The sequence below is a fragment of the Camelus dromedarius genome, chromosome 27 (assembly GCF_036321535.1).
Source record: "Camelus dromedarius isolate mCamDro1 chromosome 27, mCamDro1.pat, whole genome shotgun sequence".
In the NCBI taxonomy this organism is placed as follows: Eukaryota; Metazoa; Chordata; class Mammalia; order Artiodactyla; family Camelidae; genus Camelus; species Camelus dromedarius.
This window is the reverse complement of record NC_087462.1, coordinates 21,314,969-21,452,163: the sequence shown is the minus strand read 5'-3', so window position 1 is coordinate 21,452,163 and position 137,195 is coordinate 21,314,969. Positions and strand designations below refer to the sequence as shown.

The 137,195-nt window shown below is 41.3% G+C and overlaps 2 protein-coding genes across 4 annotated transcripts; both read right to left on the bottom strand.

Annotated features, from left to right (window-relative positions):
• Nucleotides 1-12,014: 12,014 nt before the first annotated feature.
• Nucleotides 12,015-19,672, bottom strand: C27H5orf47 (chromosome 27 C5orf47 homolog). Its single transcript, XM_064479574.1, has 4 exons — nt 19,372-19,672; nt 15,025-15,110; nt 13,594-13,693; nt 12,015-12,043 (listed from the first exon to the last, which is right to left on the bottom strand). The coding sequence occupies exons 1-4, from the start codon at nt 19,670-19,672 to the stop codon at nt 12,015-12,017; spliced, it is 516 nt and encodes a 171-aa protein (XP_064335644.1).
• A 17,270-nt stretch (nt 19,673-36,942) lies between these two features.
• On the bottom strand, nt 36,943-99,398 carry CPEB4 (cytoplasmic polyadenylation element binding protein 4). 3 transcript variants are annotated; one of them, XM_031437811.2, is made up of 10 exons: nt 96,864-99,398; nt 80,543-80,624; nt 62,292-62,342; nt 53,526-53,549; nt 51,474-51,647; nt 47,169-47,258; nt 46,654-46,772; nt 45,161-45,275; nt 43,869-44,050; nt 36,943-41,395 (listed from the first exon to the last, which is right to left on the bottom strand). In XM_031437811.2, the coding sequence occupies exons 1-10, from the start codon at nt 97,986-97,988 to the stop codon at nt 41,168-41,170; spliced, it is 2,190 nt and encodes a 729-aa protein (XP_031293671.1). In that variant the 5' UTR covers nt 97,989-99,398; the 3' UTR covers nt 36,943-41,167. The 3 variants fall into 3 exon arrangements, with proteins under 3 accessions (XP_031293671.1, XP_031293672.1, XP_031293673.1); XM_031437812.2 differs by lacking the exon at nt 53,526-53,549; XM_031437813.2 differs by lacking the exons at nt 53,526-53,549; nt 62,292-62,342.
• Nucleotides 99,399-137,195: the final 37,797 nt, after the last annotated feature.

Below are 137,195 nucleotides of genomic sequence, written 5' to 3'. Positions count from 1 at the left end.
TCTCCAGTCTCTGCCCGTTAGACCATTATATGATTGAAGACTGCCAACTTCAGGCAGCAGTGGGCAACACATGTTTGGTAACTACTTGGTAATGCCTTTTGTTGAGGTAGTGTCAGTCTTCAGTTGGTCTCTATCTCTTGGTGTCCAGAATATTCCACTTCATGGTGATTTTTTAAAAAGAAAATAGAAGGTCTGGCTCAGAGAGGCTATTTCCTCTCTGACATACACTAAATTACATAATTCGTATACTAAAATCCTGGGACTAATGGAGTCATCCACCATCAACTAGGCTGTTTCCAGTTATTTGAAAAACTTCTCTAAACTTCACCAGATTCCTGAAATAATAGGGTCCAATGAGGACACATTAGCATCTCAGCAAGACCAACATGACAACTGACAATTAAATGAGTCATCTGAGATCATACTGGAGAACCTTCAGAAAGTTGAAAAATCTCCCTCTTACTCAGATTCTTAGAAAGTATCAAATAGACAGGGTAAGTGAGGATCTTTCATGAAGCACTGAGCCAGGTCCTTCAACTGGGAGTCTACAGATGAATTTTATTTTATACTGTAACTTTCTAGGAATAGAAAATTGTCTTCTACACAACCAGATTTCTAAAAGCATATGGATCAGAGGACTCAGTAAGCATTTTTATCATTCATTATCAGTAAAGTTAAAACAATTAAGCAAGGGGTAATGAGTTTATCATGATCATGAGAAAAGCAGGATAATTTGGGCTATTATAAAAGTGGGATAATTTGTATTATTCCCAGGGATGTGGATACTTCTCCATACTTTGACTTTTAGAAAATTCAGAGTAAAACGAATGAACCACAATTACAGTCAACAATATGCATGAAATTTTAGCAATGTGATAAAAAGTAGTATCAATGTAATACTAAAAGTCCAAAAAGATTATATGAAACATAATGTCCTCACTAGAAAATTAAACACCTAGATTTATAAGGCAAGTTTAAAAAAGACATACAATTGCAATAACACTACATAAAAAAGCAAAATAAAGAAATCATATGCGTATATTCAGTTTGATGATTATCTTGAGTAGAAAAGGCAGGAAGAATGGGTTGGGAATTACTGGTTAAAATGATTAGATATAAGTTATTTTCAAGATATTGTTTTGGTGGTAGGTTCACAGTTGTTTATTGCATCATTAAAAATAACTAAACAAAAGCAGACCATGCACTGACCAATTAGAATGTCATGAACCAGGGATTAGTGATTAATTCAATCTCTATATTTGAGATTCATAAATTTGACAGGGGAAAGACATGGTGATCATAATTTCATGGTAACATTAATTATAATCAATTGAGAATAAGTGGACCAAATTTCTGAATTCAGCTTAGTATGTCCCAAACTGGAAAGAGCATCACACCCACTCTAACAAAAAGAAAGCTGGATATCTGCAAAATCACAATGTTTCTTTAATCCATCAGATTGCTGAGGTAGCAGTGCAACCAACTGACTTGAACTCTAAGGAAAGACAGGCACCTCCAAGGAGAGACAAGAAGCCAGTGTTTGCTTGCCTGGGATAGATGCCAGACATTGTACAAGTTGGTAAGAATAATTCAGCTTAGAATTTTAATGGATTGTTAAAAAGCTGAATGTGAGCTAGTGTGAAAGTACAGAATCCCCAGGCACTGCAGACATGAGAATTTTCACCTGTTCCCAGGTCTTCTCCACGTATCTCCTCAGATGCTCACAAGAAGGACTTAGAACAGAGACCACAGAAAGCCTCCCTTATAGTGTAGAACTTATATAGGAAAACAGCAGCACTGTAAGAGGCACAAAATTCTGTTCAGATCCTTCTTCCCTATCTCCCTACAAGCAATAGAGTTAAGCACTGGTGAATCAAAAATTAAGAAAAAAATTAAGAGACACACGAGGAAGCAAGAAAAAAAAAAAAAGCCAACACACAAGCAATAAACGGAAGAAGATTCATTTGTGATGCTGATGTTGGAATTAACAGACAGGGAATTTCAAATAAGTCTGATGACTAGAATAAAGTCTCTAGTGGAAAATATTGACAACATGAATGTCCAGAAAAGGAATTTCATCAGAAAAATAAAAACTATAAAAGAATCAAGTAGGAATGCTAGGAATAAAAAACGCTAGAATAAGAAAAATTAAATGCTAGTAACAGAGGTTAAAAATGCCTTCTGAAGGCTCATCAGTAGACTTTACACACTGGTGGAAAGAATCAATGAACAGGAAGATAAATCAATAGAAATTGCTCAAACTGAAAAACAAAAAATGCAAAAGAATGGAAAAAAATAGAACAGAGCATCCACAAACTGTGGGACAATATCAAATGTCTAATATACGTGTAATTGGGGTACCAAAAGAAGAAAGAAAGAACGGAATGGAAGAAATATTTGAAGAGATAGTAGCCAGAATTGTCCAAAAGTAGTAAGACACGAAACCAAACATCCAAAAAGTTCAGAGGACTCCAAGAAGGATAAAAACAAACCACACCAACCTACACACATCATTTTCAAACTGTTAAAAACCAAAAACAGAGGGAAACTCTTGAAGACAGCCAGAAACAAAAGAAATTACATACAAAGGAACAAAGATAGAGATAACAGCAGACTTATCAGAAACTATGCAAGCTAGAAGACGATGGAATGTCATCCTTAAAATGCTTAAAAAGAAAAGTTAATTCAGAGTTCTATACAGGGAAAATATTCTCCAAAAAAATGAAAACAAAATAAAGATTTTTTTCAGAAAAACAAAAAATAAGAGTAATCATTACTATCAGACATGCACTACAAGAAATGTTAAAGGAAGTTCCTCAGTCAGGAATGAAGCAGACAGAAACCTGAATAAATACAAATAAATGAAGGTCACTAGAAATGGCATAATGAAAGTAAATATATAAATATATAATTTAGTTTTTATTTTTAGTTGCTCTAAAAGATTATTTGAAAGTAAGCTAAATAACTTAAGAGGTATATTGAAAACCCTGAAGAGATCACTAAATCTTTTTAAGAGGTAACTTTTTTGAGACTTCTGTGATGGCCACTAATAATCTCACTTTGGTATTCACATCCTCATGTAATTGCTCCCCTTTAAATACAGGAAGAACCTGTATAAACTAATAAAACTTAACAAAAGTGATGGAATTATCAGTTCTGATAGTCTATAAAAGACTGTGACTTTCTCAGAGGAAGACAAGTATCATATGATATCACTTATATTGGAATCTTAAAAAAAAAAAACACAAATTCTATTTACAAACCAAAAACAGACTCACAGACATAGAAAACAAACCATGGTTACCAAAGGGAAAAAGGTGAGGGAGGGATAAATGAGGAGTTTGGGATTAGCAGATCACATTAGTATATATACAACAGATAAATGACAAGGACTTACCATATAGCAATGAGGAACTATATTCACTTCTTGTAATAATGTAATGTAATGGAAAAGAATCTGAAAAAATACGTATGTCTGTATATGTATAACTGAATTGTTTTGCTGTACACCTGAAACTAACATTAAATCAACTACACTTCAATAAAATTAAAATTAAAAACCGACCATGACATCCACATTGCTAGCAGTTTTCACTGTTTTGGAGAGACCTATATGGCAAGAAACTCAGGGTGGCCATAAGCTAATAGCTACCAAGGAACCAAATGCTGCCAGTAACCAGTAAGTGAACTTAAAAGCAGATCTTTCTCCAGCTGAGACTTCAGATAAGACCACAGAAGCTGAGCTGACACTCTCCAGTCTTGAGAGAGACCATGAAGTGGAGGATTCAGTTCAGCTGTGTCTATATTCCTGACCCACAGAAACTGTGAGATTATGCATGTGTCTGTTGTTATGCCACAAAATTTGGGGATAATCTGCTGTGTAGCCAGGGACGACTAATACTAAAGCCAATAGTTGAGATAAAATGGAATAATAAAAAACACTCAACCCAAAAGAAAACAAAGAGAGCCAAAAGAGACAGAACCAATAGGGAATGGCTACCTTCATGGTGGGCCTTAACCTAATCATGTTAGTAACTGTATTTATTCTAAATGGTCTAAACGTACAAATTAAAAGGCAAAACTTGACACAACATTGTAAAATGACTGTAACTCAATGAAAATATTAAAATAAATAAATAAATAAATAAATAAATAAATAAATAAATAAATAAATAAATAAATAAATAAATGACAAAACGTCAAATTGGATTAGAAAAAACAATTATAGGCTTTCTACAAAAAATACATTTAAATTTTTTTTTGAAATGGGAGGAATTTATTGACAATAAGAATATATCCATTGTGAATCGTATCTTAATAGCTTGGCATTGTACATCTGATCAAGTAAAAAAAATTTTTTTAACATTTTTTATTGATTTATAATCCTTTTACAATGTTGTGTCAAATTCCAGTGTAGAGCACAATTTTTCAGTTATACATGAACATATATATATATTCATTGTCACATTTTTTTCTCTGTGAGCTACCATAAGATCTTGTGCATATTTCCCTGTGCTATACAGTATAATCTTGTTTATCTATTCTACAATTTTGAAATCCCATCTATCCCTTCCCACCCTCCACCCCCTTGGCAACAAGTTTGTATTTTATGTCTATGAGTCTATTTCTGTTTTGTATTTATGCTTTGTTTCTTATTTTTGTTTTTGTTTTTGTTTTTTAGATTCCACATATAAGTGATCTCATACAGTATTTTTCTTTCTCTTTCTGGCTTACTTCACTTAGGATGACATTCTCCAGGACCATCCATGTTGCTGCAAATAGCGTTATGTTGTCAGTTTTTATGGCTGAGTAGTATTCCATTGTATAAATATACCATATCTTCTTTAACCAGTCATCTGTTGATGGACATTTAGGTTGTTTCCATGTCTTGGCTATTGTAAATAGTGCTGCTATGAACATTGGGGTGCAGGTGTCATCCTGAAGTAGGGTTCCTTCTGGATATTAGCCCAGGAGCAGGATTCCTGGGTCATACGGTAAGTCTATTCCTAGTCTTTTGAGGAATCGCCACACTGTTTTCAATAGTAGCTTCACCAAACTGCATTCCCACCAGCAGCAAAAAATACACTTTAAATTTAACATGGGACACGTTAAAAGTAACAGAGTGGGAAAAAGATATACCATGCAGTGCTAATCAAAATAAGGTTGATATAGCTATGTTAATACAAAGTACACTTCAGAACAAGGAATATTACTGGAAATAAAGACATTACCTAATGATAAAGGTATAAATCGACCTTTATGAGAGGTCATTACAGTTCTCAATGTGTATGCCCCTAATAATATTACATGAGAATAGCATTACCCTGATACCAAAACCACACAAAGCATTGCAATAAGAGAAAGTTACAGACCTATAGCCATCACAAATATAAAGGCAAAAATCCTCAACAGAACTGTATCAAGTCAGTTCCAACAATATAGAGAAAAGAATATTACGTCATATCCAAGCAGAGTTTATCTCAGGAATGCAAGGTTTGCTCAACACTGACATTAAATCAATGGAACTCACCTTAGTGTAGCTGTGTGCACTTCTCTCAAGCCCCCACCCCTTCCTCAATCACTGCCAACCCCTGATCTATTTTCTATTTCTATAATTTTCCCATTTCAAGAATGCTAAAGAAATGGAATAATATAGTATATGACCTCTTGGGATTGGTTTTTTCCACTCAGCATAATTCTCTGGAGATTCATCCAGGTGGTTGCATGTGTCAATAGTTTGTTCCTTTGTATTAATGAGCAGCATTCCACACTTTGTTTGGTTATTCACCCACTGAAGGACATCTGGGTTATTTTCAGGTTTTAATTGTTACAAATAAAGCTGCTAGTTTTTTAATTCTAATTTGATGAAATCAAACTCATCCACTTTGAACTTTGGGTAATCCTGCCATGAAGACTTTCTTCTATATTTTCTTCTAAACATTTTATGGTTTTACATTTTACTTTTAGATCTATGATCCATTTTCAGCTGTTCTTTTATATAAGGTGTGAGGTTTAGGTAGAAGTTAGTATTTTTTTGCACATGGATAATCAATTGTTTCAGCACCATTTATTAAAGGGACTATCCTTTCTTCACTGAACTGCCATTGCACATTTCCTTTGTAAAATATCAATTGCGACTTACGCTTCCAGGACAATGAAACAGACAATCTGCCCCTGTACCAAGGTGCCCCAGCACCCTCAGTGGGGTGATGTCAGAAAATGCCAACTAGGGAGCCAAGATTGTCACCCCACTGACAAGTAATGAGCCTTCTCTCTCCTTCCACACCTGCTGCCCCCACTTCCATCTCTGATTCAGGACATACAGTTTCTTGCTATCCTCTCTGCAGGGTGTTACTACAACATAGCAGTAACCGGCCAACTGAACTATGTTTGAAGGCATTACTTGCCACGTATCTCTCAAATGCCTGGATCATCACACCTGCAAAGACATCCCACTCCACCGGAAGGTTTTCCAAGTGACCTCAGGTGAGATCTTTAAGAACAGGACGGCCACCATGTGCCAGGGACTATCCATACTGCACATGCCGCCCAGCAAGGTATCTTGTTGCCAGGCGGCTGGTAAATACACCACCTCAGCGCCCCATCTCACTGCCTGCTCTGTCAGACCCCTCCTGACATCGCTTGTGTTCATTTGAGTCCTCTCAGAAACAGATGCTAAGGGGGAATCAGATGTGCAGGTATTTACTGGAGAGATGCCTATGAGAGAAAACTGAGAGAGAGCAAGGGGGGCCGGGAGAGCCACCCCACCATGATGGAGGACTGACCTCTGCAGGGGAGAGGAAAGGAAAGACGGTTGGGTAGGAAAAGTCTTACACACTCTCGGCTGTGGTTCTAAGAAAGCTTCCACAAGGCAAGTTGGGAGTCTTCAAGGCCTGTCTCACAGAAACGTGCCTGCCTTAATATCCCCCCCCCCCCCCCCCGCTTAATCACTGGCCGGGGGCCACCAGTTGGGAAGCAGGGCCTCACACAAACGCAGCAGTCGGTTCACAGTGCAGTACAGGTGGGCCGTCCGTCGATCGCGCCCCCTGTGGTAGGAAGTCTGAGAAGCAAATTTATACAGTTTCCTGACGTAGGCTCTAGGGATGCCGCCGCAGCGGCACAGCCCACTGTCGGGCATCCTCCCCGTAATAAGTGCTGCACTAGTATGTTTCCACTTCCACTCCCACAGGCCTGGCTCCCAAACTCAAAGCTCGTCTCTCACCATTGTGTTATAAACCAACTCTCAAAGACTCTTAGGTTACCCAAAACTTTTCCCAAATTTTAACCTTTCTTCAGTTTACGCCAGATGGGAAAATATCTTGGATTTTAGTTAGCTTCTTTGGTAAAAGATCCCATTGGTTTTTCTTCATAATTCTAAAAACTCACCTACAATCTTTCAGGTGGCTGGAATAAATGGCTAAGTAATATTCTGAAGTATTGACATGTTTCTCCTCTATTCTGTATTCACCAAATCCTTAATTTGAACTACTTAAAGATCTCTTCCCTCTCCACCCTGCACAGCTAAGCATTAAACACCCACTGCAGACCCCAAAACAAAAGTTGCAAATACTGGACTATTGGGCTAAAATAAAATGCCTTTGGTCTAGCAGGGAGGGTATAGCTCAGTGGTAGAGTGCATGCTTAGCATGCACAAGGTCCTGGGTTCAATCCTCAGTACCTCCACTGAAAAATAGACAAATAATTTTTTTTTAATTTAAAACCTAATTACCTCCTCCCTCATAAAAAAATAAGCAAACAAACAAAAAATGCCTTTGGTCTAAGCAGAAGAAAGGAAGAGTCACGTACATATTTGGCAAGTGAGTGCTCCTACTCACGCAGATCGGACAAAAGAGACTCTGGGCTAGAGATGAAGGAAAGGCAGGACCTCTGAGTAACGTGGGGTGACTTAATGCAGGCATCATGAACCCCTTCTGGAACTACAGAACCAAAAATAAACTACAGTTGCTATTCAGTGACGTGTCAGCAAAGAACAGCTGTATTATATTTACTATATTCTATTTAACAAAAGAGACATTTAATATATTTTCACCAGAACTTATTAAATAAAAATTTAAAGAGATAGAGGAAATATCTAGAGTTTGAATAAATTTACTAACTTTCCCCAGTAAGAAAAGATGGCTCAAAATAACTATTAGTTTAAACATCCAAAATAATTGTTACTATGTAAATTATAGGTTTTGACCATAAAGTAATTGAGAAATTTAGAAAAAGTGAGGAAGCCAAAAATAATTTAAGTGAATCCAAATTCAACTTAAAACAGTTAAATTTATATGAAGGGATGAATAAAGAGGCAGCTGCAGACTCATTAATAAGAGGGGAAAGTTGGCGTTTTAAATGCATGCAGTTATACTGATACGCTAATATAAATTTTATGTAAAATATTAATTTGAACAAGTATGGAATAGTATTCATTCTAGAAATAACAACTGTATGTGTATGAATAATATTTAGCTAAAATTTTTATTAATTTGCAAAGAAATACTAATTTATAGAGAATGTAGTTTTTTTCTATTCAACAATTAAAGTCCCAATTCCAACAAAACACACCAAAATTAATACATAAATATGATTCAATAAAGTTCCATCTTTAAATTCTTCAAAATCTTCTTTGGTAAACAGATCCAAAGATAGGTTAATCCTACATAAAAGATGACAAAATTGAATCTTATTAATATGTCATAATCAGTGGTCACTGAAAAGTTCTAACATTTCTAAGATTGCAAAGTAACAGTTAGCCACTCCCTGCTTTCACTGCGTTGATAACTTACTTTGTCTAGTTGCCCATGAAAAGCTTCTGATGGACTCACTGTGCAACTCATACTTCTCTTCTCCACTCCAACTCCTCCTGCCAATACCCTTGGTGCCTTCAACAGCCCCAATTACAAGAACGGTGTCACAAAAACACTATACCACAGGCCTTTACTCCAGGCCACCTCAGCCTCCCACAAGCAAGGTCATCGCGGGGACACCGTCATCACGTGGACCTTGTGCTTTACTTCTCAGTGCGGGAACCTCAAAGTGTGCTCAGCTGGTGTATTTCTATACTCCTACCTTCTGTACCTCTGACTGTCCCTGAGCAACGTCACTGCCCTCCTTTGAACTGCCAGTCCCTTGATCTCATTTGCGTCCCCCTCAGCCCTACAATCATTTCTTTCTGTCCTCCTAATTAAGTCCCTCTTTGAGGGACTGAGACCTCCTCCTCATTGTAGACATTGCCTGACATTCTATCCTCAGTCCTCTTCTCTCCCTCCATCCTCACTACATCTACTAGAACTACACATGACCTTTATGCAGCATAGACAGCACACTGGCTCCACTGTGAATTCCAATTGCTTGGAATTTTCACCTGAGTGAAATTACCTAAAATTTACACGCCAAAATAAAACTCAGTAACTTCACAAAACCAGCTCTTTCTCTTGACTTCCTTATTTCTTAGGTACTCATTCTCCAACCTCAGTATCATCTCTCATCTTCCCCTACATCTAGTCACCTGTCTCCTCTCCACTCTCAGTAAGTGCATTTCACTTCTCACTCGGACAGCTGCTACAATCCCCAGATCTTTTTCACTTCGTGTCTGGTCTCTATCCCAAACCTCTTCACAAAATGACATTTGATTCTTTTGAAAACACAGATCTGATCAACCCACCGCTTTAAAATGTTCCATACTGATGATGTACAAGAGGTTTGCACAGTCTTTTATTATCTTTTCATAAAATACTTATTACTTATAAAAAGAAAAATAGTAACCATGTGTAGTGGAGAAACAGACATCTTAACCAATATCAAAGTTAATATCATCAATAAGGGATAAATGAAGGTCACATGACTCCAGATGTGAGCTTCTGAGGAAGAAATGACACGACTGCTTATGTAACATTCCAGTCAAAATGCAAAATATGGATCAAGTCATGAGAAGATATCAGCAAGTACGGAGGGAGCATGAAAAATAACTGGCCTACATTCTTCAAATATGTCATTATCATAAAAAACAAGGGAAGGCTGAAGAACTGTACAGATTAAAGAAGACTAAAGACACATGGCAACGAAACGCAGCACATGATCCTCAACCAGAGCTGGTATCAGAAGAAATATCCCATTAAAGAAATTATTATCACCATTGAAAAAAATTGGAATATAGAATATAGGTTAAAGTCTTAGAAAAATATTAAATTTCCTGAATTTGGCAACTGTAGTGCGGTTATTAAAAAAATCTTTGTTCTTAGGATACACACACCAAAGTATCAGGGGGCAATACTTTATACACACACACACACAAACACAGAGAGGGAGAGAAGGAGAGAGAGGAGCAGGAGAAAGATAAAGCAAATGCAAACACCAGTAAGCCTAGGTGAGGGGTACTCTGGAGTTCTATGTATTTTCCCTGCAATCTTTCTGTACATTTGAAATCATTTGGAATAAAGGGTTAAGGAAATGTTCCATGTTTCTTCACTGCCTACTAAACTGAGAATAAACTCTTGGCCAAATATTCATGTGAGACCATTTGAAATACAGTCTCAGTGTACTGTATACCTTTCTTCACTACAACTCCCTTAAACAAGCTTTAACCAAACTGCATTCCTAAACATCTTCTTGGACTCCATGAATATGCTCATGTCCGTGTCTAAAGTACACACCCTTCCCCCATATTCCCACTTATAAAAATCTAATTTCTCGTTTCCAAGGCCCTCCTTACTTACCTTTTCTACTACGTTCCAAACCCCACCACACTGGGTGTAACCTATCCCTAAGAATGGGATGAACCCAGGTGATTAGTAAACCAGGGCACAGTTGAAAAAAAAGGGAGGGGGAGGAGTTGATATGCTCAGTTTAAAACATGTGGTGTTTAAAAGTAACTGTAGAGGGAACTATATTCAATATCTTGTAATAACCTTTAATGAAAAAGAGTATTAAAATGAATACATGTATGTATATGCATGACTGGGACATTGTGCTGTACGCCAGAAATTGACACATTGTAACTGCATGTACTTCAATTTAAAAAAAAAAAAAAGTAACTGTAGAACAGCCTAAATGAATTCAGAGGTACAAGAACAGAGGTCAGGAGTAGAATAGAGATTTAAGGGTCATACGCCAAGAAAGTGGGACTAAAGCTATAAAATGGGTGAGTGGTCTCAGAATAAATATGTAAAGACAGAGTAGGACCAACAATTACTCCCAGGGCAGCATTTCCTGTTATTAGATGGTAGCTAAAGGGGCAAATTAAAAATACACAGAAAATAGGGGCTCACAGTCTTTAAGGCATGACCCTGCTGTGACTCCCTTTGCCTGGCAAAGCAATAAAGCTGTTCCTTTCTATCCTCAAAAAAAAAAAAAAAAATACACAGAAAATACAGTCAGAAAGGCAGGAAGAGGACCATGACATAGTCTTCAGGACAATAAGAAAGGAGGAAATTAAAGGAGTAGTAGTAATAGAATATTAAATGTGACAGCGTGTTCAGAAAGAAGAAAGAAAAAAGAAAAAAACAACATGGACCATGGAGACAGAAGTTTCAACAGCACTGTGAAGACGGGGCCCAAAAAGAGTGTATTAAATTTCAACAAGTATTGAGTAAGTCCCTTCTGTGTGCCAAGCACTGGGTTTAAGGAAGGAAACGGGCTGGAATTAGCAATGGGCATGCAGTAAAGATTGGAGACGGTAGGATGTAAGAGGGAAGGAAGAAGTCTACACTTTTTAATAGTTATCTAAATGGATTCTTACCAGAGGATTTCAAGAAGGTTCATCCTGTGTAATCTGAGTCTAGAAACAACATAAAATGTAAGGAAAATTCAAATTAGTCTTTGGCACTGGTTTTCTCATTAATAAATACAAATTGAAGAATAAGAGTTATAATACATTTTTAAAATATAATTATTAGTTTTTATAATCTGGCTTAAAATTCTAATTAAAAAAGGATTTACGTAACCTTTTGTTTATAAGAGGGTATTTCTAGAAAACACAGCATATTATTTTAAGTTGCTAAATAATCCTTAGGTCATTTGATGTTCAGCAGAAGGCCTACTGCTGAGGCACAAGAGAACCCGACAAGCTCAAGATTATGGCCAGAGCAAAATTAGACGTAATCTAGTATGTTTATTCAAGTAATTGCATCTGGATTAACACTCAGAAAAAAAAGTCTGGGTTTTTTGCACATTTCTCTGTCTATTCAAACATCCTTGTCACCTACAAAACCACTGGCTACTTTTTTCCTCATAAGTCCCTCTCCTGCCTCATTCTTCTTCTTAACTGGATGAGAAAAGTAAAGCAGAGCACCACTAATGTGAATATTAGTTTATATGCCATTATTGCAAACAATGTGTGTTATTACTGATGCAATATTACAGGAAGAGTGATGAGGTTCCAGTGTTAGACTGCTTACAAAACCCGGCAATCTGTTCTGCTTATTATCTTATGAAAATATTCTTCACAAAATCTAATTCTGCAGATTTACTGACTGTCAAAATAAAACTTGTCATTGAATGACTGCTAAAAACTTACAGAAGCACGATAACATATATATTAGGATATGCATATGAAGGAAAGAAAACAACTTATGATTCACCAATTTATGTGGCATTATTAGTTACATAAGTTTTATCCAACTTAACTGTTTGAGAATCCAGAACTTTCAACTACTTTAATAAACACACTAGATTACATCTAATTTTGCTCTGGCCACAATATCAACTCAATATTGATGCAGCTTTAGAACGTTTTAATTTATGAGTTGTTTTCCAGGAATGAAATAATGACATCAGGGCCATAACTCGAGGGCAGATTTTGTTAAATGCATTACATTGGACGGCAGCATCATGAAAAGGAAGTGGAAGTACAAAGTGACACAAAATGTACACTTCTAGAATGCAGATTAAACGTTTTTCTTCATCAATATGGATGAGTTTTGTAATCTGTATTAAAAAGTTGGCATCAAATTCAGATTTAATAGACAAGCACGTTCCCTTCGCTCGGTGAGGTCCAGTCAACATGCACCCCTGCACCCTCTCACTCATACCCACACCTGCAGTCCACTCCACACTCACAGCTCCACAATGTTCTGTACTTCCTTTTTTTTTTAATTAAAGTATAGTTGATTTACAGTGTTGTGTTAGTTTCTGGTGTACAGCATAGAGATTCAGTTTTATATACATATGTATGTGCATATATACATTCTTTTTCATTATAGGTTATTACAACATATTGAATATAGTTCCCTGTGCTCTACAGTAGGATCTTGTTGTTTATCTATTTTATATACAGGAATTAGTATCTGCAAATCCCAAATTCCTAATTGATCCCTCCCCTCGCTTTTCCTTTTGGCAAGCGTAAGTTTGTTTTCTATGTCTGTGAGTCTGTTTCTGTTTAGTAGATAAGTTCATTTATATCATTTTTCAGATTCCACACGTAAGTGACATCATCAACTATGGCGAACAGTGATAATATGGTAGCCTTGTTTCTACAGTTCTATACATTGAACGTGACGATCAGGAAAACTACCGGTCTAACATGACCCAAGGGTAACTAAACTGTTAGAGAAGCCAGTCTTCTTTAATACAATAAAAATCGTGTTAACTTACTTCCACCAGGTAATTGTTGAGATTTCAGCCTGAGTCTATATTTTTCATTTTCTTCAAGCATTTTACAAATGACTTTGTACACTCCATTCCATACTGAAGCCTTAAAAAGATAAGCATAGTTAAGGAACACTGAGCAGAGAATCAAGGAATACATTTCGATACAGGCAATTGGGATTGACTCAACTGTGCTGCATGCCAATTTGGTATTATCATTATAAAGCAATCTTACACTTAGAGACTAAAACTTAAACATAATTGTTTTCCCATGATCACTGAATTCTCTGATATCTTTTTCCAACTTCCGAGCATTTCCTCTCTGTAGTATTTAAATTAACTGTCCTGGATGAAGTCTTCCTTCAAAGGCAATGTCCATAATGTTCTATGGTATCAACATACTCACTTTTGTTTTGAAAGGTAATAAAGATAGTGAGTTTCTATTCATATGTCTAAACCACTGGACAATGATTTATTTGTGTATTTTATTCTAGTTAATTTTTAACCTTTCTCCTAGGACACACCAAAGCAAACGCACTAGAGAGCATGGATATATTTGAACAGGAAGAATGCGGACTATGGAAGCAAACAAATAGATCCAGGCTCAAATTCTGGCTTTGCCACTTAAACCAGTTGCTTGACACTGGGCAAGTGTTTTAATCTCATCTAGGAACAACTTCACACATTGGGTTATTAGAATGAATGAAAAGTATATGTAAAGCACTTACCCCATTGTCCGTTTGGCACAAAGTAGGTGTAAGTATATATTGGCTATTGCCCAAGAGGAATTGGTTCTTGGAAGAAAGATTTCTCAGTATAATGGGAAGGTTAAATGCCCACTCAAAGCACACCTGCTGCACGGGTTAGTTACTCTGAATGCTATTGTATACTATACATGGATTGGAAATCAAACTCAAAGCTCAGAAATAATATGATTTCGTGTGTTGTTATCAACTAACAATTTCTTTAACCTGAAGAGTAAAATACCATGGTGGGAAACAAAGATTAGCAGAGCAGCTGATCTTGAATATGTTTAAAACATTCCAGTTACCATGACATCTGGACAACCAGAGATGAAAATGGAAAATGGTTCATTATAAAGGTTCACGCTTGTCAGCTTTTCTGCTAGAAACTTAACGCACATCCCTTGTCTTTAAAAGAGCAATATGGCACCAATACAGATACATTATTCTTTTCTGTGAAATCCATGATTTTCTTATGTTACACTATCAGTTTGTTATATTCTATGGAACATATATTTTCATGCTTTGAAAAAGCTCCCAGTCGGTTACATTTTGGTTAAAATTGTTTTGTATCTTCAAACACTGGAAAGACTATGGCATTACTTTTCCTGTCCTGAGTATCTTTACACATTTGTATTTAAACAGGTTAATCTAAAATTCAAAATATCACTTATTCCCCTTTACAATAATATACCTTTTTCTTTTTCTTCATTATTTTGGAAGCTTCATTCAAAGGTATGGGGAAGTCAAACTTTTTAGCCAAATCCTCCTGAGTTAAACCTAATTTTAAAAGAGGAGATTGACAAGGTAACATATCAAGGTTAGCACATACTTTAAAGGACTCACTATCCTGAGAGTAGACAATTATAAATGTCTCTTGAGTTCTATTTTGAGCCTCTTCGTCTGTTTTTCAACGCGCTTCATTTCCAATCCACTGTCTTAGTGCTGGACTGCCACACGTCTCTTTGATCTGTCTGTGTTAACGCAGTCAGGCTTTTTACCTGATGCATTTTATTCTTTCCTTACTTCCTGCTCTCTCTGCTTCAAAGATGAAGAGTTCACCACCACCACCGCTACCACCACACTCTGTCCAATTCCTAGAATAAATCTTTCATCTGTTCTTGTTATTCAAAGGAGCTGGAAACCTAGTGCTAAGGTGTCTCGGGCTACCCCTGAATTTTTAAATCAGCAGCATAGCGGCAAAAAAAAAAAAAAAAAAAAAAAACCTTGAGTGCCTTTTAACTATGGAATCTCTGGAGTGGTATGAAGTCTAAAACAGTGCCCCTGATGAAGAATCTCTGAAGGCTTCCCACCATAGCTCACTCCCAGGAGCCAATCAACTTACACAGAGTACAGCTTTACACTTCCAAATTATCAAACTAAATTTAAGTAAGTTAAATTATCAAAGTAAAATTAAGTAAGTTCTGAAAGGACACCAGACAAAATATTTATATACTTCTTAACTTGGACTTGAGTCTTGTCTGCCTCCAGTTTATCTCTGGTACACAGCGTGAACTAAGTAAATCTTTCCCATCACTTCTCTTGTTCAAAACCTTTCAATGCAGAACTTCTGGGTAGCTGAACACAATGCCCAGTGGGGTAATCAACTTCCCAGATTTCTCACCAAACAACTTTACATTACAAAAGTTCTACAGAAAACCACACCCTCTGCATTACTTGAAAACAGAGAACGCTGAAACTGCAAAATAAACGTAAGTAAAATGAGAAAAGTTGTTAAACTGCGGTACTATGATCCCATCTGCTCCAACATCACCCTAAGCAGGGCTTTGCAGCCAGCAAGGGAGAGAAAGGAAGGACACTAGAAAAGGTGCCTGCAGGAGAGCTGGAGCAACCAACAGAAAGATTAAATTCACCCTAAATGTGAAAATACTAAAGCATAACCAGGCAGATCGCAACACAGACTACCAGAAGCATTTCAATGTACAATTTAAAAGGCGAGATACCACATAAAGTACCAAAAGCATGCAATTTAATGGAACCAACTTGATTAAGGTAGCATGCATGATTTAAAGGGACAAGTATGACTTAAAGGGACAGTCTTCTAATCTCATGGCTTTTAGAGAAGAAAAAGAACAAAAAGGAAAGTTCATAAATTAGGTCACAAAGAAAACATCGGTAAGATATATAAAGTGGAGACATTACAAACAACATTCTGAGCACAATGCAATAAAACTAGAGTTTACTAGCCAAAAAAAAAAAAAAAAAAGAAAGAAAGAAAGAAAGAAAGAGAAAAAGGAAAGGAAAGAAAAGAAAGTCCTGGAAATTAAAAAATTAAATCTATTAAGCAACTCTAGATTCAAAGTGGTAATACAAACTGAAATTACAAAAATAAATTTAATAGTGACAATAAAAACACTATATATTAAAATCTATGGAATCTAAAGTAGTGGTTAGAAAAAAAAATTCCTTGCACTAAACTAAATTGTTACCAATTAAAAGGAAGAAAAAATAAATGAGTTAAATTTCTTGCTCAAAATGAAAGCATAAAAATAACAAAATAAACCAAAAGAAAACACATAAGGAAATACTTTATCTGTAGTATTTATCTTTATTTATTATTTTCTTTATATCTTTAGCATTTATTATCTAGTCTAGGAGTCTAGAGAAACAAAATACCTAATTAACAAACAAAATTCCTGAATTTAAAAAAATTAATAAAATAAAACATTGGCTAACTTGATCAAGAAAAAGAAAAAAACACATATATGAAAAAAATGAAAAGGGTGAAATAACCATTGAAACACAAGAAATTTTTAAAAATCATAAGATACTAATTTGCAGACGTCTATGCAAATAAATGTTTAAAAATCTACATGAAATGGATAATTTCCTAAGAAAATACAGGTTACCAAAATTGACCCATTAGAGTTAGAAAGTATGAAGGGACCAATTTCCATAGAAGTTACAGAGAAAATTATTAAGGAATTAGCCCATAAAAAGCACTAGACCCAGATGGTTTCACAGAAGAATTCTACCACATCTTCAAACATCAGATAGTCCCAATGTTCTCCAAATTATTCCAGAACATTGAAAAGAAAGGAAAAATTCTTAATTCCTTTTATGAACTAAATATAACTGACAGCTAAGTCAGATGAAGTACAAAGAAAAACTATAGATACCTCTTTCAAACACCAATGCAAAAATCCTAAATAAATTATTAGCAAACAGAGTCCAACAATGTTAAGAAAATAGTACATCATAACCACATGGGATATATTTCAGGAAGGCAAAGTTGGTTCAAGCTTAGGAAGTCCACCTGTATCATATGCCATATTAATAAATCTAATGGAAAATATATCTCCACAGATCTAAGAAAGCCTCTGACAAAATTCAACACCCATTCATGATAAAAACACGAAAGAAAATAAAAATTGAGGAATACAGTTTAATGTTTTAAATATATATGCTTTAGTCTTAAAGCCAATACCTTATTTAATGGGAAAATACTAGAAGTATTTCTTCTAAGATCAGAAACAAGGCAAGGATGCTATCTCCACTACTATTCAACATTATACTCATAGTATTAGCCAACGCAGTTAGACAAACAAGTCAATTGGAGGCAGAAAAACGGGTTAAAAAGAAATAAAGTGATCCATTTACAAATAATATACCTGGAAAATCTTCAGTATCAATGATAAAACTAACCCAAATACTAAAAGAATTCAGCGAAGTACTGGGATCAGAAATTAACATAAAAACCCCAATAGGCTAACTGAAAGAAGCCAGTCACAAAAGCCCACATACTGTATGATTCCATTTATACTAAGTATCCAGAATCGGCAAATCTATGGAGACAGAAAGAAGTTCAGCGTTTTACAGCTGGGGCTGGGGGGAGGGGAGGGCAGTGAAGGGGGGATGATCAATGACTAATGGTTACAGGGTTTCTTTTGAGGAGGTAGTAAAAATGTTCTAAATTGACTGCGATGATGGTAGCACAACACTGTAAAAACCACTCAATTATCTACTTGGGTAAACTGAGTGGACTGTGAACTGTATCTCAATAAACTATTTTTTTTTTTAAGCATGGGTAGAGGAATGGACTTTTTGAGTCGATGGAAATGTTTTAGATCCTGATTGTGGTGGGGTACTACCAGGTGGATAACTTTCTCAAATCTCCTCAACGTTGTTATTGCTGTTGTTTTATCAAGACGCTTTACATACACAATTAATGAACATTTGGAGGACATTATGCAAGAGGGAAACCCCATGTACAGCAGCAGAGAAGATCAACTACCTAGGAATAAATTTACACGATATAGAAAAAACCCTACAGGATATGGAGGTACAGCTCAGTGGGAGAGCGTGTGCTTAGCATGTGCAAGGTCCTGGGTTCATTCCCCGGTACCTCCATTAAAAAAAAAAAAAAAGTACTTTCCTCAAATAATAAAAAGTAAGTCCCCCCTTCCCCAAATCTGACAAATATGAAAACGACAACAAGTATCACAGGAATTCCTCCTAGAGTCAAAACAAGACTTAGATGCTAAAATAAAATAAAACTATTTTAAAAACTTATAGAAGGAAAATTTTTAAATATCAAACATCCCTGAGAGACACAAAAGTAGAGGGAAGATGGAAAGACGTCGTCTCCCGTTCTCAAAGAGGAGATGACATCATTTTGACGACGCCGGTTCTCCTCGGGCTAATTTGTAAATTCAGTGACTCCTGAAAGGCACATGGACAAGCAAGCCGGGGACCCCCTCACTCTGAGGGGCTTCAGGGACCCCATCCAACAGCCTCTCGTCTCAGAGTCCGACCTCAGGGCTCAGTTTCGGGCCTTCCCGTGCAGGCGGCGCCCTCTGGGGCAGCCCCGAAGCGCGGGCCCGGCCCGGTCCCTCCGTCCAGGCTGACAGGAGGGCGGAGCCAGCCGCCGACGGCCCGAGCGGCCCCCCGGGGAAGGCTGACAGGAAGCCGACCGTCCGGGCACCAGGACGCCCGGAGGGACGGCTGCCCGGGGGGGACGGACGCCAGCCGGCCATCCCCACAGACCCCGAGGCCCCGCCCGCCCGGCCCCTCGCGCCACCTGCATGCGCCGCCGGCCGGGGCCCGCTCCGCGCGCTCGACGCCCGCTCCGGGGAGGAGGCAGCGGGGGCCCTGGGCCGGGAGCCGGGGGGCATCTCCCCGCCGCCCGCCGCCGCCGCCGCCGCCGCCGCCGCCTCCCGCGGCTCCTCTCGGCTGCGGCCCGCCCCGAGCCCGGGGGTCCACCGGCCCTGAGCCCGCCGGCCGCCCAGCCGCAGGACGCTGCCGCACTGGTGCGAGCCGAAGCGGGTCACGTAGACGAAGCGCGCCCGCTCCCGCTCCCGCTCCCGGCCGGCCGCCGCCATCGCTGCCGTCGTCGGGCACCGCCGCCAACTGCCCTCAGCCACCGGCGGAGAGCGACTGGGGGCGGGCGACGCGGGGAGGAGGGGGGACCCCGGCGCCGGACCTCTGCTGGGAGGCGGGGGGAGGGGGCTGCAGAGCTGAGGGAACAGACCACTCGGGAGGGGGGAGGTGCAGAGCTGAGGGAACAGACCACTTGGGTGGGGCGGGGGGGACTCTAGAAAAAGAACCAATGGAGGGGTTGTGCATGTGTTCGTAGACAAGTCCAAAATCTTCTAGGTTAGCAGGTCAGAGACCCAGGGAAGAATGGATACTGGAGTTCAAGTCTGAAGACCATCTGCTAGCTAAATTCACCCTTCTTCAAGAGGTCATTTTTTTTTTTTTTCTGTTTTTTCTATCAAGGCCTTCAACCAATTGGATGATGTCCATCCACATGATGGAGAGTAATCTGTTTTACTTAAAGTCTACCGGTTTAAATGTTAATCTCATCTGAAAAATGCTTTCACAGAAATGTCTAGAATGTTTCACCAAATATCTGGGTAAGTTGACACATAAAATTAGCCATCACAATGTGGTATTGCCTTCTTGTAATTTGCGTTGCCCTGATGCTGTATGAAGCTGAGCTCATTGGCGATTGGATGTTATCTTTTGCGCTTTAATATCTTGTCTGTTTCTATTTGGGGTTCTTATCTTGTTCTCATTCGTTAAGAGGAATTCTTTTTATATTCTGTATTTTAGCTATTGGTTATTTGTATGTATTGCAAATTTTTTCTCATCTGCACTTCACCTTTTTATTCTCATAATGGACTCTTAATAAATAAAAAATGTTAACTTTAATGTGGTCAAAAATATTAATATTTTTCTTTAGGATTATACTTTTTGTGTTTGGTTAAATAAATCTTCACCTATTCCAAGATATTCTCCTAGAAGTTATCTTCTAGAAGCTTTATTGTTTTGTCTGCACATCTGGAACTGGTTTTTATGAATAGTATGATACAGAGTGTCAAGATTACTCATTTGTCCATGTGGGTATCCAGCTGACTCTGGCTAAAACCTCCAATAGGAGGTTGAATACAAATGATACAAATGATGGTAGTGAACATCCCTGTCTTGTTTCTGATCTCAAAAGGAAGTTTCAGTGTTTCACTATTAAGTTTAATATGTGCTGTAGGTTTGTTTTTTGTCATATCATTTAACAGATTAAGGAAGTTCCCTTCTATTTTTAATTTTCTGAGAGTTTTTGGTAATAAATGGGTGTTAAATTTTATCCAATACTTATGCTATAATCTATTGAGATGATTATATGATTTTACTTCTCTATTTTGTAAATACGATGAATTACATTAATTGATTTCTAATGTTAAACCAACCGTGCATTTTGGAATAAATCCTACTTGTTTATCAATTGATATGTTAGGTGTACTTCTAAATTTGATCTGTTAATACTTTGTTTAGACTTTTTACTTCTACGTTCATGAGAGAGAATGACTTCTTTCTTCTGTATTTGGTAGAATTCACCCATAAAGACATCTTGGCATGGAGCTTTCTTTGTGAGAGGTTTTTAGTAACTATAGGATTGTTTAGATTTCTATTTCTTTTGGGGTCAGTTTCAATAAATTGTGTTCTATGAATTTTTTCATTCTTTCTAGCCTTTAAAACTTGATGGCAAAAAAGTGTTCAAATATGCTTTCGTTTTCTTCTTAATGTCTCTAGGAGCATTGTGATATCCCCCTTTTCATTCCTGATATGGATAATTTATGCACTTCTTTTGATTTGGTCTCAACAGTAATTTACCAATTTTATTAACCTTTTCAAAGAATCAATGTTGACTTTGTTGATTCCCTCTGTTGTTTCCCAGTTCTTTTTTAACACCCTGTGGCGGTATCAAATTCAAAGTTGCCAGCTATTTTCTTTCAGCACTCTGAAGAAATTCTATCGTCTGATGAGTTCTACTATTCCTTTTGAGAAGTCAGCTGTCAGTCCTATTACTGCCCCCACTGGAAAGTAATGCATTCTTTTTTCATCTGCTTCCTTTTCAGATTTTCTTTTTGTCTTTGCTTTTCAGTAGTTTAACGTCGATAGGACAAGGCATGATTTTCTTCGTATCTGTCCTGCTTAGACATCATAGTGCTTCTTGAATATGTGATTTTATAGCATTTATCAGTTTTGGTGAATTCTACACCATTATTTTTTTGGCTATTTCATCTACTCAAGTCGTGACTCACCGCTACACATGTTAAATCTTTTTACTCTGTTCCATGTATCTCTCTTGCTCTTGTCTGTAGTTTCCACCTGTTTATCAAAGCTTCTATCTGGTTATTTTCTACTGATCTGTATAGCAGTTCACGAATCCTCTCTTCAGTACCATCTAACCTGCCTTTAAACTCCCTCACTGAGTTCTAAATTTCAGTTATTATGTTTTTCATTTCTAGAATTTCCATTTCTGTCCTGCCAAATTATCTTCTTCAGAATTTCTCAGAATCTTTTCTAGAACATATTGATCAGAGTTATTTTTAATACCACTATGGTGACTGCACTAATTTTTTCCCCTCTCTTGTTTTTTGTTATTTGACTTTGAATCCTCTTATGATGGGGAGTTTGTTTGTTTGTTTGTTTGTTTAGTTAATTGACAGACACTGTACATTTAAAATTATAGAGATTATCTGAGGGTTGGGATGATATTATCTTTCTCCATGGAGGATTTACTTTTGTTTCTGGCAGGAAGTTAAGGTAGGGGGAGTTCATCTTAATCCTATCAGGAACTGAGTTGTTTGTAGCTTGGCTTCAGTCTTTATATAAGCCGGTGTATGTCTTGTTTGACGTTACTCTTTAGAGTATAGCTCTTCAGGTGTCCCAACTTAAAGTCCAGGACACTTATTAGGACCCTCCTGGGCTGGCCCTGGACTCCAGGTTTTATTCCTTTAGCCCATGAGACTGCCTGTAGCTCTGCTCAATTTCCAAGCCTTTAGGCTGCCACTCACAAGCCAGCAACACCCAGTGAGGGGAGCTACACTGAACACTGAGCCATCACACTGCTTTTCTTGTCCCTGGGATCTGGGCCCCTCAAGGTCTTACCACTGCAATAGCTCTCGAATTCTTTTGAACAGATTTATGTTTCTTTTTCATCCAGTGGTTGATTTTTTTTTTTTTTTCTTGGTGGAAGAGACAACAGATGTAACACAAACTAGAGCCCCCTGGCCAGAGCAAGGATGGGACAAATGTAGGGTGGACTGTGGACTGACGCCACTGAGCCTCACGAGGCTGCGCACATGGAACAGTCACAGAGCTGACTGTCACCTGGGGCCTTCCTCATGCTCCGCTAGAGATCAGCACAAACGGACGCCTGTGGGATGACCAGCAGGTTGCAAGAGAGCCTGGTGGGTGAAAGGGGCTCACATAGCCAGAACCTTGTCACCATTCAAGTCTCGGCCCGTAGGCCCCTCCTGAGAGCACCCACTCTGGGTCCCTCTCTCCAAAGCAGCTCCTGTCCCCAATCCCTCCCTCATACATGGTCTTCACCACCATCTGAAATCGTCTTTCCTATTCAGTGGTTTACGTGTTTATTGAATGGTATGGTACCCTCGCCCCACAACCCCCACAATTGCTACATGAAATGAGGACCCTGACCTTTTTGTTCCCACAGCGTGTACTCAGGTGCCCAACACAGTGCCTGGCACACACCAGCATTCCACATTCATTTATTGTATTAATAACAAAATACAGGCAGGCCTCAGAGATACTGTGGGTTTAGTTCCAGGCCACCACAATAAAGCAAATACTGCAGGAAAGCAAGTTATACATTTTTTTTGGTTTCCCACTGCATGTAAAAGTTATGTTTACACTATACCGTAGCCTATTAAGTGTCCAATAATAGCATTATGTCTAAAAAGTGCATACTTTAATTAAAAATACTTTATTGCCCAAAATTGCTTATCATCTGAGCCTTCAGCGAGTTGTAGTACTAACGTCAAAGATCAGTGATCACCGTAGCAAACAGATTAATCATGAACAAGTTTGAACTATGAGGAGAATTACCCACATGTGACACAGAGACAATAAGGGAGCACATGCTGTTGGAAAAAAAATGGCGCAAGGAGGCTTGTCCCACGCGGGGCTGACACAAACCTTCAGTTTGTAAAAAAGCAGAATCTGTGAAGTGCAATAAACTACAATAAAACGAGGTCTGCCTGCAACTAAATGAATGGCCAAATTATAAAAGGGCAAGGGTAGCAGGGATGAAGGGTAAAACGAGAACCATCTCTTCCACACGAGATCTGTGCCAAGAGTATGTTCCTCCTTTCCTGACTTCCTCCTCTCCCTGCTCTGTCCTACCCGGTGCAGAGGGAGGTGATGGGACTTGGGTCCTAAGAATAAGGATGGATGTGGGTGTCCCAGTCCCAGCTGGGTGTCTCTGTCAGCCCCGTTGTTTCTCTTTACTAAGTCCCTTAGTGGAGATACACATTCATTTTCCGTAGCTACATTCAGAAGGAAGAGCTGTTTATTTCCTCTGTTAGAGTCGTTGGGGCCAGACCTCTGACCCTCTCCCGTCCCCCGCCCCACCTTGTTGGTGCCATTTCGAAAGAAACCATCCCGGCGGTGAGCGTGTTTCCACGCGATGGCACCGGCTTCTCCACATCAGCTCCACCGGCTTCCGTTGACTTTACTCTTCTGACAACAGAGAGGAAGCGTGCGCCGGTTCACCCCACCACTTACGTAGCCAACTTCCTCCCACATACAGGTAATCAACCCTTTGCAGCAGGACGTCCCACCTGCGCCGGTCCACTGACATGACAGGGTCATTCTCCACTTTTGACCTTCCTCCCCCTCCTTAACCTCTCCATGGCTCCCCATTGCTCTGACAACAAAGTACGTTCCCCTTCATGGCCCCGTAGGGCCCTCTCGGGGAGCTGGCCCCTGCCTGCATCTTCACCTTCCTCTCAGATCGCCCTTGGCCTCCAGCCCTACCCAGCCTGTCAGTTCCTCAAAGGCATTGAGGCTGATTTCATCTCTGAGCCATTGCGAGCAGCATTTTAACTGCTCAAACCCTCTTCTCCTTGCCTCAGTTGGCGACTCCTTCTCATCCTCCAGGTGCCCCTTCCTCACAAACATCCCCCTCCCCCAGTGGGTGAGTTGCCCCTTTTGTGCTCCTACAGCACTGAGTACCAGCTTGGAATAAACTCATCACAAATTATAATTACCCATTTCCAGGTTTAACTCCCCAGCTAGACCCTGGAGGCACGAGCTTTGCTCTTCCATTGGCTGTTTATTTGCTCATACCCTTCACTCTCACCAGACAAACTTGATGATGAGATCAGGGCAATGTTTCTGTTCACCATCATATCCCCAATGCACCACTGCATGCCGAGCACATAGTAGGTCCAAAGGTGCCCCCAGCCCTATGTTTTCCTCCATGCCACCAACTAACTAATACTGAATACTTTCTATGACCCGCCTTGGTGCTAAGCATTTACAGGGAGTAGGCAGTTGATTTCTCACCGTCACTCTGTGAGATGGGGACTGTTATCAGCCCCATTTCACAGATGAGGACGTGGAGGCACAGGAGAGGTTTAACAGCCCAGCCAAACTTAACAACGTGAAAGTCCTAGAGCAGAGATTCAAACCAGGCAGTGTGGCTCCTGCACCCACGCCCTTAACCCCCATTCAAGACTGTCCCTATCACAACATCTGTCACGCTGTGCGGTGGCCATCCCTCTCCTCTCCTCCTCCGAGCTGCTCCCCATGAACACAACTGAGCAGAAGAGAGACATGAATGACTGACCGACTCTTTGTAGAGTAAGCAGCCTTTTTAGTTGCTGAGCTAACATCATCCACCAGGTGGCGGTCGCACCTCCCAGATAAAGCCGTCTCTCCCTTTATTTCCCCCACTGTAAGAAAGAAAGAAGTTAATTTTTATTTTTACCAAGGATTGAGTAGTCTGAATTCAAAGCTCGACTCTTTCAAGGTTGAGCTTTTTGAAAACTACCCTTGGAGAAAGTGCGTTTCCAATCGCCGTTTGCAGAGGGGTGAATGGCCCTGGGTGCGCCGCCGGGGCCCGGGCGGGTGACGCAGTGCAGCGCCGGCTGGAGGGGTGCGCCGAGTAAGACCACTGGGAGCAACGGATTGTGCAAGACGTCTTTTCAGCCCGCAAGAGAGATGATTTGCTCCTCCCTCCCCTACCCCTCATCAAACAGCTGCAGGAGCTGAGGACAAAAGCGAAGGATGCATGTTCCGAGTCGTGAACTCCATTTGGCCAGCAGCGGGATGGGGACGCGTGGCCCCTTGAGGAGACAGCCGCAGATGACTGGCAGAAAAGGACCTTCGCACCTCATCTGCGCCTGAAATGCCACGCTTCTGGCAGCTTCCACCGTGTTCCGGAGAGTGGGAAGGGGGTGGGGGCTGGAATGGTCCTTGCTGCTAAACCGGCCGCGACTTTCATAAAGCAAATCCCAGGACTTCCAGCAAGAAAGAAGCCAGGCCAATTCCGTGGCAGCGGGAGGGAGGCAAGAGGGAAAGTATATATATATTTTTCTTTTAAATAAAGAAATTGGGATGGGTTTTAAATGCTTACATCAAACAAATAAATGCTATTAACCTCCAAAATACAATGTAACAGAATCGTGCTTTTCTTCACGAAATTACAGGAGTTATTTTTTTAAATTTTATTCTTATTTTTTATTGAAGTGTAGTCAATTTACGTTAGTTTCAGGTGTACAGCAAAGCGATTCAGTTATACATATACATACATGCATTTTTTTTTCAGTTTCTTCTCCATTTTCCATTCTCATTATAAGAAATTGAATATAGTTCCCTGTGCTATACAGTAGGTCTTTATCTATTTTGTATACAGTAATGTGTATCTGTTAATCCCAAACTCTCCCTCCCCTTTCTGCCCTGCTAACCACAAGGAGTTATTTTTAAGACTGGATTCTTTATGTGTTACAGGCAGAGGATGTGATAATGGCACTGAAGCTTAAAGGTGAGCGATGGCTCGAAACTAACATAACACTGTAAATCCAGTAGATTTCAATTTCAAAAAATTTTTAAGAAAAAAGGTGCTTCAGCTACAGAAACAATAAAAAGTTTGTGGTTTCCAGGGGTTTGGGGAGAGAGAGGGAGGGAGGGAGGGATGAATAGATGGAGCACAAGGGATTTTTAGGGCAGTGAAATTCTTCTGTGTGATGTTATAGTGGTGGCTGCATGTCATTATGCATTTTGTCAAAACCCATAGAACATACAACATCAAGAATGAACCCTAATGTAAACTATGGACTTTGGTTGATAATAATGTGCCCATGTTGGTTCATCGATTGTACCAAATACGCCACACTGATGAGGGGTGTTGAGGGTAGGAGAGTATATATGTGTGGGTGGGGAGGGCTATGTGGGAACTCTGTATTTTCTGCTCAATTTTGCTGTAAACCTGAAACTGCTCTAAAAAAATAAAATCTATTTAAAAAAAAGAAAAGAAAAGAAAAAAGGTGCTGGATGGCTCAGTTCTCTTCTACCTGTCAGTGGATCTCTTGTTTACCCTCTAAGTAATGTTGACTTTCTCCATTTTTGGCCCTCTGTGAATGGGAGCATCTTGGGTCCCAGGGCACCCAGCCTAACACTGAGTTTGTCTGGAGTGAATGGATGCGAGGACCTCACCCTATGGGGAACCGAAAGAGAAAATCCCCGAGACCTGGTAACAGGGAAATGGAGCACTTCTCCCCTCCCCTGTTGCCTCACCACCAGTACACCAACACACACACACGCGCACACACACACACACACACAAAAACACGGCTCCGCTCCTGGTTTTTCAGCCCTATCTCTTAAGATTAATTAAGTTGTCTGCGTCATCCATCTATCGCACCTCCCTTTCATATACCCTTTCCTAGTCAGAATGATGCTTAGTCAGAATTAGAGCCTGTTCAACGCCTCTAAGTGCCACTCATTCCTTGTCACAGCAGGATCTCTTGTGCCCTTTCAAACAAGCGGAGAATTTCAATGAGGCTTCAGAGGGCAGGGAGGGGACTGGGGTAAAGATTGCCCTTTGTAATCAATACCCTCCTTCTGAAGCCTCTGGGTGTCTGGGTAGGATGAGGACAGACCTCTGTTCCTTCCGCTTTCACCGAGGCTTTGCCTTTGCTGAAGTGTTCGAAGGGAGCAGGGTCAGTACTGCATGGCAGATTGTGACTCCTCCCCAAATCGTGGTGCATGTGGGATTTTTGCCAAATCCCAAGTCATTCTCGGGTATCCTCCTCGCTCCCCACGTGTCCTCCAACTTGTAGCCCTAACCTGCCCACCTCTCTCCATTCTGTTGCCATCATCCTGACTCAAGCCATCATCATCCACCGACACTCACAATCACCGTCATCCACTAACATCACTCACAGAGACCACTGCCGTCCCCTCAAATGGCTCTTCTGCTCCCACCCTCCCTCCCCTACAGTCTCTCCTCCGTGCAGTTGCCAGCGTGATCACAAGTCAGGTCCTGTCCCTCCCCTACAGCTACTCTTTAGTGGCTCTCCATCTAATTTAAAATCCAAAATCTCCACCCTGGGTAACAAGGCCCGGCCGTCTCTGGTCCCTTGACCTCTCTGAGCTCATCTCATGACCCCCCTCTCCTGCTGCACTGCTCTGCCTTGGATATATCAAGCTCAGTCTTGTCCTGAGACTTGCAAACAAAGGCTGTTCCCTCTGCCCAGAATGCTTTTCCCTCAGATTTTGGCCTTGTTTTTCTCTTGTCATTCGGATCTCAAGTTAAATCTCACCGGTCAGAGGTGCCTCCTCTAATCTCCCAGTTCAGGTAGCCCCATTCCCAGTCCGCACCATAGTTTCCAGTTTTATTTTTCTCATAACACTCAGCACTAACATCCTCTTGTTTATAAGTGTTCCCTTGTTGATGGTTTGATTTCATCTTCAAAAGTAAGCACCCGTCAGACAAGGACTTTGCTAACTTTGCCCCCACGGTATCCCTGGAGTTCAGGATAAGGGCAGACACTTGGATGAATGGCTGAATGAATAAGAAAACTCTTTAATATGAGTATCCTTTGCAGATGGCCAACTTTGACTAACAGAGAGCAAGCTCAAAATTCAGATTAGTGGTTCTGTGAATAATAATAACAAGGCCTTATCTTTGGAAGGCATTATCTCCTGAGATCTGCCCAACAGCTCACAATGCTGGGTATGGACAGCACATTTTACTGATGCTCAGACTGAAATGACTCACCAGAATCACACACACACACACACACACACACACACACACCCCTGAGCTCTCAAATCCCAGTCTTTGTCTCCAGGATGTAAACACCAAGAGGATGGAAACTTTATGTGTCTTGTCCCCACAGTATCCTCATGGTAAATAATATGCAAATATTTGCTGAAGAAATATATGAGTAAGTGAGTGAGCAAACTCCTGGGTAGAATTCTCTCTCTGGGACTAAGACAAATTCTAAAAAATAGCCGATTCCAGCCTCTCGCCCTATCTGGTTGGTCTGTTCTGGCATCACGGGAGGCCAGCTCTTTGCTCCTCCCCCCACCTCATCCCCACCCCCACGGGGCCGGGGTCCAGCAGCTTCCAGTCCAGAAGCTGCACCCGCAGCCCAGCTAGACTCTCCTCTCCCGGCGCCAACGCTCTCCCCATCCTTGTCACTCCAAGGCTTTCGTGGGGATTAAGTTCTTGTTTCCCCAGCATGTTCTCCGAGGCAGCAGCCGCAGCAAGGTCACCTGGAAAGCTGGTTAGAAATGCAGAGTTCCAGGCTATCAGGGAGGCTGAGCCACAACCCGCCTTTGAACAATATCCCCAGGTGAACCTGGCGCCCATGAGCCTTTGAGAGCCCTGAGCTGCCTTTATCAAGCATCCCAATCTCTACTTTGCTTGTGAAATACCTGAGCCTTGCCCCCCACCCCAGCTGTCCGTCCTCTCAGTGGCCATTTGGAGAGGCGGCCTTGGAAAGAGAACCAGCGTCAGGATCCTGTGAGTCACCGACTCGGCAAACATTTATTAAGCACTTATGATGTGCGAGGCACATGACAGGTCCCGAGGACACAAACATGATTAAGACATTATTTGTGTCCCTCACCTCCCCCAGAAGGCAGGTAAACAAGTTATATATAGTGATAATTACATATTGCAATAAAGGCTGGACAGAAGGAGCGCTTCTGATAACAAGCAGCGTGGAATGCTGGTGAATGGGGGCGGTGGGGGGTGCGTGTGTCGAAAAAATGATTCAGGAATTTCTCTCAGAGGAGGTGATGTTTGGTCTAAGTCGCAAGCGGTGAATAAGGAGCCGGCTCTGTTCTGTGTCCAATTGAAGCCAGGGAGAGGGTGGGGCAGGTGGGCGGATCATTTCTCACCAGAGGCAAAAAAACGAGTGAGAAGACCCTGCCCCAGGAAAGGGGGCTGGCACTGGAGGAAGGAGAGAGGTCGCCATGTGGCTGGAGATGATGGAGAGAGGGAGAAATAGGAGAGCAGGGTTGGGTAGGGGCTAGGCCAGATTCTGCAGGGCACCCACGCCTGGGAAAACGTGTGGATTTTATCTCCAGGGCCATGGGAAGCTGTTGGAGGATTTTCGCAAGGTTTGGCAAAGCCAGGTTTCTGTTCAGCTCTAGCAGCAGGGGGAGGGTGGCAGCTGGTAGGGCAGTGAGGAGCCAGGGCATTCACAGAACTCCACCCTCACCCCAGTCCCCTCCAAACAGAGATGGGGGGGCAGGGTGGCTTATAGAACAGCGGGGAAGGGACTGTCCCAGGGTAGTTTCTGACAACACTGGCCAGATCTGGGACAATAATGATTATGACAATGAGAGTCTCTAATGTTGATAGTTTGTGGGTTTTATTTTTTATGATTGCTTCATTTAATCCTTACCTCAGCCCGATGATGGAGATATTATTTGCCCCTTCTGATTAAAGAGATGACTGATACTCAGAGGTTACCTCGTGTGGCCAAAGTCACTCCACCAGAGATGGCAAAGGGACAAATCCTGGGGGGGGAGGGTCTCATCTCAGAACCCCGTCCCTAACCGCAGCGATCCCTGCCTTTGGGGTTTGAGTACCCTACTTTGCCTGACTTCCAAACCCAAGTGGCCTCTACCATGCCTGGGTCACCGTCGCCTACAATTTGCCATTCATAAGGGCAAAGGAAAAATAATTGAGGACCCGAAAATCGTGTTTCCTCAAAGACAGAATAAATGAGCTGTCAGCCAGGAGACAGCTTGCTTTCCCACTCGCATTCACCTTTCCCTGCTTCTTTGCCTAAAGAGAAAGATTCCAGAAAACCAGGGACCCAGGGCATAGTGCTTTGGAGTCGCCCTCACGTTGGTAACCCAGACTCAGCCGTGTGTGGTCCTCGGCTCCGTGGGAGGAGCCCTGTTCCCAAGATGGGAAGAAAGATAGCAGGATCTGGGCGCCGCGGCAGTGGACGCTTGGCCTGGAGTCCCTGTGCTTTCTCCCGTTGCCATGGCAACTCTGGCAGGCTGGCCGGGGTGGAACCGCGAGAACAGGCAGGAGGTGGGAAAGCGGCATCCTCAGAGCGTTCCCACCTCCTGCCCGTGACCCAGCACAGGGACTGGCACTTCGTTAAGTTCACAGATGATAATGGCAACCACCACCACCATCGTTCTGATGCTGCTAATAACAGTTACATGTACTGAGTACTTCCTCTCTGCCAGGCAGGGCGCCAAGTCCTATCAGAAACAGATGAAGACATGTGAAGACCCCAGCTTCCAAAGTTAATGGAGCTCCACTCTTCATGTGTAATTCAAAGGAGAAAGCATTATAAGGAAAGCCCCCGAAAGATTCCAACATCCCCCCTTTATGAGTGACGACTGCATCCCTGCAGAATTGCCTCGCCCTGGGAGACAGAGAGGTGGGATGGTGATCAGGAGTGTGGGAGACTGTGCCCTGGGGCTGGGGTGTGCGTGTGGACGAGGTGCTATTGGCTTCTGGACACTAAATTGCACTTGATGGTTAGATTCCACTGCCCTTCTCTTCCTCTTCCCGCCACACTCCCCTTCATCCACCATCCTTCCCGCCACCTTCTGACACCCCTTGGGGGAGGGCTGCTGACCCTGATTTAAGTCAGACGCTTTACGGGCCTAAATCTGAGCCCCCATTTGCGTCCCTTCCAATTACAGAATTTTGTATTTGGCCTTTGTTAGATTTGAAATCTTTGGGTGGCAAATAAAAGGAAGTTGCTGTTGTCTGTGGCTACGGCCTGAATGTGTCCCTCAGAAGGATGTTTTGCAGCAAATCTGTGTTCCAGAATTCTAAGTTGGTTCTTCCAGGCTCCACAGCCTCACATCTGTTCAGGAACAGCTGTTCAGGCTGCAGCCACGATCAAAGCTGTGCATTCCAGAGCTCCGGTGATCTAAAAACGGCAAATGCTTCTTTTCTTTCTTTAAATACATGTATATAATCAGGAACATAAATTCTGTTTAGAAATCTATTTTAATGATTCTAACATCTCAGTCCAGAAGCAAAATATTCAAGTGCTGTTCTGCAGTTCAACAGGACAAAGCAGTAAGAAACCCTCTTTCCTTTGCCCCTTTGCATTTCAGGGCTGTTTTTGTTCCGATTACAGAGATTGTGCAGAGTCTCAAAGGATGAGATTCATAAGAAGAGGCTTGATTTCTATGCAGAATGTGTTATTCAATTATAGTTCTATAGAAAGAAGGAAAAGCCTTTTTCTTTGGTGGAAAATCTAAATCTAAACAAAAACAAAAACAAAAAAAACCCACCGTGATGTGTAGATGTATATGTGAATTGCTTATCTGTATCTCTCTCTCTCTAGTATCTCCAATATCTGTATCTATTGCCTGCCTAACTACCTATCCATCCATCCATCTGTTCATCCATCCATCTGTTCATCCATCCATCCACCCATCCATACGTCCATGTGAATAACTAGATAGCCCTCCTTGGCACCCATGTGATTACAGTTGGTTGGACCACTTCTTAGTCGCCTGACAATTTAGTGGATAACACAACGGCCACAAAGAATAGCTATCATCCTTGTCAAACAAAATAAAGGAAAAATGGTTTTTGATGGCTTTGTAGGGGGAATAAAATTTTAATGAAATTTCTCTGAGGGGAAACAGGACCTGGAATCTGCACACCTGTGTTTGAACCCTGACTTTGCAAACTGGCTCATCTTTCCGAATCATGACCATGTTAAAATGAGCATGCTAGCAGCCCCTGATGCAGAGGGCTGGGGGCAGTCGGCCAGGCAGCAGGACGCCTGCAGCACGATGCCCGCGCCTGGGAAGGACCCATCCATGCCTGTGGTGCTTGTAATCTTCATTATTATTCTTCTCATTCCCAGAACTGCTTGTGTTTCTGGGATTTGGTGGTAGGGGGTCACAGTACTAAAGAAAAGTCCTTTCCTCTTCCCTTGTTTTCTTGCCCCAAACTGATAGATGTCTTTTCCTGGTGGTGAAGTCAAAGAGAAAGAATATGCCCTAAGAAGTCTGCAGTTCCTTGAAGTGGGTGGAAATGACATTTCAACTCTCTTGCCGCTACTCCTGGAAATGTACGCCCAGGTCTGGCCGCTGAATCATGGACACACATTTAAGGGAGGCCAACGAGGCAGACGAGAATTATAGAGGGAGATGGGAGCCACTGGGCCTCTTTACCTGGCCTCCACTACCCACCTGTGTGACCTGGAGCAAATCCTTTAACCAAGAGCCGGTTTTCGGGGAGTAAGTGCCCTCGTGTGAGGACTGACAATCAAAACTCACCTCTCTGGAGAATTTTTTCACCCTCCTAGCTCTATACCTTCAAATATGAGAGCTTGTGCCCCGATTAGATTTAGGAATGAAATTTTTTTTTTGTTTTAAAAACAAACTCAACTTGAAAAAAGGAAATCCTGTCCATTGCTATACCACAGGGCAATGAGGTTTACCGGGGAAGAAGTGGGGCTGTGGTAGGTGGGGACTGGAATCCAGGCTTCACCACATACTAGTTGGGGGCGGGATGTTACTCTGCTCATGTACCTAAGTGCCTGACGCCCCACAGGCGATCAGCAGTTGCTAGTTTCTCCTTCCAGAACCAAGCCATCGACCTCGCAGGGTCAGGAGGGCGGAGTCACCACGCCATTCCACATCCCTCCCTGCCCCGCGGTGAAACACACGAGGGGCCACTTGGCTTTTTCTCTTAGATATGAGGTGAATTATGCCTCCATTCATTCAAGTAAAAAGGCACAGGTCTTTCCTGGATTCTGTCTAAAACTTTTCATGTTTTCACAGATTTCTATTACCACCTTCTGGGCACCACATTTTAAATGCCCTCCTGCGTTGAGTGAATTCCAGGGGGGTTGCTCCTGGATATGTCTGGTTCTTTTCTCCTCTCTTTTGGGGTTGGGGTCAGAGAAGCTTTTTTTTTTTTTCTTTAAAAATGGTTGACATCTGCTTGATCACATTGACATTTCAATGGTGTCAAAGCTCTGCTTACTGAAATAGAACTCCAGTGAAAAGGATGAAGAAAGTGCAGGCTTAGCTTCTGGGATTACATTCTCTGATTCATCACCCTTCGCCCCCATCTACCCACAGGCAGGTTTTTAACTGACATGTGATTAGATTCACACACAATAGAAAACATGGTAGGTTTGGGCGCACACGGGATTTCGAGGCTGCTGTACACTTTTAACTTCCTTGAGACAAACTTTACTTTTCCAGCTCTGGTCACCACAATGAATCACAAGAAGACACTTTTTCCAGCCAGCCAACAATGACACCCAATTGGACTAGAAAAAGATTCGACCTTTGAAACGCCGCCAAGATTCAGGCGTGCCAAAACAAAGATTCAGGCGTGCCAAAACAAAATGTTCTCTAGTAAGAGAGGCTGAACTGGTACTGCTAGATAGAGTTCATAGTAGGGCACAAACGTTCATTTTCTGAATTCTTCGAGTTTATTCAAAGGTTGTGGTCCCTATTCTCAGACCATGAGGAAGGGAGGAGGTGTGCTGGGGGAAGTTTGCAAAGGACATTTTTGAAGGAGTGAAATGATACGCACTATCAGAAAGGTACATGGCGTAGCACAGACTGGCAGGTTTGGAACACAGGCTGCTTGTGTGACGCGGTATTTGTGGCACTCAGGAAAAATCAGGGCTGACCTGAGCCAGTGAGGAGCCAAATCAAAGCAGCTTTGCAAGGTGATGATGGTTCTTGCTGCAGAGTAATGGCTTCTTTTCCTTCTGGGGTGGCGGGGGAGGGAGGAGGGAAGGAAGGAGCTGAAGTGGAAATGGGACAGGGGTTAGAGGCTGGGCAAGTAAATGTGGACAATGGCTGGGTGAACAAGGTGGGGCAGGAACACAAGGCCTTGCAGAAGAAAAACCAAAGTGGGGTTCTAAGGCTGACGCTGGCAAACATACGAAAATGTAGAGCAGTGGACCCCAAACTATGTTCCCAGGGGTCCTGATCCTATGTTACCTGTGAACAGTCAAACTTAACGAGGAAAACATTTTAAACAAAACAAATAGGTTTCTCCTCTGTAGGACTTCTCAAAGCCTAAATAAGCCAATCTCCTATTTTGATTTTCCAAGAAACAGGGTGCTTTACTTTCTAAGTTAATTTAATGACAGAACTTTTTTCTTTTGTAGCTCTTTTGTTTTATATAAAATTTACACACACACATACAAACACAACCTACTTCATGACAATTTTTTATTTTTTGTCCTTTTCTGGCAGTAAGAACTTAGTGCTCTGAAGATCATAACTTGGCAAATAGATTTATTAAGGGTTTCTTATTGTTTACTATTGTTATTACATACTTCAGGAAAAAAAAATTAAACTTTTTTTTTTTTTTTTTTGGAGGCCCCGCTGGGATAAAAAATTAAACTTTTAAATGTTTTTAACTTACTTCAGTGACATCTTCAATGTTCCTTAATTTTTTAAATCAGAAATTTACTTCCCCCATGACTTTTGATCAGACTTCAAGTATTGCTCAGACTTTAAAAAAAAAAAAAATCCTAACAAGATGACTTACTTTCCTTCTAAACTGGGTGCGAACACAACCCGCTTACCAGTGAAATAACTTCATTGTCAAGGACAATTAAGGATGGCATACACAGCTCTCCTTGTTGAGTGGGTCTCAGTGAACCAGCAGCAAGACGACGCAGCCCTTACAACCTCTCTCACACCCTCTGACTCTGTGACTTGAGACACCAGCCGTATTGCAGCTACGTATTATTTCAAGATCTAGTTGTTACATCACTTACAGTTGAAATATCACTTGCCTAAAATAAATATTTCTTGCAATAAATTAAATCTACTCATGTCTTTTTTTCTCTCTCTCTCTCTTTCCCACAGCGTTGAAACCATGCCACAATGCCCAGAGGTACTGCAGAGGTGGCAATCAATGTGACCCACATCTCCAATGGCCCTGGGGCTTTCTCAGGAGCCCTTCACTGAACTCCGGATGTAAGTTTTAGCTACTGGGACCTAGTACCCCTGGGGGGTCCTGAGCATTACTCTCAGAAGCCCCTACAGCTAGAAGTGTTGCGTATTAGGACTGTTTATAGACAATTAAGAAGCAAAAGACCACCACAGTCCATTTGTCTCAGGACGAGACCTGCTTCTTCTAGTCTTAAGAACACCATACTCAGGTAAGAAAGAGCAGGAATTAAACTTGACAAAAATGAGACATTCTCAGTGTTAAAACGTTTCACGTTACAATAAACCCTTTAAAGCTTAAAAATGCAGTTTAAAATATAGATCACATGGTTTCTGGACCAACCCAAAGATAGTACTTCCAATTCACACTAGAGAGAGATTATAATCCCAGAGGCCACCTCCTATAATGCTAGGAGCTAGGGAGGAACCGGGGGACTAAAACTCAAAAGGGGCTTGTTAACCAAGATCCCCTTGTAGAGCGGCTAGAAATGAAGGCTCTCCACTGACAAAGACCCCAAACCAAAGCTCTCAGATACTGCGCTTTCCTATTAAATAAATATGCGCATGTTCTCTTATTTTACTGGACATTTGGCCTCATGCAGATGACCGAACGCTCAGAGCCTGGGCTCAGGCCTCACACGCACACTGAAGGCTACCAATAAAAAGACCTCTGCAGGCCGCATGAGAACCAGGAGTGCCGCCAAAAACAACAGCCCGCTGACATTTACAGGCTTAAATAAGCAACGCACGCCTGCCGGCAGGTCTTATACAACCGGACATCTTTCCATTTCAGTTTGTTCTGCTTTGGCCAAAGAATATATTCTTAACATTTTTAAAATGTTACATTCCCAACCATGGAAGCATAATCTACTTATGGTGAAAATAAATATGTTAAAAGAAAGCTGAGTTAAAAGTTTTATTCATTCAACATCTCACATTACAAATATTTAAAAATTATATGCATACTGGTATAAATAGTCATTTGCAAACTATTTAATAACATTAATTTTCCACTAGCACTTCAACAAATGAACTCTTTTAAAAAAGGAACTGTGTTATAACTTAAGAGTAGAACATACAAAAATAGGAACTTAACGTGAAAATGACTTTAATAAAAAATGAATTACCCTTATTTAAAATGCTATAATAAATACTACAACCTCCCCATACACAGTAAAAACTATATGGAAATTCAGCCAAGTAGTACAATTAACTGACATACTTAAATAACTTTTCCTTCTGATAATATGAGCAATACACTGGAAAAAAAAAAACATTAGGGATTAGTAAAAACTAGACACCCACTTGCTAAAAGTTTCACTTCCAAAAAATATAACAAAAATCTGATGAAAATTATAAAACCTAATTATACTTTAAATTTTAAAAATATAAAAAATAAAACAGTTGAATACAATATTGTCCCAATTCTTACAATGCTATCAATCACAGTAGCTTTAAAATAAGATAATAAAATAAAGCAGATGACTAAAACCTCTTTTATTCCATTTTTAAAAATAATCTCAAATTTACATTAGTAGAAAGATTGATTTCTGATTCTTTTCTTTAGAAACACCAGCAAGAAAGAGGATTACTCTTAACAGTAGAAAATGACATTTTTAAATGTCTGCAATTAAAAACAAAGAATTACACTGCAAAGATCTTTCAAAAGTTTGAAATAAGTATTGCACATAACTTGAAGTTAACTTGCCACAATTCGTCACATTCAAGTTTTAAATCACCTTTTAACAGAAGATTCAACTCTTCAAAACAAAAAGGGTGAATTATCAAGTCTTTCCAACAGCACTCTCATAAAATGCTAAATTCATTCACTGCAAGTTTTATTTTGCATTCTGCAGAGGTCTGTGTATGGAGAAGTATATATATTATACCAAAGCGTGGGGACCAGAGGGGGAAGGGAGAGGGTTTCTTTACATAGAAAATAATCAGAAACACTTTATTTTACATTGCAAAAATAACCATGTAATTACTCTGTAACTACATTGTAAGTACATGGCTGGTGCCATGCTAGTGCGCGAGAACTACATGCTTGGAAAATTGACGTGACAGCCTAAAATCTGTAAACTAATTACATGTTAATTATGTTTTGAGTTACATGGTAACTCCCAACTACAATCCCATGTAATCTGAAGGACATGTAATCAAGAAAGTTCAGAGTAATAGATAATAATTGTTTATGCCCTGTAAATTGAAGTGTAACCAAATAATCTGTAAACACGCTTGTCACACAATCACAAGTAAATATTAGTAGAATAACGATTTCTTACATTAGTCATGCACACTAACATTACACACCTGGCCCACGGCAGGCGATTTTTTTTTCTTTTTATATAATTTAAAAGAGCAGACATCTCTGAATCAAACACTTAACATCAATTTATTAATATTAAAAATGGCTAAACATTCACTCAAAATGTCTGCGTTATGAATAATTTTAAAAACTTAGTAAGAAGCTGTAGACAATTTCGTTATTTTAAATTTCTACCCTATGCTTACGCATTTAAATTTTTTTTTTTTAGGAACTACAGTGTTATCTGTCATTTTCATGCGAATTTTTTTTTCATTAATTTGTGACTTTACATAGATTATTTCTTAAATTATAGGTACACCAATAGCTGGTGCTGGGGAAGGAAATTTAAGCAACATGCTTTCTCTTCTCTGCAGACTCTAAAATAGCATTGCCAGTGCACAACATTCATAATTTAAAATGTATGCAGAGCACTGAAATGTATAAAAAGCAGAATATAAGAAAATAAAATTTATTAAAATTATTTATATTAAAAAATGAAGTATATGAAGATCTCTCAGTAATAAAAGTACAAAAAGCTACTCTTTGCAATATGAAAAATTGAGGTATTGCATAAAGAGATATCCCGTCAGTGAAAAGTGTGCCTAAAAATGTTCACTGTTGGAAAAACAAGATATACAAAAGTAGTGCATAACAAGTATACATTATGTGCATGACAAAATAAGTTAGCTACAAAAACACTGTACCGAAATTCAGCAGGTCATGTACAAAGGGAAAAATTATTATTCAAAGCGAGTTCTCAAACAGTGTTATTTCTTGTTAACTCATCACACCTGTTTACTGAGTAGGACCGGCACGATAGCACACCCCAAGCCACCTACAAGCATTTAAGAGAATAAAAAGAGGCAAATGAACATTCCGATTAGAATTATGTAGTTCAGGAGAAAAGAAAAAAAGTCCCTGACCAGCTACACCAGAGCGCCCTCCCCTCGCATGACTGCTTTCTGTATTTGCAGGGGTTTCTTTTTAAAAAGCAGCTCCCTTTCTGGGTCTGACTGTTTGACAGCAAATGCCTCCATTTTGACCTTTGGAACTTAACAGGTATAGAGTTCATTAAAGCCGTTATTAAAAATAAAGGACTGCTTTTCCCAAAGAGCATCAGTAGGGGTCATCAGCCAGGTGGTTCCACCGCAGTGCTGGGGCAAGTCTTTGGTTTTGAAGGATCCAAGACGGTGCTGTTAGGCAGCACAGCTAGCAAGATGGCCATCAGTTTTGTTCTGTTTTGTTTTGTTTCGTGTTTTGCACACTGATTCTAATCCTTTTAACGTCAGATAGGGCGTTTAATAAGACAATGGCAATTAAAATAAAAATTACTTCCGTGACCAGGGCTTCAAGAGACTATTTTAAACTTACCCCTGAAGCATACTGTTCAACACATAATAATGCCTTTCAAAAGCTAGAATTTTATTTATAATAAAGCATGCATTACTTGATGAAGTTGGCACTTCAAACACTGACTATGTCCCATGCTAAGTTCTGAAACTGTAATGTTATTTATTTTATAGGAAGAGTAAGATAAACATACGTACCTTTGCACAGATTTACACAGTTACTTAGTTCAACAGTGCAAAACACTTTGCAACTACTTAACTTTTTTTTAACTTTTTTTTTTTCATTTTCTATGTTACAGCTAAATTACAGGATACCCAAAGTAACTTTAAATCTAAAAGTAAGCCAATCAGCAGCCAATTCGAATATAGGTTTTGTCTTCCAGTTCGGGCGACACATGTAGCCCAACACAAAATCAAAGTGATATCCTTGAGGTATCTCTAGATCTGTTTTTTGTTTTGTTTTGAACGTCAAAATGGAGAGCAAAGGCTGACACCTGATGAGTGTTAGTAAATTAGGATATAGAGTTTTTATATGACAACAAAAATAAAATTTATATATTTGTTCTTTAGAAGAGGAAATGCTAATTTTTTCCACCAGTTGTCATTAATTTTCGCTTTGGTAGGTTTCCTGGGGCTGTGACCAGACAAGTAAGTTTAAAATAAGTGCACTCCCCTCAGTAGTAAAGGTCCCCATTTTTTACATTCTAAATTTGAAAAATTGTTTCAAAGAAAATAAACCTAGCTCTACCTACTTTACTATTTTTTTTTCTGATGTGGTAGTAACTTTGAGGCATAATGAAATTATATTCCGCCTCTAAACCCTTAAAATTAGTTATAATGCTGCTTCAGTCTTGCTCATGCATTTGTGTTTGCTTTAACATGCTCTTTCCTGTTAATAATGGTTAACTTCCTCCACTGCTGTTACAAGAATTAAAAAAAAAATAAAGGGGATGGAAAAAAAAAAAAAAGAGAGAGGCAAAAAAGATGAAAAGAAAAGAAAGAGAAAGGCAAACGCGCTTCCCTGGGGGGAACCCCGCGTCAGGAGAGACGGATAGTGTTACTGTTACGTGGTTATTTTAATAAAAGTATTCTTATCTGTTATATTATTAACAATAATTTAATTAAAAACCCAAAATACTCTATTGTTTCATTTCTCTTTTAATATTTCTCTCTCTCCTCTAAGAAAGTGTTGCGGGAAGTTTGGATCCTCTTGGTCTCCAGCTAAACAAGAGGAGAGAAACTTCCAGGCAACATGATGGCAATACGAAAAGGGAGTTCATACGCATTGTTTTCAGTGACACGAGAATCTACAAAACACCTATATTATAGGTCATTCCTTCCGTTGGGCTATTGTTAAGTTAACAGACTGCACAAAAGGACATGCCAGGTGAAGAGGTTGAGGAGGGGGTGAGAATTAACAGAAGAGTGCACTCATTCTGAGGCCTGGACACGAGCACTGTCGTCATCCTTTAGTTCCAGCGGAATGAAATATGCCGAGGACGGTCACCGCCTTCCTTCACCAGGGGCTTGTGGAATTCCCTGCCAGCACGAGAATGAATAGCAGCCCAGCAATATTCACAGTAATACTGCAGACAGGTAACATTAGCACAGAAGAAGGGAGCAAATTTTCCCCCACAACGGGCCCCCTGACATTCATCACACAGCTGATCATCCAAGACATATGGCTTAACTTCCACCTGCAATCAAGAGTAAAAGAGAGGAGTTTACATCCATGAAGGGATGTGTGTGTACATTGCTGTCCACGATCTGAATGAGTCTGCGCCAAGCTGCCCAAAAGGAGGGGCCAATAATTCTTTTATCGAAATTAAGACAGTCTGTCTTTTAAGAACCTGGTAATAAGGCTTTTATACCATCATTTTACATTTTTGTCTTATTAAATGAGCACTTTTCAAATCAAGAAAAAAAAAAGATTCCAACAGAAATTAAAAAGTGAAGTCAACTTAATGTTTTAGACTATTATGAGGTTAAACCCACAGGAGAGTTTTCACAGTCAGAAACTGTCACTTTAATTAGTAGATCTGAATTCTAGTCACATGTGGAATTATAATTTAAACAAGACCAACTGAGAGATTCCCTATGCCGCAAAACAGCACTTTAATGCACAAATCAGAGGGAAGCTGCCTGGCTCCTGCATCACAAGCATCTGAGCTGCAATGAGGCCTGGGTCATGGTTTCTATTTCCAGCGTACACGTCTTGGGTTATAATCAGAAACCTCGAACTCGGGGGAAAACAAGATGCAGCCATAGGACTCCTGATCTAAAGCCCCGCTTTGTTTTGTCAGGAAGAATGGTTTCCTTCAGTCGAAAAGTCAGAGGTGAATTTATAAAACTGAACTGTTCCTGTGTTCAATAGGCCAACCTGTCATTTGAGCCTCTCAAGCATTAAAAATAACCTGGCTTTTAATTCTCCAGCGAGAAAAGGGTTGGTTATTTTTAGTCTTGGAGAGGCTCATGATTGAAACGCCTTTGCACCGAGCTATTCCTACCACTGGTGCCGTCCACTGTTGACAAGGAGTCCTGACAAAGATTAGCCGGGAACAAAAGGAGTGACGTGGGAGGCAGGACAAGCGGAAGTGACTAGAGGACCCGGCGTCTGGCCCCAGGGCCGTCCCATCACATCTCCAGAGTGACAAGAACGCTGGTCAAAGAACTGGATCGTAGAGGAATACGACTTAAGTCTCAGTTTCTAATGGCCAACCTCACAACTCTGAAACCCGTGTTGGAGTGAAGTGGTGAGGCAGGAGGCTGTTTACTCAGATGCACTGTTTTTTAAAGTGTGAATGAAATACAAGGAGGCGTGTGAAGATTACATACTGCAACTAACCTTGCCCCTTCCTCTGTGTTTACAATAGAATCCACACCTTTCTCCTTAATATGATCACAGTATGGTATGATGACCACTAGGACAATAAACTTCCAGCTGCCAGTGAAGTGGAATATACACGAAATGGAACACGAGCAGCAGGTGTAAGCCGCTACTGACTTGACCGTTTCTACGTACTGAATTGAGAACAGCACCATACAGTCCATCAGTGAAGACTTTTTGAGCACGATGCCTCGGAGAGCTGGACGTCTAAGCAGCCCTGATTGATGAAAGCACCAGTCTGCCGTGAAATAAGGAGCTGACACCAGAATATAAATCATCGCACTGCTTCCTTCATCAAGAAGGTCTTTCGATGTAAAAAAAATGTCTCATCTGAACTAAACACTGTGTTTACTACTGCAGTGGATTCACATTCTGGTGTAAATTCCTCTCTCTCCACAAACTTGTAACAAGCCATTTACTGACTGGCAGCGGGTTCACAGGCCACACTCTGAGTGGTATTGGTATAAGACAGAGTTCCATCCACCAGAACATAAACCCATAAGAACAGGGACTTCTTGTCCCAGGCGCTAACATATTTGCTGAGTGCATCAGACACAAAGATAAGAAATTTGTGACTGCAAAGAGAGAAGACACACAGTGGAGCATAGAGCCTCAAATATAATATATTCGAAAACAGAGGGAAGAGTTACCTTTGAGGTTTTCTCCAGCCTTTTGAGTCAGAGGGTAAACGCAACAAAGAGGAATTTAAAGTGAAAATAATGCCAGTGAACCATTACCTAATTTCAGGTGGTAAAACGGGTTACAAATGCAAAGGGTTCAACTTCTTCTACTTAGTCTGTTATGATGAAATATTTCTAAGAGTACAGTCCTAGAAGTGAATTTATTTAATCACCTGTTACACAGTGCTTAGGAAACTAGGTCTTGCTGAGGTACTTACTCTCCATATCCCAGGCTTAAAAAGGTCAGATCTCAAGGGCATTCGTGTTTGTACACTTGATAAAACATCGTACAAAGGCCTTGGTAAATATTTATTGAGTGACTAACTGAGTAAGTGAATGGATGGAGGTGATAGCTTAGGAAAGATTAAATGGACTCCAGCAAATTGACTCTAGTGCTCTGGGGAGCTACTCACAAAACGAAGAGAGAGCAGAAATTCACAGCAAACTCTCAGATGCGTTCTAGACCATGCATCAAATGGGCCCTCTAGGTGTAACTGTCAGCTGTCAACATGCCGTCATATAAAACTGCCCCATTCCAAGCCTGGTGACGGCACAGTCAGAAAGCCATTTCAAGAACTTTCCAGAGCGTAGGCCAGGACTTACCCGTTTGTCTATCTCTCCATGCTGCAGCTGCACGAAGCGGGCACTGATAGCAGCGATGTAGCTCTGTTGATTAGAGAATGCCACGCGCCCGGCTCCTTTCGGGTATTTCAGCTCAGGGTCGGTATCAATCCCAGCGTAACACACGCCGCCGTACAGCCGGTCCATTATCATGGCGAGCTCCACTGCACAGGGAAGAGCAAGGGTGTGTGCAATCAGGACAATTCACCTGGCTCACCAAAGCTTTCGCCAAGAGCAGCTCATCTGTCGTTACAGTCGTTATGCAAGTGAAACTAGCCCTGACTACCAGTGGTCCGCTGTGCTCGTCTTAGTAACTGAGGGCAGGGGCCCTGCGGGGTGTTCCACGGACGTTCACTTTGGATCTTCACAACAACCCTGTGAAGCAGGTAGCAGCTTCCTGGGGAAACTCAGGCACAGAGAGGATGCTCAGTCTGCGCAAGGGCACAGTACTTAAGTGACTGTTGGGCTTTGTACCCTGGTCTGCCTGCTCTCTACTATGATGCCGCCATATATTTACCAGTTAACAAGGTACTGCTTAATATAAATAATCATTTGAACACTAGAAAACTGATCACTAGACTCCCTGGGGATCCTTCTAGCGTATTTCCATCAAAACCCTTTCACCTTCCCTATAGTCTAGCTATTCGCCCATTTTTCATAAAGAAACTTGAAATAATAAATGTATCCTCTCCATGAAATGTTACAATTTTGAAATGGCTTTCTTGTTCATTTTATGTTCTTTATCTCATTTATGCTGTTAAACCTCAAATTATCTGAAATTGGGGGTGACATTTCTTCCTTAAGTACTGCTCTAAAAATAAGATGCGCTGCTGAGAACCCTGTTCCAGTTCAGAGCTCGGTGAATAGCTGCGAAGCACAAGAGGACTGGGAAACAAGCAGCAAACACCGTGACCCATAACCTGCTCCTGAGAGACTTCTCTTAGATGACGATGCGACCGGTGAGCACAGCACTCTGCATCCATTATCTCATTTAATCCTCAAAATAACTCTACATAAAGTGCATACTTATAACTCCATTTGACAGATGAGGAAATTGAAAATCAGAGAAATTAATTTGCCCAAGGTTATTCAACTATTAACTGGGACCAGAGGACATGAATTCAAACCCAGACCCTTGATTCCAGAACTTTCACTCTTAAGACATTAACACAAATGCTTACGGAGAATTAATCCCTAAAAAAATCTTTTAAAAATCTTTGTATTTCTTATGGTAAAGGATAAACAGGGGTTTTTGTTTCTTTGTTTAATCATACCAGCTCGCAATGGTCGAGGGACACCACCAACAAATATAGTTTTTCGTGGATCAAGAGGCTGTGAACCATCCATCACAAAGTCACTGTCACTGAGATTCCAAGGCCGAATCTGTACCTGGGGAGTGTGCAAACCAAAGTGTCTCATTCTGAATACAAATAATGGGGGAAAGATGTTTAAAACTATTGCAGAGTATTTCACTTTAAAAATAATCCATATCAGTACAAATGAATAAAACTGTAAAACTAGAAAAGACTTAAAAAGTAGCATGTCCCAACCCTTTATTTCATTTTTAAGAATAAACTAAACCAAAGTGGAAAGTTCAACTTAACTGCTTATTTATTATAAGCCAAATTACTTAACACGTTCGTAATTATCTGTAAGTTAATTAGCTATTTTTCAGCTTATTTGGGCCTCCAGTCTACCCAACCCCCCCGTACCCACGTAATTTAATTTTGGCATGGTCTTTGACATTAATTAGCATAAAGTACTATGTACACTAGGATCGTGTGCCCAATCCTATGTGCAGGAAAGACAAAATACTCCCAATACTAACAAATCTGTTTGTTCACTGTTTCAAAAAGCATTTCAAAATGAAAATATTGATGCTACTTGCAGTAAACCTTTTTATGATAAAAGTGTGTCCATTACATCAGCCAAGAATCAAGTACCTCAATTTAATTGTCCACATTTATTAACTGTTACCAATGTCACACCAAAGGCTGAGGGATTGATAATGGGGTATTCCCAACATGCATGCCAACCAAGTCCCAAAGCCAGAAGGTCCCAAACTTAAATATCTGCGGGGACTGGCAGGGAACAAACAAGTCAAGCAGAAAGAGTCTAGGCCACACAGGAAACCCGGGACAACCCCAAGACACCAAGAGATGCTCCACAAATGACTGCTTGAGCTGAGCCCACTGGCACCCCCGTTATGCACTCCACCTCATCACCAGGCTCTGGCTGAGTGATAACAGATTACTGGTTTGCCAGATTTGTCAAAACAGACTAGTTGCTACTATTCCTAAAGATTAAAGAAAAACTTTTTCAAAGAGAAACAACACACAATGTACATCTACGTACAGACATAATTCATTTTACTTGGTGAGAGTCCCATATGCAAAATGTTAAGGAGCATATTGGATAAAACCTTCATCAAAGAGAGGAAGAAGCCAGACAGATACATTTGTTGTTTGAGTTCTATTACTCAGAAAAAATTCAGCTACTTTATATTTATCAAATGCATTCCCAGGGGGAAGTCTTTTAACAGAATGATTTACCAATATTTTAAGTAACAAAAATTTCAATGTGAAAATCATGTCCGCAAGTATACAAGACATCAATGTCAGGAACTTGACAACAACAAAACTTTTCCATTTCGATTCTAAGTACAAACATGTCAATTAACGGACACATTAAGACGTCTGTGGGCTTTTCGGAGCTAATGAATAGAGGCCAAAAACCAGAAGCTATTTTCAAGCTAGACTGCACTTACTGGCTTGTCTTTGATAGTGGGGCTGGATACACACAGGTAGAGTTTTCCATCTTCTTCAATGCATGCATCGATGAGAGCCTGCACAGAGCTTTCGTCTTGAAACAGCAGGAATGCATAGCCTAATAAGAAAGGGGGAAATTGGCTTATATAGTTTCTTTCTTTCTTCTTCTCCTTCTTCTTCTTTTTTTTTTTTTTTTTTTTTTTGGTAATTCCTCAAGGGAAAGGAAGCATAAAACTAAGGAAGGGAAAAAGAGTAGGAAGAAAAACCCCCAAAAAACTAAAACTGAATCCCACCCAAAGTCTGATAATTCAATATTCAGTTCAGTTTGGTATGATCTTGAAACCTCTTTTAGAACAAAATTAAATCTGAATTGAGAGTATATAGTAAGCAGAAACTTTAAAGAGACATTTAGGAAAACGTAAGTTTAACAATGAAAAATTATACAGTGAAAGTAAACACTTATGAAAAGAATATAGGGATAAACTGTACACGGATGTTGAACCTTGAGAATTACCTTTAGGAGGAAAATAGGATTTGCTCTCTGCTTTATGAGGCCAGTCCACGATCAAAGGGCCAAAGCGACGGAAACTAGCTGTGATCTCATCTAACGAACGACAAACCAAAAAGGTAGACTTAAGTATTTTTATCATCACTTTTAGAAAATAGTTTAGCAAAAACAGTTAACATTTTGCACATTTGCCTTCCCCCTCTTTCCCTTCCTCCTCCTATCTGTGTGAATGCACTAATCTATCTATCCATCCATCCATCCATCGCATCTATCACCTTCTTCTGACACGACTCTCTCGCCAAAACACAACTGCTGGTACCTACTCAAAGCAAGGTCACCCCCTTATGTACCACCATATACACTCCTTTCAATCAGGAAATCAACATTCATACAACACTCTTACCCAATTCACACACTCCACCCAATTTTTAAACTATCTCAATGATACCTCTTTTTTTTCTGATCCAGAATCCTATCCAGAACCATGCCACGTTTAGATGTCATGTCCCTAGGGCATCAGTCTTTTTCAGGCAGTGTGCCACGGCTCCTCACTCTTTCCCGTCTTTTACGTACCTGACAGCCTTCAACCATACAGGCCATCCGCTCTGCAGGATGACTCTCAACCTGGGTCTGCACTGCTTCCTCACGCCAGGACGCGTGCTATGCATTCAGAACAGGAACACCACCACAGTGATGCGAGGTTGCCCTGTCCCTTCACTGGGTGTCTTAACCTTGACCCACGAGTCAGGTTGATATCTGCCTGCTGTCTCCACCAATGAGAAACCATTTTCCCCTTTGAATTTGATTAATATGCTGTGGGGGAACACGGTGTTATCCATCAATATTCTGTTCCCTCGTTAGGCTTGGCGTCCACTGAAGATTCCTGCCTAGATCAGCTACCACGACGATAAATGCCCAATGCTGATTACCTATTTCCAATCTTTCTACATTTAGTAGTTACTACTATGCAGTAAGAAAGAGTCTTCCCTTCTCCCCCATTCATTTACTCATATATTTATGTATATCAGTATGGACCTATCTTATTTAATGGGTTATAATCTGATTCTCTCCTTATTTATTCTGATGCTCAGTTTGTCCCCAAAATTGTCCCTGACTTGGCCAGTGGGAGTTCCTATGTCCTCTGTCCTATCCCCATCCTTCTGTAAGTGCTTCCACACTTTCTGACCCAAGGCTTTCGTCTTCTTGTTTCTCTACCAAGAATCAGCTTTTTTTTTTTTAAATTCTTAAGTCCTGGTTCCTTTCAGTAACAAAAGATAGTTAGAAACTAATATCTGGGTATTCCATACACCCATGGCTAGTGGGCATTTATTATTTCTAAGTCTTCTCAGAGGACAAAGCTAGGAAATATATGAGTATACACACGGACACATTTATAACTACTTCTGTATCTGTATGTGTGTTTATAAAAATGAGTTCATACTGACACCTGCAAGTCTACTCCAACGTCTCCCAGTTTTTTCTAGCCTTCCCCCTTCCCATGTTCGTGAATTCCCTCCTCGTGAAGAGAATCCAAGCTCCCAACATCCTCAGTACGTTTGCCCACTTGATCAATGGGACCAACCTTTCAGCTAGGAGACCCGGGCAGTCTCCTCCACCTTCCCCCTCTGCACCCCAGCCCTTGTTCCCTCGCTGCCCTGATCTATCAGACACCACGCACACTTCTGCCGAAGCCGCTGCCCAGGCCCCCTCCACCTACACACCCACGCCCCCCTCCACTGGGCACCCTTTCCCCCCTCACCAGTCCTCCTCCTTGGACACCAATGTCTCTGAGCCTTATGAGGAAGGAAAAGGAAGGGCATGTGGGACGGGCAGGGAAGGCTTCATCACATTTTACTATGAATTTAACCAATACCAGCCATGCTGTATTATACAGGAGGCAACTGATGAGTAGACGCTAGGAAAATAAATTTCCAGGGTATTTCTGGAAAGAGTAAGCAAGCATGTGTGGATACGACCTGGGAGTAGGGAGGACAGAGGAACAGAACGAGAGATGAGAAATATGTTCTGTACCATTTAGCCCATGTGAGATTAGTAAATAGGGGAATGATGTCAGGGTGACCTGGACACTATACTGGTCCACAAATGATCTCTCCTAAGCAAGGCGGGCGAGCATGGAGGGAGAACTACAACCTTCAGCAGGAAAGGGAAAAGCCCCCAGCTTCTGTGATGTGCAGAAGCCCCCTCGGCTCCATCATAAGGAAATTAAAAATGAGCACAGCAACTAAGGCCCTCCTGCCAGAGAGGTGCGTGCCCAGCCTCGCAGGGCTCCTGTCTCCTGGGACATGGCACTTCCTCAGCTGCTCAGAGGTCCAGTTTTGTCTACGCTGCCCCTGAGCCAGCAAAGCCAGGATTTCTGCTCTGTTGGTTTTGTGTACTTTCAGTATTCCTTGAGGCAGCCTCTAACCATGCTGAGCCACTTGCCTGAATCATCCAGGTTATTTCCAAGGTACTAATTCTCTTTTTGTTACTGCTTCTGGTAAAAAATTCATTAGGTTTTACGTGCTCTGCCTCTAACCCCATTTCCCCCATGAACTCTGTAATTCTCAGTGCACAATTCTGCAGAACACAATACTCTTCAGGAAGACGTATTTCACACTTTAGTAGAGAGGCCTGCCCACCTACTTGCTACTGTTATCAACACACTTGGTTTCGAGCACATAGCAAGATGACTAACACAATTTCCATTAATTTTGCTCAGCTTAAACCACGTCATCTGCCAAACTGGCAAATTCACTGGTGCCTCTAGGAATTTTAGGAACGATACACTTAAGATTGCTCAGTAATTCTCTGAAAAAAATTTAGACTATCTAGGCCAGAGAAAGAATTTATTCCAAGCAAGGTCAGATAAGATTCAGCCTTCGTTTTTTTGTATATAAGCATGTTAATTTACTCATCAAAGTCCAAGCAGGGCTCAGGAGTGTTAAGGATCTGACCTCAAAGGGTCAAAAAATTGACCCTGGTCTGTTATTACCCTAGAATCCATTACAGTAAGAAAAGTGAGGAGTCCAGCTAGAGAAAAGAGAAGGCCACACCCAGGACCAGTATTACTGGAGTGGACAACACTGTGACCAGAGGTTCAGCCCAGGATGAACACTCTGAACAGAAGCTACACTTCCTGAGAAAAGGATGGAGACTGATTCAGTTTGGCCTGATATTTCAGCATAGCTTCCTCCAGGACATTTTATCACAGACCGAAAAAAAAAACCCCGAAATCTGAGTTTATTTTTCAATCCTTGGCTGTTTGAAACCATTTTTGTCTCAACTTTCCAAAAGATCAATCACCTTAAGGAAAACACGGTGGCTCAGTATGTTTAATCCCAATCTAAATGAGAGATTATTAAACCTTATTATTAGACACTAAAGATTTTTAGAGAAAACTCTTCTATCCTCCATCAACATTTCTCTCCCTTTCCATTCAGGAACCAAGACAAAAGAGATCAGGGGGTAAAAAGCAACCATAGATACACGATTGCTATCAGGTCTGCTCCTTTGATTTTCTTTGGGGTCACTTAGGCCCACAGGTGACAGCTAGTCCTTTACATCCTTCTGTATGCTCCTTACTCAGGTCTCAGCTCAATTATCACTTCCTCAAAGAGGATTTCCTTAACCACCTCACCTCTCAAGTCTTCCCGCATCGCTATATCACATCGACCTGTTTTCTTTTCAGAACTTGCTCTCTAATATTTTCTTGCATATTTATACACTTTCTTATCTGCCTTCCCCCACTAGAATGTCAAATCTATCCAAGAAGGGGCTTTCTATCTTGTTTACTATTGTAAACAAGCCTCAAAACAGCACATGGCATTTAGAAAGCATGTAAAATATTGGACAAGTGAAAAAATACTCACAAAATGATGTAACTCAAGATTCCCTACAACTCTAGGTTATGTTTTCAAAAATTCATGCTGAATCTAAGATTTTACGCTTTTAAACAATTAACTGTACATTTAAAAGAGAGCTCATAAAAAGAGAGAGGAAAATGCATAACTGAATTAGGCCAAGGCAGGACACACAGAAATGCAGTTAGCGTCTGTTTGCCCACAACAGAATCCTTGAGAAGTTTTCCCAATGATGTGCACTCTTTGTCATTTAATCCAATCACTTGCTTCAGCTGGTTCCCAAAGTCCTGTTCCCCTTCCTTGTGTGAACTAATCTTCCACACTATGATCAGAAGATCTGACCAGAGAACAATGCAATCAAAACCAAACGCCCGGAGCCAGATAAGATGGCCATTATACTAACAGCAACCATTACTATGCGTTACCTATACACGGCTCTTTGTAAATATACCTTCATCGATGTCAGGAGGTAATCCGCCCACAAACACCTTGCGAGAATATCGTTCCACTCTTTCTCCATTCTGGTGAGTGAAGCAGTGAGGTGATCCCAGGCCACTATGAAGAGGTTGATCCCCACGGCCATCATCCAAGAATCCATCTTCCATTGGAAACAGTGAGGACTGACCTGGAACAGAAAGCAGGAAAAAAAAAATGCTAACAGAAAATGCTCCTTGCCACTGATCATCTTACACAAGAAACAAGGAAAGCAGGAGACTCATTAAAGCTTTTCTTTTTCTCACTGAACAACAAATCACTTAGATACGCTCTTGAATTTCCATCACCTTAAAGTCCCAACTGAGTCAGAGAGAAAGGACATGGTTAAACAGAGGCTGTTCAACTCTCCCCACTGGGCTCCAGACACTTCAGCGAGGTGGAATGGCAGTACAGTAGGAGAGAGCACTCTTTTGAAGGCAGCCGGCAGCAGACGGCACTGCCTTGGCAGGGTCCCATGGCCACAGGCAACTTGGACGTGTACACTAAGTATTAAATTTGACTATCAGATGCTAGATCACTTAAATGTCTTTAAAACATCACATAATATAGCCTGCACAATTTCCTCTAAGAATGTCCTTAAAATAAACATCGATTTTTTTTTTGAGGGGGAGGTAATAATGTTTATTTATTTATTTGCTTAATTTTTTTTTAATGGAGGTACTGGGGATTGAACCCAGGACCTCGTGCATGCTAAGCATGCGCTCTACCATTGAGCTATACCCTGCCCCCTAAACAAGTCAATTTTTAAAGTGAATACGCATGTTAATTTACCTAACTGATGGGATATTATCAAAACCCACTTAATGCTGTTACTCAGCTTTACAGTCTAGTCTTACAAAATTTAAGAGCTTTAGGCATGCAAAAGCTGTTTTTTTTTTAAGTTGAGCAATTATCAGCTGCTACAGGTGGTATCTAATTCTAAAAACTAGTCATCACGCTTGCTGTTAGAAAAATCCTATCATACAGAATATAAAAGCAGAAAAGACCAGAGATGCCGGTGTGGTTAATATCTTTCCCGTACTTACCTCCCAGCAAAATACAAATTTATAAATCATAAGCAAAACAAAGAACTACAGATAACTGTAGACTCTCTCTCAGGCACTGTTTGGTCACTTTCCCAGCTGCAGATTTACTTCTAGGTACTACATAAGGAATTTGTTAATGGATCCTGCAGAAATGTATCTTAGGTTTTCTTCCTTTATTGAAACATTCCAATGTCTTTCTGTCACCACACTTGTCTTCCTTTCAACTTTCATTATTAAACACAAACAACCACCGCTTATTTGTTACGAATTTACCCTTTAAAACCACAGTTCAAAAAAGTTACATAATGAAGATAAAAAATGACTATAAAATTGGAGGTTATTTCTGGATCCTCAAAAAGTCACTTATTTTTAAAGCTAAACTATTTAACTGTCTAACTCTCTTGTAAAAAGGAAAAACTAGTAAAGGAGGCAAAAATAAAGTTTACTCAGGCACCTCTAGGAAATGAATCTTTTAAAAATCTAAAATTTCTAGAGCTTTCCCCTCCCCCAATGTTCGAAGTTTATAGGGCTAGTCATTAATTTAGCTAATCTCATTTTAAACCAAATGTATTATGCTGACTTCATTAAAAAAAAAAAGCAGACATAAAGTATTCAGGTATAATTGAACCTCCAATATAACCAGGTATTTTGAGTCTAGTCAGACTGTATTTTCCTTTTTAAAGATTCTTAATTTTATTCTCCTAAGAAAGTCTTTTCAGAAAGAAAAAAAAAAAGGAAACAAATGTTCAGATATAAATAAGTTGAGTTTAAAACATAGGGCAATTATTTAGATTCAAATCCAAATCCTCCCATTCTGACTCCCTCAAAATTAGAATGTCTACAACATTAACTGTAACACATAAAGTATGTCTGGATCAAAGCTATGTTTCATCCCCCCGCCCCCAGTTTGCTTAGAAACTGAGCAAATTTGGGTCCTCTCCAAATACAACTACACATTCAAAAGTTAGAAACAATAATGTTACCTCTCCTTCGCCCATATGTCCTTGCTGCATGTCAAATGAGAAAAAAAAAAAAAAAAAAACCTTTCAAACATTGTCAGAAGAATCAACCATGATTTTATCTACCAGCTTTAGAAACTGAAAAAACAAAAACTGACTAAATTCCTCATTTCTTGGTAAATACCTCAAAAAATAAGGAATTTGAATGTGAGAGGTCAATTTAATGCTTTTTTTTTTTAAGTTCTTCAAGGACACTGTAAAAGTGTATTGACCCTTACTTGTTTTCAAGGAAGTTTTCTGCTATCACTCTCACCCAAGGTCCAAACTCGCGTGAAACTAAGGCAGTGTGTAACACAGTCTAAACCAGCTCCTACCAAATTGATCTGAATTTCTCCCACAAGTCCCTGCTAACTAGCCATTCAGTAGATATTTCAATAATTAATTCAGGACTTTTTCCACCATTACAGGATAAACAGCAAGTTTATACCATTTCTCAATTATTCCCTAATAAAGAAAATCATAACAAATAAAACCTTTGAAACTTATGAACCTCCTTTTAGCCAAAGTTTCTTGTCCCTTATCAAACCTTCTACCATGTTCCAAATGTTGAAAAGTAAAAAGTGTGGCACTTTATTACCAAGGCTGCTACCAAGAAGACAAGAAAAACCATGATACATACAACACTTAAATGAATACTCAGAAAACGGCAGTATAAACTTCAAATCAGGAAAGCTGAGAAAATCTCTTCCCTCAAACAAACTGACACTTAAAAGTGCAGTTTGTCCAAATACCCTAATTCTAGTCAACAAACATTTCTTGGACTGCCAGATCTTGCCAAGCACTATGGATAAACAGCACGTGACCCTGACTCCAAGGAACTTAAAGACCAGACAGCCACATAAGCAAATAATGATAATGTCTCTATTACAGCAATTGGCACGTTAAATGTTAGGTGCAACAGGAGCAGAGGAAGAGGAGAAACTGGTTCTGATTAAAGAGTCAGAGACCGGAGGGTGTGGCTTTGAGAGGGACCTTAAAGGAAAAACAGGGAAAGGGCACTGCAGACCTGGCAATATCACAATTCGAGATGCTGGAAAGCTCACGGAGAGGTGCCCAGAACAGAAGCATATGGAACAAGTCAGGTCCTAGCTGGAGAGGAAGTTTAAACAGGAAGCTGGGATAGCTTTTTGAGTTAGAAATTGCAGCACCTTTTAAGAGATCATTACACAAACTGGTCAGGGTTTTAATCCTTCGCCCTCTGGATAAATGCTAAGGAAGTATAACTCAGTTGTAACTGAGTTATAACTTACAAGTACCATGTGCACATTTTTCAAAATGAAATTATGTCTCACGCTAAAATACAATTTTATCACTACTAGATAACACCGCGTGTCACCGAAGTACTTGGGTAAATGGATTAAAACCACATAAAATCTCCCTCAAGCAGTAAGGTTTTCGCTTAAATAGTTCTTAAATTAGGGCGAGGGGAGGTATTTTCTCACTTAGTGAACCTGACAGAGGTTAGAAAGACACAGATATCACAAGAGTAGCTGCTTGTTTAAGAACATTCTATTCATATAACTGCTTCAAAGACAAGGGAGTTTGGGGAAATGAATGATTTGAAAATCTTACTTGTCAATCTTAAAAAGTTGATTGATGCTACTTGGATTTCTAAGAAAATAGATATTTGAAAAGAGTAGGCTTTTAAAGGTACAAAATTAAGGGGAAAACTTTCATAGCTTCCACTAGTTCAAAAATAGTATCAGGAACAGTAACAAAAAAAAAAAAAAAAAGGTATAGATCAAAAGCAAAAATCAAATACTTTCAGAGTCTTCAAATGTATACTTTCAAACTTTGATCCTGTACCACAAAATCAAGCTGGTTAATGTAACTCATGGTTAAATTCTGAGATTAAATTCTAAAATCTATTTAGAAACATTTTCCCATATTTAGGGAAAACAGGCTATAGGTGTACAATGCTTGTAACTACAAACCTGCCCAAATTAGTACTGGGGAAAATAAAATGACAGTGACATTCTGGAGCACAGAAAATGAGAATATTTAAATTTTTGATTTCCACTTATTATAATGCTATTAATGCTGTATACTATTTTTATGTAGATTTTGACATGTGACATACACAGGAAATAACACAAATCATAAGTACACAGTTCAATGAATTTTCTATGACATGAACACACCTATGTAACCAAAACCCAGATATTAACAGAATGGTAAGTGGTGCCACTTCATCTATGTATGAGAGAGGTTCTAAGCACCTTTCTCTTATCTATTTCAAATTATACTTGGCTCAAAAATATTAGGATGAAATACTTGTGACACAGATCTTCACCACTTTTCCCGAGGAACATGTCAGACAGACTTCCAGCCTCAGATATTGTGAAAAAAGAAATCCTCTAGTTCCCATCAGAGTTAAACTGAATACTATATTTCTATGTTTAGCTTTTATATTTATTTCTTAGTTTTGATTTATAAAGTCCTCAATAATTTAATGTTCAGTACTAAAATGGTTCAAAAACGTTCTAAATGGGTTGGAACCATTATGGCTATAAATTTTTATAACTTCTAGATGCATGCTGTTATTAGATCTACTGATAAATACTTTATTTCCAAAGGGTCTTTACCAGATTGCTTTCAAATGCCCTATATTCATCATTAAATTTCCTCTAGTAAAACATTCCACTAGTCTGAGATGCTCGACTTGTAAGAAGGTATAGAAAGACTTACCAGATCTTTTTCAAAATACATTTATATATATACATATATGGAAATATTGTTTATCTCTTAAAATGTATCTTTTTTCTCATTTGTTGTAAAATTTGTTACAGTCACAAAAGAAAGTATCCGTAATAGTGGTATATTCATAAGGAAAAATGCAGCCATTTAAAAAATATAGCACATATTCCTGTGCACCAATGAGGCTCTCTAACTATATGTATTGTATGATTCTTATTGTGTGAATTCTAAAATAAAGAAAATATAAGTATGTGAGAAGATACGTAAATATTTTTTTCTAAACACAACCACAAGAACCTTTGGGAACAGGATCTAAGATGGGCAAAGGAAGAATGATTCCATTCTTGCTTTACCCTTTTTTGTACTATTTACATTTATTACTACTGTGAGCGCCTATGTTACTATATTTGTTAATGGGCTCTTTTTGGTTTTCTTCTTGGTATTTATGTTAAAAGCAAATAAATGATACATTAAAGAAAAGCATCCTATCCTACATGAGGACATCTCATCAAATCTGGTAGGCCTTTAGGCCACAAGAAATAAAATATTATTAGCTTCTAGATCAGTGAAAGACTGATCCTACTCAGGCTTCACCTCCCTCTCGCTGGCCCCATGCTGAGAAGGCAGATAGCAAGGCTACTCGGAAAAACCAGGGGAGAGGGCTCAGATTAAAAGATATTATCAAATAACGGATTTTTTCCAGTAGGACCAAAAAAAAAAAAAAAAAACCAATGTATGTGGGGAAATTAGTCAAATGAGTAAATCAATTAAAAAGATATAAATCAAAGGCTGGAAGCTAAAAGGAGTTAATTTGTTAACAAAAGAATAAAGGTGGCAGAACCAGAAAGCAGACGATCATCTATCATCACAAAGACCGAAGCACACAACTCAACAAAGATGCAAAGAGTCATTTTAAATGATTTTATAAATTACCTCCTAACTTATTAATGGGCTCACTGTCACAAAATTATTTTAGATACATGCTTAACAGGACTTCCTGTGTTAAAACTGGCTTGTGTTTGTACTAGGCTTGTTGGTATAACCATGTCCAAAGTATGCTGACAAGACATGAGACAATTATTTATAAAGAGCTGCCTTACAGAAGGGCAGAGAATGAATGTAATTTCAGTTTCTGTATATCCCTAACCCTCTTATCTATAAAATGAATGAAAAGTTTCTTATTTATAAAACGAAGAAATGAAGAGAGAATAACAAAAGATCCCATGTGTATATATGATGGTCAGACAGTCAGGTGCTCAGTAAATAATAGTTTTCTCTCTTCCTCAAAAGTAAACTCCTACGTACATACTCTTAGCTTGGTCTTCAACAGTGACTCTCAGCTTTTCATTGCTATTTCACTGCTAGTGACTACAGAGCACTTCAGAGTTGACAATACATTTTCATATTGTCTTTTTCACGAAGGGATCGGGATCTTTCAATGTGCCCCTAACTGTAGCAACTATAGAACCACACTACATACATTTTCATTAAGTGACTACAACCTACATTTCTCCTGGGTAAATTATACCCTCTCTTTTCATAGATTTCCGTCCCCCACCCCTCCTTAAGCAAACAATCTCTCCCCTTTCATTCCAAAGAACTATAATTAAGAGATGTTGTTCTATGCTAACCTTTAAAAGATCTCTTACTAATCTCGTCTTCTGGGACAAGCAAATATTTTAGCTGATGCTTCTAAGTGAAAGACATCCGTATTTTGCTGTTCTAGAACTTTCCCTGCCGTAAGGTTCATTTTTGAAGCAGCTAATCCTAAGGGCTAAAGCAGTGAAATGGGAGGTTGAGGGAGAAAGTACCACGGCACGAGCCCTTTTACACAGAGGTGGTGGTGGTTAAATGTTAGTTTTCTGGGGCAAATTAAAGCTTCAAGTCAGGTAAAATGGAAAATTAATCATTTAATCTGATGTCTATCTCAGAGCTGAACCAAGACACACGGGGGGAGTGTGAGGGAAGTCTTACCTATGCTCAGCACTCTTTTCTGACTTAGCTGAGACACTAAGTTGCAGGCTTGCTTTTCATAACCGTAAGATGGATATTCTAACTGTATTCCTATTACATAAGACTAACTAGGAAAAGGTATCTGTTACGGAATGAATAGTGTTCCCTCTTCAAAATTCGTATGCTGAAATCTCAAACCCCCAGAACCTCCAGATGTGACTGTATTTGAACTAAGGTCTTGAAAGAAGAGATTAAGGTTAAAGGGCACTGGGGTTGGCCCTGATCCAGTATGACTGGTTGGGACACAGTCATGAGCAGAAGAAAAAATCAGGTAAAGACCAGGAAAAGACAACTATCCACCAGTCAAGGAGAGGGGCCTCAGAAGAAGTCAACCTTGCTGTCACCTTGATCTCAGACTTCCAGCCTCTAAGACTGGAAATAAATTTCTGTTTAATCCACCCAGTCTATGGGACCTGTTATGACAGCCCTAGCAAAGAAATACAGTATCCAAAAAGTAGCTAGAAAGTTTTTTTTAAATACATTTAAAATACAAGGATTTCCCCCCAAGAATGCCCCTCAAAAAAAATCTGTACAACTAATAACACAACAACAGTAATTCTCTATAATTTGTAATTACTATTTGTTGAATTACACTGGCAATGTCTTTTACAAGCCAGGAGTGGAATACGAAGGTAACGGCATAGTATGAAAACTGATGATTGAGCACAGCCAAGGGGAAAAAAGCAACTTGACCTGCTGGATGAGTAAGCCCTTTTTATCTTCGTACGTGCAAATTCCAGTATTATTCCAATATGAACTGCTGAAGCTGGTAGACTGACTACTCTGAATCTTTTTTCTTTTTATTTATTTAGGATTTAAACCCCGCTTCTTTCCAAAAAGCTTTGAGATTGCTTGAAAATTTCAAAACAAGTTGTACAATAAAAATCATAGCTGAAATTCAAATGTGCACAGGAGAAAGAAAGGAAACAGCTCATTCAGATTTTTATCCAAACAAAGCAAGAAAAGTTTCAACTCAACAGAAGCCTGAAGGATGTAACTGCAGCAAAGTAGAATATATATAATCACCTTTCTAGTTTTTGAAAGCCTGAATAGATTATTTATGGTGGACAGGAAAGAACAGCTCCTGATAGTTTCTTAAAGTCTTAAAATTGAATAATGAATATAAGGCAACACAATGTATCAGGCTTTTATTTTCAGTTTTAAGAAAAAGCTGAATGGATTTAAGATGTGAAGGGACTGCATTTAAAAGGGCATAAAGTAAGTTTCAGGTTATCTATCTTAATAACAGACAAAGAAAGCACATTCAATCACAGACAAATTTTACAACTCCTCATAATCCCCTGCTTTGTGTTTTTTCCTTATCTTTAGCACTAATATTCCTAATCTCCCCAAACTGACATGAATTATTTTAATTTGACTATACGCCAGGTGCTACGCTAAATTACTTTACATGCACTTAATCTTCACCGCAATCCTATGAGATGGGTAGTATTTATGATTTTTGAATTTAACTTCATTAAACGTAATTAGTGCCTTACACTAGATTTGTAATATGGGGAGCCCCAAAACCTGAGCTCTCAGGAAAACAAAGCTACTACGAATCAATACATGAATGAGATCGATCTATCTATAGAAGCAATCCACCATGGAAGATGAATCGTAAATCTGACTGAAGAGAATGGACAATGCCTAAGTCTAAATCAAGGTGACTAAAGAATTGTCTTAACATCCCTCCATCCCCACTGTGCTTTAATTTCAAGATTTTTAAGCAATATTCTACAATCTGGACTTTGCTATTGGAGAGAGAATGGGCCTATCACTTAACACCAGTATCTGGTCTACCTAGAAGTTTTACTCCTCATTATGAATGCATAAATTGGCATCCAGTCCTAGGTGGATGGTTATTAAGAACTAACACTTGATCAAACCCGACAATCAAGTTTTGGGACCCTGCAAAGCTCAATTCTGGACCTAAGGCTATGGCAGCCATAACCCCATATTCTGGGTCTTGCCTGAGGAGCCAGCAAGTTTCCCCTCTTTGGCATCTTTGTTCTTTATCTTCCTATCTTTCAGTTTGAGACAATGTTAACCTCAGTCAGTATACTTTTGTAATAAAATTTCCATGTATATCACAGTAAGAACCATCTAGTCTCCTTCTAGAGTATACTGACCAATAAAATTTCAACACATAAAATGCTTAGAGGAGGGGAAGTTACCTTTATTTTTTTCTTTGCCAAGTAAGGGTCATTAAAAAATAATCTATTCTTTTAAAAATGGATACCAACGGGGGAGATAAAAGGAAAAAAATCTCATCATAACAGACTCAAAAAAAAAAAAAATTAAGTGAATTTGACTTTAAGGAAAACCCACCAGAGTTACTTTTTCTCAACTCAACAAAGATGAACCCCAGGGGGAACTGATCTAATTTAGTGACTTCATGAAGAAATTGGGACAAAGAAGAGTTGATCATTTTGCCTAAGATCACACAACAGTATCTCAAATCTTGGCTCACTGCATTTCCAGCACCTGCCTCTGGAACTCGGTCCACAGGAAAAGATAAACCCATGCTCCAACAGGAAGCCTTCCATTATTTCCCCTTCTCCTGACTGCCACTGTCACCGCTGTGTTTGGTTTTGGGTCTACAAACATTTATGTTGACATATTATGCTTTGGCATTATTTCTGGCAGCTGCAGCATGAAAAGACCAAAGACTGATGAACAAGTGAGGTTCTTACAGTCCCTAGGGGATCTTACACTCCCAGTAACTCTCATAAATCAAATCTCCTAACTTTTCCCGGCTCAACAACTCTATTTTCTACAGAACACTGACTTCAAACACTAACCAAAACGAAATCCAGTCATAAAAATCATTTTTAATTCCCCATTCCTTGGACAAGGAGTAGGATTTTTCGGCTTTGCTTTGTTCTGGAATAATGAGAATAAAGCTATTTAGTCAAGAACATCTCTTAGGTTGTGGGACTTACAATGTCAAGTTTCGGCAAATGAAAGGCATTACGAACACACAAGTCTGAAATCCACATTCAACAGGAAAAGAGTAGGAGTAAACAAGACTTCTGTATTCCACCCAATTATTTTAAACTATAGTACTATAAAACAGACACTTAAAACTTTATTTATGCATTTATTTTACAGTATCATATTTTTAAATTGAAGTATAGTTGATGCACAATATGTTACAGGTATACAGTATAGTGATTCACAATGTTTAAATGTTATACTCCATTTATAGTTATTATAAAATATTGGCTCCATTCCCCACAGTGTACAATACATCCTTATAGCTTATTTTATACCCGATAGTTTATATCTCTTAATCTTCCACCTTCATCTTGCCCCTCCCCACTCCTTCTCCCCACAGGTAACCACTAGTTCCTTCTCTACATCTGTGAGTCTGAAAACAGACAGTTTTTAATTCTTTAATTCCTTTCATGAGTAGATGGCCCCTCCTTCCCTATGAAATTTAGTTTGCTTAATATGCACATAAAGAGACTCAACTGTGCAGTGGTAATATTTAGAACAGGCAAGAACTTACTGAAGGCGCTAGAATAAAGGCCAGTAAAACTTCACTTTCCTTGTCCTCATCAGACAGCAGTGAATGACCTCGTCCTTCACAGTGTCAAGCCCTGTGGTCTTACACTGCTTTTTCTGATTTTAATCTGATTACCTTCCCTTTCTCCTGGGACATTTTTTTCCAACTACATGGAAATGTTTATGTTGAAATTTCAAAGGTCACTCTACAGAAGCTAATGTCAGATGAAGTCACTCTTTGTGTGTTGTCATGGGATTCTCAGTTAGTCTCACTGCCACCAGTTTCAAGACAGCAAATCAGTTGGCTCTCAAAGTTTCAAAAAGTTCCTGCCATGATCTGGAGGAATAATCATTATTCATAAAAAAGCTGATTGGTTAGTAGTAACTTGCAGTCACCATTACAGAGCAAACTAATGTCATTTCTCCACTTGCTGAAGCATAACTACTGTATTTTCTACCTGGTACTAACAGTTCTGTGAATTTAGCTGGGGTGAATCAGTTATCACTTACCATTAATAAGCAGAGAGCTATCGGATCCTGGATATGAATAGTTTAGACGACCTGAGGGTAAAAGAAGGCCGTTACTAAATGTGTTTTTTTCATAGGTGGTTTAAACGTATTCAACAACAAATCTGAAGTAACTGCATTAAAAGGTATTTAAAAAGCTGTATTATGGGAATAAAACTTTGCTGCCCTAATGAACACAATGAGTCAGAAGATGTATCAAACAGCACGTTCACAAACATTCAAAAAGAGAAAGTCTGAAAGTGGGAAAACAAAATTTCCCTCATATTCAACTATCTCGTTATTCTAATTTTCAAATCTCCATCCAAAATAACTTTCTTTATACCATTATGTTCTAATACCAGCTCACAATAACAACCTTCACGTTCTTCCCCCCCATAAATGTGCAATTTTTTCTTTCATGTGTAGTTTTTGGCTGCTTTTTGAAAGTATGTAATTAGGGGGGAAGGTAAATAACTCAGTGGCAGCGTGCGTGCTTAACATGCCCAAGGTCCTGGGTTCAATCCCCGGTTCCTCCATTAAAAAATAAAAGTAAAAGTAGGTAATTAGCGGTAATTTTTATATGATTCATAACAAAAGTGCTAGTCTTATGGCCTACATGAACAGACATGCTAATGAGTTTAAATTCGTATTTTGGGGAATAAATACAGAAGGTAAAGAAACACATTTCATTGTACTTACACATGAAGAAAACATCAAAACACGTGGCACAATGCCCGCAGCACAACAGCATTCAATAAATGCTGGGTTAATTTCCTTTGAATTATGAAGTGGTTCAAAATTACATTTTGAGTCTAAAATGGGCACCCAAGATATCCATGGAAAAGAGCTTATAAAACTCTAAAATTTTTGGAGGATGCCCCATCTTCCAAGTTGGTAGCCACAAGTAAAGAGGGGCAATGCATTTCTGTTTTGGAAGCGTTTCTACACGTAAGTCGAGGTGTCCAGACCACATACCATGTACCTAGTTCATGCTACAAGTTATAAAAATCATTATGACAACATTTTTACGCCACCATATTATTCCACATGGCCTTCACAAGGATGCTGGAAAACTGTCAACAAGTCTCGTTCATCTAAGGAATGGATAGAGGAACTTGATAATTATCTACCACAGTCCAGCACTCTATAAATCAGGAGTGGTGTGAGAATTTTAAATTGACTCAGAACTACAGACTACAAACTACAAAACTACAAGGAAGCAGCAGTCTAAACTCTGACCCCACAGAACCACAGCAGGCTCTCCAAGACAATGAAAAAGTGGGCAAGCACTAGAGGCTGGGGCAGGCTTTTCAAGATGCCAAGAAGACTCTACCTAGTTCCAATAAACACTGCAGGAGTGAGAGCTAATATGTGACCCTATCAATCCAACAGCTACAAATTTTTAACTCTTTGGAAAGGAACTTTAGGCCACAACTATTCTTCAACCTCTCAAAAGCCTGCTTCTTTGAAATAGTCTCCACAGAAATAAACTCATGCCATTAAAAAGATGAAATGGTTCTCTGTTGCTAATAGCTTTATTTAATCCATACGCAAAACTTGGGAGTCCAACGTGAAACAAAATCTGAACTCAGTTTTTCTACAATTTAAAACCAAATACAAGGATTTTAAAAATTGAGTTGCTAATTGTTTCACTTAAAATTCAGCTTGTTTCTATTTAGGGAGGTGAGGTAGGGAGAGATGGGCGAGGAGGAGGTAAAAATTAATTCTGATATTTCAATTTCTTCCTAAAAATTACTTTCATTATTTAATGCTAATGTACACAGCCAAGTATCCAAATCCAGTGAATTCCAGCTGAACTGCTTTAAATATAAGCCCAGATCACACGACGTGCCACAAGCATATCTTTAAAAAAAAAGCACAGACTTGAGATGCTGGAATAAGAATGTGATCTTAACTGTTAAAAACTCAGGGTGGGGTGAGTACTGTTTCTGAATCACTTAACTCAAAGTAGCAGCTGATTTTCTATAATGGAACATTTGCATAAATATTGTAGCTGTAAAACTCTCTAGTAAATGAACAAACAGCTATCACACATCACCACTTCTATTTATCATAAAACGTTTTTTAAAAAGATGATATAAACACAGAAACAAAAACATTTAACAATATTAACTGAAGAAAATATTCTGTTATTTCTAAGAAGATATTTTAATTTTTGTAATGCTAACATGAGAATTGAAACCATGGCTGTCCCATATGAACCATAATGTCTCTTATTTGATACCAAAGAGAACCCAAAGGACAAATTCCCAAACTAGCTGGCCCAGTTTAACAAATCAAGTTCCACCTTATCAGAAACTCACATTTGGGGTAGCTTTTAAGGAGAGAGAGATAAGACTATCTCAACATGACAGGCACAAAAATATCCCTTAGGATCTGAGTCTGCCTCAACATACATCTCCTAAAGAGATGCCACCCTCCGCCCCGGAGGTAGGGAAGCCTTGATGCCTTTTCTGCTCCTTAGACTTCCGAATACAGTATTCCTGCCCTTCAGCTAAGGCAACAGGGCACTGAAGGATCACTGGCAAAATTCAGTTTAACTCTGAAAGTGATACTTGCTTTTATTTTTTGACCTGTTCTTATTACATGAGTCCTGTCAGGCTGGACTCAGTTCTGGCCTCTGAGTAGTAAATATACCTGTAATATTTTGTTAAACCATCAGCGATGCTTTCAATATTAGCAGTGACATTTAAAAAAAAAAAAACCCTTAAGAAAAAACGTTCATGATGCTCCTCTACCCCACCCGCCCAATCTTTCTATAAATTCTTTAAATCATTCAACTGTCTAGAGTCATCCATTCATGACATCTATTATGGAGAACGTGTATCGTTTCCTTTCTGGGAATCCTCCAAAAGGTCCCACTGTAAGCACCGAGGGACTTTACAGCCTTTTACAAGCCTTTCACATTCTCCTTGTACACCTTTCATTTCTGCTCTAGCATCCTCTCTGCTCTACGGATGCCAATTTTAACCAGCATATCTGCATTTCCTATTCCATGGCTGGATTACTGACAATCCTGTCCCTTCCCCTGAGACAGTGGCCCTTCTTCTTTGTTTCCAAAGGAGGATATTTTCAAATCTTTTTTTGTTTGCTTGTCTGTTTTTCAGATTCACCTTTTTCCAGGGTATCTTGCCCAAAAAATGAAACCCCGTTTTTTAGATTAACTCACCAAATTTTATTTCTATCTGTGTTGTAACAGCCAACCTTCTTAGGTAATCATTTCAGCTACTGGTTAACTTTCTTATCTCTTTCAAGTAATAGGCCCTTTTAGGAACTAGAGCTTTTTTTTTTTTTTTTTTTTTAAACCGAGGGACCTTGAGTTTCCTGTTCGGGCACCAGGTAAGCACTCTATGAGTTCATTCCACGGAACTTAAAACACCAGCATTTCACAATGAGTAAAGTTAAGTAAAATAAAAATCACTGAGATACCTAAATATGAATGTAACCCAGTGTCTGTAGGTTTTGTTTCACTGGTTTTTTGATAATTCATCTATCTATAGACATAACCCAGGTTTTGGCACATTTAGAATTGAATTCCTCAAGGGAGAAGGCAGGCGTTAGGATTTTAGGCAAGTAAATCTATTTAGTGAATGAAATTCAGCCTCTGAGGGCTCTTGGTATTGACTGTGTTATAAATACAAAGAAATACTGCCTGATCAGCAGTCTTAACCTTAGGGGACACAATGACAAGGAAAGTAGTAGCCTCTGGAGGCCAGCTGTGGCATTTGGAGCCAGAAACCTGGCATACATCATGGAGAAGGCATACACTATATTTGGTGACATGACTCAACCTAGCCAAATATAGGCAACTGATACAGTGTGAGTCTGGGGAACCACACTACCAAATTCTACAGCCTGGAAAAGATTCAGACTCCGACTAGGCAATTCTATGCTAGGCATTTGCAAGTTGGAAAGAACCAATATTTACCAACCAGAATGACTAAGAATTGCTGTGGGGAGGAGGTGCTCAAAAGAACAGTATGTCCCATCATATTCTTTTTAAGACGCTAACTAAAGCAACCAAGTTAATGAGATGAAAGGAGAAAAAGACTAGAAGGAAATACTCTAAAATATTGGCAGTAGATGTATCTATCACCCACAAAATTAGATAAAATAAGTTATTTTCTAAAAAGTAACCCAGATATTATTGCTACTGATGATTCAGCAAGAAATGATATAATAAATGCTGCCATTTCAAACATATAAACAACAAAAAATATCAAACGTTCTACAGTGCTATTAGGTTTCATTCTATGACCTTCTCTTTTCCAGTCACACCAGTATTGCTGGGGACGTGGTAGCGGCCACGGAATGATAGGAGGGGCTAACTCTGCAAGGTTGTCTAAAACATAGCCATGCAGTCCAACAAAGTGACAAGTAGTGTGAAATTCTGACTTTTTTTTTTAATTGACTCACAGTATAAAAACATACTCCAAAGAAAAGGGGGAGGTTTTCAGAGGACATCACTGAAAACTGCTAACAAGGGAAGGATAAGCAGAGACTTAGGCCCAGATCTAAGACAGATCAAACATCTACACACATGACCACATGTATGCACATATTTAACAAGGATGCTCCTCCCAATTATGCTCCTGCTAATTTTATTTAGCTCACATCTAAGTAAGCCAAAGCTGTACTGCCATAAATAATTTTTTAAAGGAGGTGCTCCACCTGCCTTTCCGCATCTGCTGTTTTTTTCACCAACACTGCCTGAGACTTGCAGCAAGATGGCGCTGTGGGGACCTGGACGATGCAAGCAAGGTTCAAGAAATGTGTAATAAACTGTTTTTGAATACCAACTTTATATTTACACAAATGCAGAACACCTATCAATATGAACTAATAAAAATGTGTTTATTATGTTCTATCATTTAATGATACAAAGGTAATCATTTTTAATAATTTATTCTATTGACCTAAAAGTAACTCCCCAAATCAATCAGTAATCTTATTCTACCTCCTGATTTATCTGTGATACAACCAACTTCCAGTAAAGACATTTCCATGCAAAATTACAAAGGAGAAACTGACTAGGACTGACATCAACTGGATGGAGAGTCTTACATCCTCCCAAAGAGCCATTTAAATTACACACACACACACACACACACAGAGTTTAGGCTAAACAGAACTCCTCTCCAGGACGGATCTGACTTTCAGTTTAAAGGCCAGGGCTTCTAAAAAATACTTGAATTCTCTTACTTATCTCTTCAAGTTCATCTCTCACACTGCCATTTCCCTTCCCACTCGGCTAAACATTCAGAACTCCTGGTCCATTAACTCCTGGGTTCCTTCCTCTGTCTGGAATGCCCTCCTTTCTTTCTGCCCCCAATGTTTTACCACTCCGGCTTCCCCTGTTTTGTCCAGGTAGATTCCCTGTTAGGCCTCACACCCTATGGAAAGTCCCTGCCCCCAGCCACCTGGGGTTCAGGTATCCCTATGGGCGCCATACAACACTCTTCACAGTTATACTATATTTAAATCACCTGTTTCTAAACTCTGTTCCTCTAGGGCAACAAAATATTTGAGGACAGATTTTGGGTCTTGCATCCCAGAGCTTAAAGCAGAGAAAGATGGTCAATAAATAGCTTTTGAATGAGTGACTGAAACAAAGTCAGCAACTGGTGGTCTCTCTGCCATGGAACACGCAGTGAAAAGGGTAGAACTGGGCCAATCCCATTTTGTGAGCTAGGCCAGATTACTTAGTTTCTCTTAACTTCAGTAAAAGATATTTCTATTGACATGTGAGAAACTCATGAGATAATTTCTACAGAACGCCCAGAAAAGTCCCCCAGTCTGGAGTATGTGCTCAATGAATATTAATTCCCATCCCCTCACCAACTGTAAGCCAGAGGTAATCAACAATCTTCCACTTGTGAGAGAAAGAAAGAGGAAGGATTCCTCTTAGCCAAATAAGACCCAAACTGGAACCGTGGAGAAGGGAGTGGCCAACTGGGGGATTTCTCAGCTTCAGAGAAATGAGAGTTCGCTAATGTTCTTAGTTACAAACGAGGATCTCATTCTTCTCTAGGGGAGAGAAGAGAAAAAAACCTCTTTACTTTTATGGTAGCCAAACTGGCAAAGTAGCAGAAGTATTTTAGGAAATGAAAACTTCGAAAATTCAACTTTAAAATATTCCTTTTAATAAAACCCAAGGAAGATCTTCCTTTTGTACCAACAGCTCAGATTTAATTTTTCAATTGCGATATGATAGCTGAAAAACAATGTAACAGTGGCAAAACAAACAAACGAAAAAGAACATTTACCTTTAAGATAAGTAAAGTCAGTGGGATATGTTTCTACAGATTGAGGGAAGTTTCATATACAAGAAGGATTGCTTTGACTAACTCAGGGCAGGTGCAAAGTTGGAAGATCTAAAATCATCTAAGAATTTCAGGCAGAAGAGAATGTCTAGAGAAACACCAGCACAGAGCTGACCCAATTAAGGAATTCAAAAGATTTCCTACTGCCAGTAAACCTAACAACAAACCAGCAAGCAGGAAGGCTATTTTTATCCCTGCCAAAGGCCTTCTGACTCTGGACGCTACATTTAGAGGACAGAGCAACAAGATAACTTGCCTTAAGAGGATGTTATGATACCAGTGATTAATGGCAATTTTTTAAGCTGTAAAAAAAACTAGGCATAGTTTTTAATCCAAAGTAAACCAGCCAAAGCCAGTTAAAATAATAATAATAATAATAATAATAATAATAATAATAATAATAATATAACGAAAAGAAAAGTGGAAAAACAGACCAATGGATAGTAGAAAAGCTTTTAAGTAATCCAGAAACAAAGCCAAGACAGTAAATTAAAATTCTCCCACCTTGCAAACAGTTGATTAAGAGAAGCCTGTGTTTTAAGAGACACATTTTAAAAGAAATAGTGAACAAAAATAATTGTAGAGCTGGCCCAAGGTAAAGATGATTTTTGAGAAATGGCTTTTTGTACTGACATGAAGATCAAGACAAACTTATGAAATCCCTATGGACCACAGGCTAAGTTGCTTGCAAATGGCTGAGAACTTTAGAGATGAGAAAAGTCCCTCTTAACACTGGTTACTGAAGTCCAAACCCCAAAAAGCAATCAGCAGAGCCAGCAGTGGGCTTTCTGCATGCATACCAACCAACAACTCTAATCACTTCTTTAATATAAATGCTGATGACTTTACTGAAACTTAACGAAGATCGCGCTTGAATTTCGTATCTAATCTAATTTCACCTTTTGTTATTTCTCAAAGGCCCAGTTCCTAACTTCCTTTATCAATACGCAAGGCACTGAGTCTCCCTCTTATTACCCTTCAAAACTAATAAACAGGACATCCCAAAGATGTCTGTAAATTATTTGGAGGATAAGCTGCATGAGGCCAAGAGTCTTAGTTTTTATTTCTGATATATTCCAACAGCCTAAAATAGTGCTTGGCGCACAGTATATGCCTGATATGTATTTGTCTTATGAACGGCCTCCCCTCGCTTTAGACTTTCCGTATGTATCCAAAGTGCTTCTCAAAGCGGAGTTAGGGCGGGGGTGAGGAGGGAGAGCAGCGCATCTGAATCACTTCGGGAATACAGATGCTTCAGTCCCATGACAGCCCTGGTGAATCAGAATCAGCAAAAATAAGCCAGCTTGGAAAAGTTCCTTCGGTGGTTCTATTTTGATCTCCACCCCCAAAAAGGCAGCCCTTAATAAGAAACCAGCAGGTGTGAGATCTGAATGTTTTTTACGAACGATTATGATAAAATACAGATCTAAAATTCTGTCCCCAGTCTCCTAAACAGAAATTAAGAACCATAATGCCTTACTTTCTGTCTAAAGTATACTAAGGTAAACTTTTTTTTTAAATGTTTGTTTCTCTCTTAAAAGCTACACAGTAAGTACCTAAACTACTAAACCAGAAGCCAGAGGCTACGTGATCCTATCTTGATCCTCTAGGCACCAGTTAGTTGAATGACTTTATAAAAGCTGTTGTATCTCTCTGAAATGCAGTTTCTTCCACTGTAAATCAGAGATCACAAAACTCACATGAAAGGTTACTGTAAGGATTTAAGTTAAAAGATAATTCTCAGAAGGGGCATATATTCTTATAAAAGCCAGAGAAATGGTCTCAGAAGCAACTGCCCTTTCACTTCACACTGGTTGTTAACACTGCTTCCTATCTATACAGGCTGAGCAGGTCCACCACAAGAAAGAAACACGCTGACCAGCATCAAATGCGTCCTGTGGCCGACTATACCTAGTCATGGAATATGCTCAAATGTCTGTAGAACCAGAATATAAGCAGAAGCTAAAATGTAAGGCACTTCCAAACCAGGTGACTTGAAGAAGGCCATCTCCCCCTCCTAACAGAGACTGCCATATTACCCAACTCCAGGATGCACCCCACTTGTCACATGACTCCCCCTGCCTCCTGGCATTGTGCTGGATGAAGCCTAAACAGTTCACACTCCTAACCATGCCTCCAAAGGCAAAAAAAAAAAAAAAAAAATGGCTTCAGATGCCAGAGACAAAGTTCCAAGATGCCATTTGGTGGAGATGACAATCTCCGATAGGGTAAGCGACAGCTCACTCTTCTCTGTCTACTTCCCCACCATTTCCTCTATTAAATTCCCTTTTTTGTTCCATTCTTTTTGGTATTGGGGAACATTCTAATGGCAGGAGTTTCAAGCAGAACAATTAGAGAAATTCTCTACAGCAGTGTTTCATAATCTTGTATAAATATTAAGACCTCTTTTGAAGACACTTCCCAGAGGCTCCCCATCATAACAACTGAAGCCCTCATGCCCCACTTCAGGAGATGCTACAAGTAAACAACCACAACAAAAAACCTTAATAATAAAAGGCTACTGTGAATTCAGCAACACTTGCAAATGTATTTTAATCGTATTACATCAGCATCCTCGCGCATTTGGAAGATGATCATGCACGTATACATGACAAACCTATCACCTAACTGGAATGCTTGGTTCTGATAGGTTCACAGACCCCATCAAATAATTCCCACGGCAGAAGAGGCCCTGTGGTCCACAAATGGAGAACAGAAACATTACGTAAGGCCAAATTTAAACAACTGCTTCCTGAACACAGTATTTTTAGGCCTACCTCAAAACAGAAAGATGCAGTCTAGAAACAAAACCTTCACTCAGCTGAATGCATTTGATTGATTTCTGGTGATAGCCCTTCTTGCCAGCTATTCAATAGAAATGCTGCCACCACACCCAAGTCACATGAAGTCCACACGCTACTTTCCATCATTAAACCCGAAAACCTTCCGTTTTGTCACTTAGGAATACCATGCCAGAGACTGTATAGAATTGCTGATGGTTATTTAAAGATCACTAAGTTCAATCCATCCATTTACAGGTGAGGCAACCAAGATCTAGAGGGAAGTGACCCTCTTAAGCCATGTAACTGCTAATGGCAAAACCAGGTTTTAATAACAATCCTAAATTCTTCTCTTTTTTTTGTCTTACAATTTGGGAAAATGTATTAGAAGCTAACAACGTCTGATTATTTACAATAAAGAGCAAGTGGCTGATTTAAATCTGTTTAATTAATCATACCAGGCATTTATTATTTGGAATATCATAGCCAGTACAAGTTAGATTTTTTTTTCATTTTAGGTTCTCCATACTTCAATTAATCATGGCTACTCTTCAGAATGAAGATCTGCATTTTATTGTCGGTTTCTCATGAATTAAAAAAGGGTCCTCTAATTGGTAGATTCCTCCTTCTCTTTCCCGATATATAGCAACTGGCATCAGCCCAAATGGATTCCAAAGAGATTATGGAACTGCTTTCCCTTCAGAGTTCCATTAATGTTCTTAATTGACCGGTTACCAGGTAATACCCAGAATAAAACAAAGCCTTGCTTTTAGAACGGAGTGCACTGGTGTAGGGCTGAATTCAGAATCAGTCTATTAGACAAAATAGCGAAGCCCAGAGGCAGTCTGGCCATCTCAGTATCTGATTTGAAAAGTAGTAAATAGTTTAAAACTAGTTTAAAAGTATTCCTTTTGCAATTTTTTTTACTGCTGAACAGCAACAAATTTGCCGTTTTTGTTTTTGTTTTTTTTTTTCTTTTCTCCTTCCCCTCTTTTAACTTTAGGATGGAGGATAGTGGCAACATGAGGGCAAAAAAATAGAGCAGTGAATAGAGAAATTCACAAACCAGGCATATACAACAGCTGATAAATGAATCAGCTGCACACAATATTCAAGTAGAAATTCCATGCATGTCAGGAAAAATAATTTTGCGGCACAATTATGCAACTGTTCCATCCTTCCTGTAGCTAAACTGAATGGAAAGAGAATCCTGGATATTTTTATGACAATGAATCAAGCAGCATTGCTTCCCCACCCTCAAAGTCAGCAAAGGACGTACTCCAGGGTTATATAACATGATCGAGGAAAGTCTTAGCCCTTCACAGAGAATTCCCCATTGTATTACTCCATAATCAAAAGGGTTTTCATTATGCAGATTATTAGCATATAGGGCTGTTCTAACAGCTGTCAGGAAATGAAACAGCAAGTCACCTCTCTACAGAATTTTATATAGAAGGAACTAACAGAAATATATTAAGTGACACTATCAGAAGGTACAAGATACTATTATTAATTTGGATGTGGTGCATGAATAAAACGGATCTTTACAAATGTTCTAGGTGGACCTCTTTCTACTTTTTTAAACTGTAGGGAGGTCCCTAATATTTAACACAGACACATTGTTGACAAAGTCTGAGAACTTTACTACTTAAATGTTGTTCAGATTTCATTTCTGAATGGAAAATATTAGTTTGTCCAGATGGTAATACCTATCCTTAAATTGTACATAATACTTAATGTGACAATGTAGATTACAGAAAAGCCCCTGTTAATTTGCTACCTGGCTGCTGCTTGTCTTCTGATTTGGTATTTCCAAGCGTTAACTGTCACACATAGTTTATTCCTTTACCAATCCCGGCCCTGAATGTGAATCAAACAAAATTACGTCACAACAGCCATAAAATATGTAAGCCTTAATACAACTGTAAAGAGGAAAAAAAGTTAATGACTTCAAAGAATCTTTGGAAGAAATGTTTAGCCTCTTTAATCTTCTAATAAAATAAAAAGTTTCCTGTCACCTTTCCCTCTGCCCCACTTTACCCTCACCTCTCACCCAGGTGATAGCAGAGTTGTAACAATGTTTTAAGATGTCTATTCCGTTTTCATGGACTTAAGTAAGATCCTTCATGCTCAAATGTTCAGGATTAAGATAAGGAGACTGCTTGAGTAATTATGGACTCACATCACGGATGACATAAGACAAACTCCCCCTTTGTGACAACTGCTTATAGGATTTTCAGAACAAGTAAGAACAAGGGTCAATATTATACCCCACACACATGGAGGGTAGAGGACAGAGGATCACTACTTTGTACTTACCAGTACATATTATAGAAAAAACGGGCAGATGGGGATCTGGCCAAGGCACAAGGAGCCTTTAGTATGAACCGAGCAGGTTTCAGTTCAGAGTAAGGAAGACTTCAGCCCAATGCTACGAGCACATCAGTGTTGACAAGGACCACATTTTGGCCTCCCCGGCACTTCCCTTTTCCCTCCTCCCCTTGAAAAACAAAACAAAAACAAAACAAAACAAACCCAAAAACAACAGCAGTCCTCCACCTGGAAAAGTACAATCACGCAGTTTGAAATCCACATCTCTGTAAGCTCTGGGTACAACACACACAGTGCAGTGAGGGATCCACCGAATCCTGACCGACACTAACCCAGAAACGAGGCAGTGGGTCAGAACTAAGAATACACCCCGCGCCGGTGATGCAAAGACAAACCTGCCCCACTCCATTGCCCTCTAGTCCTCACAAAGGAAGTTACCTCAACACAGAAGCCCAGGTCCCATCCTGCCGCACAGCTAAGCCAAGCAAGAGAGAGGAACTGTTAGGATGTTCCATCTCCTCAGTCAGGGAAGGGGGAGCGCAAGAGGGGAGGAAACCACTTCACTTCTAAATAGCCACGCGCGAAGTTCACTGCGGCCAAGCTGAAGTGGTTCTCTTTGCTATGTGCCTTACTCCATTACTCCTGAGGCTTCTAGGACTAAAGCAATTTTCTGCTCCCCAGGGACCTCAGCCGCTCCCCTGCGATGCTGCTTTGAATTACTTGGTATCACCCAAACAGAGCCAGAAAGAACCAGCCGAGTTCAGGAAAGCTCCAGCCCGGTTTGCGGGGAGCTGCCTGGAGGACCCTGAATCTTGTAATATTTAAAGATCCCCCCATTTACCAGAAGACCACGTAATGGTAATTTGCCTGGAAGGAGAAATGTGATTCTGAATCCAAGTAAAATTCAGCTGTTTGCATTTTCCATGTCGTCTTTATGGTACTTTGTATCATGCCCCACCAGATATCCTTTAAAGGAAAATGTCCATCTGATCTTTTAAAAAGGTGATGGGGGGTGGGGGTGGGGTGCAGAGTAGTGCATAGTTGTATATTCTTAAATTGCCTCAGGCAAACTGGTTTAAATAGAAAAAGTCTAAATACTGGAAGAAATTATATACTCCCCCCACCACCATTTTAAATCAATTGTTTTAATACTATAGCAACAGTTTATTTTAGTGTAAGTTCCTTTGGTTTCTTTAAAACTGTATTTACTTTGAAATTCAAATTTATAACTGAATGATGTTAAAACTTAGCCCTGTTTTCAGTAACGCTCATGGTTTCCAGAGCTATCTCAGTGTACATAAAGTCAGTATACGTATCTGTTTGAAAACATCTGTATCAGTATACAACATCTGTTCTTGTAGAGAACTACCTGACTGCAATTCGGAGTGGAGAAATATTAAGATAACTAGTGGGTCAAAGGAAAATTTAAGGCTTTTTGGTTATCATTTATGGTATCTTTTTCAAGTAGCACTAACTTCATTCCTCCCGCTACTATAAAGATACATAATTTAGTCAGTCATCCCAACAGTGGCTCACTCTTTCACCGTGCCATAAAAAAATCTTACATAAAATTAACAAAACTGGCTTTGTGTACTAAACTTTCAACTGAGTTTCGTGATTTTCTTCTAGAGAGATTATTATAAATTCTTTTGCTTAGCAACAAAGAAAAGAGGCACAGATGGAATCAGCACTTACCCACTCATTTAAGCATTTGTTTCAAACAAATTCACAGCAATGAAAAATAGTGGGGGACGGGCCCCCTAATTTAATGTGTAGATAAACAAAAAATTGCAGAAGTATTTTAAAATGCAAGGTCACAAACACCTTCAGCAGTCAGGAATCAAATACATAGCATTTCTGGAGTTGATCCAGCTCTTAAAAATAAATTCTTATTAAATGATTGCATGAAGTAAGGCAGTAATGTCTAACCGTGTAACACACTCCCACTGCTCACTCAACATATGCAACAGGTTTCTTGGGCACCATGGGAATAAGTAAAAGACTGGCACTTTAAACAAGCTGCATTTCTGAATGCAATCATCATTGCCCACATGCAAATTAAGTATTTAAAATGCCTGAAACTCAGAGCAGGGTGGATATGTTGAGCTCCTCCTTCCAAAAATTGGAAGCAAGACATATTCTATAACAATATGAAGCGTAAGGGACTCTAATTTCCCAATATTCTCTGGAAAAATTAGATGATATTCTGATTCGTAATTTAGTTAATTAATATCTGAAGAACTCTATAATATTTTGACAATTTACAGATTGCCTTTGTTCTCCCAATAATTTTGCTGTCTCGTTTGGCTTTCTAGTGAAATGAAGCTAATTGGATAGTAAATGGTTTTCATATATAGGATTTAAAATACTCAATCTCTTATTATGAAACTGGATTGCTCTACTCTGTCTGACATCTGATGATTTTCAAGGACTAGTTTTTGTCAGTTGATTCCTCTGCCCTCTCCTTCTGCTTCCATTCCATGAACTACTGCGTCCTGGTTTATACCCATATTCCTTTATTCCCTTCACATACAGGAAAGAAAAAAAAAAAAGGCTCCTTAATTTTCAGAGGTCTCTCCTACTGTACACTGAATGTAATACCGCTTCATGAAATCTCTATTTCACTATGTCCAAACTATGCTTCAGAAGCCTGAAAACAGATACATCGCATGTGGTTTTAATCTATTTCACACTGCTTCATTTCTAAACAATACGTACCAACTTCACAGGTGAGGAAAAGAAAAAAAACAAATAACAGTAAGTTACAATATTCCCCAAATAATCATCTCAGTATCTACAACAGTAAAAGATTTTTCTTTCCAGATGAATAAAACTCTTGATGAGACGAATTATTGTAGCTACGCGCAAGCTACCACCTCGGAGATCAAAATTCAAAAATAAGTCTGCAGCTCAGGCTCTTAGTTTACGAAACTGGGTGTGTAGTGAAGAAAATGCAATCGGTCTCTGGGGAAGAACTGGTGTTAGTTATGGAGGAGGCAATACATAATTTCGTGGATAAAAATAACTTAGAGACATGCCAGCTGATCAGTGAAAGGACGTGGAGATAAGGGACAGGGAGGACCCCTTTTCCTCTCAAAGAGGTAAACCTCTGCACATGCAGAAAATGATAGCAGCCTTAAAATTCTTAGAAAAACTATTTTTAAATAAACTGTAAAAAAAAAAAACTAATGTAAATTATGAAATGAAGGCTAGCTACTCCTTTTGTACATTTCTTAAAGGAAAAAAAAAGATTAAAAGTTTCTATACAAGCCAGTTGGCATCAAACAGCACACTCATAAAGAAACTCAAAAATTATATTTGAAAGTTCCTAGGCATATTAACGTCTTGTTAGTTGATGGCAAAAATAATTTTAAATCTACTACATTAAGGAAGATTTTTTTTTCCCCAAAAGAAGAGGCAAATTCAATTGTGTTTTTTTTTTAATTTAAATAAATAATACATCCTTACCAATTCATTCAATTGGTAGTTCTTATTTCAATTTTAGGCTTTATTATTTAAACATACACACACAAACTATCTATTAGGAATTGCAAATGAAAATTAAAAATAAATAAGGTCATTCAAAATATATTTTATAAAATGATTTTTATGGAAAAAGGAACCAAAATATAAAATCTGCCTCCATATGATAGTTTTTTAAAACGATTTTCAAATTAATCTAATTTTTTATACTTTTTTTCTAAGAGGCATATTATTCTCTGCTAGACTTAAAGAAATAAGGCCCATTTTCTGTTTTCTATATTTCTAAGGAAGCAGAGCACATGAAAAGGCTACTTACTCATTTTTACAAAAGAGAGGCAGTTTTATATACTTATTTTAAAAGGACAGTGCGTTATGTTTTTTAAGATATTCAACTTTTATTTTCACCTTTTAACAAAATCTCACAATAGAACCACTGTTGAAATCAAACACAGTTTTCTTAAAAACAGCTCTTTAAATCAGAAGAGAGTTTGACAAAAAAAATGAACTATTCGTATTCGTCTGAGCAAACTGCAGTTTGGAAGTGACGGACTACAAAGGTAGAAAGGGCAGCATCCTGGTTTAAAAAAAAAAAGATCAAACCTAAGTAGAGTCTGGTATTTTAGGACCATGAACTCATCTGTGAATTCTTTATTGCTCTTAGAAGGAAAAAATACACAAAATTCATTTACTATGCTTCAGTCACCTTGGCACTTAAATTGAAATTGATTTTCTCATTTGATAAGCATGAAAACATACTTAATAGATTTTTAGTAATAATCGATACTACTTATTGTCTTCTCAGTGAACTAGGCAGTATGCTGGATTTCACAGACACATCACATCATTTAATCCTCACAACCTCACACACAGAATGGCAATTTAAATCCAAGTTTATCTGACTCCAAAACCCATGTTCTTTCCACTCTGCCACACTTCTTACAAGCCACAATTTTACAAAACCTCTGTATTCCCACACTAGGTCAATCAGATTTAAATTTTTCCTGTCACCAGGCTTAACTTTTGATTATCTCTACAGAGTCAGCCTAAAGAAAACTAACGTAGGTAAAAATTGGTAAGAAAAAATTAAAATGGGAACACAGAATAAAGGCAGAAGTTTACACAATGAGCCATTTAGCAAACTAGGAGAGAAGAAATAAACGTGAGAGAGTTGTCCTGACTGCATCTGAGAAGCCAAGGAAATACAGTTAATCCTATTAGAATAATGTGTGCAAACTCTTATATAAGTACTAGTTAGGGGTTTACTTCTTAGAAGCATCACATAATAAAGTGTCCATACCTGCTGCTTTTATATCTGCTTTCTTTTGTCAGAGAAAAGACATAGGCACTTATCATGAAAGTGAGTTCTAATTATCACCCCTAGAATCTAGTACATAAGAGGCTCTCAAAAAAAAAAAAAAAAGGTGCTGAAATAATCAAATACATTAAAGGAAAAAAAATGTCCTTTAGAAACCTTTTTTGTACTTCACTTTTAATTCTGAAACAATCAAAGATTCACAGCAAATTACAAAAAGTAGTACAGGGGGATCCTGTGTATCCTCATCCAGGGTCCCCAGCGGGGAGCAGCTTACATAACTACAGCGCACAACCAGGAAAGTGACCCTGGTGCAATCCACAGGCCTCATTCAGATTTCTCCATTAGCTACTTTATTTCCGAGTGCGCGTACCCTCCAAAGAGTTCGACTAGATGGCTGGGTTGAGCCAGGCTGGTAAGGGCTGGACCCTGAGTGGAGAAGGGCTGGAAATGGGAGGTAGGGATGGAGCGGGGTGAAATCAGAAGGTGGGGGAGGGGAGGGAGATAGCAGCCATTACAGTACTTAACAATGATTTTTACCATCACTGAGAAATGCTACCGTACATAATTCTAGAAGAAGAGTGTGCAGCTTCTCTGGTGCTAGAGAGGGCCTTAGACTCTCCTCATTTTTCTTATGGGAAAACAAAGGGTCAAAGAGGCTGAAGGACCCAAAGTCAGAGTGCTAAGAAGTGGCAAAAATAAAGCCAATTCTGAGAGATCATCTTTCCTCAAAACAAAGTATGCAACCGGATTAGAGTCCGTCAGAATTCCCTAAGGAATTCGGTAAAGACCTTCAAAATAATCCTATTTCAAAATTAGTTCATCAGATGGATGCATATTTTTTCACATATTATTTTTCATCTCTCCAGACCTCAAAAAACTCCTCATTAAAAAATGACTATCATTAGGCTGTTAGTTTTACTGCACTAGTAATAACACAAACCGAACTCAAAGGGAACTGGGTTAAGCTGGTTACCACTTGAAGCGACAGGCTCTTCGCCACTTTGAACCCCAGTGCAAAGCTGTGCTGGCACAAAGCAGGCTCAAAAACGTTGAATGAATGAACAAACAAATGAATAAATGAACAAACAACTTAAGTGGGATGATGAAATACACTAAACAACCCAAATTTCTTAAAAAAAAAAAAAAAACCCTGCAGTCTAGTAAAATGATATTTTTGTGCAGAATAGTATTTCATTTTGTAGGATATTTTTCACAAAATCAGAGCTAGAAGGGCCCTTGGAGAACATCAAATCTGGTCATTCTCAACTCTGGGTACACATGAACATCACCTGAGACATTAAGAAATAACATAAGCCCCACCCCACACCTGGGATGTCTGGGGGCCCAGACATCCGTATTTTATTTTTAAAGCTCCCCATTATTAAGGCCTTTATTATAAGAGTGGTTCTAAGTCCTTTATTCTAAAGAGGAAGAAACTGAGGCCTAGTCAAACTGCAATATCATATTCAAGGTAAAAGAAGTGAGACCAGAATCCAAGTAGGAGTAACACTGTTTTTTTTAACATAATATACATAAAAAATATTTCAAGAACTACAAAGCTTCATTTTAACTTTGAAACTGTCGGCCATTTCTTAAAATGTGAAACTAGGTTAAAAAAAAAATCTGTCAACATTTGAACTCTTCCTAGCACATTGTCACTGTCATAGGTGGACAGACATAAACGTTTGAGGCACTAACCAGGTTTTGCCTAAGATATTAAAAAAAATTAGGAGAATCGTTCCCATCTTCCCAGTTAACCACCATCCCTTAGCAATTAGCACTCTTGTAGTTCCCTTAGCTGTTTTTATTGTGAAGGGCCGACAGTGGGTATCAAATGCTTGATTTTTTTTTTAACAGGAAGAGGTACATGTATATAATGATGGAACTGACTGGATACAAAATAGGAACCTATAATATCTGCCATATTGCCCAACATATTACATAGATAATACAAATTTTAAAATATTTACTAAAATCAAATAGTTACATTTTGAAAATTACCTTTAATCGAATCATTTTCAGCTCTCATTATGTCAATGAGTGAACTCTCCAGTGAGTGCATGTCAAATGTCCTGGGGCGATCCTGTAAACACAAACAGCCACAGACCACTTTTAAAATAGCATTTAATTATAAAAGAGGACAATAAGCTGCATTTGATGGGACAAAGATCAAAAAGTGGCAATTTTCCTCCCTCCCGTGTAAGGCACATAATTACTACATTTTATTTTTAACACTTACGAAACACCAAAAACCACAAAATAAGTACCCAGTGCTCAGCAAAGACTGATTTGATTTTAATAATAATTTCAGTTAAAGCAATACTTTTATGAACAAAGCAAAAACAAACTAATTTCTATCCGGTTAAGAACATTACACAAAGGTAAAAATAAAATTTGTAATCTTTCTCTGCCACTTAAGACTGCAGTAATGTGTTCCAGCCATCATTTACTAAGGTGACGTCTACACGTGCTTTTCAGAACAGCTATATTTACTATTAGGCCAAGATCTGAAAATAGTCATCCAATGTCTGTAAGACCACTGAATGGCAAAGTATTCTTGAGTTTTCTGCCCTTCAAATTAAAAGGCAGACAGGGAGTGGAGAACATTGCTGGTCTAAACCCTGGTTAACAAAATGCATGTCACTAGTGGGTGAGGAATCTGAAAAGACACAACCCTCCAAGCGCTGAGGCATTCTTCAGGATGAAAAGTACAAGAGAGAACTAAAATTAAAGTTTAGCTTGTTAGTGGAACGTAGATGAAAACATTTTCAAATTAAATACCAAAGGGGAAGCAGTAGTACACATTTCTGGCCCACCTTAAGAATAAACACATCTACATACAGACACCACAGCAAGGGTGTTAAAGAAAAGGGGGCTGCTAAAGGAATGTGATGAGCACAATTTCATAAACTTCTCTTCAATTCAATTTTCTCTCATTATATTTTTAAAATTTTATTTTTATTAAATTTTTTTTGGGGGGTAGGTAATTAGGTTTATTTATTTTATTGTATTTTTTTAACAGAGGTACTAGGGATGAACCTAGGACCTCGTGCATGCTAAGCACGCACTCTATCACTGAGCTGTACCCTCCCCAGCCTCTCATTAGTTTTTAATTCAAAGCTTTGGCTTTTTCAAAGAATTCACCTAATTGTATCCCCCCCTTTTTAAGCTTGTCGGGATCTCACTTTTCCAGCTTCCTAGCTTACCTCTAGAACTTTCAGGTTGACAGAGCTTGTCCTCCACTCAAGAGCATCTTTTGATCACCCTGACATCTCTCCTTTGTCCTTCTGTAACACTACTCACCCTGTACTATTATTTTCCTTGAAATAGGCACCACTCCCCCCTACCCCACCCCACCACACAGATAGTCAGTAATGTTCACTGAATTGTTTTATGATACAAAATTTTCTTAAACTTCTGCAAACTGCGGAGTCCAAGGGCAGTTATATTGGGATATAATCCAATATTTTAAGCAGGAAGTATTACAGGTTTTCTCCCCTAGCGTGGCAGGGGATGAAGATGGGATGGGGAGTAAGTGCCTTAAGATGCTATTCTGCTCCCAACTGGTATGGCTCCTCCAGAATATCTTTCCCACTTTTCCTCCTGATTCTTTCCTCATTACCCTCATCTTCTCGACAAGGTCTATAGGGAGGCAGGCGGTCAGGTGGTCAGAATGAGAATTTCTAAGGGTTAGTGTTCACAAAAAGAAAAAACTCTTCTGTTTTTATCCTTCCTCATCTCAAGCACTGAATAAAATCAAAACTTCACTGCGTATTCCTTTGGAAGCAAAGTGAATTTGACGCATAACTTAAGAAAAAGGTTAAAATAAAATTCCACTATCTCATTCTGCAGTAGCTGGATGTGTCCGCCCTTCAGCATCCTATGAACCACACTCATAATCAGGCCAGCCACTGTCTCTATCTCCAACACAAAACCAGTCTCGGAGGCACTAATTCTCAGTGTCTGCTCACTTGCCTGTGTCCTCTGACTGTCAGTTTCTCAAGGGTAGGAAGTATGTCTTCCATCAAATGTTCCCAATGTCTGTAACTCCAAAGGGTGATGGTGTGCCGAGATGCTCATCTCTTCGAGCCACAGGACTGCCCAGGGGGCCTGCTGTGGTAGGAAGTCCCTGGCAGATGATTTCTGTTTCAATATGATCATTTTCTATATGTGCCATGATGCAAAACAGGCTGAAAAGCCTCGTTCGATGTATCTCTATCACTGTGCCTCACACAGGAGCCGGCAGGTTAGAAAGCATGCATGTGTTTGCTTAATGAATGAATTCTTTCAAGTAATTTTTAAGTGTTTAAAATATTTCTTTTCTCCTATGTCCTTATCTTACAGGCTTGTTTTTATACATCCCCTTTCTGGCTATAGAATTGTAGGGGTTTTTTGTTCAAAGTAACTGCGATGGTGGTGGGGGCGGGGGGAGAGATGGAGAAAAAGACCTCAGCCTACTATTTTTTTTTTCAGTGAAACTAAAGTAGGAAACAACCTTTCAAGTTCCAGAACTTGCATTTTGCCAATCACTGAATGACAAGAGCACCACAGAGAATCAGTTGATGAGGAATATTACACACAGTGTTTTTTGTTTGGTTTGTTTTATGACAGCTGTTTCCAGTAAGTAAAGAAGCAGCTTTTTCACCTATAAGTTTCTAAATGTGTTATTGGAATTTAGCAAAGCCACTTCATACTCACACCCTCACGCAGGCTATTGCCTAGAAGGTAAAGACTTTTGCGAAAATAACCACCACTGACTTCTAACTGGTAGAGTACCTTGAAACTAAAACCCTAAATGAATATTTAAAATTTTGGTAATGCTTTGTGGGATTAAGAAGTGAAAAAAAAAAAAAAAACCCTTTTCACACGTATACTAGCTTTCATTTGTCACAATGTTATACAAGGATGACAAACAAATACCAATATACAAACTCTGATCAACTGGTACTGACTCTCAGATGCAATGCGTTGACAAGAATCTCCTGGCTCTGTATGAATTAGAAGAAAACAGTGTTTCAACGGATCAACAAGGATGACTACATGCAAGATATAAGACCCAATGGCACAAGTACCACATTTTTGCCAACTCCGGTCTAATATGTACTCCTCCCCATAATCCAACCTTATTTGTAAATATGATCATTACAAACTCCTTTACATTTGTATATCACTTTGTTTCTTAACACGCTGTGGCAATTTAAAGAGTTCAAAGCCACATATTTTGTCAAGTAAGCATTCTGTTCCCAGAGAGGGTCCAAAGTTTATCATTCTGATTACTCCCTCACTGATCTGTCCATTTAAAGTAACCATTTTTTTTTAAAAGGACTGAAATATAAATGTCTGTGCCATTAAGAAGTAGACAGAGGTGTACAGACACAAATAAATCCAAGGAATAAGAACAGCACAAACAATGCTGGTTTTCCTGCCCAACAACCAAAGTATCAAATCAAGAGTGCTTTGATCTCTGTATTTCACTCTTCAGTCTTACCTTTTTGGCTTGCTAATTGGGCCAAATATCATAACCACTTATCTATTTTCTAGTATCCATTTCCCGGAAAGTAAACTAACTATAAAATAGAAATCTTGTTAAGTGACAGCTCTTCTTAATGGAACTTGAGCTGATGACCAAGATATGAAGGTAAGCATCAGTGGAAACGAGCCTTAGACACCAGGAAGTCCGGCGTGTCTTGTGAACCTGGGCACGTTCATCCTCTAGACCTCTTTGCTGATCCGAAAAGGGAGTTTGATTAGATCTCTAATGTTCCTTTCCTAGCTCCATAATACATTTATTTATATTCTAGCTTTCTGACATTCTAAGATGGTCTATGCTCTTCAAGATTTGCAGTTTAAGTTCTGATTGAGTATGGCAGCAACCAAAAATGTGAAGGGCAATGACTAACCAAAGTTTATCACTTCTTGCCCACAAAAAGGTGGGGTCAATGACAGATTAATAAGAAAATGATGTCTTGGAGTCTTAAAAGGATAGTCACTCCATTTTCATTAAGCTATTCACAAATGCAAAATATCGAGCTTTTTCCAAAAAAGTTACTTAAAATAATTTGTTGAAGCAGGATATTCTGATTTCAGATAAAAGTCCAAAGAATCTATGATAAAGCAAAAGCCAGTGACAACTCTATTTGCTCCAAGCTATCATTGCCAGTCTCTCTCGGCAGCGTACAGGGAGGAAAAAGAGAAAAGTGCAGCTGCCCTTCACTGAGCATCCACTAAGCACCTGACATTATTCTAGGTGCCTTTTAAATACTGTCCTAATTAATCTTCAAACCTTATAAGTTAGACTGCATTATTCTCGTTTTAATGATAACAATCAAGACTGGGGAAAATCCACAGTTCACTGCACAGGTATGTTACCGCGCAGTTCAGCAGCTTCACCAAGATTCAAGCTCAAGTTTCACTCCAAAGTAGGTGGTGCTTCCTTGGCTAAAGTAATGGTCATGGTAGTCAAAATACCACACTCATTAAGATATAAATTAGAATAAACAAGACACTCTGCCATAAGGGTCCTGGGGGCAGGAACATGCTGGCTAGCAGCTAGCAAACAGTAGGCACTCAATTATTACTCAATAAAACAAAAGAACAAAATGTATGCATAAGAGTAACATAGGATAATATCAGAGATACTTAAAACGTAAGAAGAGATAGAGAAGCTGTATCTTCCTTCTTCCTATTGAGATGACAGATAGTGGTACACAGATTAGAGACCTAACACAAACGCATCTCTAGATTAACTGCAGCCAACCACAGGAACTGAAGTGGCAGTAATAGTTACAATAATATCAGCAGCTAACATGTATCAAGCTCTAATGCCTTACATGCACAATCGCATTTACTCCTCACAAAAAGCCTATACAATGAAGTGTTCAGTTATCCCATTTCACAGATGAAGAAAGTAAAGTGATTAAGTAAGTTTATTAATGTCAGGTAAGTGGAGAAGGCAGAATTTGAACCAAGACCTTCTGATTCTAGAACATGTACACTTAATAATCATCAATAAAAATAAAAGACCACCAATTATTTCCAAGGCTCAGCAAAGCAAACTTGATTACAACTGTGCCTAGATCTCTTTTTATTTTGTAATCTTAATTGTTACACTAAATATATTGAGTTACAGGTCAGTAACTGGTTGGTTTCAGTTTCTGTCATCTCTACTTCACAGGACAATGTCTAAAGGAAAAACCACACAAGATGCTATGAAAATCAAAGTTGATAAAAATAAACTTCTGACAAAGCAAATTAGTGTTTCACAGAGTAGGACCTGTCCTTTTAATATATCTGAATAATCCTGACTGCCACGGCAAAATAGCTACATCAGCATAGAATTGATGACATGGCTTTTTATTTAACATCCCAGAAGCAGCCAAAAGCAGCACAGGAACCTGATGGTCTATCACTGTCAGGATGAACAACTAGATTGCAACTATGTTACAAACCAAAATTATTATTTCATAACTTTTTCTTTTTCTTAAACATCCAGATGGATAATATAAGCTGGTGTTTCTCCTATTTAAGAGTACATCAGAGCCATCTGGAGGTCCCATCAGAACATAGACTACTGGGTCAACCCCTGAAGTCTCTCATTCAGTAGGTCTGGGTAGGACCCAAGAATTCACATTTCTAACAAGTTTACAAGTGAAGCCAGGGACCACACTTGGAGAACCACTGAGTTAAGCAATTCCATTCCACAGGTTAACATCATTAGATACTTGGGGGTGTGATTTGTAACTTACATCCTGGTTGACGGCTGTGATGCAGTCCAGCTTAAATAGTCTACACCAGCCATTTTAAGGTTTCCTTATGAAGAGAAGGGCTTTGCTCTCAAAACCCAAAACAAAGCCCTCTCTTCCCAGGTCTAAGATGCATTAATTGGAAAAAGATTACAATCAAGTTCAACTTCAAGAAATCAACCACCATGACCACTCCTCTATTGGTTCCTGCCTTATTATATTTGAGATAGTATATTTTAGCATTACTAGATCTGGTCTAAAACACAAAATATACTAAATTGAATATAACCACATCATTAAGAACCAAAGCCAAAATTCAGCTACTCCCTTTACTCATTATCTTCTTATAAAGACAGATATTACCGTGATCATCACTTCTCAGACTGCTATGGCTCTGTATCAGCTTATGGAAGTTTCTCTTTCTGTCTTAAACTTTGAAGGGAAAGGAAAATATTTTGGTTTGAAAGGAAAGTCTATGCCAGTGTATGAGCTGCCAAAATAACTAGGAAGTTTGAGATGCCAGCAGAGCCCATAATCAAAGGTAACCATGGGAGTTTTAATCCAAAATTTGCCAAATGTAAATACTCTACTTGGATTAAATACTTAAACCCACAGACATCACAGGTTGACAATATAGTCAACTTTCAAGACCCTTCCATCCCTGTTGCAGGCACAAGCCCCCCTTTCCCCCAGACTCCCCTAGCACGCTGACATCCCACGTGATATCGACAAGCTCGGTTACAGCTAACCCCGCCTCCCACCACTGGACTGTATCACTCATCTCCACAGCCACAGACCGGAGCAACTGTGCAGCATACAGTAAGTCCCTCATCATCGTCACCATCATTATTAAAGTGGCGAACACGTCCCTTCCAGCTCAGTGTTGTGTCTCACATGAGTGATGTATGACATATGCACATCAGTTCCTCACAACCATCATGTAAACTGGGTACAATTATTACCCCCATTTTAGGCAAATGAAGCTATGAGAAGTTAACCAGTTGCCCTCAAAGTCACCAAGTAAGTGGTGGAGTCTGACTTCAGAGCAGAAACTCAGAAAAGTGGTCCATTTAAATGAGCTTTGTCATGACCTAGAAATTTCAATCTGTTAACACCTGTAAGGTCTGAAATCCTTCACCGTCTACAGGGTCTGAATGCAGAGAACAAGCGTCAGTGGTTAAAGTGAAAGAAGGAGAAACCAGGTTTAGTAGCATCTCATATTTCTTAGCAGGGTCCCTCTTTAGTAGGTACTTTCCCATTATGACCACTTTATAATGAAGGCAAAGCCTCTTACAGAGCTGAGGCTAGCAAGTGCCCCCAATAGAATAATACACTATAACAAAATCAATCCATGTCTTCGGCGGATTACCCTGATTGGATCAGTAGCTCCATTTGCTCCCATGTGAACTGATGAATCAGATCTCTCCAGAAAGTCTTTTAGAAAACTTTCTTTTATTCTAACTTCACTAAATAAACCACACTCATTTTCAGCATTAAAAGATTTTAAAACGGTAAATATTTCTTCTCACCACTTAACTGTATTAAAATCACAACTTGGCATTTCTAGACTTGATCAGTCAGTTCCTGGGTCAACAGACCCCTTCCTCTTATTAACTGTTTGTTCATTTTCACCTTGCCCGGCAGAGAGAAATAATTAAAATCTATTCCAAGACCGGTGTTTAAATCGCCACTCGCTAGATGAGTAATCTTGATACTGTATCTCTGAACCTTGATTTCATCAACAAAATGAGGATGGCATCTCCCTTATTAAACAGGAGTGAGGAGAAATGAGATGAGGCCCATGACAGACCGTGCACGACACGAGCCAGTTAAGAGACCCGCTCTGCCCCTTCTCTCTCTGGTCAAACAGCAACAGGGCCTGAAACAAACATATTTAAGTAGGTACTGTTTGTGTATATCTGAATAATTCAGCTGTTCCATGCTTTTTCCTGTAGCTCATTTTCATAAACAAAATAGAAAAAGATTTTTTCCATCAAATAAGCTATTTGGGGCAAGAGGTCATTAGTTCAGGACAGTAGGTAAATACTACTAAAATGCAGCCCTAAGGAATGAAGTCATTTAGATCCTTCTGGCCATTCCTCTATCTTTGGCTGCTTACTGGCTGTCAGCATTCCTCTGCTCCACGTCTGCTGGGCCTGATCAGGGTCCAGAGTCAGCAGAGAGAATGGTCACCTAAATACACAATCTTTATTCCTAAACTGAGGCTCGTATCCTATAACCCACAATATCCTTAACATCTCTGAGCTTTCGCGAGCCTTGACAGCAATGTCAAGAGGCAGCCTGTGCCTGGTGTCAGCCTTTCAGGGCCCTCACAGCTCCCACCCTCACACCCTTAGCTCTTCAGAGTCTCCTGAGCAGAAAGCGCTTCTCAACACTCAGGCACAAAGCAAGAAGTCACTGGCCTGTATACTCCTTGAGAAGCACGTCTGCCTTGGTCCTGTATTCCCAGCACACAAGCCACTGTAAGCACCAAACACTTGTGAGTTGAAAAAGAGAAAGAGATGAAAAAGTGTGATGTAGTCCAAAGGCCTGCAAAAGACTCCAAACCTCTAAATTCCCCTTAAAAAAAAAAAAAAAAAAACTGGTCTAGCAAATAAAAATGCAACCGAAAAGCTCTCAGTCCTGTCCTGTTCTCTCTCCTTTTGGACAGCCTTCCAAAAAGTCTAGAGAAGCCTGAACCTGGGAGAAGGCTGAGATGGAGTGAGGAAACCTGGACAATCTCCTCTCACATTTTTGGTCATCAGATGATGTTTTGTTGGATCTCTCTCTCTCCCTCTTTTTTTTTTTTTTCTGATGGCCATGTGACCACCAGCACCCTTCTTAGCCCAGGAGGGAGGAGATGGGGCCAGAAGTGGTTTCTTTAGATATTAGCACCAGGTTGAGTAGTGAAACAGGCTGAACAAGCACAACAGAAATGTGGGCCTTGCTTCAGTTTCCACTATCTTTCTTTAAAAAAAAAAAAAAACAGCTAGAAAATATTTTTGTATGTTTTTTAGGGAGAAAAAAAGACTCTCTTTTAGAGATACTAAATATCTCTGAAATACTAAACCATTTACAGATGAAGTGATCTATTAGCTGGGAAATGCTTCAAAATAATATGAAAGCAGGAAAAGAGGGTCGGGAAGAGAAATGAAAGAGGACCGTCCAGGACCTGACCACTGTTGGACGCCACATGACATGTTCTCGTAGTTTGCTATATTATTCCATCTATGGAATATTTTAAATTTTTAAATTTAAATTTTTCCAGAATAAGAAACTGAAGAGACATGAGGGGGAAAATCTTTACCCAAAGAGGAAACAAACAGCTGGTCACTTGATTTTCCTGCAGTGCTCAAGAAAATGAGAGCATCATGTAGGCTGTTAAGTACAGTGACTATGAAGTGCAGTGATTTTATTAAACAAAATTGGCAGTTCAGTTTATAAAATCCTTCTTTGACAGGAAGCTCAAATTACCTCACACAACGGTTTTCACATAAGAAGAATCTGTGCTATTCACAAAATTTTTAATATTTCTATGTGTTGACTTTCTTATATCAACAAAATCTTTTGGAAGCCAAATATTAGACATATTCCATTTTATCCTCAAAAAGACTGGACAAAAAGAAATGAGAAAATGAAGGATCAGGAAAGCTGAGTAGCTTGCCCTGGTCACATAGCTAGCAAGTGGTAAAACCATTGCTGGAACTCAAATCTGACTTCCCTACGATAACTCGGATAACTTTTCTAAGTTCTTATATTAACTTTCTTTGTTTGGTTCTTTTTAAGGTTCTTACAGACAGTAAGGTTACAGCAGCTACTTTACTGACGAGCATCAGAATCACTCCTCGAAAATACCTGGGAAAACTGTTATTAAAAGTATGTTGCATAATATTTAAATATAAACATGTTTTAAAATGCATAATACTGAGGGATTAACTATAACTTATTTTAGATCTACAAGAAAACAATGATTGGGATATATCAGATGAATATTCAGCAAATAGAAATTTTGTCCAGTCTAAATAACTCTACAAATATGAAAAGTACTTGTTCAGCTTAAGGCTTTAAACTAAAAATTCAGTCTGCAAACATGAGAGAGGACCTCAAGTGGCTGGATGGAGTTTTTCCCTGGACAAGTAATGAGATCTGAATTCTGCAACCCACTGGCTAAAGTCTGCCTTTTGTGGTACCATGTTGTCACAGAACTTAAAAAAGCACTTACTGTGAATAGGTGTGTATTTATAAATATGACCATTAATAAAACATTTGGAAATGCCATTTACACATTGTTTCTGTTATACCTAAAGCTGAACCTATTAGTTTGCCTCAAAGTTTAAACAGCTCTTGGATTAAAATAAAATATAACTATTGGGCTAGTTGCTAATTTGTTTATAATGATAAAAAAAAATGCATCTTCAGTATCATTCAAAGATTAGCAGAGAAATACATTACAAATCAAATCAAAACAATTTTTATGAGATATCTAGTCCTGTGCCTAGTTTATAACACAGGAGGCACTCAATAAATATGTACCAAATATATTAATTAAAATATAAAAAAAAACTTAATTCCAGGATAAAAGCTAAAACATTCCCAACTCAAATGTACGGTACGTTTTCCTGTTTCTTACCAACAATCATAAATGCTCCATTAACGGAGAGTCTCCTTTAATGTATACAAAAACAATCAAATGTCCTAAATTTCTTAAAACTGCTATAAGCCAAATCTCTCAAACTACTGAAAGATGCAGGCTGCCAACGCCAATAGAAGTCTGGGTATATGTACAATTATAAAACTTCTCTTCAAGAAAACTGATAATCCTGCTAAATGTTCTACTTGCTCTGGGTTGCATCTAGCTTATTCAAAAGGAGTACTCTGAGAAGTAGAGCTTATATAATACAATAAGCAATTCTAAGGACTGCTCAGAATCTTTCATAGATACCCAAGCTTTTTGTAATTACTTTAATTTCATGATTTTACCCAATATTAGAGAGTCATATTTTAAATTAAAAAAAAATTAAGCCACCTAATATGGCCTCATACTTAAAGTACCTCACAATAATCCTTTCCTCCTAGGAATTAATATCTTGATGAGGTTTGTCTTCCCAAATTTAAACGATTTGCTCAAGGTCGCACAGCTAATTAGAGTTCAGAGTCAAACTTAGGTCTGTTTGGATTCAGGGCCTGGGCTTCAGTCTACTACATTTTTGGCCTTTCACAATTGCCTTTCTCAGTAATTATTAAAGTTGCATCTTCAGAAACTAATTAAAAATAGGATCTATAGACCTTTCTATCTACTAAGAATTTTCTGAAAATCTGAAAGTGGAACTCCTTCTGTTTCAATATTATAAAATATGATGAGACTCTACACTAAATTTGAAGTAAAAAATGATAATATTGCTATCAATGTATCATGGTAAAAAATATACTTTAATTTCTGCAAAAACAATTTTCTTTGAACAATTAAATATAACGTAAGTTTTTGTCAAGAACAATTAAAATGAATGTTTATGTTATAAGCTCCCTGCTGTAAAGAGAAAAGCATCAGACACATTAGCTTATCTGTGATGGGACCAAAAACTAAGGTACAATACAGTGGTGAAAAAAATGTGATAATGGAACTTCAAGCTTATTTTCCTTATAGCAAGACAGAAAAGTCATAAGGAAAATAAATTTAGACTAAAATTCAAGGTAGGTATACGTTAACTTTAAAACTACTTTTCCGTCTCTGTCTTGTTAACACCAACAAAAATTATTCTCAAAAGCATAAACTCGTGAACTAAGTAGCATCTTTCTAGTTGAAACTAGCAACAACCACATTCACTAGGCTTGCAATAAACAGGTTTTTCCTGAAAGATGTTCGAACAGTGTGTTGATCATACTCCAGGCTTCTCTGAAGACATGACAAAAAGTAATCAGAAAACTCTACCCGGCTCAAGTTTTGATTCCATCAGAAAAGTAATTAAACCTAGCTAAAAGGCTTCCTACAAAAAGGAGTAACATTGCATCTGCATTCCCAAAGTTCTCCCAATATTTCAGTTCTGCTGGAGCCAGAGCCATCCAACCCACACTTTATAGTTAAAACATATATATTATATAAACTATATATATATAGTTTCCCCTCTTCTAATATAAACAAATACAAAGTCAAAGAAAATGTTTCTTATGCAAAGATCCCTCTTGGGACTATATTAAAAACCAAAAAATGTAATGAGGTTGTACTTCAGACAATTTTAATAATTCACCATGACTTTCAGAACTGAAGCAATGCAGTAACTTCCTATTTTCAAATATAAGATGTCATATGCAATTTTAAGGATCAATAAACCGACAACACAAGGAGAGTTATTCAAGTGGCATGGATTATTTGCCTGGTTAAGACAACTTAACAACAAATCCTTGATGACCAAGTAAGAGCAAATGGGCTCTAAACCCCGAAAGGTCTCCCTGTCAACCGAGTTTTAGGATGGTCTTTGTGACAGATTTTGTCTCCCCTGCTTTTTTTTTTTTTTTTTTTTTCTTGTGGCCTACTTCTCGGTTCTTAGTTAGGGCGTAACTGAGCTGAAGATAAGAGGGTATCAGAATGTATACCACACAATTTCCCTTCACTTTCCTGTAAGGAGAGAAGATCTAGGCACCCTTCCAAAGAAGTGCTATATTCAAACGTAATTATTGGCAGGTGCCCCAATATATTATTTGGTTTGGACATCAGAATTCCAGGATGTGTTTGGCAGGATGGGTAGGATATTTTTTCCCCCTTAATGTAAGGTCAAATCATTCCTTTAGTCACATGAATATGGACCTTGTTTCTTCATTTTGAAATTGAGACAAGAAAGCCAAACCTTACAGGGCTGAGAAATCCTATATAGGAAGTGAGATAACATATGTGAAAGCACCTAGCTCAGTGCCTGGTATACAGTAGGTACTAAAAACAAACAAACAAACAATTGATTTGAATATTATCTAATATTTTAAAGTTGATAAATAAATGTATTTTATTATTTCCCACTTTCAAAACTTAATCCATAATCAGCTTTTGATCAGCAGGTATCAATTATTCACTCTAAAAATCTTTCTTCTAATCTTACATGCCTCTTGGAAGCATTCCCACCACCCCCAACCTCATGTGTGACTTGTAATAATAATATCAAAAACAATAATTTCTACTTCATAGGACTGTTGAATGAATTAAATGAGTTAATATACGTAAAACAGAATTATCATAGGCATGTTGGCTATTATTAAATACACATTCGTTCAGTTGTATTTGAAAACTGGGTTTGAGGCATGTTATCTGAATTCACACGAAGAAAACTTTAAGCTAAGCAAGAACAATTTAGAAACAAATTTTAATACATAGAAAATACCAAAACATAATGCCTGTCATATCAGTTACTTAGAGGATTATTCACATAGTTGGAATCTTTGCTCCTGCTCATAAACATTGGTAAAAGAGAGGTTAAGATTGGCAAAAAAAAAAACCAAAAAAAACTTAATGTCATCATTAATTTTAATTCACTGTATGTACCCAAACCTGTATTAAACAAATGTAAAAACCATTCTGATTCATTTCAAATTAAAATAAACATTGCCCAGTATCAGTTACATTTCAGGTAAATTATTTCCTTTTAATACAATAATATTATCCTGGCCTTTGACTGAATACCAATATTGTAATATAGCCATGTAAATTCTATCTTGTAATTTCTGTGGTAAACTTCAAGATCTCTCTATAATACCTAAGGAATTCTTTCTAACAGCAATGGGAATTGAATATTAACATCTATAAAATGTCTTTGCTAAAATGAATAGCGTTTAAGGTAATACATTTAAATAAGATAGCAGTACTTAGAAAAAAGAGTGTGGACCGTGACTGTAGCACTTTAAACCCCACAGCAGCTTGTTTTAGGATCATAAGGAACTTAAGAATCATCTAGGTCACCCCCTCCTCCGATTTTATGAAGAAACTGAGGCCCCCAAATGCTATTACACTCATAGGGCCAAGACTACAACCTAGGTGTCTGGGCTCCCAGTCAAATAAATGTTCCTTCAACTTTTTTCATATCAAATTTAATCAAGTAATTCATATCAACTCAAAATGGTATTTTTTTTTGCCAAAAATTAATTCAAAAGAATAATTGTTTAAAACACACATACACACACATACAAAGAACTGCATTCATTTAAGTAAGCACCACAGTACTCAGTTCACTAACTTCTTATATTTTTCAAAACCCAACTAGGAATTTCTTGTCATAAAGATTTTTTTTAAATCACATATGACTTTCAAATCACCCCAATGCTTGCTCTCAGCTCCCCACCCCTCGACCTCTCCCTCTCTCTCTTCTCTCTTTCACACACACAAATACACACACTCTCCTAAAAATGATGGGGACGGTGAGCAGAAATGAACAACCTAGTTTCTCATTCTACCATGTTTGAGGCAGGTATATTGACTCATCTTTTGTCCATCCTCAGCATAACAGACAACAATTCTAAGGGAAGAGTTAGCTTCTAACGATATCTTTTAGCATCAATCTTAGTCTATTATTATTTCATAAACCAGCTTAATCTCTAAGAAACCATCTGATTGAAAAAAATTACACGTCAAGCACATTCCATTAGCTCCATAAAATATCAGTAATGGGCATATATGTGGTTTATTCACTTTCTGAAATTTTTATTTTTCCCAAAGCAAACCTTTATCAAAAATCAATAAACTGAGGATGCAAAACAAACTATGAGGTCACATATTCATTCTGTCAGTTTATAGTAGCAAAAGAAAAAAGAAAAGTATTTTCAATTCTGAGCCAATCTTAAATCTAGTTAAAATGTCGGGAATGCCATCTTGGATTTTTTAAGTTAGCAATATATAAATAATTCATAAAAGTTACTTTTGCATTAAATTTCCTCTAAATTTATGTTCAAAGGAATATCAAAACCAACTTTTTAAAAATAGATTTCATGGGACTGCCAACGTCTTAAACAGCCTTTTACCTGACCACTAAGGCACGATAATTGCTCTCTTCAGTTTGAGTAAAAACCCTTTCTAAAAACAAAAGCCAACAGCTTCTTTATACCTGGGCAAAAAATTATTTTAAAAAATCTAAAACTGGATTTCACCAAATATTTTAAGATACATCCTAACCATTCTACCTGAATCCTTAGAGAGCGATTTAATTCCTTGGAATGACACGGGGTTCTATTAGCAAACTTCCCCTTCCTCTGAGCAAATTATTAATTAAAACAGATAATTCTACTGGTACTTACATCATATTTGGAGACACCGCACCTATTTTGAAATCTGTTTTAGTTCTTGCAGAATGATCTTTAAATTAACCCTCTAGATGTACGTAGCACGTATGTTTGTGTACACATGTATATAGACATGTACACATGTCTACAGACATAGCTTTTAATCCTTGCTTTTTAACCTAGAGTTTGTACTCTTATCAGTTATGTGCTTTGGGGCAAGTTATTATGCCTTTCTGATACTCAACTTTCTCATCTGTAAAATGGGGATAATATTAGAACTTACCTTGTAGGGTTTGTTGTGAAAACTGATTCAATGTTACCTTATTACCCATCTAAATTTCCTAAACACATATAAATGACCATACCCTAAAGTATACAAATTTAGTGGGGCATCTGATGCTCAATTAACTATGAAATTCCCTTTATCTCACATCTATCAACTAGACTTGGCTGCTCATTAAAATCAAAAACATCAAACAATGTGACTCCTGCAGCATAAGGCTACACTGGTGGCAAGCAAGACAAGTGATCTTTGCCTGGATCTATTTTTAGGAATGGCTGAATTATCTACACCCCTAGCGTTAACACTGGAAAATAAACAAACGGGTGAAAGACATCATAAAAGAGTCACTCGGAGATCAACAGCTTCACAGTACTCAAAAATACATAGGGATGACGAAAACATTTAGATCTTCTCTCTAGCAATCCTTACTGCCACAAAGCAGAATTTGCAAAAAGGTTTATGAGGAACTGCCGGTTTGCTGAATTCTGACTGTTCAGACTGCGTGGTTCGGAAGGGTTTCAGGTTTAAAATATAACCAGTGAGAAAACTGTCATTCAATAATTGATTTTCAGGGATTCACTACCTTACAATGGAGAAAAATTAAGTGTTTTGGTTATACACTTATGGATATAGATAGAAAATGCCCATCAGCTGCCACAGTGAAATATATTTATATCTATATATTATTTATTCTCACTAAAATAAGTAGGGAAAAACCAACCCCGAGTCTCTTGTCAAGCTAGACAGAGATTATGGTTAATAATTATGACATCACTAGCTACCTGGTATTCATAATTATGCCAATTTATACAATTATCTATGGGAAGATAATAATTAGAAATTTACCCCTCAAAAAAAACAGCTGAATATTTTGTTCCAAATTACACTCCTCTCCTGCCAAAATAACATCTAGTAATTAACTCGTTTTCAAGAAGAGCTCTGATATGAATACGAACAATTCAGACTCTCATAGTTACACAGTTATTACACCATGCCATTTCCTTATTCATCTTAATCTAATAATGGAACATAATAATCTTACCGGAAAAGGAAAAATGTTGTCAGCCCTGTTCAAGCTATCTTCCATCCAGGATTTAGGAGCAAAAGCAGAGCTGGGGCGAGTGTACTTCTGGAGCTGAATATGATTGCTTGCAAAATTTTTCTTCAAAGGCGAGATGGAGTTCAAGGGCGTTATTCCTCCATTCAGCCCTCTGCGGTGATCTCGGCCTTGGGAACCTCCCCAGCCACCATATCCACCACCTCCTGGGCTCCAGGAAGAAGACGGTGTAGGAGAGGGACTCTGGTAGCTGCTCCATGGAGAGGGGGGCTTGTTAAGATTATTCGCCAAATGAGGCAGCTGGTTAAAAGCAGCATTTCTATGTGTGAAAGGTGGGGGATGGGGACTGGCAGGAGACCTCCTTTGCTGCTGATGCTGGCTGTGATGATGCTGGAAATGAGGGTGATGAGGGTGGTGCTGGGAGAGAGGCCCGATCTGAGGAGAGAAGCTGCCTCCAAAGCCAGGGCTGACATGATGGGGAAAATTTTGAAACAACAGAGCACCGTTATTAGCCGAAGCAGCTGGGACCCCTCCCTGGTGAAAGAAACTTGCATCTTCACTGATGATTGTAGAGGAAGAAGGCGCTATTGCTGCTGACCAGTTACTGAAACCAGTAAGAGACGATGCACTAGATGTCAAGGGTTGGGTCGAAGTACCTAGCCCCGTGGCTTCTTGATAATCAAACCCTGTCAACACTGGTGATTCGATTCTTATTTTGTCCTTCCCATTGCCATTTTCTGAAGAATTGTCCCCTTGATTTTCTTCAGATTTTGCCTTCTCAGTTTCAGGCAGTATTCCAGCTTCCTGACCTGGACTTGGGGAGAGCTGCTGCTTTTCTAAAGGGTCTTGCTGTTCCTGTTGCTGACTTTTTGCTTTTTCTGACCCCAAGATCTCATCCTGAATGTTATGGGTAGCCGGAGCAGGAAAGAGCCAAGCTGACCCGGCACTGCTGCCATTGGCAGCTGTGTTATTATTTATAAAAGCAGCAGGGCTGGGGGTGGCATTTTGGTGATGGTGTGGAGGCTGCAGATGTGGATGGAATCTGACTGGAAAAGCAGATTTATTCCCAGTATTGCTTTGCACTAGCACTCCAAACCCGTAATCCCCCATTTATTATTTTTAGGCTCAGAATCTTACAATAAAAATCTTACAATAAAAAACAACAAGCCTTTGTATCTTCTACCCCAAATTTAAGTTGCTTGTTTGAAATGTCTTAGTTTTAGCTAGCTCAAAGATCGCAGCTTATCACCCTAAATAGTTCAGATTTGGAATTCTGGTCTCTGAAATTTAAAAAAAAAAAAAAACTAAAAAAAAATCTTAAAACATTGACATGAATCCAAGTGGGCTTATTTCTAGGAGGGAATAAAAACGAAGAGGGTAAAAAATCAAGTCTTTGGTTAGTAAAATAGGCGCTTTCTTTTTCCAAAGGAAAACGTACATGAATGACAAAAACACAGCTTCTCAAGCATCTATGGATGTAGAAGAATAAGCACTGCGCGGAGTAAAAATATATATATATATAATTTAACAATCACATATGGTCTTCTTCAGCAGTTTAGATTTACTCACATAAAAATTAGAATAGGGCTAAGTGGAGAATACGTTCTTTTCTTGGCAGCTTGGTTAAAAAAATCAGGAATAATTTAAGAACATTATATATTATATATTTATATATATAGATAGATAGATAGATTATATTAGGTTATCTGGGGTGGGAGGCGAATTCCTGGTTGCGGGAGAGGAAATCAGCATTGACTAATGGAAAGATGATTGCAGGGAGGTTTCTGCTGTTCCTGGTCCTGTTTCTGCTCTTTCACGGGGTGCAGCTTTGGCCGCTGGGGCTGTTCCTGAAGCTCTGCGTGCAGATCTTGCTGCGGTCTCTGTTCCTGGGCTCCCCCCGGCCTCCTCTCCCCCATGAAATGGGTTGGAAACACCCGTTTCTCCCTCTTGGGGGTGCCGCGGTCAGGAGGGATTAGCGAGACTCGACGAGGACGAGCTGGAGGCCCGGGGGTGCGGGGACCAAGGGGGTGACCTGGAAGGTCCTGCGGTTTCGGCCTCTTCCCCTCTCTGCGGCTCCGGGGTTTTTTTCCCTCATGGGACCCAGGGGCGGTTTGTTCAGTTCTCTCAGTTCGATTCTCCGCAGGAGGAGGGGGAAGAGGAAAAAAAGGAAAAACCCACTAGGGTGCTTATCCTAAAAGAGAAGGGCCTCCCCCCTTTACTCTCTCTCTTTTTTCCCCCCAGATTTTTTTTAAAAAGTATAATTTAGAAGGCTTTTGTTTCTCCTCACGGTTGCCGGGCCGTCGTCGTCGCCGCCGCCGCCGTCGCTTTACCCCGGTCCCGCAGTCCCCGCTGTCGTTGTGGCGGACTCCGCCCGGCTCTTCTTCTTTTCTCCTTCCTCCTCTTCCTTCTCTGCTGTCGCCGCTGCTACCGCCGCCGCCGCTGCCGCCACCGCCTCCCGGTGCCCGGGTCCCGCAGCCGCGGCTGAGTCCTTCTCCTCAGGACCGAGCCGAGTGAAATGACAACCAGCTGGAAAGACCAAGAGACACTTCCGGTTCGAAGAGGGAGGCGTGGGGTTGGGCAGAAACCCCGCCCACCTGCCGAGAGACCAACCAGCTGTTAGAATTCAGATGAGGCCACGCCTCTTGGCCCAGGTCCCCTCCCAGGAAGGTCGAAAAGTTACCTCGAGGGACGCCCCTTCCGTCTGCGCCTAGCCCAGTGAGGCCTGGAGCCTGGAACCCGCTCCCCCACCCAGAGGAGCGCAGCGGGTCGCCATCTTTAGTGTGGGCAAAGGACTCTTGCGCTGTTTATCTTGCCTAACCAGGCTCCGCAGGAGGAGCATACAGGGACGCGCGGAAGAAAACAGATTCCTCTAGCACCATAGGAAAGAGTCCAGGTGTGGGAGATACGAGTGGCGATCCGCGAAAGCGTGGAGGAATCGGAGGACTGACCATAGTAAACGTGGTTCCCTAGGCATCACGTGCTTCGGCCCGAGCTCCGCCCCAGAGGGATCTGGAAGGGGAGGCGGGGCTTCCCAGCAGCTGTGCTGTGCCTAGAACTGCGTATGTTCTCGTCCCGGCTGTAGACCTCACGCGGGACACTCCCTTCACCTTCCATTCCCCCACCCCCACTCCTCCTGCTTGGTTTAGGCTCCTGTCTGGCGCAGTCTCTCAGGCACAAAAGATACAGTTGCTGTAGGCATACGTGCTTCAGCCCTCATCCTCATCCGGTTCTAGTCCACCCTACCCTCCTATCAGAGGGACATTTCCAAAACGAGAATCTTATCATTGTCCTCGCCTGCTCAGATCTCTCTATGGCTCCCCACTACCTCCTTGAAAAAGACTAAATTTTTCAGTCGAGTAGTCAAGTCTTTAACACTCTGGGGGCAGTATGTTTTAAGACCTCCTCTCCCTCCAAACGCTCCACAGCAAGCTGTTCCAAATATAATCTTCAGTGCTTTTTGCTTTTCCTCTCCTTTTTTCTCCACCTGGTGGACTCCTGTTTAGTTCTAGAAACCCGCTCAAAAGCTACCAACTCTGTCTTCTGAATTCCCTTTTATGAACCTCTCCTGCTTGTTTATCATCCTCTAATGATTACTCCCTATTGTCTCCTGGACCTGTGGTCAACTGTGGGCTCTTTGAGGAGGGGACCTGGTAGACAGGCGTCATCAGTGAATGAATGCTGAAGAAATGAGTGAACACTTCAACTACAGTGAAGTCTTTCCTGAATGACAGTCCCCTTTCCAAGTCTGAATTATTTCATTCCTCATGCCGTTTGGTTTGGAGCTCACATCTCTCAGACTTTCATCATTTAGGGTATTTGTTTGTTGCTCAGGGGCTCCATGTCTTATTCATATTTGTACATTTCCTCCACCATGAGCACCAGCAGGACCTAGGGTAATGGCTTGCTCTCAGCACAAACTCTAAAGATGTTGAATAAGTAAGTGTTTTCCTTGAGTGGAAAATGAGAAATGAAAATGAAAAGGAGAAATCAGAGTAGAGCCCAAGGGATTATGGCAAGAGTAGGAAAAAGAGAGAGAGAGCAAGAAAGAAATCAAAGACTTTTAAGAAGAATCTATGAACAAAGGTGGCTTCCATTTCATGTCCACAGCCTTTCCTCAGGGCCCCAAGTACTGCTGCCTCAGTTTCTCAATCCTCCCACACTTCCCCGTAGAATATCTCTTTGGAATCTTAGTCGGTGATTTTATTGTCTTTCCTTGTATCATGAGCATGAGTCTAGTCTCTGCAACTGCACTTTGAGTACTTTGAGTGTTAGGGATTGGGTCTTACCCGCTGTTAATTTGCCACAACCAGGCATACCTTGAGACTTAGCTCATTCGGTTAGGTGACATTTCCTCCAGGAATGGTTTCCCTGACTGCTCCTTTCTCTAGCTTCTTGTAGATTCATCTTATTTAGTTACTGCTGGTTGTCAGTGACTTAGTTTTTTTGAGGGCAGAGGTTGTGTCTGATTTATCTTTGTGTTCCCAGTGGCCAGCAGAGGGTCTGGCACAGAGCAGACTCAGGACATGTTTATTAAATGAATGAATGAACTTTCAGTGCCCAGTGGATGGTTGAGAGTCCTTTGGAACTACTAATTCTCAGTGCCCTAAAATGGCTGCCAAGCTTGAAGGAAAGAGGGCTGTCTTTAGAGCCAAACAGGGAATTTGAATCCCAGCTCTGTTCCTTCCTGATCGTAGAGGCCTGGACATCACCTCTACAAGCCGCTGGTTCCTCATAGATAAGAGATGAATGATATTTCCTCCCTGGCTCAGAGGTGGTAAATTACATGAGATACATGTGAAGGGCTGGGCTCATAGGAGGTTTTCAAAAATGTCAGTTCCTTATTAACATAGTAAGGGCAGAGAACTACTTCACAAGTGTCTTTTGTCTGGAAGCTGCATGCATCAGTGAATCCAGGAACCTGTGTTGGTTTGTAGAGGGAGAGGGTACACCAGAGCCACAGTCAGGGTGCTGCCAGGTCAGCCTGATCTCTTAAGGCTAAATCAGGCATCAGCAGTAGGTTTGGGCTGGGCTGAAGTTCAGGTTGTCACTGGAGACATCAGCTCCTGGTTAGGGACTAGGAACATGGGAGAAGGAAGAGGAAAGCAATTCTCTTGAGTCAGTTGCCTGACTCTGAAAGCCAGGATATCCATCTCTGAGCTGCCCTCCTGGAAAACATTCTGGCCTGAGAAACAGTCCCAGGTAACCATGACAACAATTCGGCAGCTCCATTTAGGATTTCCAAAGAGATGAACAGTTGCAGATGAGTGTTGGCTTGAACACTCTGCTGGCAGAAGAGAGCCCCTCCCGTGAAGCAGCCTCATTGGGAAGCTTTCAGGTTGCTGAGAAAGCAGTCTCTCCCCGAACGTTAAGGAGCTACCAGATATATATATATATATATATTTTTTTTTAATTAAAAAAAGTTTTTTAAACTCTCCCTCCCCATCCAGCGAGGGCTGACACACCTTTAGAGAAATCGTAGGCTAGTGAATGGACCCTGCTGGCTACTGCCCAGCCCCCTCTGGGGTTTGAGGTCAACCATAACCCAAACTCGGAGCCTCCCAGGAAACAGGGCCTTCACCAGCCTCTTTTAAAGCTTAGCAGGGGGTATAAATCTCATCCCATAATCACACAGAGTGAACTCTGCACCGCACTTGCTAATGTCCACCACTGCGCTTGAAGCATCCATTGACTGCTCCCAACAGCACACACCCAAGCTCCCCAGGGGCCTATCTGATGACTTCAGCAATCAGGGCCACCACCTAAGGTTGCCCAGGTTGTGCACTGTGCAACTCCATGAGGCACCACTTACCATGATGTAAAAGCCACCCCCTGGAGTTGCACGATGCAACAGCTCTGCTTTGGTTTATTTCCATCAGCCACAGAGGCACATTATGGAAATATGACACTCATACAAAAAGCCACCAGATACTACCATAAATTACCTGAGCTCATGCTCATCACATGCAGAAATATGTAAAGCAGTTGATATTTTTAGATTTGGTGGCTCAGGGACTTTCTGTAATAGAACTGAAGGACACAGTGTCCTTGGTGTTGTTTTTGGTCCTGAGCTGTAGTGAGGAGACAAGTCTGGGCAAGTATATGGTCCAGTCCCCTAAGAGATTAATACCCAGCAGTTACTTTGCCTAGCAGCGCTAATAAGCATTCTAATGTAGTGGTGGAATACGTATGTTACTGAAACTAAAATAATAATAATATTAAAAGGCAGGTCCTGCAAAGTCAGAGGAAGAGAGAATCATAGAATTACTTTTGGAATATCCTCTTTTCCAAGGGCACCTGGAAGTTCACTCCCAGAAGGCAAACTGGACAGAAATAGAACCAAGTTCTGAAAGCAGATTCTATTAAACTCCACCTCTGATCTTTACCCTGTTTTGGTATTGGGAAGTGTGCATGTTTACTTAGAAAGCACCGTTGTTGTTTTTTTCTTACAGTCAATTGCTGGGTTACATTATCCCCTTTTGTTTGTTGTTTTATAACCTGCACAAGCCCTCTGCATTTTAAATTCCTGCTTTCCCATTTAAGGTATCATCATTCACATGGAGCCCACAGTTAACAACCCATTTTGGTGGGGAGAGGTGAAGACAGTTCTTCTAATGTGTCGCTCCTGAACAAAAGGTTTGGAAAAGTCCAAGGCAGAGACACCGCTACTTGAAATTGCCATATTCCTGGCAACGATTTAGGTGAGCTGGGACAGAGAGGGATGACCTTCCAAACTGTGACTGGCATCACATGGGAAGACTTGGATTCTTTTGCGGCCCCAGCCACCTATGTGGATGGGCTGTTGACCTAGATTACCCCTGGCTGTTTTAATTGGACACACTTCACTTCCCTGTATCAAAACCGTGGCCGGGCTGCCAAACAGCTGCCATCTCACCCTTGGTGGCTAGACTGGAGGATTTTCACCTGCGATGTTGGAAAAATAATAGCTTTTCAGAGCTTGCAGGGAAGCTGCAGAGTCCAGAGGTCAGAGAGCTGGGAGTCAGAGACCAAAATTCTAGCCCCAACATAGCCTTAAACTCACAGGCACTGGTCCGGTTTGTTTGATGATTACCTTTTGGACAGAATTTTTACTACCAAAGGAGTTTCACTCTGGAGCCCTTAAGGGCTCAAAAGGGTCAAAGAAAGTCATCTATATATATATAAAAAAAAATTACTAAAGCTGATCCTTTCATTTTATGTCCAAATTTCTTGCTTCCCTATTCTCAGAGTACATATATTTTAAGAACAATTACAAGAGTTAATTCGTAAGCATCCAACCTGAAACTTTGGCATGCATCTGTCCCCATAGGAGCCCATCAAATGCAGATTCTCAGGCACTGCCCCCCAAGATATTCTGATTATGTAAGTTTTCTCATAGTGTTTCCTCATAAAGTTATAAGGTACAGAGATTTTCTGCTACTATTGTGAAAGCATAGAAAACCCAAATGAAGCATGACTAAAACAAAAAATTTCCTTTCTCACATAAAAGAAGTTTGGGAGAATCAATACAGGGCGGGTGGCGTGGGTTCAAGAAGTCATCAGAACAAGAGTTCCTTCCTCTTTCATTCCTCTTCCCTCCTCAAAGTGTAACTGCTGCCTGGGATCTAAGATAATTGGCCAGGCTCTCGCCATCACATCTGTATTCCAGACCAAAGGAAGGAGGAAAAGATGAAAAGGACACAACCCTTCTCTTTGAGGAAGATTTTCAGAAGACATACATATCACTTCCATTCTCTTCTCTTTGGCCAGAGTTTGGCCATGTGGCCACACCTAATGGCAAAAGAGGTTGGGAAGTACGGTCTTTATTTATGTACTTAGGTAAAAATTTCTATTCTATTACCAAAGAAGCAAAAGGAGGTGGATATTAGGGGGTGGGGCATATAGACCCTGAGACGTTTCATGACTCACCTGAGGTCTTATAGCCAAGTCAGTGCCCTCATTTGGCAGGTGAGGAAACAGGTCCAGAGAAGGGTCTTGTCTAAAATAGCTCAGGATTATGCCCAGCACACAGTAGGCCTTTAGTGAGCTTGTTGCATTTAAGTTTGTTGCATTAAGTTTGAATTAATTTGCTTTCTCCTTTATAGGCAAGTCATGCAAAGCAATAAATATTAGGTTGCCTTTAACAATAAGCATACCTTGGGAAAATGGAGGTAAAAATGCAGAAATCTCTTCATAGCATACATCAAGTTTCTCTTGGCATAAAACGTCTACTACGCTGCCGAGCTTAGGGCAAATCAGTCACCGTAAATTCCGGCGAGAGGATTTATAAACTTAGTAAACCACTTCAATCTCGTGTAAAACACATTATGAGGGTAATAGCTTCATTTGGCCGAGTCATCTTAGGTGCAGTTTCACAACTGCATTAAGCCAGTCTCTACTGATATACCCACAGTGTTAAACAGCTTCTTAATGGAGTGGATTGCCTTGAAGCCATTGGGTAGTTGCATACACGCATGTACATACACACAAAGTTATCACCAGCTGAAAACAACTGCGGGGGCCGTAATTAGGTCGCATTAACGAGCAATATCATATACAATTGGATGTGCCCGTTTCTAATGGAGCTGAGTTGATTCTCAGTGATGGGTTTCTTGAAATGACCTGGCCCCCCACGGAAGTACCTTCAGGTTCAACAGCCCATGTGAAATATAATAAATGCATAAATAATTTAGCAAGGGAAATAGGTAGCGTTATGGCCACACTTCTGTGCTACTGTTATTTAAAAGCCTGGCAGCTTGGTAGTTAGAAACCTCTACGTCCAGGGGTGTTGTAATTCACCATTTGTTCGGAGTTGAAATGAGGCTGAGGGGAGCTCCAGGCCCCTAGCTCATATTTTATTTAGAGGCAGGTTATTTTTTTTTAATCCATTTGACCACTTAAGTTCCAAATATAGAAAGAGGAAAAAGAAATAAACACGTGTCACATTTAGAAGTTTAGAATCTAGTTAGAGTCTCCTTAGACAGGCTCTGGGGTGCGTTTTATAAGCCACATTCTACAAACTTGTGAGTGCGTGAATTGAGTTCAAAAATTAGTTTCATTTTGTGTGTGTGTGTGTGCACGCGCGTGCGTGTGTTTTTTTTTTTAGTCCCATATATGGCAGTTTATGAGGTCATGTTTTTCAAATTCTAGTCCTTTTTAAAAACTCGGGCACATGATTTTTGCTTTATTGTTGTCCAACCTATCTTATTTATTATTCACGCAACATTATTTGGCAGTGGACTCAGTTTTTTAGAACTTAACTGAATAAATTTAAAAGAAAAATTCTGTATCACGAATGTAAATAGAAAAATCAATACACCATGCCATAAACAGAGGCCATCATTTATTTTTTCCGAACACACACTGAAATAAATACATACTAAGTCAAACAAAAGCCTAGAAATTGAAATAAGAGTTCCTCTGTGTACTGCCTAAAAACATCTCAAGAATGGTCAGTGGCACTTTTAGGGAAGCCTGGCTTACTGGTTAAGTAATATGTACCTTTCAAATCAGGCAAGTTTGGTTCAAGTCCCACCTCTGCCATTTGCCAGCCAAATAACTCATGAGTAGGTCTTTTGTCTCTCTGAGCCTCAGTTTCTGCATCTGGAAAATGGGGATAAAAATTGTTGAGCGGTTAGTTGAGAGAATTATATGAAGCAATACATGTAAAGCTCTTGGCATGACATTTAACCTACAGCAAGTGTCTAAGAAATGTCTGTTATTAATTTGTGATTGTGGAGATGTGGGTCGTCACAGAGAATTAACGACCAACAAATTCAGTTCAGAACAAACAAAATGTGCTAGGTGTCTACCATATGACAGGCTCTGTGGTAGGCCCTGGGGACATGGAGATAAGTCTTGAAGTGACAGATATGTATAGCTAGTGACAATGGTTTTTAGGATGTGCAGTGAGAGGTATGTGCCCAGGTTATGATGGCGGGCCAGAAGGGGACATGATGAAAGTCAATCTCAGGGAAGAAAAATACGCAGATCCCCAAATCAGGCCTTTCCTGATAGCTTATGGGGACATACATCAGTACTGGTAGGTTCCAAGTAAGTTGGATTTCTGCTGGGGAACAGAAAGTGCATGAAATTTAAACATACATACAGCAATGGAGACATATTTGCTTACAGGTTTAAGTGACATTAATGAATTGGTGAATATCATTTTCAAAGTCAGATAGTGGTCCAGCAACATATAAATGAAAGTTTAAATTTCTGCCCTTCTGTAGAGGTCACAGTGGCTCACAGATCACTGGCCGGCAGAATGATTTGTGTGGTTTTTTTGAACTATTATTGTTACTTGCTAACATGTAAAAAGTGTGCAATTTCATGAGAAAACCCAGATTTGTGTCCTCTGTTTAAAAAGTGGAGGCTGTGGTTAGCTGAATCTATGTCCCCACATGTGGCCGTTTAGGGCTGGAGTTGAGTAGCCACTGCTATTGTAAGATGGGGCGTTTGCTCTGCGGGAAATCATAGTCGCTACCCTCAGGCAGGTACAACCCCTGCCTTGATGCCATGCGGCCAGACGTCTATAAAGCCAGAGGATGCCCCACTGCCTCTTCTAGACCATGCTGCTGGGCGCAGACCCTGGAGTTCCCTGCCCACATGACCTGAGCCTGCTTCCAGAGCCTGCAGGCCCCTCTTTCTCAGTTAGTTCTCCCAAGGGTGGTCAGCACTGCGAGGGAGCACACCCCGTGCCCAGGGGTGACCAAGAGAAAGCTGGGGTGTCCATCCCACCTGCACAAAGTTCCTTGCTGTGGGAGACGGAGTCAAGCACAGGAAGAAAAGAACAGACGATGTGCTGAGTGGGATGGGGAGGGCCCTTGGCCTAAGGACCAGTTCTCCCCACGTCATCATCTTCAGGTCAGGAAATCCGAGGAGTCTGAGAATTCTAAATTTGCACACCTGGCCTTCCAGGTCACTACAAAGTTACATTTGTTCAGGTAGGAGACTAGAAGTTACTTCAGTTCATTAACTCAATGTATAACTTGTAAGTATTGAGTCATATAGTAAATGAACTTCCATTTACACTCTTTCCAGGGCCTGCAAGTATCAGCAGATATTAGGAGTGGGCCCACTGGTGGATTTTCATCCTTCCTCCTTGCTGCCTGGCCCCCATCAGTACTTGAGTTTGTGGCTCCCGCTAGACTGGGAGCTTCGTGAGGATGGGAAGTGGACGTGATTTTCGTGGTTTAGCCCCCGCCCAAGCACAGTCCTCGGCTGTGGTACCCAATTAATACTGAATGATGCCTACCTAGCCTGAGACATGATAGTCCAGGTTTGTCCTCTTGGAATGATTTTGTCCTGTCATAGATGCACACACATCGCAGATGATTTTAAATCATCTCCTTAGAAACTTCAATTATGGCTAGGAATGTTTTTGGTTATTTCTGTCTTTCTTATGTGAAACAAATTTACATACATGGTAAAATAATCTGAAAGTTTTACAAAAAAGTAAAAAGAAGGCAAAACCATCACACATCACCCTGACTCTTCCTGGGCAGCCATTATTAACGTTTTGATTTATTTATTTCATCCCTTTTTGTATGTTTCTTTTCATAGTTGAGATGCCACCCAGAGATTTATGACAGTGAGCTGCCACATTCCAAGAATTTGAGCAGATTTCTTGCTACTGTTTGTCATTCCCTGTGATGCATTTTAAAAGATGAATTGCATACGAAACTCCTAGATTTCATGGTGAAATACTGAAGTGGGGAGTGTTATAAGGCATTTTCCCCAGAGGTGAATGATGTGGTTCTATATTTTTGCGTCGGGGAGTGTTTGGGATGCAGCCTACTTACCAATTGTTCATCATTTTTATCAACATCATAATCACCGTCAAGGGTCAATTATTAGCCATCTCCCTTTTCACAACCTTTTCCTGTTAAGCTCAGTGTGAAGAATGCTATGTACTCGTGGCCCCCTCTCTTTTGAAGCCGATGGACCACCAGGCACACGAGCGCGTTGCTCTGACTGCAGTCCACAAACACTGATCAGGTGGGGCCTGAATGCCACGCACTACTGAAATCCCCAGACTACCCAGTGTAACGGAGGAGAGGTGGCCAATTTCCAAACTGCAACAAGCATGACAAGCCAATAAATCAGGGTGCCATGGGGACATGGAAGAGAAGCTGCCTTACTCACCCTGGGCTCCAGGGAGGGCTTCCAAGAAGAGGGGATATTTGAGAGCTGTGTGGAAAACTGAGCTGGGGGTTGGCAGCCGTGGAAAGGAATCTGGTGTCAGGTTGAGGCCCCTTGAGGGTGTGGCTGATGCAGAGGCAGGCACCCAATGAACATTTATTGACTGTGTCCTATGTAACAGGGCCCATGCTGGGTCCTCAGAAGACTGAGGTGGATGGGGTTAATGAATGAATACATGAACAGATCTTTGGGTAACGTCCAACCTGATAGAACACTTCAGAAATACATCCTAATAATTAAGCCCAAATCCAAGGCATTCTAGATCCTTAATAAAAGTAATTTAAAATGTCCTCTGCAATTTGGCACTATTTATTATAAAAAAAATGTGCATATACCATGAGCCAGAAATTCTCTTTCTTGGTTTCTACTGTAGAGGAAAAACCTGCTTAAATCATTTGTTTGAATACAAGGATGTACACATTGCAGCACTATTTGTAAAAATGAAAAACAATTGGGATCAACTCAAATGTTCATACTTAGATGAGTGGCTATCAAAACTAGGCTGACTCTATCCCATAGAAATGTATGAAAAGTTAGAAAGAGTGAGGTAGATTTATATACACACAGTAAAGGCTATGAGACAGACAGCTGAGGGGAAAAAAAAATCGCATAATACACATACAATAATGGTATCATTCACCTAAAAAAATCCGCTCACAAAAATGCCATGTTTTTTTATAGCTAAAGAGATATACACGCTTTTATTAGTTTATAGATATACATTTTATATAAACACGCAGAGACTTAATAAATCTCATTGATTGGGGGCTTTTGCTGGAATGAAAACTGTGGCTACCTCTGAGGGGTTCAGAGATTGGAGGAGGTAGTGAAAAGAGATATAGGCCTTCCCTTTTAAAATCTTTTACAAGGAGTGTGTATTCGATGAGTTACTTCTGCAAATTAAAGATTAATTAAAATGATGAAAATATTCTTTCAGGGTTAATCAGAGCCACTTATTTAGAATCAAATTGAGCAACACGAAACAAGATACTAAGATGTTCCTACCTTGTGATCCAGCAATTTCCCTTTTAGGAATCCATCCAAAGGAAATAATCTCAGAGTCACAAAGATTTTCATATAAAGATGTTCAATGCAGTATTATTTATCACAGTGGGGAAAAAAGGGGAATCATCTGAAATGTACAATAACTGGTGAAAGCTTCAATGGCAAGTTTATGTAATGGAATGTTGAGTAGTCATCCAAACCTCGTTGCAGAAAAATTTTATTGCCTTGTAAAAGTGTTAACAAAGTAATACTGAGTCAGAATATAAAAATGTGAAGGTAGTATGATCTCAGATATAAGATAAGTCCAGATACACATACACAGGGCCACGGGGGTCAGGTAGCAGAACCAGAAGAGCGATTTGACTGGGCTGCATGTTCCCCCAAGGTCTCAAATTTAGACTTTTGACATGATCTCTAAATGCAGTTATATAAATAATCACAGGGATGCTCTGAATAGTCACACAGAGTCACAGAGCTCCTCTTGCTGACACCATGTGACTCTGATTGTTGCACATAAATATTTAAAATACAGCACAGTTGTTTTTTTTTTTTTTTCCATCCTGCTTTCATATGTGCCTCCCAAACAGAGGAAGCCCAGACTGCTCTCACTGGCTGAGGGGACCTGTTTCACCCCAGGCACAAAGGATCACGAGGAAATACCCCAAACAGAGGCTGTGCAGGCTGGTTGTCTCTTGGCATTTAGATTTTTTTTAATGGAGAATTTTCTGCTTTTCCTAAATTTTCTACAATAAGCATGTATATTTCTTTCATAATTTAAAAATAGCTCCTAGAGTAAAAATGTTAAAAACAAACAAGTAGGAAAAGGAAAAAAAACAAAAAACAAAAAAACAGAAGAGGAAATGTCCTCCTTTAGAACACAAAGGCAGCGCCTGGCTGGAGAATGTGCCACATCAGGATGTCCCCGGGCGGAGTCCTCGGCAGGCTGGCACCAGGGCTGGAGAGAAAGAATGCAGCTGGACCCTGCTCCAGCGTGTCCTGGGAGGGCCGGCGTGACTCGGGCCCCCACCCCTCCCCACGCTGCCCTCCTGGGGGAGGCCAGAGAGGTTCCCCCGGCCAGAAGGGCAATAGAGGATTGTGGTTCAAAGCCCAACCTGGTGTTTGGAGGGGGCGGGGAGATCATCGAGGCTCCTGATAGACAGGCGAACCTGCCTCCGTGGCTCTAAATCAGAAATGCCCAAGAGCAGGGAGGAGCCACTCTTTAAGGTCGGGCTGATAAATAAATCCCTTTATCGGGGGACTTCAGAATAGAGGATTTATTCGCATGGCAGACAGGCTACAGGCAGGATGGCAGGCACAGTAGGCTAGGAAGACAAGAATCACTCGATTTTTATGGTGGAATCACTTATTAATAGATTTGGTCCTAGTCTTGACAATTTCAGGGCATGTGTATGTGTGTGTCTGTGTGTCTGTGTGTGTGTGTGTTACAGGCAACAAAAGTGAATACTCCTTCCCACCACCCTCCACCCCCACGCTCCAGGCTTTTTCTTCCCACTAACAAAGCAGATATAACTGGTTCTATCAGCAGAACAAACACGAGGCGTTCAGTTTTCCCCCTGGTGAGGAAATCGCTCCTGCCCCCTCACCAGAGGAACACGCGCACTGATGGGTCAGGGAGCAAGCAGGGAGTCTAATGGTGAACAGCTGGGGCCGGGAGCCAGCACCCTCATTAGAGGAAGTTGCTACTATTTCCAGCCTGCTTCTATTCACTGAAAGCAGGTCATTACAAACACAGCACGTTTTTGCATATTAACCAAATTAAAATAATAATATGTTCCCTCCTTTCATGTGCTATACTGATAAATCCCAATTTATGAATGAAACATGCTGATTAGTTAGTTAAAAAATAATGAGTCCCAGAATGTGTTTCTGAGTTGGAGACTTAATGAATGCACACACAGATATGTCTTCCCTAGTCCTCAGCACATTAGTCTTTTAAAGAAAAATATTCATAGGACGATGCGTTCACGAGAGACGAATGATGAAGTAGTCTGAATTTATTTTCCTTTTTTTTCTCTCCACATAGTGTAAAATTTGGATGGTATTTGGTGCCTGGGTTAATTCAGGCTTGGTCATTTTGGAAATATGGATCCAAGCGATGGCTAGACTGAATTTTGAGGCTCAGGTTGTCAAGAGAAACAGTCTCAGCTCAGAAGCTCCTTCTTGTCCTGAAGAGGACTTTCCAAGTCTGAGATCGAGTCTTCATTCCGGGGGCTCAAAGGTTAATGACAGAAAGACCAGCAGGGGAGAACCAGGGTGCAGCATCCACAAGACCAGAGCGGGGTCTGTTAGATTTTCATTGTGTTCCCACAGCTGGGAAAACCCCAATACTGGGTCTCAGACAAAATCTGGGTGCTTTGGCCACTGAGAATCAGAGGTTTCTAGACACTCCAAGGACAAAGGGGCATAAGGATGACCGCCAAGCCAAGGGCCTTGAACCCGAAGATCAGCTCACTATCCCTAACCCTGGTGGCTGTACACGGCACAACCTTACAACACACTTCAGCTTTTACTGCAATGTATATTGTAAAAACCACCCTTGAAAATGCCTAAACTTTCCTATCCGATGTGTGTTTTACCATAAGATGGTTTAGCTTCCATTGTTGGACCAGATCACAGTTTCTTTGATTAAGCCCCAAAGTATAGGTTTGCATTTAAGAACCTTGTGGCGTGGCAATGACACTGAGATGCTTTAGCTGTGAGAGGCCATGAGTGAGGGGAACTGCATATCCAGGACTCTTCCCCACAATTACTCCGTGGTGCAGGCCATTGAGAATTAAAATGTTCTGTTTTTTTGTGTGTTTTCTTTTCCCAAATAGCTATGGTGCAATTCACATAAGTGAAACAGTCCTACTCCCCTGCAGGATATGGGCTAATAGAATGGGGTTTGCTGTCAGACAGGCCTGGCTGTCCAATCTGAGTTTCAACGTGTGTATCTGTAACTTCGGGATGATAATAACTAACACCGATTTAACACCTGGTCCGTGCCAGGGACTGCCTTAGGTATTTTATATATATATATATATATATATATATATATATCTTCACTCCTCTGATCTTGGCAATTCATCTCCCTCTGACAGGCAGGAGGGAACACAGTAGACAACAATACATGGCAGCTACATTATTGCCCCTCTTCAGTCTCATCCTCTGTGACTTCCCATCACCCTGCCTCCACTTCACTCATTCATTTATTCATTCAACAAACGTCTCCTGACCACTCTGGGCCTCTAAGGGACCAGGAACAAAGAGGTCTCGATAGTTCCTCCAACTGATTCTCCTATCCGTGCTCTTGAAGTCTGTCTGCCTAATGACCAAGCCCTCACAACCCAGCTCAGGCGTCTCCTCCTCCGAGAAACTCTCTCTCGGTCTACCACGAGCTGATATTCACCCAGTTTTATGTAAAGGCTGGAATTTGTTCTGATGGATTAGGCAACCATTCTGCCCAGTCCATCGGTTTCAGTTGTAAAACATCTTGAAAATCCCGCCCACACCCCCACCCCCAGCCTTCTTTCCCTTTCCTCACTCTGGGATTCCCCCAGCTCTCTGCATGCATCTCCACCTTTACTTTATTATCCTGCATTTTCATTGTTGGTTTCATTTCCTCTCGCACCTCCCCGACTTGACTATGAGCCCCTGGAGGGCAAGTCTGAATGCTATGCATCTCTGTGGCTAGTCCAGGGCTGGCCACTAGAAACCATCAGTAATGGAGAGAGAAGGTGAGGAGAGAGAGGAAGATGGGTAGAAGACAAGAAACTTGGGGGCGGTGGGGAGGGGGGACGAGCTGGTGTGTTTGGGGCCCATGTGTTGATCACCATGAGGAAGTGGCCACAGGCTATAAAGCTGTCTTCATAGACACCTCCCCCAGCCATCTGCCCCCAAAATTCTGGCACCAAGAAATCTCTGCCTTTCCTATAAAAAATGTCAGCTCATATGCAAATTGTGTATAAGTGTTGAGTATTATCCGGGTTTTGCATTTGGAAAGGAAAAAAAAAAAACATCTCTTGCTCTTGCCTGTGTCTGTTTCATTGTCCGGCCCTTTGAAGGCGCTGGTCTGTGAGTGTCTGTGCCAGTGTGTATGGCTGAGAATGGACGCTTTATCTGCAAAGGAAGCAAGGCTTTTCTTTGGCTGGTTCTCTGAACCCAACTGCCAGTCACAGGGCTGGCTGCCTCAGTCCGCTTCAAGGAAGTCTCCAGTCTGTGTTTCAGCTCTGTATTGAGGAGGCTGCCGCCTTTCCGGGCAGGCCTTTAGGACATCCCTCGAGTCGGGAGTGTCTTGGGGCCGCAGAAGGCCCACAGCCCAAGTACCACGCAGCACAGAGCAAGGGCACAGAGCTTCGATCTGCCTTCCCCCTCGGGAGGCTGTGTGCCGCAGTGGAAAGGAGTCAGGGAGACAGTGCCAGTCTGGCTCTGAGTCTCCAGTTGTGTGATCTCAGACAAGCTTTCTGACGTCTCTGTTCCTCAGTCTCCTCATCATAAAAATGGGGAGAGCGGAATCGCCACCTCGTTAGAGTTGCTGTAAAGAATAAGTGAAATAATGCAGCTGATCACATTTTGTGAACGGAAAGTACATGTCAACGCGTTATTTTATTTTGTTTATTTTACTGAGGTATAGTTGATCTACGGTGTTTCAGGTGGACAGCAAAGTGACTGAGCTACATATATCTAGCCTTTCTCAGATTATTTTCCATTATAGGTTATCACAAGATACTGAATATCGTTCCCTGTGCTAGCCAGTAGGGCTTTGTTGTTTACCTATTATTTATTTATTATGTTTTAATTGAAGTACAGTCAGTTACAATGTGTCCATTTCTGGTGCACAGCTCAATGTCCCAGTCATGCATATACATACATATATTAATTTTCATATTCTTTGTTATTAAAAGTTATTACAAGGTATTGAATATAGTTCCCAGTGCTATACAAAAGAAATTTGTTTTTTTAAATCTATTTTTATATATAGTGGCTAATATTTGCAGTGGTGGTGTGTATATGCTAATCCCAAATTCCCAGTTTATCGTTCCCCCTGCCTTTCCCCTTGGGCAATCATTAGTTTGTTTTCTATGTCTGTGAGTCTATATCTGTTTTGTAAATAAGTTCATTTGTATTATTTTCTTAGATTCCACCTGTAAGTGTTATCATATGATGTTTGTCCTTCTCTGTCTGACTTACTTCACTTAGTGAGATCATCTCCAGGTCCACCCATGTTGCTGCAAATGGAATTCTTTCTTTCTCATGGCTGAGTAATATTCCATCATATATGTATACCATGTCTTCTTTACCCATTCATCTGGCAATGTGTTATTAACAGGAGAGTCAAATGGAAGTCTCAGCCAGGACGCCCAGGTATGGCAGCTGCTGCGTTCCGCAGGAGGGGCAAGGCCAGTCAAGTGCAAAGTTTACAAAACAGAAAATTCTAAACACCAGTTGCACCCTTCTCAAAGCTCCTCATCATTTTGGAGGATCGAAAAGGGGTGGTTGTTGAAATTTCAGGAAGGTTTTGTGAAGCTTTGGAGAAGGAGTTTATGCAAACTCCACAGTGCCCTGCAGCCCCAGCCCATGGGGACTCTCAGAGAGCTTGTTCTGTGTGCCCTGACTCTGCTCACTAAAGCTGCAGTGGCTGGTGGCAGCAGAGAAGGGGAAGGAGGGACATGGCCCTAAGATGGCAGGTTAGAGGTAGGCAAAAAGAGGACGAGGGCCAGGGGACTGTCACATTCAGAATAGCAACAGGAACGTCAGCCTGGCATCCTTGTCAAAGGGATCCTGTCTGAAGCAAGTACCTGAAGGGAGAGGCCAAGAGGGGGAATGGGGACACTGGCCAAATGGAAAGCCAGGGCCTGTCATCATAGGCGGTCCAGCAGAAGCATCTCCAGAAAACTTGGGTGCGAAACTGTCAACTGAAAACACCTGTCAGACTCAGAGAGCACAAAGCCAGGCTTTGACGGTACCAAACAACTGAGAACTGTCCTAACCCCCTTACCTTCCTTCTCTATCGCCACATGATCCTTGGAGGGACCAGAAACTAGGTTAGCGAGCTAGTGGAGGAGCAGATACACCAAACCAGCAAGATCCTGTTGGCACTGGGCCCTGGTGGGTAGAGGGGACAAGAGCTGAGTAATGAATTGAAGAAGCTGTTCCTGACTTAAAGTGACCACAGGACCTTTTATTACCTAGTAGTGATTAGAAAATTCATGGGGCTGCCCATAATCTCATTCTGGAGTGAAGAACAGATTACACGCAATGAATAGGTTTAAAGGGAGATGGGAGACAAAAATCAAGTTGCTATTACAAGAATCCTGCTTGTTCAGTCTATTGGAGGGGGAGGGGACAGTTCAGTGGTAGAGCGCATGCTTAGCATGTATGAGGTCCTGGTTCAATCCCCAGTACCTCCATTAAAATAAATAAATACACTTAATTCCCCGTTAAAAAAAAGGTTTTAAAAATTGTAACTGTATTGGATATACTATTTGTACTTACCTAGCACTAACCATGGGCTAAGTTCTTGCAAAGCATTTTATATTTTCAAAATAATCCATGGAGGTAGGTGCTATTATATGGTCCATTTTGCAGAGGAAGAAACTGAGGTTCGGGAAAGTTGGTTCATCGGACACAGGTTGCAGGATGGGTGGGAAGGAGCCAGGACTGGAAACCAGGCAGTCATGCTCCAGAGTGCCATCCCACCTTCCCACCTCGGTGTCTCAGCAGGCAGATCAGGAAGGGGCTAAAATCGTCCCTCGTGCCTCCAAGTGCACTGAGCCAAAAATACTTCAAGAGTTCACAGGAATTTTCACCAATCCCTCCGGGGAAGGACTTTAAGGGGACATGCTGTTGTGGTTAGAATGACTTGGTTTTAAATATCAAGACCCACTCAAGCGCACTTAAGGAGAAAGGAGGGTGAGGGGGTGAGGATCGTTTCCGTAAGGACACACGGATGTATTCTGGAAGTCTGTTCTGACTCTCTCTGCCTCCATTCCTCTCGTTCCTGTTCCTTCGTCCTCCTCCTTTTGCCTCTGCACAGTCCTCAATCCTTTGAACATACAGATCGTGGCTGCCTCAGCTCCCAGGTTAGGGGGTCCCTCAGGGCCAGCCCTTGCAGAGACCAGTTGGCTGAATCCTGATTCCAAGTGCAGAGAAAGATTCAGTTCAATATATGCCGAGTACCTACTACGTGCCTGGCATTATCTCAGGCACTTGGAATTTAGCGGTGCACAAGATAGGAAAAAAAGAAACAAAACAAAACAAACTCAAGGTGGGGTAGGGGTCCTTCCCGGTGAGATTCTGATTGGTCTATCTTGGGTCAGCTGACCCCTTCCCGTGGCCCAATCAGATGTGCTCACAGGAGGGGTCACAGGGTACAGCTTTGGTGGCTGGAATCCCAGAGGAGAGACCGAGTTAGGAGTGGAATCCAGGGCTTCCGGTTCCCGAAGCCAGCGAGGCCAGGTTTCCACCTACAGTGGGGCTGCTTCTAGCAAGCTTCACCCTTCCCTCCCGGCAGCTGCCGGCTGCTAGATTTTGTTGGCTTCCTGCTCAGGAGGGCTCCTACCTCCTCCACCTTGTCCACAGCCTCTTTCATGCCAAGTTTGACACACATTGTCCTCCTTTTCTGTAGGATGAAGCCAGATCTTATTTTCCTGTTGCGTTTTGTCCATCTCTCCTCCCTGAGGGAAGGCCTTGAATGGAGAAACAGGGTAGTCTCCCTCTGTCCTGGGGTGGGCGGCCGGTGGAGGGTGATGACAGAGCTGGGCGATGACAGCACACACCGAGGTCGGAGGCCTATGTACTGGGATGCCCGACCCCCAAGATGGTCTCCTCTGAGGCAGTGACACTGCTCTGTACAGCTGGGCCCAGCTGAACCGGGCCTTATCAAAGTGCCCTCATCCTTTATTGTCCCACGGGCAGGGATGGTGATGACCTGGCCAGTTAGGGTCCTCCCCTGCTTCCTGTTTGAGGGCCACTGTGATCAGCTTTGACAGGGCCAGCTGCTACTTTTCAGTTGGCTGGGTTCTAAGCCTCCTGCCTTCCTGCCATTTTTACAGCCTTTTTTCCCCCTTTCTTTCTTTTTTCTTTTTTCTTTTTTTTTAACATGAGCTACTGCGCATTCAGTAATGGAATAGATTACATCAGATCTGCGTTTGCCAGCCTCGGTGCTGAGCTACGCGTCTCACTGCTGCAGCAGAGGATGCCAACCAGGTTTATACTGGGATGGAGTTCACAGTGCAGAATCCCCCACCCGACCAGGCTTCTGTAGGATCCACGAGTTATGTCAGTAGAAACGTTGTACCGTCCTTTCCTGGTGGTGAAGAACATGACTGTCTGAGTCAAGGAGAGACCAGGATTCCATGCTGCCAGAGCCACTTAATATGCATGACCCTACATGTGTAACTTAACCCTCGGTGCCCCAGTTTCCTCCCATAAAATGGGGTTAATAATGGTTTCCTCGTTGCATCATTGTAAGTTGAAATCGGGATAATGCGTGTAAGATGCTTAACGCACGATCCTGCGGGGATGGTAATGACCCAACACAGCAGCCATTGTTAATATATTCGTTACACCCCTTCTCCAGCTTCGTCCCCAGCATAATCTCCGTGGCCTTAGAGGCAGCGTGCTGGAACCAGACTTTGGGGTCAGACAGACCTGCAGAGCTCTGACAGTCACATACACCTCTGGGTGGTGGTGAGGATTAAAGAACTGCAGGATCATAATAAGCACGTGTAAGGGCTTTACACAGCTAAGTCGTCCCAGCCTCACGATAAATCTAAGCGGTAGGGACCATTACTGTGTACATTTTACACATGAGGAGACAGGCATGAACAGAGGCCTTGAGTCGCTGGTTCAAGGTCATAGCTGGTAAATAAACAAGGCAGGAAGTAGGTAGAGTGAGCATGGCTCGTCACTCTGCCACCCCCACTCTGCCACAGGAGATCAAAAATAAAACGTGAATTATATTTTTCCACATTGCAGGTGTAAAATGACACGGCGACAAAGCAGAATGAATGTTTGGGACAATATCTGTGTGAATTGTTAGGGAATAAAGACAAGCCACTGATATGAGCAAATAAGTTTACGAGTGCCTACTGTATACCAGGTGTTCTCCTGAGGGCTTGGCCCATGTGACTGCAAATTAATCCCAAGAACCAGCACGCGTGGTAGATAAACAGGCCCCAGTAGTTCATGTGAATTCTGTCCACACACACGTTTGAGGTTCCTGAGCTCAGATTAGGCTTGAAAACCACTTTTCCTTAGAGCTGGGAAGAAAAGTGACTGTAGCTGCTCCAAACCAAAGAGCAAACAGGATGTGCAAAGATTCGGAAGGGCAATTTCGCCGTGGCCAAATTTCCAGCCTCATTTTCCACTGGTCCAGAAAAATATATGCACAGAGCAAAGCGGTCTCCAGGCTGAGAACTTGGAGGTGTCAGTCAGGGCTGGCAGGAAACAGATGGCACGCTCAAATTAGGCAACTGGAGGAGAGCTGAATAAAGGAGCTATTTACGAAGGTGTGGGGGAACCACAGAGATAGCGCGGTTCCCTGGGGCTGGTAATAGCTGAGTACTGTCACCTCCCCTAGGCTTGAAGGGAGAGGGGACAGAGCGGTGACCTGAACCCTGAGACAGAGTGCTGTATGGAGAGGTCCACCTGGCAGGAGCTGTGGCTTTTGGTAGAGGGACTCAGCCAACCGGACAGGGGCCCAGCAGGGCGGAGGCAGGGAAACAAATAACCAACCGCATCTTCCTGCCTCCTTCCAGCCTCCTGTTCAGGCTCCCCATCGTTTGAGCCCAACCAGGAACCAGAGGGTCAGGGGCTTCGTTGATTCAATCCACCAAGATCAGCCTCACTAGGGCACAGAGCAGGGTGAAAGAGGGTGGCGTGTGGGTCTGGACGGGCACAGGAAGATTTCTGGAACACTCATTCTCAACTGGAACCACAGAGAGGTTGTTGCCCTCCTGGGACCGGAGACTCAAAAGCCAAGAGAAATGAAGGGTCTTAGTGATGGCAGCCTGTTCCAGGGATTGTGGAGGTGGATGGCTGGTACATATTTAGATTCATGCAGGCCAGACTGGGAACCTGACCTCACCTCCTGTCCCTCCACACTTTGGATGGAGTCTTTTAACCAATTCAAATTGAATCGACTATGGGATCTCATTTTTCTCCATGGCTACATTCTCCAAAAAGCCAAAACGGCCAATGAGGACTTTGCAAGCTTAGGAGCAGCTCTGACTACAAACCCATTCACATCCTTCAAACCTGGCATAAATTTCGCTTCTGGGATGGCTCTCCTGATGTTTGCATGTGGGTGTCCCACTGTTTAAACTGCAGACCCCACAATGGCATGTTTTATTCATCTCTGTCTGCCCAGTACCTGACACGAGATTGACATACTGTAGGATCCCGATGAACATTCGTTAAATCTTTACGTCCCTGAAGTCCTTGGCAGATTCTAATTTAACCGGCATTGATTAAGCCCCTACCACCTTGTCAGCACCGTGTCAGGTCATTTTCATATCAATTTTCTAACTTAATATTCCCTACAGTCCCAGTTACTAGCCCCATTTTTCACAAATGAGGAAACTGAGGCTCAGGGAGATGAAAGACGCAGAGTCTGGATTTGAACGGAGTTCCGCTTCCCTGATCTAATGCACTTTATTTTCCTGATCAGAAGGTGTCCCTTGGTTGGTCACTGAACGCTAACTTCATGCATATGCATGAGCTGACTGCATGCATGAGCTCAGCGGAGCCTCTGTGTGTGTGTATATGTGCTTTGTGAAGCTCTGAAGATCATTGCTGGTGCTGGCCTGTTGCCGGTGTTTATCCCAGTGTGATGGCTGCTGCCAACTAAAGCACTCGTGGACTTCCTCCCTGTGTAGTCTCCGGAAACCCACGCTGCAATAGGACCATGAGATCGGGTCAGATGGTTGTTGCCCCTGAGCTCGGCTCTAAATTGGATGCAGGAGCCTGGCCCTCCCATAAATGGCTTGCTCCCATTGATTAAAAGCACGCGTGCTTCTGACAGTTTCCTCTGTCGAATATTGAAAACATGAAATTGTCAAGTGCCTACCCTTTAGTCATTCTGCAATAGAGCTGCCAAAATTCTAATTGGCCAATAAAATCCACCTGTCTCAGAAGAGCCCCCAAACACACCCCCACTTACCAAAGAGAGAACAGAAGTTAAAAGCTGGTCCTCATTATGCCTATTCCATGCACCCTGAACTTGAATCTTTCATAGCCCTCCCCCTAGCCACCCTGAAGATAGAACCATTGATCGTTAGCTGTATTTTATAGGTGACGGGCCTGAGGCTTCGGGTGGTGGGGCGTGTGTCCAAAGTCACGCAGCTGGGAGGTGGCAGAGGGGGACTCGGGGCAGACCTGGACTTGTGGCTCTTGCCCGTGGACAAGGCCAGCCCGAGGGAGCTTTCTGCTGCTTCTAAACCTGCTGGCCTCAATCATAGGTACCATCACCTCCATCCCTGCTTATTACCTTCTGCCCTATTTTACTAAGGATTCAGGGCGGATTTGAATCTGGCCTAGAAAAACATATTCCTGACCCGTCACAGAGAGAGAGAGAGAGAAAGGAATGTGTTTCTAGGCTGTTCTTTAGAACCTAAGGCATTGCCATGACAATGCCTGCTAGTCCACAGGAACTTCAAGTGCCTCTTCCTATGGCCCTTGACACAGTCTGCCTTGATTTCTGCCCTCTCTCTCCTTCTAGGCAGAGAGCTCTTAAAAGGCAGCGTCTGCATCTGGCCCTTCTGCCTCCTACCACGCCCAAAGTCTCAGCGTCCCCCCACATTCACCGAGCACAAGTCTGCACGCCACGTTCCATGCCAGACAGTGTCATGCTGCAACCGGCTTTGCTATTGGTGGCAACCCCTGTGGAACAGAGGGTACAATTAACCCATTTCACAGGTGAGGCTATTGAGGCTGGGAGCGAGGAAAGAGCTCGCCCAAGGCCGCAGAGCTAGTAAAGGGCAGAGCTGGGAGTTGAGCACCGGCTGTTCAGCCCCGTTATCGGTGCTCTTTCTGCAACACCACAGCAGCCGAGCAAGGGCTCCGTAAGCTCGGGGTGAATGACGAAGGAGGCAAGGGAGGAGAGGAAGGAGGAATAAGGAAAATAGTTAAAGACAGCAAAATAGACAGAAATCATAGAATATATCAAAGCAGTAAATGGATGGAAGATAAAATGGGTCTAGGATCGAACTTCCTTTCGTCTAAGGCCACGAACAGACCGGCATGTGCCCACGATCAGAGAAAAGAAAACACAGAAGCAGCTGGAATTTGAGCTTCTGAGCGAATCTTTCACTGGGGATGGACACGCTCAGGAGGTCCCCCCTCACCGCATCAGGATGTGTTTCAGAGCTCTGTGTTCAAACAGTAAGTCTTTTCAATGAACTTGAGCAATTTATTAATACAATATACATATACATACCCATGCAGGGAAGTTAGAGGTCTCGGCCCTTGGTGTTCCGTGACCAAGGATCAAATTCCAGGTCTATCCTTTCCTTGCTGCCCAGCCTTTGATAAAACCTCTCCTGTCTCTTAGCCTCAGTTTTCTCATCTGTAAAATAGACATGACAAGATTCCTCAGTTGATAGGGGGGCTAATGAATCCAATTAAGTAAAGTAGTCAATATAAGACCACAACAGGGGTTTAGTTCCATGTTTCCCACATCCTCTAGTGAATGAAGTCATTTTTCTTCCATTTTTTCAATTGAAGCATAGTTAATTTACAATGCTGTATTAGTTTCTGGTGCACAGCACGGTGATTCAGTTGTACATATATGTATATATACATATTCTTTTTCATGTTCTTTTTCATTGCAGGTTAGTACAAGCCACTGAATATAGTTCCCTGTGCTTATTGTTTACCTATTTTATATATAGTAATGTTTATCTGTTAATCCCAAATTCCAAATTTATCCCTTCCCCTCCTTTTCCCCTTTGGTAACCATAAGTTTATTTTCTATGTCTGTGAGTCTATTTCTGCTTTGTAAATAAGTTCATGTGTGTCCTTTTTTTAGATGCCGCATATAAGTGATACCGTATGTTTGTCTTTCTCTGGCTGACTTACTTCACTTGGCATCATAACCTCCGGGTCCATCCATGTTGCTGCTGATGACATTGTTTCACTAGTGGATTCGTTCTGAACAAGGAAAGACAAAGGAGGCACCCTGCGGCCAGCTCCAGCTCCCCACCTGGGCGAGCACATGGAGACAGTTCAGAGCAGTGGGAGTTTCCAGGGACTGTCGAGCCAGACTGTTGGGGTTTAAGCCTGACTTGGCCATTTCCAAGCCGGGTGACCTGGGGCAACTTACCTAACCTCCTTTGGCCTCTGTTTCTTCACCTGTAAAGTGGGAATAATTACAGCACTTCCCTCTTAGAGTTCTTTTAGAAGCATGTGGTCCCTTGGAACCCAGCCTGGCACACAGCAACTGTTCAGAAAATGTTAGTTATTACAGTATTGTCATGACGATGATTATTATGCGCTGAGTGTTTTTCTTGCGGCTGCATTTCAACTGTTGCCTGCCCCCTCCCCCACTCCCCCCCCACCCCGTACTCCAGCTGTGGAGCTGGGGGACCAGGACCTGCAGGGCAGAGAGGCGTTACTTCAGTGAGGAGAGGGCCTCATCATCTTTCAGTGATGTCAGGAGGGCTCCTTATCAATAATGGAACAGTTTTTCCAGGAACCCAATCTAGAGAGTGCAATGCCCTGGCTGCATCAGGGCCTGGCTGGCTGGGGCTCCTGGAAGGCCCTGGGTACAGCGGGGATGGTTATCTGCCTGCCTGTGCTGTGGGCGGAGGGGTCCGGTTGCTGCTGGAAGGGCTCCCGTTGCTGGGTGGGACTCGAGACTTCAAGCCTCCCTGCAGGGCCCTTGATCTTTCCCCAGGCCCTGCCCTCACAGTCCTGTTCTAACAGCCCCAAAATAGAAGCCCCTGTTCTGCACCTGGTGTGCTTGAGGCCAGACATTCTGAACACCTCCCCTTCCCTCGCTGTTCACCTTCAAGCCATCCATAAGTACTGATCATTTTGCTTTTTCAGCATGACCCAAATCTAGCTCCTTCTTCCATTCTCGTTACCACCACCCTAGTCTAGATGTGCTGGGACCGCCACAGCAGCATCTCACTGGCTTCCCTGACCCCCCACCTGCCACCCCTACCCCCACCCCCAGCACACATGAGCACACACACACATGCGCGCATACACACACACACACACACACACACACACACACACACAAACACAGCAGCAGCAGCAGCAGCAGCAGCCAAAAGTAATCTTTCTAAAATGCAAATCTGGCCTCATCACCTCCATGCCTAAAACTGCCAATGTCTCTGTGTCGCCCGTAGGAAAATATTCAGCCCCTCCACGCATCCTCAAGCAGTTAGCCAGAGTCTGACTCCACCCCAAGTTTACTTCTAGTCTTCATCCATGACCTTCCAGCCACCCTCGTATCAGTCCCTGTCACAGAGCCTTCGCATCTCCAGGCCCTCCCTCGCCTGTTCTCTCTTCCGTGTCTGCCTCCTGCTTACCATGCAGTTCTCAGATAACGTCACCTCCTCAGAGAAGCCCTCCCTGACCTCCTGTCTAAAGCAGCGACCCCTCACCCTCACCCCTTCTCCCCTCCACAGCCCCTGCATATTTCCACCATGAGACTCATCCCAACCACAATGATTCTGCCAACTTACCAGCTTCCTTGTTTAGAGTCTCTCTTCCCCCCTAGAAGGTGAGCCCAAGAAACACAGATCCTGTCTGTCTTGCTCACAGCAGCACCCTCAGGGCCTCCAGTAGCTCCTGGTCCCTGGCAAGTGCACAGCAAATATTTATCAGGTGGGTGTGTGGAAGCTACGAGGTTGTGTATTATTGTAGGATGAGGTCTGGACTCGGAGTCTAGAGCCCTGGGTTTGAGTCCCAGCTCTGTGACCTGCTCTCCGTGTGTGATTAAGTCTGTCATCGGACCTCTCAGAAGCGGCAGTGGAATCAGGAGACCTGGGGTCTAGCCTGAGATCTGCCATTGGCTGGCTGCGTGTGATTGGACAGCTCATCTTCTCTTTTTGAACCTCCTTTTCCTCATCTGTCGAAGGGGATTGTACTGTCTACCTCACAGGAGACTTGTTAAGATTCCTCGAAATGGTGTGTGTGGAATCTGTGCGTGTAGACAGACTGGCACATTCCTGGGGTGATGGGAGGGGAGCCTAGGACCTGTTGAATCCTACAGGTGTTCTGTATTGAGCAGGGCAGACAGATACCATGTTCATCCCCACACAGCCAGAGGGGTGGAAAGCAATCAACCAGCCCAAATCCTGTTAGATGGCACCCACTTCAAAGAAGCCAAGTCAAAGCATCAATACCCAGACTGTGTGCTTTGGGAGGAAGAGCTCCCTCCCGACTTCACCGAGTTTCCCTTTGGGAATGGGCTGCCAGGGAGCTCAGAGAGACCTGAGACCCTCAACCACAGGCTTTTCTCCTACAGTGTGAATGCCCATTGTGCAAACTGGCTATAACCCAAAGGATTATTTATGGTGTACGGTTTGCCTTACAGGGTCCCCCCAAGGGAACCACAAGGGTGATTGATGAAAGGCTTTGAAGTTGTAACATTTGCTTTGAGAGACTTCGTCATAACACCAGCTGGAAAAGACGATGGAGAGGATAAGAAAATACCGAAGATGTTTTGCCCCAGTGTCAGAACCAGTGGCCATAAAGGGAGTGGCACGTGGTCCAGCACCACGGGAGCTGCTGACCTAGGTTTTAGGGCTGTGAACTCCCAGCTACAGAAACACTTTTACTGCTGGGACTCCTGGAGGAACAATTATTTTTGCTACTGTAACGTTAAAGCTCTCTAGCCCAAACCCCCTTATTTTTTTCTCCTATCGAATTGATTTTATAACCATGACCCAGAACTCAGGGTCACGCTGGCATTAAAGCCAGAAATGGGCCACCAGTGCTTAGAAGATCTACTGCCACCTGCCTGCCCGAGTATTGATCTTTTTTCCATCTTTGGAAAAACAATGTGGGTAAGGCACTTAACTCGGTACCTGGTATAGAGTAAACACCCTGTAAACATTTGCTGTTTATTATTCCTACTCCTGCTTTATTAACAGGAGTTTATATAAACACACTCTGTGATGAACAGCCTCAGATCTTTTTTGGGGGGAATAGGGTAAATGGGAAAGAAATTCTGAGTCTGGGGTATGTTTTAAGTGTCTGGATGGAGTAAATTTGTGCCAGGTGACCCTATGTTCATCAAGTGATGCCTGGCTATGTCTTAAAGCTAATCTGGATAAGAAGCCCCGGATTGGACAGGAGGAGGAAATTTGCATAAAGTAACCACCTACCAGGTACCTCCAAATACCTTATCACATTTAAGCGTCATGGCAACCTTGGGAGGTGAGCTTTACTTTCCCCAACTTACAGCTAGAGAAACGAGTACAACTTAGTAACTCACCAGGGAAATAGCACTAGAAAGGGACCAGGCTGGATTTGAACCCAGATCTTTATGACTCTAAAGACTGCAGTCCTCCACCATCCCGAATCGGTTCTCAGGTCGCGGGTACTTCCTTAGGAGTCTGCAGTGAACGTGAGCTTGCAAAGTTTGCATTTGTTTAAAAAGTGGCGTCCGAAGCTGCGATTAATTGTTCGTGTTCCTTCCTTCTGTTGCAGCCTGCCCTGCTCCAGACCTCCGACTTCTTCTTAGCTGATCAGACCTCTCATCTGTAACTCAATCCACAGTCCTAGCAGAAGCCCGTCAAAATAAGTTATCTGCTTTCAGGGCTGCTTAAATATTTCATGGTGGCTTGGATGGAGGTGGAGAACAGATCTCTCTGTTCTGGCAGGGGTTGGAGGAGGGAACAGGCGAGGCAGCTAATGGACCAGCCGCAGGCACCAGATGTCTGGGATCTGGGAGAGATGGCCCGTCAGACGAGGATGCTTTAGGTTAAGCATCCTTTAAGGACAGGGATGCGTGTTTATAAGAGGTCAAATTTTAAAATGCCTGATTAAGATGGGCTTTTGAACCTGGCCTTAAAGAAGAAGCTAATTTGGTGTTTTTATCAGCCTTATATCAGCCCTTGTGCTGTCTTCTAAGAAACACACACGTACAACCAAGAGGCTGGTTGAGCACCCCAACCTTCAGTTGGGTAAATTGAGGCTCGTAGAATTTGAAGGTGACTCTGGAGGTAATGGCAACTCTGGGGATCTGACCCCAGTTTTCTCCATCTCCATCTAAGAGAAGTAACAGATTATTGAAAACATCCTGGAGCCTGAAAAGAGAGCACACCAAGGTTCTCGTCCATGTCTTCCACTCACTGCCTGTGGCCAGATCACTTTCGTCGTCTGAGCTGCAGTTTCCTTCTTACTGAGGAATTCTTGGGATCCATGGTGCCATTGCCAATGTGACATGACGTTTCTTTTCCTCAGCAGCAGATGAGGTGGAAGGCTCCCGGCAGAGGAGGTGGTGGACCAGAGGCATGATAAAGCCATTCCAATCCTGTGCCCGGGATCTCAGCCTAGGGAACCATCAATCCTGGGCAGAGAAACCAACTGCAGACCAGGAAGCAGCTTATATGTTGACTGTCCGTTTTTTAAGAGTTCAAGGGCAAAGGGAGAATGCTGATGATGAGGGGGAAATGCCAGGTAAGCTAATTGACTGGAAGTTGCCCGCACTTCTAGGAAAACAAGGAACCTGAATCTGAAAAGAGAGAGGAAAAGCGTTCTGAAATGGGGTGCCTAGCAAGGTGGGAGGTGCTTCGGTTTAGAATGCCAGCTCTCTACTTCTCCTTTGCCTGGAAGTGGTTTCTTGAGTGCCTATGATATGCCAGGCACTGAGCTGCGACCTGGAAAGTGGGATAAATAGCCCTCACGGGGCCCTGCGTTCCAGCGTGGAGGAGGAGGGTGCTGCCCCTACACAGGAGAAGTTTGATGAGTCCCGAGGGGTCTACAGGAAACAGAACAAGATGGAACGGAGTGACTGGCAAGAGGCATGTCCAACAGGGAGGGAGTTAACCGGGAGTAACCTAGGAGGTGGACTGAAGGATGAAGTTGGGGGGCCAGCCAGAGGGAGGGGGTCAGGCAAGCAGAAAAGCTTTAAGGTTATGCCTACATTCTCAGCAGAAAGTAACAGAAAAACCCAGCTCAAGGTGGCTTAAATGATAAGGAAGTTTCTGGTGTCCCTGACTGCACGTTCTCAAGTACGAGGGTGAAAAGTGGGGGACACAGCTGTGCTCAACCACGTCATTAGAATGTGGGGTCTTCCAGGGGTCACTGCCAGTGCCAGCATCCCAAGGCTGCACCCCCCCCCCTTATGGTCCTAGAACGGCTGCCTGTAGTTCCAGGCATATTTCAGATCTGTGCCTAAGGGAAGGAAGAAAACTTCTCTTGTGTCATTTTTAAAAGAGAAGGCTTCTCCACGCGCCCTCTCCCCCTGCGCACCAGGTATATTTTTTCTTAAACGAGAACTGACTCACAAGCCCCGCCCCCAAACCAATCCCAAATCAGAGAAATGGCACCAGCCATGACTAGATTGGGCATCTAATTGCAGTGGGGTAGGGTAACCCCTCTACCCTCCTTGGGTGGACAGATTTACCCAAATCAGGGTTCTGTTAGCCCGGAGAGAGGGAGAGAGAGTGTTAACAAGACAACCAACAGTACCCAGTATAAATAAGAATAAACTGATGGTGAGAGGTGGGAAGAGAGCATAAATGTAGCAAGAAGAAGGTGTCCTGGGAGGAGGGGAAGTCAGGGAGACAGGCGGGAGACCCCTGATTCGCTTGGGAACAGGCTGTTTGTTACTCATCCATGAGAAATGAAGATGATAACAATATATGTCATAAAAAACAAGGACCCACCATCTAGCACAGGGAACCATATCCAGTTTTTTGCAATAACATATAATGGAAAAGAATCTGAAAAGAAAAAACACGTATGTATGTACATGTATAACTGAATCACTTTGCTGTACACCTGAAACTAACATTATAAGTCAACTACACTTCATTAAAAAAATTAAAAAAATAAATAATAGGTCATAAAGGCACCAGCAATTATAAAGCACACCATTATTTTATGAACCAGTAAGAAAGAATAACCACTGTCAAACTATGACATGCCGTTCATTGTAAATTATGCTCTGATTTCTCAGATGTTAAAATGTGGAAACAAAAAATACGTATGAGTTCAAGTCATTGAGATATGGTAGCGATCTCTGGGGCAGAGGCAGAACTGGAATTTAAGTCCAGGTCCTCTGTTTCTTGTCCCATGTTGTCGTTTGATTTCTGTTTTTCTTCCAGTATGGGGATGAAGCTTCTTTGGGGGCTGTTATGGCCGGACCTTAAAAGTAGGGCTGACGTGTTTGATGCCTGATGGGGTGGGAAACATACATGGCATAGAGTGAAAGCAACATGAGTTTGAGTTCCTTTTGGGCCACTCAGCTGTGACGGGAGCTTGGACAAGACCCCTGTCCTCCCCTGGCCTGTTTCCTCTTCTGCCTCTCATGGGCACTGCGAGGATTCACAGAAGCACTGTGCAGGAGCCTTTCCGCCCATCACCCAGCACATTTGCAGGTGCCTGATCAATTCCCTTCCTTTCTCTCTTGCGACTGGGTAAAGATTCAAACATAGTTCCCCAGAGATAGAATGAGCCTTTGCTCTCAACTCCCCTTCCAGACCCACTGGCCCTGATGTTGCATTTTACCTTGGAGTCCACGGTGCCTGGAAATGGACATCACCTTGGACTTGGACTCCTTGGGACTGTGGCCGAATCAGCTCCGTCCAACCTACCACGTGCCCCCACGCACTTGCTATTTCAGTCACAGTCACTCAGTGCTTCCAACTAAACCTCTTGAGGCTACAAGGTACCAAATGTTTTGAATTAATTGGCTTCTATTTTCCTTCCCGTACATGTGCCTCAGTGCCTTTTTAGGGCAAGACTGACTAGAGGAATCCTTCCTGAATTCTGGCAGCCCTGATTCAACTTGGAGTTAATTATCTCTAATATGCTGTACAATTCCCTCTGCACTTTTTGTGACACGGGGTGGAGGCATAATTTATCCAAGTCTATCATTTGAGACTATCTTTTTTTTTTAACAGGAAGAAAATCATTATGTGTGTGCCTTATAAAAATATTCCTTCTGTCCATCATTGTTTATTTACGAGATGTGTATGTAGGACACTCCTCTGTGCCAGGCATTGCACTGCATCCCTTATAATTCATTATCAGGTTAGCTACTCACAAGCCTGCCAGGTCAGTGGTCTCATCCCCATTTGGCAGAGGGAAAAACTAAGTTCAGAATGAAGTGGGAGGTTGAAGTCTTTGGTTCCCACTTGTTGGCATAGTTATCCCCATTTTACTGATGAGCAAACTGAGATTCCAAAAGACTAAGTGTCAGAGGAGAGACAAGGTCCGACCCCAGGTCTGGCGGGCTCACTTCAGGATGGGGAGCTGCCTTCTCACTTATTCCAAGAGGACAACTGATCTGTTTTATGGTCAGCGATTCCAAAATTAATAAATACGTAAATGATTGAATTGATTGATCAATTCTCAACAAATATTTATTAAGAACCTATTATGGATCCTCTGTCAACGATTTAGGAGGGAGGGTGCCTTCAAAGATGGCTGCACATTTTTTGCCTCTACTCCCGTGAAGAGTCCATTTTAAATCCAGACTGACCCGTGCCTTGGTTTGACTAATACAAGTCAGCCAAAGTGATGCTGTATAACTCTTGAGGCTGGGCTTTAGGAGATTTGCAGCTTCCACTTTCACACCTTTTAAAATACTTCCTTTTGGAATCCAGCTGCCCATGCCACAGGGAGAGACCACATAGAGAACAGAGAAGCCTGGTTGACAGCCCCAGCTGAGCTCCCTGCTGACAGCCAGGACCAAAGACCAACTGTGAGACGGAGATGACTCAGCCGAGTGGAGCCTCTAGATGAAAGTAGCCTCTGCCAACATCATGTGGAGCAGAAAAACTGCTCAGCAGAGCCCAGTCAACCCACAGAGCCCTGAGAGATCATCTACAGTTATGGCTGTTTTAAGCTACTAAGTTTTGGAATGTTTTGTTATGCAGCATCAAATGACTGAGACATCAGGCATGTCCTTTGCCATTCGATAGCTTACAAACCAACTTCTGTTGATGTCATATGTTGCTTTATACCCTTTTCATAAATTTATGTTCTGCGTAAATAGGCTAGCCATCTGGTTGCAGTAGGAACCCTGACTGAAGTGAGCCACTGGAGGCATTTCTGCTAAGCAGTGTCCGGATGAGTCTGCATTTGACAAAGACCACTGGCTGTGACTTGGAAAACACCTGGGAAGGGGAGAACAAACACCTGGGGCAGGGAGACCAGTTAGGAGACCACCGAGGAGGAAGATGATGTCAACTTGGCAGTGGTAGGGGGAAATGAACACTTTGGGAAGATGTTGAAGATGTACGCTCTGTATGTCCTGGTGATACAGAGGGTAAGAGAAAGTAGGAGTTAAGGAGGATGTCCAAGTTTCTGACTGGATGGGAACTGGAAGTTCCAACTACAGAGATCAAGAACCCTGGAAACAGAAGGACAAATATTAGCTTCCTTCTTTCCTTAGTGGGCGATAATACTGAGCAGTTGCTGGCCTCAAATCTACCCTCCAAAAAAAAAATTTTTAACTACCCTCCAATCCATCTTCCAGCCTTAAGACATCTGAAGTCTAGGTGATCATTCTAATAAGCATGTCTGATCATGTCACATTTCTACCTAAGACCCTTCATGGCACCTATCCTCAGTCCTCAGAGACCTGCTCCTTCCTTCTCCAGCCTCCTCCCAAACCTTTTTGTGCAACTTCCAGGAACATGCAGGTTCCACCACGCACTGTGCTCTTGTTCTTGCCAGTTTCCAGAGCTTTGTTCTCATGATGTCTTCTGCCTGGACCATCCCTCTCCTCTTCTTCGCTTGGCTGATTCTTACGTCAAGATTCAGTCATCACCTCCTCCAGAGCTTTCCCATCTCAAGGGAGGTGTCGGTCCTCCAAGATCCGAGAATACCCTCTGTTTACTTCTGGCACCGCCCTGCTCAGATTCCAGTGTAATGGCCTGTTTATATGTCTGGCTCTCCCACTGGACTGAGAATTCCCTGAGTATTTGTGTCCTCAGCACTGGGCTAGGACCTTTCTCCTACATTGTCTCATTTCTTAGCTATACTTTCATCATCAGCATTTTTAAGATTGCTGTTGCCTCTCCTTTTGTAATGGAGTGCTCCTGGGGCCACACTGTCCAAATGAATTCATGAATGTACTTAAGATAAAACAAACAAGCAGTATTTCAGAACTGAAAAACAAAAGGAAGACATAGACCCAACGCTTATACACAACTTCCTGTGGTAGTGGTTTCAGCTAGAGGACAGTCAGTCCCCGGGTAGTGTTTTACAGCTAAAACAAGTCCCCGAGGACAAATGGAGAGTCTAAGGAGATATGAAATTGCCCAGGAAAATTGGGGAGCTTCAGCAGAAAGCAGCTTCTGGGAGGTTTTGCAGCCCGGCTCGTCCCTACCTCCTCCATCCCAGCCCCTTTGCCCAAACTGCTCGCAGGCTGGGGCTCCGTATCCACACCCTGTGCCCCGGGAGTGATGCCCCAGGCCTTCCTCCTAGGGCTGTGTCTTGGGCTGCAGAGCAGCACCTGCAGGGAGGTCCTACAGAGTCCCAATACTGTTTGCCCCACAGGAGAACTCAGATTCCCTCCCGAAGCTCCCACTGGCCCATCTCTGCCCTTCCTCAAGGACTCTAGGCTGCAGATTGTGGCGGGGAGCATTGGCATGGGGGACAGATGCTACTGGATCCCATCAGCATCAGTGCAGGCACTGGCTCTGTGGGGGCAGGGCTGGGTGGAAGAGGCTGTAAACTGCCGCCTGGGACAAGGCCAGCAACACAAATAGGTGAACTGGGCGGGGGTCAGAGAGAATGCTGGGAAATGAGGAAAATTAGGTGCCCTGCCCCAGCTAAAAGCAGCGGCTGCTACTCAGCTCCCACCGATCTCTGCCACGAGGGACTGGCAGGCCAGAGGGGCCAGATCTTCTCATGTTTCTTCAGATGGACCCAGAAATCAGAATTTGAATGTGAAATCTCCAAATTTTTTAATTTTAATTTTTATTATTATTATTATTTTTTAATGGAGGTAATGGAGATTGAACCCAGGACCTCAGGCATGCTAAGCACATGCTCTGCCATGGAGCTCTACCCTTCCCCTGAAATCTCCTAATTTTAATACAGAACATAAATTTATAAAATTTTAAAAATCTCTTGCCGAGCAAAGCATAAGCCCACAGGCGCTTCTTCTGACAATGTGTGTCCAAATTATAATCTATATCTGAATGTGTGCTACTGCCAACAGAACCAACCTTTTATGCCCTCCCGGTTCTGGGTTATTAATAAATCCACAGGGGGAACGAGGCCACGCAAAGATCTGGGGAGCCAGGAAAAATGAGCTTGAATCTCAACTCCACAATTTTCTAACTGAGCTTTACATTATCCATCTGTAAAATGGGGACAGCTGTCCCCATTGCAGGCTGCTGATTCCCTGCAAGCAGCCATCCCCTACCCCCACACCCCGGTTGATTCTTGCTAATAGGAAAAATTTTGTTCTGCCACTGAAGCTCACCTGCCCTCATCTGAGAGAGGATTGCGCCCATTTGTGGAGACACCTTATCTATCAAGCAAAGCCATGGTGCTCAGGTAGACCTTAATTTCTCTCATTCTGTCTTCATTTTCATCTGAAAACATCCAAAAAGGTCTATCACCCACCCAACCCACCCTGCTACAGGGCCAGCTTAACCTAACAGCCTAAAATGCTTCTCTCAAACAAACAAACAAAAAATTCATTATGCTAATGATGAAGACAATGAAATTTCCACTGTATATCTCCCCATAGAAACTTTCACCTCTAGTGTGTTTGAGAAACCATGAAAAGTGCTGTATGGGACTGGCTTCTACCCTCAGGACAAAATGTCTGTTCAAACCTTTGGCAAATTTCATTGATTGAGACACAGTTCTGATTTTGCAGATTAAGGGTTTGTGATCAAGAATTTCCCCCCGTACAGCTTTTTTCAGAAGCCTCCCATGTGGTGACCTTAAACTTCTCTCATTTACTAGACACCCACCTCGTCATGCCCAGAAACCAGCCTAACTGTTTACCATATCTCCCGTCATAGTCCCGTCTCCTCAAAGCTTCCGCCCCAGACCTGCCTCAGGGGCACTTGGCTTGCTGTCTCCTTGTGACCACAATTTTCCTTCTTTTTTTTTTTTTCCTTTCCACAGATGACTATGACTCTTTTTCCTATTCCCCAAGCCCTCCACATTTTCCCTTTTCAGGCTGTGCTGGTCTTTTCTGCCCATTTGGAAGGGTCTCGAGGGAAGATGGAGTGGATAAATAGACACAATCCAGCAAACCCACCCTTCAGAGCACCCCTGCCTGGCTCTGAGTCCAGCTCCGACCCGCCCTCAGCGGAGTCAGCCGGTCCAGGAGCTTCTGAAGCAGCCAGCTTCTCAAACTTTAATGGACAAACCCATCACCTGATGATCGTGCTGAAAGGCTGCTTCTGTGTTCCGTGGGACCTGAGACTCCGCAAGTGCTGTCGGTTCTGCTGGTCCTCGACCACACTTGGGGTCGCCAGGGTCTAGACCTGCACTCCCACAAAAGCTGCTAGCTCCTGAGTGTCTGCTGAGCATCTGAAATGAGGCTGGACCTACCTAACCGAGATATGCTATCTGGAATTCAGAGACTTAGGACAAAAAAAGGATGTACCATTTCTCATAAATTTTTTAAAATAATTGCTTTCATGTTAAAATGATAGGATTTTGGATATATTGGGTTAAATAGAATGTATTACTAAAATTAATTGGACCTGTTTCTTTTTACTTTTTTTTGTTTTTGTTTTTGTTTTTCGGTAATGTGAGCTAAGAGTAAATTTTAAATGCCACACCCGACTGGCATCTGTAGCTCATATTATATTTCTACAAGACAGTGTCCTTCCAGATCCTGCTCTGTGCACACATACTGGGGACTGTGGACACTTTGTCCAAATGGCTAAGAGCCCATTTCCAGAATCTGCTTAGACTCCTTCCCCCTGTCTGTCCTCCCAAAGGCTGAGAGAGCTGCCCTTGTGCAAATCCGAAAGCAGTGAGGCCAAAGGGCAGCCATTGGAGGGGAGGGGGAATAGAGCATGGGGCTTGGACATGAGGCTGCGGTCCCCTCAGGTGCTGGCCTGCACAAAGCCCATCTCAGAACAGGACAGAAACCAGGGTGGGGGCGGGGCCAGACCTGGGACTGGGGACCAGCTTTCTCACATCACCAGATTGAGGCACAAAATTCAGAGGCATCTGAGATTTCTCCACTCCATCTTAGCCTTCCCGATTGTTAGGTAGATATATTTGTCAAGGTATGTGGATAGAACATATTTTATTTAACAGTTTGTTAGCTTGATTTATAACCTTCAATACTTTGACCTATGATATGTGGACTTCTATTTGTGTTCTTGGCCCGGGGCAAGAAAGGTAATTACCATACAGCTTCATAAGGGCCGTGATGCGGATGGACCCAGTGCCCGGGGAGCCCGGGGGCGGGGCGTGCTCTGCCTGGTTCACAGGGGCCTTGAATAATGTGGAAACCCAGAGGAAAAGAATCGTAGCTGAAGGATCACCAGTAAGTACGGTGGGAATAAGATGAACTCATTGATTTTTCCAGGGCAGAAAGGCAAGAGGAACGTCCCAGGTGTCCTGGTGAGCAACACAGCCAACCAGCGTTGCTTCTCTCCCCTGCCTCCCGTTTGCAACCACGGGGCATCTGGTTGCTACACTATTCATCTGCTTCCTTAGGGTAAACAGCAGACTGATTAAGTACCGTGAGCGTCCAGGCTGGGAACCCAGTTCCTTGAAGCCTCCTAACAGTTGCATCACATGCAAGATACAAGACCACTGGGGCTGGAATTTCAGGTCCCCTTCTCTGGGTCTCAGTTTCCTCATCAGTATAAAATGGGCTTGATCATGCAGGCAGATCTCGGAGATACTGTGGGTTTGGTTCCAGACCACCGGAATAAACAGCGTATTTGCAACAAAGCAAGTCACACGACTTTTTTTGGCTTCCCAGGAAATATGACAGTTACGTTTATACCACAAAGTGGTCTATGAGGTGTGCAATAGCATTCTGTCTACAGTAGTAATGTACGTGCCTTAATTAAAAAAGGCTTCGTTGCTAAAAAATGCTAACCATCATCTGAGCCCTCAGCAAGTTGTAGTAGTAACATCGCTGATCGCCGATCACCTTAACAAATATGATAATACTGAGAAAACTTTGAAATATGGGAGAATTACCAGAATGTGACACAGAGACATGAAGTGAGGAAATGCTGTTGGAAAAATGATGCCAGTAGACGTGCTCAACACAGGATTGCCACAAACCTTCAGTTTGTAAAAAAAAAAAAAAACCCACAATATCTGCAAAGCGCAGTAAAGCAAGGTACTCATGCAGCAGTGTAAGAGGGCTCCTGGGGAAGAATCGAGAGACTATTTATAAAGGACCTGCCCAAGCATTGTACAAACACCGGTTCTCACTGACTCCATCTCACAGATGGGACATCAAGGTGAAGAGACAGGAGGTAATCTTGCTTAAGGACCACACCTAGTTCGGCGGCAGAGCTGATGTTCAAACCCAGCTTTCCTGCAGTCCAAAGCCCAGGCTCTTTCCTGTTGTCACGTTGCCTCTCCCATGTGAGCCTTTCTCAACCGCAAAGATAAATTTGTCTCCTCTTTCATGTGGGGCGCATTCGCTGGAGAGAGAAGGCTAAAAATACCGCTGAGTGTAAATCTGATCCAGAGAGAAGAGGTGAGCTGTGGCTGGGCTGCACGCGGGAGGAAAGGCCAGGCAGACAGAGCAGGAGACCTTGCGGTGGCCCTGCTGTGCCCTTCAGTCTCCTCTCCTGTGGCTTCCTTCCGCCCCGTGGAGCGCGTGCCTGATCCTGGAACAAGCCAAGCTGGTGCCCTCTTCGGAACCTCATGCACGCGCCCGGACTCGGGTCTTCCCCAGGCTAGCCGCTGGCTCAGACATCAGAATCAAAGCGGCCCTTGATGACCACCTTACTTAAAGTGATCTCTGCTACCTTCCCACAC

Bases quoted from the DNA above. Each gene is read 5' to 3' on its own strand.
- C27H5orf47 (XM_064479574.1), bottom strand. From the start codon at position 19,672: ATGGCGGCGGCCGGCCGGGAGCGGGAGCGGGAGCGGGCGCGCTTCGTC. The intron at 15,111-19,371 runs GTGGCGCGAGGG...TTTTAAAATTAG, and splicing joins CCGGCCGGCGGCGCATGCAG to GTTTAACTCAGGAGGATTTG. The intron at 12,044-13,593 runs GTAAGTTAACAC...CTTGTGCCTCAG, and splicing joins TCAACAATTACCTGGTGGAA to CAGTAGGCCTTCTGCTGAAC.
- CPEB4 (XM_031437811.2), bottom strand. From the start codon at position 97,988: ATGGGGGATTACGGGTTTGGAGTGCTAGTGCAAAGCAATACTGGGAAT. The intron at 80,625-96,863 runs GTAAGATTATTA...TTGTGTTTACAG, and splicing joins ACAACATTTTTCCTTTTCCG to GATCGCCCCAGGACATTTGA. The intron at 51,648-53,525 runs GTAACATTATTG...TTTCTGTTCCAG, and splicing joins GACATATGGGCGAAGGAGAG to GTCAGTCCTCACTGTTTCCA.